Genomic DNA, 138,879 nt, shown 5'->3' with positions numbered 1-138,879 from the left:
GACAGCGTGCACAGCTGCCTTCTGGGTCTGAAGGGGTGTCACCTAACCCCAAGCCCCCGCGGGGGGACGCGTGGGGGGGATGCAGGAAGGGGCAGATGTGGCCGTAATTAGCTCTGGCTGCAGGACGGCTGGAGCCTGGGACCCGGCTGAGCTGCTGACCAGCCACAAGGGCACTGCCGGCCCAGCCCCCGCACTCCCACAGGCTGCCCACCCACTGAGAGGTGGGGCTGGGGGAGGAGCATTTCTTTTTGGCCATGACCAAATTCAAATGTACGATTTAAAACCACGCCTGCGGGCCTTCCCTGATGGCGCAGTGGTTGGGAGTCCACCAGCCGATGCGGGGGACGCGGGTTCGTGCCCTGGTCCGGGAAGATCCCACATGCCGCGGAGCGGCTGGGCCCGTGAGCCATGGCCGCTGAGCCTGCGCGTCCGGAGCCTGTGCTCCGCAACGGGAGAGGCCACAGCAGAGAGAGGCCCGCGTACCGCAAAAAAAAAAACCAAAACAAACAAACAAAAAAAAACCACGCCTGCACTTCCCACCCCAGTGCCTGTGACGATTGTGCTGAAGTTGTTAAACGCCTCATAAATAATAACGTGACATCTTCCGATTGGGCGTCTGCTTACCTGGCTGTCATTTGCAGTCTGAGACTGGGACTGTCCCCACAGCCCCTCGGGGGCCCAGGAGTCGAGGCCCCCAGTGAGGTCCAGCACAGACGCGGCCCTCCCCCCAGGGCAGAGGGAGGGGGAGCAGTGCCCCCCACTCCAGGGCTTGCTCTCTGGGTCGGGAGCTGGGCGTCCCCAGCTGTGTGCTTCCCACGAGCCTGCGGTCCCCCAGACGCCCCCTCCCTCTTCCTGACGCCCGGCCTGCCCGAGCCCGGGGACGGCAGACGAGAATGATGAGAGAGGGAGGAAGAGTAGGAGGTGTCCCCACCTCCCGGAAAGGGCGGAGGGCGTGATGCGCGTGACGGGCACCAGCTCAGGGCCTGCTGTGGGGGGAGAGCCCCGCGGATACCGGCTCCCCGGCCACCACCAGCAGAGGCCTGTGGGTGGCGTGGGGGGGAGGGCGGAAAACGAAGCCCAAGACACAGGAGGCGTGTTTACCTGCCTCACCTGGTAAATCTGCCCGGTGCCAGGTGAAGCACAGGCCTGATTCAAAAGGCAAGAAAAGCCCCGAGAGGCATGGAGACACCAAGCCTCCCTCTTGCCTTCTCTGCAGACTTGCATGGGTGACTTTTACTCACTATTCAGTGTCGTTCTAAGTGAAGAAGAAGTAAATGCCAAAGTGCTAGCATAACTGTGCGAGGCCGATCTTGAGTGAAGCGTAAGAGCCACGGAAAAGCACGGTCTTACTTTGAGGCTCATATGCGCGTTTTGTTCTCACAGCCCCCAAAACACCGCACACGCTCGTCTCATTTCACAGCTTGCTACGCAACCTTCCACCAGCGTCGCTCCCTCCCTCACCGGTGGGTCCACAGGGACACAGTGAAGGACTCCGGGTTTCCTGTCTTCTCTACCGATCCTTCTAGACCATCCTTTTCACCGTAAGTGACTGCCTAACAGGGAAGTGACAGGAGTAAGAAAGAGGCCACCGGCTCTGGCTGCCATGTCCCGACCACCTTTGCTTCCCTTCTGCGTCTGATGCAAGCTCTGGTCCAGAGGGAAAGCGTGGCCCTCGGGCCGTGGGCGGGCTGCGTGCTCCCTGCGACGGGACCGCTAGCTGCCTCGTCCTTGCCTCCATCTCGCGGGACCCCACGCCCGCGGCCCCCGAGCATCCTGAACCCTCCAGGTGAACGAAGGAACAGCCGAGAAATGACAGGCTCGCCCCTTGTCTTGGCCATCATCACTTACGAAGCCCAGGTTCAAAGATAAAATTATTAAGAATCTCAAGATTGCAGCAGAGCACGGGCCCCAGGGCCCCGTCACTGCCATGTCACAGCCCGCGAGGTGGGCCTGGTCCCCACGAGGGTGGGTGTCACCCACACTGTGGGAGGGCTGGGGAGCAGGGGGCCGGCGGGGCAGGAAGATGAGGCCCCTGGGGCGTGAGAAGCCACGTGGCACACACTCGAACACACGCACACAAACGCACGCGCACTGCCACACACGCACACACGTGCTCACTGTGCGTACAGGCGCACACAGTGTCTGAAATCCCATCTGCACTTCCTTTCTGTGGGCTTCCCTCCTCGTTTACTCCTGATCCTACGTCCCAAAAGGATGGCGCTGGGCTCCTCCCCGGAGGGTGGAGGAGAGGTGGACCCGGAGATTCGGGTGCTGTGGAGGCCTGACCAGCCCAGAACGCGCTGATGGGCAGTTTCCATGGAGACGGGGATTCCTTCCTGGCCCCCCAGCGGCCTTGCGGCAGGCTTCTGGCTCCTTTCCGTGGACAGGGACAGTGCACCAGGCTCAGGCATGGGGAGCCCCCCCAGGTCCCAGTCTGAGCCCCGGAAGCCCCGCCAGCCACCCTGACCACCACGTGTGCCCTGGCCGCTCCATGTGGGTGGCCCCAGGAGCCACCTGGGGGCCTGGGAAGGGCTGCCACACAGTCCCACCTTCCCCAGGGTTACAGGACCCCTACGAATTTGGCTGGGGTGGGCTCTCTGAGGGCAGCTCTGGGCTCCCCTGGCCACTCTGCTCAGACCAGCTGCCCAGAAGCAAACCCGAACCCCTCAGCAGCCCTTGTCCACCCCTCCGAGGCCTGCATGGGCTCCACGCCCCCCAGCACCTCTGAGTAGCCCATGTGGGGAGCCCCGAGTGCAGCTGAGAGGGTGGCGGTCCAGGAGAGGTGGCCTCACGTCTGACCGCTGGCCCTCGTCCTAGAGTCTTGGTGACGACCCGTGGAACCTGCACGTGCACCGGGCACCTACCATGAGCCCCCCACATGGATTCTTCAGATCCACCCCAGCCCAGCAAGGGCATCACCTGCCCAGGTGAGGACGGAAGGAAGTGGAGGGACCCAAGCTCGGCTCCTGGCGCTAGAGTGGGGAGACCGTCCGCCCCCCTGGCCCTTCTGTCCCGTTCCAGGGTCACCTCGTGCAGGACGCCCCCGGCCTCCCGACCAGCCAGGCCCCACCTGCCCAGCTCCCGGCTTCTTCCCAGCACGTGCAGCTGGCCTCCGGGAGCTGTGACCCCGGGGACACAGGAGACGGGGCGCAGGGTGGACGCCGGCTCACTCGGCCAGACGAGCACGTGGCCTTAGTGACCTGACAGGGAGCAGTGGCCCTGCCTGAACCTTCTAGAAGCTTCTTTCTTTAGGTCAGGATCACACGACCAGTCAGTGAGCAGTTGTGCAGCCTGAGGCTGGAGGCTGGGCCCGGGCTGAGGAGCCCACACGCCCGACAGGCTCAAGAGGCGGGAGCCACCTGCTCAGGGCACAGCCTGTGGGCGGTCGAGCACTGAACGTTGGCAAAGGTCACGCTGCTTCAGGGCTCCAGCAGACACAGGGTATCGGGGGTCCCAGGCCTAGTCACTGGACGCCAGCCCAGACCTGGCCTCTGGCCCAGCGCCCCCTCCACCTGCTGCAAACAACCCCCAGACCCTGAGAGGCCTGGTTCTCTGTCTCCAGCCCCGACTCTGCCCCCAGCACGACTGTATCTTGGCGGTTTGCGATTTTGCCCTAAAAGGATTAAGAAAACAAGAAAGCAGAAGGCAGGACCCTCCAGCCCCTCTGTGGAGCCTGCACTTAACTCTGTGGACGCCTGCGCTTAACTCTGTGGACGCCTGCACTTAACTCTGTGGACGCCTGTGCTTAACTCTGTGGACGCCTGCACTTAACTCTGTGGAGCCTGCGCTTAACTCTGTGGACGCCTGTGCTTAACTCTGTGGACGCCTGCATTTAACTCTGTGGACGCCTGCGCTTAACTCTGTGGACGCCTGCACTTAACTCTGTGGAGGCTGCGCTTAAGTCTGTGGACGCCTGTGCTTAACTCTGTGGACGCCTGCATTTAACTCTGTGGACGCCTGCACTTAACTCTGTGGAGCCTGTGCTTAACTCTGTGGAGCCTGTGCTCAATTGAGGATGTGGCTATTTATTTCCGCCCCTCAGTGGTCCAGAACATGAAATATTTATTTTTCTTGTTGCGCCTCTGCACTCAAACAGCCTCAGACCCACTCCCCGCAGGACCAGAGAGAAAACTGTCAGTAACTCAAATGAGGGCGCAGACCACACGGTCTGGAAGCTCCAGTGGAGCCCAGGCTGGGGCTTCCGTGGAGGGACGCGTGCCCCCAGGCAGCCCCTGTCCCCGGTTGGGGGCAGCCCCACACACTGAGCTCGTGGACCTGCCCTTGGTGGTGCTGTGTCCAGTGGAGCTCGTGGGGGGACCTAAACACACCCCGCGGCCCAGCGGTCCAGCCCAGCGGGGAGGTGGGCCGTGCAGGTGCGTCTTTGAGCTTGAACTGCAGAAAAAGATGGGAAAGGCCTGGGGGGTCTGAAGCGTCTGGATCCTCCCCCAGGGAGGGCAGAAGTCATCACAGGCAGAGAAACAGCCCTGTGTCTCCACGGGGCTCTGCTAGCACCTCCCAGCTCATAAGTAGGGCAGCTGCTTCTGTGGAACATGGTTCCCCCACTTATTCTGAGAGTCGAGCTTCTTAAAACAGAAGTCATTTTTGAAAGGAGGGCACCCCAGCTCCCTGGAGCTGCACGCAGGGCAGCTGGGGGAGCACGGCCTGTTAGGGGGAAAGCAGGGGAGGGGATGTCTCCCGGTCTCCCACCCCCCAGGGCGAGGCTGGAAGGAGCCCCCGCAGGCCTGGCCAGCCCTGCCAGGCCCCTGCGTCTGTGGCGCCTACACCTGCGCATTGGGAGGCGTCCGAGGCCCTTGGCATCGGGGGCGCCCGGAGCAGAAATCCTGGGGGAGGGGCCGTGGGAGATGCAGGGGTGCCTCTCATGTTCCAGAGCGTTTGGAGGGAGGGAAGGGCGAAGTGCCCAACCCCCTCCCCATCAGAGGACTCAGCACAGGAGAGGAGGGAGGAGAAAAATGGGAATCCTACTGTCAGTAACGTCACACCTTAATATTGTGGCACATTAGGGCAATCTGGTGGCTGAGCCCCCGGAAAGTGGTACCTGTGCTGTCACTGGGCACCGCCTGACGCCCCGCACCCCCTGCCGACCGTAAGCCCAATTCAAGGGCATCGAATTAACTCCACCCATCTCCACTCAGCAGACCAGCCACAGGACCCTCTTTGTCTCTCTGTTAAAGGGGGAGTGGGGGGGCTTCCCTGGTGGCGCAGTGGTTGAGAGTCCGCCTGCCAACGCAGGGGACGCGGGTTCGTGCCCCGGTCTGTGAGGATCCCACATGCCGCGGAGCGGCTGGGCCCGTGAGCCATGGCCGCTGAGCCTGCGTGTCCGGAGACTGTGCTCCACAACGGGAGAGGCCACAACAGTGAGAGGCTCGTGTACCGGAAAAAAAAAAAAAAAAAAAAAAAAAAAGGGGAGGGGGGTGAGCACCCACCTGCACAAACTCGCATCAGGAAGTTAGGAAAAGCAGGAGAACTTGACTTCCTTCCCCCCAAAATGACTGTTCTGACTGAAAGGGGAAATGGTGTAATAAATGAGGGTGTCCATTGACATCGCCAAAGAGTGGCCACAGGTAAATTACCACATTGATAAGGTGCTGAGCCTGGGACTCTGGATGCAGGACAGGTCTGAGCCCAGCTAGGTTTGTGATAGGGAAGACACTTTGTGGTCTATTACAAGTTCATCACTAAAGGGATGTTGCCTATAAGCCTAAATTACACTTAGTGGCCCATCTCTGAGGACCCTGCCTCCCAGGTAATGAGCATTCAGCTAAAATATCTTTGTTTAGCTCCCAGGAAACATCTTGCCCAGGCCCACCTGTGAATGGCTGCAGGAAGGAAGGAATTAACACATCCGCTCCGGAGGCTGACCGGAAGCAGGAAATGTTTGACTTTACTCCCTCCCCTTTTAGTGTAAAAGGAGCCTGATTCCTAACTCAGGCAAGATGTTTCTTTGGGACATGAGTCCACCCTCTTCTCCGTCTGCTGGCTTCTGAATAAAGTCACTATTCCTTGTCCCAACAACTAGTCTCTCGATTTATTGGCCTGTTGTGCGGCCAGAAGTATGACCTTGGATCAGTAACAATTTCAGTTTACTTTTAGGTGAAAATGTTGAGGCTGCTCACAAGGTAAGTTGTCCAGACACAAGAACCCACATGTTGTGTGATTCCACCTCCGTGAAATGTCCAAACCAGGCACAAGTGGTCAGTGGTGGTCGGGGGCGGGGAGGGGCTTCCTTTTGGGTGGCGAGGGGGTGTCTGGAGTTAGAGGGTGGCGATGATCACACAGTGTTATGAACGTGCTAAATGCCGATGAATTGCACACTCTAAAGGATGAAATGTACAGAATGTGCGTTATATTCCAATACAGCTGCTCCAGAAAAGGAAACCCCAGCCGCGTGGTGCAGGCAGGACCGAGGCAAGGGAGCAGCATCCCCGGCTCCCAGCAGGCACCGTCCCTCCAGGGTTGTGAGGTCGGCTGTGCGCCACTTGGGGGGACACTCTGGGGACACAGGCTGTGGGGTGGGGGCTGACTCTTTCCTGTTGTGCATTAAATAGATTCCACTGACATCACCGCTTGGGAGGCAGCTGCAGGCGGAAACTCCTGGACAAATTCTAACCAGGCCTCCTGAGCTCCCTTTCGGATGAGGCCTCCACCCTGGCTTCTGGGTCCCCCTCATAGAGTCCAGTCCTGGCGAGAACCCTGCTATGTTCTAAACCAGAACCCCCAACCCGGCCTCAGGGGCAAGGGACCCGGGCAGTCACTCCAAGTCCCGAGCTCAGACATATTAATGGATTAAGGCTCTGCAGCTGCCGTCTGGGACTCAACTTTTGAACAAGGGGCCCTGCGTTGTCATTTTGTGCTGGTGCGCATACATTCTGTGCTGGTCCTGCGTCCCCCGTTGGGGGGAGATAAAGGCTGACCACGTTCCCGGCTTCCTGGTGTGTCTGGAGTGAAGGCCAGTGGATCCTCACCCTGCCAGCCCCCAGGAAGCCACAGCCGCCCGGAGGGACAGCTCTGGGGATGGGGCAGGTCAAGGCCGGCTAATCCCCGGGGGTAGGACCCCGGGGCCCGGGCTCTGCCATCCGCCGCTCTCAGCATCTGAGCCCCAATGACCAGCAAGGGGCCGGCGCACGCGGAGGGGGCCGGAGGGGCCGGCGCACGCGGAGGGGGCCGGAGGGGCCGGCGCAGGCGGAGGGGGCCGGAGGGGCCGGCGCAGGCGGAGGGGGCCGGAGGGGCCGGCGCAGGCGGAGGGGGGCCGGAGGGGCCGGCGCAGGCGGAGGGGGGCCGGAGGGGCCGGCGCAGGCGGAGGGGGGCCGGAGGGGCCGGCGCAGGCGGAGGGGGCCGGAGGGGCCGGCGCAGGCGGAGGGGGGCCGGAGGGGCCGGCGCACGCGGAGGGGGGCCGGAGGGGCCGGCGCACGCGGAGGGGGCCGGAGGGGCCGGCGCACGCGGAGGGGGCCGGAGGGGCCGGCGCACGCGGAGGGGGCCGGAGGGGCCGGCGCACGCGGAGGGGGGCCGGAGGGGCCGGCGCACGCGGGGTGAGTGAACGAGGCGGGGGCTCGGGTGAATTCGAGAGAAGAAACCACAGGGACAGGGGCTTCCCTGGAGGTCCAGTGGCTAAGACTCCGCACTCCCAATTCCGGGGGCCCGGGTTTGATCCCTGGTCAGGGAACTAGATCCCACATGCTTCAACTAAGAAGTCCGCGTGCCGCAGCTAAGGATCCTGCATGCTGCAACTAAGACTCGGCGCAGCCAAAATAAATAAATAAATATTTAAAAAAAAAAAAAAAAAAAGACAGAAACCACAGAGACAGCCAGGGAGGGAGACGGCAGGAGGGTAAACTGTCCGTGCCCCCACGTGGTTCTGGTCTCCCTGTTACGAGCTGAATTGTGTCCCCCCCGATTCGTCTGCTGAAGCCCCAACCACCAGGACCTCGGAATCGGACCTTATTTGGAAATAACTCAGAGGCCACTGCAGATGTAAATAGTTCAGGTGAGGTCCTTAGGGTGGCCCTGACCCGGCCTGGCTGGTGTCCTTAGAAGAAGGGGACGTTGGGACACAGCCACGATCATGGGGGGACAGACACAGGGATGGGGTGAGGTGTCCACAAGCCCAGGGCACCGAGGAAGGCCGGCACCACCAGAGGCTGGGAGAGCCGGGACAGACGGTCCCCCAGACCCTCAGACCCAGAAGGACCAGCTTTGCCACACTTTGACCTCCAATGTTGGCCTCCAGAACCAGGAGAGAATGGATTTCTGCCGTGTGAGCCCCGCCACAGTGTGTGCGCTCTGACAGCGGCCCCGGCTGGTCCTGGGGGAGGCGGACACGCGTGCGCTCTGTGACAGCGGCCCCGGCTGGTCCTGGGGGAGGCGGACGCGCCCGAAGAGGCCGGGACTCCCTGCGCTGATGGTCACAGCCTCGCCGCGTGCAGCCCTCCCCCCACCCCCGTGCAGATGGAGGGCCTCCTCTCGTGGCTCCCGAGGGCCCGGTGCCCAGCAGACCATGGCTTCCTGGCTCCCTGGGTCTCCCTCCTAGTGCCACTCAGAAGCTGCTGGGATGGCGGCGGCCGGGCCGCCCGCCCAGTTCCTCCAGCTCCCCGGGACCCCCGGCCGGCCCCGCCCCCTCGAGGCCCACGGGGCCAGCATGTCCCTTCCCGAGCCATGGAGCCCCTCGGTGAGCGTGTGTGCACAGGGCAGAGAACAGCAGGGACGGACACAGAAACGGCAGCTTCCGAAGAGGCCTGAATCCCAGCCACAAGCATCGGCTCGGAGGAGCGAGCTCGGCACCTCGGTCGGCTGAGCGCCCGCTATTCCGAGCTTTCATCCTCACGGAGCCCTGGTCGTGGCGGGTGGATGTGAGATCGCGCCCGCCTCGCGTGTGGACACGGCAGGGCCGCCGCCAGGCCCCCAGCCTCTGACCAGCCTGGGGAGCATCTCGGCACTGGGAGGAATTCTGGTTTCTCAGACATGAGAGTCTGGGGCTCTCAGGAGGTCCGTGTTTCCCCCAATGTTGACCGCTTTCATCATCAAAATACTTCAGTTGTTTACTCGGATCCTTTCTTCCTCCACTTTCCTCCCCACTTTGTGCTGTGCTCAGCCCTCGATGGGAAGGAAAACTTTGGAGTACGTGAAATATGATGGGCTAAATGCCACCCTCCACCCCATCACCCCTCCCATCAGCAATCCGACTCCAGGGGCTCCTCCGGCTTCAGAGAAACTGCTGGAAATGAAGGGGCCCCGAGAGAAAGTGGACCGAGTCGCTGACGCGTCAGCACGACCTCTGCTCATGGCAGGGCCTGGCTCCAGTGACACCGACACCACACCGCCGCTGGCGCTCCAACGGCCTGGGTCCCAGGGTGCATTCCCAGGGATGAGCGACCCCACAGCGATGGACCCAAAGCCATTTCTATCTCGTCAGGAGATGCTGTGTGTGTGTGTGTGTGTGTGTGTGTGTGTGTGTGCGCGCGTGCGCACGTGTATGTAGGGTGGCGGCATTTTTTGCTAATTAACATTTTTATGCTGAAATATCTAATTTTCACATTGTTCTAGAGTCTGCTTTGTGTGGAAAATGTGAAATAATTCTGAGCTCCCACCCTGTTTTTAAAAGTCGCTCACATTTGACTAATTTCAAAACCTGGGGCCAGGTCAGCTGCAACTGTCGCCCGTCCCCACCAGGTGGCGCCACCATGGTGAGCTGCCTACTCGGGCCACAAACGTGGATGCCGGTAGTGGGGCTGGTCCCAGCGCGGCCAGGGGGCATCTTGCCACATCTCCTTCGGGTCGGCACCCACGGCTGCGGGCACTCTGCTGTTGACACGCGTTGGAAGGTTCCGGCCGCCCCCGGGGCACCACAGCCCTCGTTCCCTCCCTGCCGCCCATTCCCCTTAGTTAAGCAGAACATGGGGTGACACTGTCCCTTTCACTAGGATGCACCCGGGAAGGCGCAGGCACAACGGAAAAGTCCCAAGCGCCAGCTGGGCTGGGGCAAAAGGGATGGCGCTGAGTCCGATGCTGAGCAGACCCAAGTCCAAGCCCTCCTGACGAAGGCAGGAGGCTGGGGAGACTGTGCCTCTCTGGGAACCAGAAGTGACGGGCGGGCAGGGCCCTGTGCAAGCCGAGGGGTAAGGCCAAGGGGCTGGGTCTGCCCAGCTCTGGCCCCCAGGGCGAGTGATGAGGGAGAGGGCTGGCAGCTCACAGCACCAGCGCGGGCCAGTTCCCAGCAGGACAGCAGCCCTCTGCTCAAACAGGACACCACCCAACGCAACCTCCTCCAGGAAGCCTTCCTGGAACCAGTCCAGCTACGTGACTCCCCATCTTCCCACTCCCCTCCCCTGGGCCTGGGTCCTGCCGCTTTCCAGACTGGCTTGGGGAGTCTGCAGGGTATGACGGAGGGAGAGGGGGAACCCACAGGAGACGATCAATCTAGGTTGGGGGCGGCTCTAGGGACTGGGCTGCCTGGGCAGAGGCCAGGTGCTGGCACTCGCTGGACTAGACGGAGCTCGGTCTCATGTGGGAGGTGGAGGGGCAGGTTCTGATGGCTGGGTGCCCATCCCTGGAGATGGGGAGGGTCAGCCACCCAATCCACAAGGACCAAGAGTAGGGAATGAGACTCTGGGTAGAATCTTCAGGCCGAGAGAGCGAATGCTAGAAGGGAAACGAAGCGCCTGCTTCCCCTGGGGCTGCTGAGCTGGTAGGACGTTAGCCTGCAGCTCCTGACACTCTGGGGGGCCCACCTGCCTGAGAGCAAAGTCAGCACAGAACAAGCCGAGCTGAGAGATGGGGACGAGTCCTCGTGCCGTCGTCAGGGCACCTGGATCCAGCTGTGCCTGAAGCCATCCTTGGTTCACACAGAGCTGGAAACTCCAGAGGGTCCCTGTCTTCTTAAACCACTTGGAATTAGTCAGGATTCCTTCCATCAAAAGTGACTGGAGTCCAGCAGGTCGTGACTTAAAGAGAAGCCAGACAGTCACTGAGTCAGTACCAGGAAGCTAAGGTGTCGGCTGAGCCAGTGCCCCACACACAGATCTCTGGACCCCAGCGCCCCGTGTTGCTCACAATCTGTTGCTTGGACGCCCCCTTCCCACCCCCCACGGAAACTGAGGAGGGGCGGTGGGTCATGTCAGAGGCTGTGCCTCGTGCTTGTGGGTCTGGAAGGAGGAGAAGGCCCCACTCCCACCTGCCTCGCCGTGATAAATGGCAAACACCCACTTAAGGAAGCAGGGGGCCAGGCCATACGGGCTCCCTGCCCCCTGTCACGGGCGATCCCCCTCCTGACCCCAAGACTCCAGCCAACAAGCTTGCTCCAACAAACACCATTCATTTGCTTTTTTTTTTTTTTTTGCGGTACGTGGGCCTCTCACTGCTGTGGCCTCTCCCGTTGCGGAGCACAGGCTCCGGACGCGCAGGCTCAGCAGCCATGGCTCGCGGGCCCAGCTGCTCCGCGGCACGTGGGATCTTCCCGGACCAGGGCACGAACCCGTGTCCCCTGCACCGGCAGGCGGACTCTCCACCACTGTGCCACCAGGGAAGCCCCATTTGCTTTTAATTGTGCCATAAGTAATTGTTTAGGGGGCTGAAGATCTCCTCTTTAAATTTTCTATGTACTAATATTTAACCTTAACCAAGTACAGAATCGTTTGTGCCATAATGTGGGAGCCATGGAAGGAGGAATCAGCCACTGACATGTCACCAGGGTCCCCGGGCTGCTGCAGGCGTCACGCCTCCACACGCACCGCAGGCCCCCGGGTGCTGCGGCCAGAAGGGCTGCCGGGGAGCAATGCAGCCAGGGCAGCTCTGGGCTCAGGCCAGGGCTGTGTGTGATGTGTGGAAGGGGACATTCGGGGGAGACCGGCTCCTCTCCTCCTGCCTTCAGAGGGTCCAGGCATGCAGGTCTCCACATCCTCGCAGACCCTCGTCCATCCAGGCTGCCCTCACACTTGCTGGAGGCCCTGACACAGACAGCTGCTGCCACGTCCATCCAGAACTCGCCCACGTGAGACACAGGACATGGGGATGGGGAGAGGGGGCAGAGCCAGGTGGGCCTCAAGTCCCCCAGGTGAGAGTGCAGCAACCCCGCCCAGGACCCTGCACCCTCCCAGCCGGGGTTTCAAGCCCAGGGCGCCCCTGATCCCGCTCTGTAGCCAGACAGAGGCCAGTACAAGCTCGGGCTCTGCCCCTGAGGGCCGTGTGACCCGGGCCACGCTGACCCTGCTGTAGAGCAGGAGGAAAGAGGTCGCTGGCGCCTGGCAAGGAGCACAGTGTTGGCAGAACCTGCCCCTCCATTGTTCAATAAACATCAAAGCCTCAGAAGCCCTGGGTTCCAGGTAACGGGGAGAAGAAGACCTCTGAAAACCCAAAGTCAATTCCAGAGATGAAAAATACAACTGAAGCAAAGAAACAGAATGGACAGAATTAACAGATTAGACTTTGCAAAGAAAAAAAAAAGTAAATTTGAAGACATAGCAATATTAATATCCAAAAGGAAGCCCACAGAAGAGAAAAAGAAAAAAAAAAAAGCAGAATATCAGCAGCATGTGGGCAATATTAGGGTGGGTGGTGGAGGCACAGAAAAGTGGACCCTAAAGTGTGATGGTCAATTTTCCAAATCTGTTGAAAATCCAGAGATTGAAGAAGCTTGCCAAACCCCAAGCCGAATAAACGTAAGAAACCACCACAAGCCTAAAAAGAATGTCAAAAACCAGTGAGGAAGGAAACTCTAAAGCCATCAAAGAAAACAGACAAATGACATAGAGACGGACAGGAGTCTGAGTTAGAGCAGGATTCCCGTGGAACCACACAGGTTAGAAGACTCAGAGGTGACGTACTGCAAGTGCTGACAGAAGAAGGAAATCTATCCAGCTAACCGCTCCATCCAGTGAAAATATCCTCGCGATGAAGTTTCTCTAAACCGACGAACAAAACGTCAGCCCCAGGGCACGCACAAGACACGGTAAAGTTCTTCAGGCAGAAGGAGGGTGACATCGGATGGGTCTACACAGAAGAAAGTGGGCCAGATGTGGGAAAGGCGTGGATAAATAGAAAAACTGTTACAGTCATTTTTGATTTTTCAAAGGTAATGGACGGCTGAAGGCAAAAATATTAATCATGCACTGTGGGGATTATAACGCCTGTCGATGTGGGCAAAACGTATGACAGGCGTAGCACAAAGGCTGAGGGTGGTAAGTGTGTACAGTCGTGTATACATGACGGGCACATGGCTGGTTAAAGACCGCGTGGCCATCTGGAGACTTGCGTTCTACACCTGCCGGGTGGGAAGGATCAACCACTGAGGATGTAAAACGCGGAGGAAAATCTCAGAAGCCAGCAGTAAAGGTAGAAAGGGAATCACTTGAAAACTCAATCCAAAATGACGCAGGAAAAGAGGGGAAAAAGAGACAAGAAGAGACGCGGGACAAACAGCCAACAAAACTTGTAGGAGAGGCGGATTTTCAAAAGCGAAAAGCATTGAAGAGAAAAAGACGTAAATAAACACAGAGACCCCGAAAGCTCCTCAGTAAATGGAAAACAGACAATTCAACACCGTTGAGACAAACTGCCCTGGGCTTCATCAGATGAAGCCCTGCCCGCAGAGGCCCCCAGGGGACACCCGCCAAACTCCACAGATGACGGGGCTCACGGGCCAGAGCTGGATGGACACACGGACAGACAGACTTTCCTCACAGCACCGCCGACCGGCAACGGCCCACGTCCAGGCATCCACACACGGTCTAATGCGAATATGGCAGCCAGGACACAGCCCGCGGCCACGAGTCACCCACACAGCTGTGGGCAGGGAGCTCAGACCAACAGAGACGCAGGACTGCGTGTCTGGGGGGGGGCGTCTGATGCCAGGACAGCGCCCAGGACACACACGCCCCAGGACCGTCATGACCACTAGCCCAGTGTCGGGTCCCCGCACCTGGACACGCACCATGCGTCAGGGCTCAGAAGTGGTGCGTCCAGGCTGAGGGGCCGAGGAGAGGGGGACCCCCAGGGTGGGAGACCGACCTCCACAGTCTCTCCAGGCGACCTCTCGGCCTCACTACCCCACTTTGCGGAAGGGGAAATGGCTGGCCTCCCACTCAGGAGGCCCGTGGAAAAGCAAGGGCCTGCTGGACGGCCAGCTCCACACGGCGGTCATCCCAGCGGGGCTGACCTGCCAGAGTGCGCGGGGCGGGTGGCGCACATGGGACCCTCCCCAGACTCGCCTAAGCCCACAGCGCCCGAGAGGCAGGTGCCACAGCTGGGCCTCGGTTTACCCATCTTACAGGTGAGGACAGAGTTGGGGGTCCAGGGTGGGCTGCCAGCAGCCTGGCTCTGGGACCTGGGCCCTGAGCACCGTCCATCTGTGCCTGACGCTGACTCCAGCCCCTCCCTGGGGCTGGACCCACCTCCCTTCCGGCACCAGACAGGCATCGCACAAACGCCCGTCCCCAGCCCGCTCCACTGCCCTCCCAGTTCAGTGGTGCCCAGACCTGAGGCTGGTATCCGCAGCACCCCCTCCGGAGCTCACCCTGACCCGAGGCTGCTGCCTCCAGAGCAGGACGGTGGGGCTGGGGGTCAGAGGGGGGACAGCAGGCACCCGTGCCCCCCTTCTGGGCCACGGTGCAGAGCCCAGCACTGGCCGCCCTCCTGGTTACACCCCCATTACTCCAGAGGGTCCAGGGCCTGCGGTCTGGCCCAAGGGCACCCAAGGCCACACTCGGACAACAGCATCCTGCTGCCCCCAAACCTCCCCCGGACTCGGCCACACAAACCCAGGGGCTTGCTGCCCCCTGGAGGCCAGGAGGCAGATGGCCCCTAAGGGGCGGCCCTCCTCCACCCTCCCCAAGTCAGAGGAGCTGGGTGGGGGCAGGGGTCTTGCCCAGGGCACCCAAGCTGTCCCCTAGCCGGCACCACGAGACCTCCCCTGGGCAGCCCCCCTGCCCACGCAGAGACCGTCACTCACACCCACACCTATTAAGTGCTCAGCAGGGGCTCAGGGCCCCTCAGGGGACCTCAGGGAGGCCTGGGCTGCCGGCGAGGCCCAGCACAGCTAACCTGGCGGACAGGGGCGCGGGGAGGGACACGGGCCTGCGGGAGGCCTCTGCCTTTTGTTTATTTCCCATCAGGGGTCCTGGCCTGTGACTTTCTTCTCTCCTGTCCTTGTCTGGCTTTGGTACCAGAGCAATGCTGGCCTCATAAAGTGAGTTTGGAAGTGTTCCTTCCTCTTCAAGTTTTTGTGAGATTTTGAGAAATCGTGTTAATTCCTCTTTAAATGTTTGGTAAAATTCACCAGAGAAACCATGGGCCTGGGCTCGTCTATGTTGGGAGGTTTTGAATTATTGATTCAATCTCCTTACTGGTGATTGGTTTGCTCAGAGTTTCTGTTTGTTCATAATTCAGTGCCGGCAGGTTGTGTGTCTCTTGGAACTTACCCATTTCTTCAGATTTGTGCAACACACGGTGTCTTGTCCACAGCAGTCCCTCCCGGTCCTCCGTGCTCCTGTGGCACCAGCTAGAAAGCACGCACATGTTTGTAGCAACTTCACTCACAATTGCCAACCGCTAAGAGAAGAAATAGACAGATATTTGTGGGCATATGGACACTGTTCACAATGCGCTCAATAACTTTGATCAAATTAATTTGTTTAATATTTATTTATTTTGGCTGTGCCGGGTCTTAGTTGAGGCGCGCGGGATCTTCGTCGTGGCATGCGGGATTTTTTAGTTGGGGCATGTGGGATCTAGTTCCCCAACCAGGGATCGAACCCAGGCCCCCTGCATTGGGAGCGCAGAGCCTTAACCACTGTGCCACCAGGGAAACTCCAAGCAAATTAATTTATAAAGAACACCACACTCCCAAAAATAGTTTACAAAAATTGAGCAGATGAGACAAGTCACAGAAGCTTGGGGTGAGGGAGAGAGGGACAAACAGGTGGGGAACAGGAGATTTTTAGGGCCACGAAACTATTCTGTATGGTGGATGCGTGTCATTATACCTTTGTAAAAACCTGTAGACTACAACACAAAGGGTGAACCGTAATGTGGACTATGGATTTTAGGTAATAATGATGTATCTATTGGTTCATCAGTTGTAACAAACGTAGCAACCAGTGCAAGATGTTAATAATAAGGGACACTGAGGGTGGAGTGGGGGAAGGGGTGTGTGGGAACTGTGTACTTTCCCATCCATTCTTCTGTAAACTTTAAAACTACTCTTTAGGGACTTCCCTGGGGGTCCAGTGGGTAAGACTCTGAGCTCCCAATGCAGGGGGCCCAGGTTCGATCCCCGGTCGGGGAACTGGATCCCACATGCATGCCGCAACTAAGAGTCCACATGCCACAACTAAGACCCGGCACAGCCTAAATAAATAAATCTACTCTTTTTAAAAAAAGTGTATAAAAATCTTGGATTGACCATATGCTGAGTCTAAACCAAGTTTGAACAAAGAAAATAAGTAACCATATTAATGTCTTTGGGGAACAAATTTTTCAGATGAATCTTAACGTGCCCAGTAGAAGGGCTTTATGGGTGGTTGTCAGTTTTTCCTCGCCATCTGTCAATTTTTGTCTGATATATTCAATAGTACGGTAAAAGGCTTCATCACGGACAAATACACACACACACACACACACACAAAGGATATAAAGGATCTGAACAACACAGTATGCGTGATTGAATGTATATAGAGAAAATTTCAACTATGCCAATAAGATTCCCATCCCCTGTTATATATGAGCCATGTTCACTGACCACAGTGAGATAAGATTAGAATCAACAAGAAAGAAAAATCAAAAAGTATTTATATACCTGGATATCTCACCCGAGATGTATTTACAAAATGTAGACTAGCTTTCCGGTGAGAAAATCTTCTAACAGACACTGCTTCAGAGGAATTCAAAGGCTCTGGGTCTAAACCTGGAGAAGCAGGCAGTGTTCATGAGCCTGGACTGAATCGTGAAGTCACGAGGCTTTTGGCCAAGCTTGTCGCTCCTAATAAACCACAGTGGATGCATATCTTGTCCAGCTGGGGGAGGGTGTCAGGAGGGCTTCCGGGAAGAGAGGTGCGTTCAGCCCTGTGGAATGGGCAGGGGTGTTCCAGGTGGGCAGATGCCCAAAGTCAAAGTACAGAAATCAGAAACATCCCACATCGCTGGCGCCAGTGTAGCCCACCTGGCTGGTGCCGGGGGCAACACTGGATGTGGCTCACGCGTGGGGATGGGCAGGTGTAAAGGACCTGGAATGCCCCAAGGAGCAGGGCTCTATCCTGCTGGTGACTGGGAGCTACCAGGCATCTTAAGTGGAAGGAGATCAGGTCAGCCAGGAATCTACGTGCTGATGGAGAAAAGGGGGCAGAGAACATGCAAGGAAGGTCAGAGCTGAAGCCACCTGCGCCAGAACCCTGGGGGCCCCCTGCTTCCTCCCCAAGTTTTCACGCGGACTCAGTAGCTCTCTTTTTATTACTCCAGGTCAAAGTTGTGCCACTAACCAAGGAATCTGTTTGGGGAGATAAATTCAGGCTGATGCATTCCGGGCATCCCACCTGAACGCCCAGCAGGGGCTACCTCTTCGGTGATCTGAAGATCCAGTTGGCGGGACGTGACCTGAGAGCCTTGAGCAACACCCGGGAGACGGTCAGTAGCAGGGAACTGTCTCCTCTATACCCCACCCAGAGGCCACAAGCCCGCAGCTCATATGGCATTAAACCTCCTCTCCTGCAATGTGGATGGACCTGGGAAACATGCTCAGTGAGAGAAGCCAGTCACAAAAGGCCACATAGCGTGTGAGTCCATTTACACGAAACGTCCAAAGCAGGCAAATCCATAGAGACAGAAAGCACATTGCTTGTTGCCATGGGCTTCATTTGCAAAGGGAGGAACGGGAGTGATAGGTAATGGATACGAGTCTTTTTGGGATGACGAACTTGCCCTGGAATAGACTGTCATGATGGACCCTGTGAATGACACTGTGAATAAACTAAAAACCTTGAATCTTAAACTTTAAGTGGGGGGAAATGTATAGTACGCGAATTATATCTCAGTAAAGCTGGGGTTTTTTTAAAATTTCTTTTCATCACCCTGGACTAACCTGGCACGGTGTCCGCTAGTGGGGTGGGGGGAATAAGGGAGGGGGGAGGGAGGGCTTTGTAAACTGTCAAGTCCTGTCCAAATGCAGGAGGTGGTGGTTTTGTGGGGTTTCTAAAAACAACTTGAACAAAAACAGGTTCTTGTAAGTGGATTGGGGGCCATCTTTACCTTCCCCCCAGGGGGACATGGAGACTGCGGACGGTCAGAGGCCAGAGCTGCTAACCAGAGGTTCTGAGGCGCAACTCGGGGGACTTAAAGGACAATTACCAAGTGCTACCCAGAGGCACTTGGTGAGAGGTACACGGAGACACAAGCCCCTAAAATGAGCCTCGGGACTGGTGCTCCATCACCAGAGACCCATGGAAACAACGGGGGCAGGGGCAGAGTCTCAGCTGAGACGCAGGACCAAGGCTGCCCCAAAGGAGCCTCCGTTGAGCCTCTTCCCTGCCTGGAGAGGCCCGAGGCTGTCTTGGCTGCCCCAACCTGCTGCCCTTCGCCTCCCCCCGGAGACCTCCCCCCGGAGGAACTGTCCCCACCAAACAGCAAAGAGCCGCGACCGCGTTTAGCCTCCTGCGCTTAGGAAATATCGCAGAAAAAAAATCACAACCCAAAAGCAAGTGTGGGGCTGCAAAACAAAACCAATAAAAACACGAAGAGGTTTGAAATCAATATTCTTTGGGTGTCTTCCAGCCCAGGAATGGCCATGGGGCTTCTTAACGTAAAGCAAGCTGCTTGTCAGTGACGATTGGAATGAAACTGTTGAAACATCAGAAATTATATAAGGAATGAGAAATACCCTCCGAACAGGTGGTGGGAAGTTGAGCGGGGTTCTCATGCCCAGGTGTGGAAAGTGGCATCTTCCACCCCAAGGCTGGCGTGGCCCCCAAAGAAGCCAGTGGGTCTACGTCCAGCAGCCATGCTTGGGTGCCTTGTCTTTTACCTGATTCTGGTGAAGCGTTGGCCTCTGGAGCCCCCACCTCCGAATTCAAGGAGGGGGGCTTCTCGCTGTGCCCCGCTCTCCCCGTTGTGGACAGGAGGTGAGGCTTGTGTGGACAGGGTCCGGGAGGGCCCGAGAACGAGTATTAACCAGCAGGGCCAGCGGGTGGAGCGCAATCTCCCAGGTGGCCAGCAGGTGGCGGCGTCTGACCAAAAACCATGCCTCTCCCTGCGCTTTCAAGATTTGTGGCCGAGCATCGCCCGGATTAGGCCCTCCGGGGAGGCTGCTTAAGGGTCTGGGACCCCAGAGGAAGGCCCGCGCCCCCCACCCCGCCTCCAGCCCTTCTCTGAGCTGCTGAAGGTTCAGAAACTGGCCCAGAGCCCTCGCTTCCCGGACTGGAGTGTAGACATCCCAAAGGCCAGGCTGGACCCCAGACTGACACTGTCAGACCCCTCTGGCCCGGGCCCAACGTCGGATTTAATTTAATCTCCTGGCGACGCTGACCTGCAGGCACAGCAGGGGCTCTACTCCAGCCCCTCTTCTGAAAGCCAATATCCTGGGTGCCTGTGGCTTCAATTACTGAACGCTCTGACAACGTTTCCACGTCCCCGTGAGGGCCTGCCAGACGCCCTTTGGGTGCTTCAAACGCCCTCACACTCAATCTGTCCACAGCACACCCACCCCTTCAACCCCCCCACCCTCCAGCCCTGAGTCCCAGAGGTAGGAGGTCACTGGCCCCCATCAGGCCGCACCACTCGTGTCGGCCGCGGGGGTAACAGTGGAGCTGGCCCACCTCTCTCCACGTCCCCTGTCACCTCTGGCAGCTCTGCCAGGCCTGGAGGGACAGCCGGGAGGAAGTGCCCCAAACCCCCTGAGCATAGCGGGAGCAGTGATCTGCAGAAAATGCTTCCTTGAGCTCCTACGGTGGCGGCCTCTGCCCTCCCAGCAAAGACCAAACTCCCCACCAGACTGGCCGCCCCTGGGTCTCTGGGCCCCACCCTGGCCCCCTGCTGCCCCCTCCAATGTGCCACGCCCCTTCCAACAGCCTGTAAGCCCCCTGCCCCCCAGGGTGCTCCCCCACCCCAGGTGCTTGGCCTGACACCCACTCACCCTTCAGACCATGGCCCAAACACCATGGCGGCCTCTCCATGCTGGGCTGTCCCCACCGCCCTGCCCGTGCCTGACCTCAGCCCAGGAGGCAGTGCAGGGGCTCCTTGGAGAGAGCCCCCCAAGACCCTTCTTGTCCCTGAGCCCACCTTCAACCCCAGACGGGACAGGCTGGTGGATGAGGCATCAGCCCTGGGCCCCCCTCCCCTCACCAATCCGCAGGGCCCAGAGCACAGCGACTCTGGTGTTTCCCACGACTGATGATCCACGTGTTTGTGCCTGTCTCCTCCCATCCAGCACGGAAGCCCTTGAAAGCCAGGATCCCCATTAGTGCTGGATTTCCAGAACCTTCCAGAGCACACACAGCTCTCATCCATTCGCTGCACAAGAGCACCTGGCACCTGCTCACGTTCCCCGAGCACTCGACAACACCGAGATCATCTCTGTTACTCCTCTCCCTGGGAAACCTGGAGAACAGAGAGGTTAAGCTACTCTGTCAAGGTCACACAGCAGGGCCTGGTGAGTGGTTCCCAGGCAGTACTGAGCTGGAGGCCAGGGGGACACCATCTTTTGACTGAGTGGGAAGCAACCATCACCCGCCAACTCCACAAGACCTCCAGGCACCTTCCCACCTGGAGAAAGTTTGGGGTCCTTCATCTGTCATTGGAAAGATTGAAAAGGTGAGCCCCGAGGCTGGCAGGATTCCCCCAGATGGGGCTCAATCCGAGAGGAGGAGGCACCTCTGGAAACTCCGCCGAAGCCCTGCGGCCAGTGTGCGCTCACTGCACTTAGAATGTGGAGAAAGGTCAGGTGGCGCTGCGCTGGCCGTGCGCCGATGCCCTAAACCATCCCACAGCCATTGCACAAAACTGGGACCCAGGTTTGAAAAAGGAACCAGGCTGCTCTCAGCTTCCTACCCTCCCGGGGTTTTTCAACCTGTATTAGAAACTCCATCATTACCCCACCCCTCCCAAACCTTCCGAAAGGTCTGGCCTTAGTCCTTGCCCCCAACCTCCCAGCCATGGGGACTCTCCTGGCTGGCAACCCCAGCTCGGCCAGTGCGTCACCCTGAGGCGAGCTGCGCCCAATGACCAGCCCCCACACCCTCCCCGGCCCAGGCTGGCGGGGAAATTGCGGAACCGGGCATCATGCATCCCGGGGCCCCGCAGGTGCTCAGACAACACCCCTGGTCTGACGTCCACCTGGGGGCACCACAGCCGTCCCTGGAGGGGTTTCTTGGCTGAGACTCAGGCCAGGACAGAGGACCCGCCCCCGCCCCAGCCTCTTGCCGGTGCAGCCCCCATCTGCTTTCTCCAGCAGAGCTGCCATGCTCCCCAACTTCATGGTGGAGCCCTCGCCCCCGCCCCCAAGTAGAAAACTGAGAAAATTCCTCCTCTATGGTAGGGCAAACCATGGAAAAAACCTTTCACCAGAAATAGCAGAGAATTGAAACAAAGTTTTGCCTAAACAAGAGGTTTTTGTCCTTAAATCTCCGATCCCTGCCTCAAGTCACTAAGACTTCAGGGAGCGTGGAAACATCTTCAGGACGCACTTGTCCCCGGAAACTGCGCGGCGGGGGCTGGAGACCCACGAAAGGGCCAGCTGCGGGGAAGGCCCCGCCCAGCCGGGCCTCAGGGCGTTCGGAGCGCGCCCTTTGCCCCGCGGGTTACCCTGCTGTGAGGCCGCTCCTGGAGGGCGCCCACCGAGCGCCCCGGGCGTGCGCTCTGCACCTCCTCCGGCCTCGGCGGGTCAGGCGTCCGCGGTGAGCTGCGCGCTCCCTGCTCTGATACCTGCCTGCGCGACGCCGGAGGTGGCTCCTGCAAATGGTACCGAAGACGAGGACAAGGCGGCCTGAGGCGGGTGCCCACGAGGGACGGGGGCGCACAGTGACGGCAACCCCCGGGCGTGGCAGGAGGCAGAAGCTGGAGACGCCGGGAAGCAGGAACAGCTCTCCCGGGTCCCGCGGCTTCCACAGCCGTCTCCAACCAGACCTCCAGCTCCTTCCATCCCGGCGGCGCCCCACCCCTGGCCATCGGTCTGCGCCGCCGGTGGAGCTGGGCTCCGGGAAGAGGCGGTCACCAAGTCCCCTCTGATTGGACGGCCGCGAAGTCCCAGAGGGCGCCTCCGCACCTTAAAGCAGGAGCGGCGCGAGGAGAAGGTAGAGCCCTCCGCAGCCCAGCCCTGCGCGCTGCAGCGAGAGGTGGGGAGGAGGGGGTCGGGGGTAGAGGACAGAGAAGAGAGAGGGGGAGGAGACCAGAAGGCGGGGCCGGGGCGGGACCCAGAGGCCCCGGCGCGGGGAGGCTCCGAGACCGACCGACGGACTGCCGGACGGACGCGCCAGCCGGGAGCGGTACCCAGGCTGCGGCAGCGGCCAGTGCGCGCGCGCAGACCCCGGGGCGGCTCGGGCCGGGCCGCCTGAGCGCCTGCCTGCCCGGCGAGCCCTCGGGCCCCGGAGGCGCGGCCATGGCGGAGCTCAAGTCACTGTCGGGGGACGCGTACCTGGCGCTGAGCCACGGCTACGCGGCGGCGGCGGTGGGCCTCGCCTACGGGGCGGCCCGGGGGCCCGAGGCGGCCCGCGGCTACGGCGCGCCGGGCCCGGGCGGCGACCTCCCCGCGGCGCCCGCTCCCCGAGCTCCGGCCGCGGCGGCCGAGAGCAGCGGCGAGCAGAGCGGCGACGAGGATGACGCCTTCGAGCAGCGGCGGCGACGGCGCGGGCCCGGGGACGCGGCGGACGGGCGGCGGCGGCCCCGGGAGCAGCGCTCGCTGCGGCTGAGCATCAATGCGCGGGAGCGGCGGCGCATGCACGACCTCAACGACGCGCTGGACGGGCTGCGCGCCGTCATCCCCTACGCGCACAGCCCGTCGGTGCGCAAGCTCTCCAAGATCGCCACGCTGCTGCTCGCCAAGAACTACATCCTCATGCAGGCACAGGCCCTGGACGAGATGCGGCGCCTCGTGGCCTACCTAAACCAGGGCCAGGGCTTGGCCGCTCCGGTGGCCGCCGCGCCCCTGACGCCCTTTGGCCAGGCCGCCGTGTACCCCTTCTCCGCCGGCCCCGCGCTGCCCTGCCCAGACAAGTGCGCCGCCTTCTCCGGGACGCCCTCGGCGCTTTGCAAACACTGTAACGGGAAGCCGTAAGGGCCCCGGGGCCGCCCCTTCCTTCCGCACGCGTCCTTCATTTTACCTTGCCCCCATGACTGTGTCACCCTGCCCCCACCGGACCCCGCCCACGGGGAGAAGGCGGCCAGGCCTCGCTTCCAGCCCTTGCGTGCTGAACATTTGGGCCCTCGGGAAGCGCAAAGCCCATCCGGGCGCGGGATTGAACCGGACAGCGGGGCGCTGGAATCCATGCCCTGGAGCCCAAAGCGCCCAACGGGCACCCGACGCCCCAGCCCTCGACCCTGGGGACGGGACGGGGGTGACCAAACGTGCTTGTCCGGGCGCCGCCGCTCAGCCTCAAAAAGAAAACCAGGATGGTCGCGACCCCAGGGCAGGTGGTCCTCCCCTGAGCCACCCGGGGGTTCGCGGAGCGCGGGACACAGCGTAGCCCACCTTGGCGGGTCGTGGCCCTCGCTTTGGAGCGCGTCTTTGGCCCCCGTCGGCCGCTCTTGCCAAACCTCCGGGCCGCGCTCCGGGTGGGCGTGTCCCCGAGGACGCACCGCGCCCGGAACCTTCCCCCTCTGCCTGCTCCAGGACCCCCGCGCCGCAGCAGCGGAGCTGCGGGATGAGCCCCGCCCCGGCCCCGCAGCTGTCGTTTTCAAAGAAGCCGGGCCGCAGCCGCAAGAAGACCCTGGCCAGGAGCTTTGCGGCTCCCAAGTCTGTTGTGTTTGTTTTCTTGCTTGCCTAGAGGTGAGCGGACGCTAACGCCGGCTGCAGAATTCGTTCCCTAAACAGCCCCTGGGCTCCCCAGCCACCAATGCCCCCGCCGGATCGTCCACACCCTGGCGCGGCCCGGGTGGAGCTGGATGGAGACCTCGACACGCCCTCTGCTTAAAGGCGGCTTCATGGAGGAGGGGTCCTGGGGTGTCAGGGGAGGGCCTGGTCTAGCCCTGGCGACCGGCCAAGCCCCCGGCCCACCAACCCCGCACATTTCCGGGAGAGGAGAGCGGGCCACGGTGAGTACGCTGGTGGGGGCCGCGCCCTGGCCGGTGCGAACCGCGACGGGGGTCTCTTTTAAAGTCGGTGTGAGGACGGGGGTCTGTGTTTTTTAAAGTCGGTGCTCAATTCAGAACTCTGCCACCAGCCGGGGTCCCCCTCGCCCCCCCGGCCCGGCCCCCCCAGCACAGCCGGCCGGCCGGCCGCCCTGGGGGACCGAGCTGTCCGCGCCAGTTTGCGCCGGAGCGGCTCTGCTACGTACGATATCCGGCTTTATTAACCCAATTTCTTCGGCTGTCGCTAATGCTATGCTAATAGGGAGAGAGAACCGAGGCCCTGCAAAGCAGCCTGTCTACAGCAGTTAACTTTAATTAATACATTTCAAAAGACCCTTTTGTATTTGCAAAATGAAGTGTGTGATTAAGTCTTATTCATAAAGACATATGCTTAATACTGGTTTTTGCTAATTTCCATATTTATTTCTTATTGTCTTTTTTTCCCATAACGGACTAGTTTATCAGTTTTGCACATTCAAAAAGCTGAGTGTTGGAAACTGTTTCAAATTTCTTTTAGATAACTGCATACCCAAGTGTCACCAACTTCTAGGGTCTCAGAGTGACCCTAAATCAACTTTATAAATTACTTATAATCTGAAACAGAGCTGCTTATTCTGGCTAAAGTACATCATTTATATTCAGAATAAAGTATTTGATTTCAACTAATTTTTTGAATAATATGATTAAATTTTAATATCAATTTAAATAGTGTTCATTTGTGACTGAACTCATAATTTCAGTGTTCAGGGAGTTGTGTCAATTTGGGCCACATGCTTCTAAATCACAGAGTCCAAAAAGTCTCTAAGACACAGACAGCTTATCTGTAAGCAGCCGCTCAGCAAATGCACGAAATAATAAGAAAACGGGGAAGGAAAAAATCTCTCTGCCCCTTCTAGGTGAAAAATAAGACTTTTTAAAAAGCCGTTTAAGTAATCAGAAGTCCTTCCAATAACTTCGTTTAAGTAAAAGTTAAATTAAATTTAAACTTTTCTTTTTTTTCTTAAAGCTGTTTATTAGCTGTTCTCCAAAAATGTCAGCGTGCTGTTCCCTGGGGTTGTGTGGAGGAGTTTTTCAAAGTGAAGTTTGGTGGGTGCCTCTCCCAAGTTTGCACAGCAAACTCCTTATTCTAAGACAACCTAGACACTGGAAGAACATTCCCAGCACGAAAGGTCTGACTGCCCCCTCCCCGCCGCCACGTGGCCTGTTTGCCCCAAGGATAACCAACCAGGGGTGCCTATTGGTGCTGCCTGTCTCTGTTGCCAGAGACTCTCTGGAAACTTCTGATGGGGGTTCTGGTGTTTTCCCCGAAGGCTTGCTCTCCTACAGGGGTGGCACGAATTGCTGTGAATGAACTTGAAAAAATTCATCACCCCGCACCTAACCCAGAGCTCGCCTCTCTCCAGCACTGGGGGAGGAATTAAGTACAAAAGAGCTTTGCTTGTAGCTAGGATTTGACACAGCTTGTTCTCAGAGGAACAAGATATTAACGAGAGCCCTTTAAACCGGGGTTGCCCCAACAAGGAGAGTGCCGGCCACATGTGGAATCTTACAATTTCTGGTGGCCACGTTAAGAAAAGGAAAGAGAAGTAGATGAAATTAGTTTTTTTTTTCTTTTTTTTTCTTTTTTTTAGCGGTACGCGGGCCTCTCACTGTTGTGGCCTACTCCTGTTGTGGAACACAGGCTCCGGACGCGCAGGCTCAGCGGCCATGGCTCGCGGGCCCAGCCGCCCCGCGGCATGTGGGATCTTCCCAGACCGGGGCACGAACCCGTGTCCCCTGCATCGGCAGGCGGACTCTCAACCGCTGCGCCACCAGGGAAGCCCCAGATGAAATTAGTTTTAATGACTTTTATTTGTTCCAACATAGGCCAACTGTTATCATTCAACATACAATCAATATTTTTAAATTATTAGGAGATCTTTCACGTTCCCTTTCTGGTACCGAGCCTTCAGAATCCGATGTCTCGCACTCAGAACCCGTCTCGATTCAGAACAGCCCACTTCAGGTGCTCAGCGGCCACGTGTGGCTTGTGGCCGCCCCAGTGGAGACAGCAGCTCTAGACGGTAAAAACGCAAAGCATTCAAAGTGCATTTGAATAATGAGCAGGAGACCTCCACAAATTCGGGGAATACATTCTAGCGCTAGACAGATAGGAGAGGCTCTGTCCCAGTCACTCTCAATCCCGGGTCACCAAATCTTGCTGGGGCTGGGGCGGGCAGCAAGAAGAACCATCGTGAGTTTTCTACCAAGAGTGGAAGCCGTGTGTCTACTAGTTGCTGGTCCCAGTGCATCAGCCTTGCACGAGCCAACCACACCCACACCTAGGGAGCCAGCGGAGTGACCATGGGGTCCTCCCCACTCTGGCCAAGGGATTGCCTTGAGCCAACAGAGCCTCTTCCTCTGCTGACCCCACAAATGAAGGGGTCGGCCACACCGGCTGCTGCTTGAATGACTCTCAGACCAAGACTCCTTCACGCTCAGGTTATGAGCCCGTGAAGCCTGGCTCCGGGGGGCTTGGGGCAGCCTTCTCAATCCCAGTGGCTCCGTAGGGGTCCCTGGCTGGGGTCAGAGGAGGCAAGTTGCTCCGCCAAGGTCCTGCACCCCATCTTCATTCACTAACCAACGTGACTGGCGTGGCCCCGGCGCTTTTGGTTCAGACGGTGCCCAAGATGCTTTACGCCCAAAGATCTTTGTTTATCCCGGTAGGAAATTCACGCACCTAAAGCAGCATCCCTGGTTTCCAGTAAAGGCACCCAGACTCTGGGGGCAGAACTCTACCCAAACCTGGCTCTGCCCCCAAGGACCGGGGGTATGGAGCACGCAAGGGGCACCCAGCCCATGCGAGTTCATACACAGGCCCGCAAGTACCAGGCACGTGGCTTCCACCATTTCATTTTGTTGATTTCATCCCAAAGGTGGGATTTCCTTTTCACTTCTTCACAGAAGACTCCTTGGGGAGCCTTGCTTCCCCTTAGGAGTAATCCGACCCTTGCTTTGCCAGATACGCCCGTCTTATTTCCTTGCAGGTTGGGAACGTTCACAGAAGAGGTTCTGCCTCATAGAGGACAGATACTGCTTTCCTGAAATGATGGGGGAAATGCACCAACCATCACTCCGACCGGCACGGCCAGCCTGGCCTCTCCCTCGGCATCTGCGAGGGCTCGCACTGCAGCCTCGGAGCAGAGGCCCCGGGGCCCTGGTTAGCCCAGCAGGCAGTGACGAAAACAATGTTAGCATGTGAATTTGCCTGTGATATGTTTTTAGTCTTTAATCGCTTTTGGTATCCCATTTGAAGGGATGGAAATAGAGGGATTTATGATGTATTAAATCATTTCTCCAACAATTACCTCTTTGGGCTCGTAACTCTAGATGTTTCAACTCCCCAACTAAAGCCTGTTCCATAAAATTAGAAAGTTAATACACGTTTGCACATTTAACCCCAAAGGAGCAAAACCCCCATTACCATAAATGCAGAAAGGCTGAAATAATTAGCAAAGTGACCTTTGATCCAGTGTTTTCCTTGTTTTAAAAAGTGACTTGCGCTGTTTTCTTTCCAGTCTGAAGTGCCCGAGGCCTGTGCATTCATATCATGGTATAAAAGCTGATTTTCAAGTGTGGCTCTCTGAGTGGGAAGACGGCCAGAATTATTCTGGAGGTTAACATGAGGCGGGTCACACTTGTAAGATGCACGCATGCGAGGGGGTCTCTGAATAAACCCTTTCTGCTCTGTGGTCAGCTCTGTGGAACTGAGCAGCTGGTGCCTGGTGGGGATACAAAGGGAAGCTGCTTCGTGGCCCCAGGGCCTCAGCCTGTGTTTCCTAGAGGCACAGCCCTCAGAACGCAGTGCAGAGCCACGCGTGGGCCTCTGTCCCCCACGACACACAAGGCCTCCTGGGGTGGCAGCCCCACCCGGTGCCAGCCGGCCTGTGTGCACGGTGCTGCCACCGGGGACGGGAGCGCGGTCCTAGCTCAGGGCCTTCGCGGAGCAGCTCGCCAGTGCGCTGGAAGTGGCCCAGCCTTCCCAGCGGCCTGGTTCCGCCTCCAAGCCCCGTTTTGTCTAAGCAATGAGCCCACAGTCAGTTGCTCTCCTGGGGGCCCTGATTCGGCCTGACGGGAGCCCAGTCCCCCCAGTTCCCGAGGATGGCTCTCGGTGCCCTAATGAGGCTAGGCCAGCCTGGGAACCTGGCTTCAAATCCCGAGACACATTCAGGACCCGCAAGGCTCTCTGATATCCACAAGGCATCTGCCAGGATGCGTTTCTGTCACCTTCGTCACCCTGCAGCCCGCTGGCCTGCGGCACCGGAGCTGTGTCCCGGCCCTCCCCGTGTGTCCCTGCATTTGACTGCAGACGGCACCCAAGTTACAAGATCCCTGGGAACAAGCGGCCAGTCTCTGCACCTCGTGCATACAACCAGAGCCAGCGGACACCTGGGGACGCGAGTCAGGGTCGGGCTCGGCCCACACCTGCCTGGGGGTCCGGAGAGCGGCTCGTGTGACCCAGCCCCGCATGGCCACTGAGCAGGCAGGAGCCAGGTCCCCTCTGCCAAAGTCACTCCCAGTCCTGGGACGGTTTGTACAGAGCAGCCTGGACGCCGTCCACTGACCACAAGCTGGTCGCTCAGGAGCGCACACATCTACACGGTTTAGTCATAGGGACGCAGAAACCCCACTGTCTGTGAGTCGCTCTCCGGCCTGTGGCGCCCAGATTATGGGTGGGAGGGGTCGTGTCTCAAGCCTCTGGGCGTTAAGACCCTTCCTCCTTCCAGCACATCCCTGACCAGCACAACTGCTGGTGTCCTTGCAGCCCTCAAACAGCTGAGGGTTCCAGGAGGGCATCACAGACACATAGGAAGGTGTTTATTTTCTGTTCAGGGGTCTGGGTTTCCAAATAAACGTAAAGCCTTTTACCTGAGGCCAGGATGTGAAAACAACTGCTCTTCTCACACCCCTGAATCTTTCCTCTGGGCTGTGGGGTCAGCAGTGATGTTCCAGAGCTTTCCACTAGCTCCTGCCCCATGTCGGGGACCTGAGGCTGCCAGATGGGATGAAAAGCGCCGTCCCAGAATGTCCGAGGGCTGCTTCCAGGCCCCCCGGCACGCATATCCTGGCTCGTTCTCTCTCTCTCTCTCTCTCCTGCAGCTACACTTGGGAAAAAAGAAGGGTCTATAACCCTTTCCCTCCCTCTGGGTAGCCCTATTTCCCTAACACGCATGCTTCTTAAAATATCACAGATTTGGGGTCTCATGACCCTGGTCACTGCCCCCAGTGCAGTGTTGGTTGCATCTGGTTTGGGAAGGGATGCCTGATCCAGCAGAACCGCTGACCGGCCTTCTTCGGCCTTCAGCCCAGCCTGGAGCCAGGTGGACACAGGCCGGGGCAACCATCCTCTCTGCCTAAGCATCACTCATATGCGGGTGTGCGCGTGGGTGAGCACGTGTGTGTCCGTGCCTGAATATACATGCGAGTCACGCTGTAAACGGTTTCATCCCCTGCCGAGGCCAACTCGTGCCCACGGGGGCTGGAAGAGGAGCTCACTGCTACTCGGCTGTCCCGGAAGGTGGGTGAGATGCCCCTTCGTGGACAGCGGACAGGACCCAAGAGAGGAGGTTTCCACCTGGTCTCAGGGAATGTCCTCACAGTGAGGGAGCCTGGATGGCCGTGTGGCCACAGTCAGGAGTGACTGCAGAGACGGGTCATGGAGAGCTATACGGGGGTGAGAGTGGTGTTCCCTGAGTTGCGGTCAGTTCCCTGGTCACCCAGCCTGGCCAGCCCCAGCGCCAGACCCTCCCCACCTAACCCATAGCCCATCCTGATTTCAACAGAGGTAGAGGGGAGCCCTCCCTGCAGGACAGAGGTCTCTGGGCGTCAGGGGAAGGAGGAGGCCACGGCTGCTAACTGAGCTGTAGGAACAGGGGCCGCTGGGGTTCAGCGCCTCCTAACGAGCATGTTGTGGGGCGATTCCGCCCTCACCTTCTGCTTAACAAGGCTGGTTAAACAGTGATCTTGCGGGACCTTGCATCCCCTAAACCTGTTCGTGCCCGTGGCGCACTCCCTCTGCACTGCAGGAGGTGATGGTTAATTCATACCGTGCCGGGAAGTGGCTGTGCTGACAGATGAGGGTCACGGGCAAACTTTCAAGGATGCTGACTTCATTAAGTGGCCTCATTACAGCCCACAGAACCGCTCAAGACGTCGTTTGAAAGGAGGTGCTCTGCGTTCCACTGCCCCTCGCCGCCCTCCCTGTAGGGGAACAAACAATGTTTCCAGAATAATGACAAGTGAACAAACAAGGTCAGGGGACCCCGCAGGCAGCTCCGGCAGGCATTCTGCCCAGTGTCCTGGGCCAGGACCACAGAGCCCCGGATCCGTTCCCTCCCCGTCCAGGGACCCTGGTGAGGCAGCCGCGGGCTCTGAGCTGTCGGGAGGACTGAGGGGGGGTCCTGACATGCGGCTTCGGCCCCCAACCCCCTCGGTGCTTCATCAACGCCAGCTGTGCTCCGGGCCAGGTGAGGTAACGGCCCCGCGTCTGCGACCACAAACTCGGTGTGGCCCTTTGCTGAAGACCACGACCCCCCTCGGGCCACCAGCAGACCCGCAGTGGAGGAGATGCAGGGCAGCCACTCCAGAGGGACCGTCCGTTCATTCTTCACAGAGCTGCTCTTTCCTCTTTTTACTGTGGAGAGACATACTTAACATAAAACTTACCGTTTAACCGTTTGAAGTGTACACTCGGCGGCATTACGTTCATTCACAAGGTCATGCAACCATCCCCACCATCTATTTCCAGAACTTCGTTATCACCTACAATTGGAGTTTTTCAGGTCAGGCTTATTGATGTGTAACTGACACCCAGTAAAATGCACACCCGCCTTAGATGTAGTTCCTTGAATCTTGGTAAACGCATACGGCCGTGAGCCACCACGGGGCAGGGTATGGGATCTTGCCCGCACCCCAGAAAGACCTCCTGTGCTCTCCTGACTCCAAAACTGCCGATCTGCTTTCTGGCCCTGTAGTGTTGCTTTTTCGGGGAGGTCTTCTAAATGGACGCCTACGGTGTGAAATTCGGGGGTCTGGCCTCTTCTCTCGGCCTAGTGTGTCCGAGCCTGGCCGAGGTTACCATCTGTGAAGTGGGGTGGTGATCGCAGAGGCACAAGAGACTTGGGGGAGCTGGATGAGGGGTCTCCTAACCCTTAGCCCCGCGCCTGCCCCCACGGGCCGTGCGTTGCTGTCACCATGATCCTACTGCACCCACCGTGGGTGCCAGTCTTTGAAAGTCATGGGCCAGCTTGATTTCTGCAGAAGCAGCCCTGCGTGAGCCGCTGTGACATCAGAGGCTTTGGGGGAGGAAGTGAGCAGGCCCACCTTGCTCCTTAAGGGAAGGTTTCCAAAGATGGCTCCTGCCGGCCGTCCCGGGCGGGCCCAGAACGAGGCCCAGAGTCCACAGCCCCGTCGATGCCGACTGCCCATCTGTCGCCTGAATTTCTTCCTCTTTCCCAAAACACGTCCTCTCAAGGAACACCTGGGCGTGGTTTCCCCGACAGGGTGAGGGGTGGTGAGGGTTTGGGAAGGAGTCGCTGAAGTGGTCCAGGCTCTGGAAAGGCGAGGGAGGGTGCCCGCGTCCGGGCCCCTGAGCTGGCCCGACGGCCACGCGCGTCCTCGTGAGGGGCCGGAACAGCGCGGGCCTGCGGTGGACGCCCTAAGCACTGATTAGATGAGGATAACAGCAGTGGTCACGGAGGGCCCGGGAGGGCCAGGAGGCAGGTGCCCCGTGACATCACTTTTCCGTGAGCTCAGCGCCCTGGGCTGCCATTAAGCTGCTTGTCAGTTAGCGTTAACCTGGAGACGCCCAGCCCCTTACTGGGAACCACAGAACAGAAGCCAGAAACCACGGACTCTCGTAAGGAAACGGAAACGCTGACACGCGTGCGAAGGGCCTCGGCCGGGGAGATGCGAGCAGGTCGTAGCTGGGAGGTAAACCAGGGCCCGAGGGGCCACACCTCACAGCCACTGTCTGAGGATTTTCTGCTCAAATCTGGTGTCAGCTTTTTTCTCCTGCTGTACTTTTTTGATAGAAAAATATGGAGAAGAGGCTCTAAGAAGCAAAGTGCCTGTAACGGGCTGTCGTCCGGGTAAATGCTGGTGCCATTTACATGGGCTGCGGCCACGTGTGACCTGAGTGCCCCAATATGCCGCCTGCCTTGTCCCAGTGGGACCTGCGGGTGCCCAGGGCACAGACGTCAGCGGGAAGCTGTCTTCACAAACAGGAGGCATTCCTAATCCTCCATGCGGCAGCTCAGTTGTCTGTCCGGTGGCGAGGGGACGTTAGGGATGAGGCTGTGATTAAACCCCCTCATGCAATGACCCTAAAGTAAGTCTTTGCAATTTTCATTTTGTGGAGATTTAATATAGATCGGGGCCCTGTTGTTGGCTCCCATTTTAATCCCAAATCACTCATTAGATGAAGACCAGCAGACGCCAGTGGGCGAGGCCTGTGGGCTGAGCCGCAGACTGGACCCACAGGAGCGCGTCCAGATGGACGGCTGCTGCCCTCGTTCCGTGATGGGTGCTAATCTCAAACCGACCTGCTTCCTCCCCATTACGCATATTAAATGCAGCCAAAATTCTGGGGGTGGCGCGGTCCACGCCGCTCTCCCCAGATGCCTCTGGTCCCGACCCCGCCTGCCTGCTCCACACGGAAGCAAACCCGCCTGGGAGCCGGGGCCGGGCGGTGCCCACTGACAGATCTACCTGGCCGGACACCCCAGCTGGGTTGCCAGGTAAACACAGGAGTCATTTTGAGTGAGACTCTGCCTGAAATAATTGCATGGGACATACACTGAAAACGCGTTTCTTGATTATCTGACGTTCAGATTTCAGTGGGTGTCCTGTATTGGGATTTGCTGCCCTGGCCACTGTCCTCGGCCCCTGCACACTTAGCCCTGAGCCTCCCTGAAGCCCACTGACCAGGGCCACTCACGTGGCCACAGACCCCACCCTGGCAGCCCTGCCTCCAAAGACTCAGTGGGTTTCCTGGGGGCCAGAGGAGCTACAGAATAGCAGTCCCAGCGTAAAAGGAAAATGTGGGAGCCTAGTCCCAAAATGATTCAGAATTACAGGATGGCGACAGCCTTCTGAGGGCCGGGCTCTAGGCACACTGTTCAGGCCACCGCCCGCAAAGTCGGTCCTGCTGGGGGAGGAGGGCCGCAGAGCCCACCCAGGCTGCACGCCCAGCCCGACCAGGACGCCCCCTTCCTACCACCCTCCTCTTCATCCCACATGGCCCCTTTCATTCCGGGACCCAAGAGACACCCCCTACACGGGCACACACATGCACACACACCTCCACATGCATGCATGTACCACATATTCAGATATGTGCTCACATCTGCACACACACGGAAATATGCACACTTTTGCACACATCCACACACATGCTCACATGCGTGCACACGCCCGCACACACGTGTACTTCCTTTGGACACTTTGCTCATTTGGGAACATGGTGACAGGTCTGGCTTAGCTGTGTCGCCCTCTCTGTGGAAAGGCAATCTGGCCTTGTGGAAGAGGCACAGGCCTTGGGCCAGCAGTCCTGCTGTGGGAACACGTCCCTCGTCACAGTAGGGGCCCTGGAGAAAGACACCTCCAAGACCTCCTGCCAGCGATAGGGCCGGGAAGCCACTTGGCCGCACCTACGGGCCAGAGCCAGGGTGATCACTCTCACGGATAGGGGCCATTTCCACGACTGACCACGTGGAAAAGCAACCAGAAGCACTGTTTACAACAGGCTTCAAGGGGGATATTTACACAGATGTGAAGTCTCTCTGGAAGGACGAGACCCTGCCCTGAGGGGCTCCTAAGGAGGGCGCTCAGGGCCCGGCAGGCAGATCAAAGGGGGAATGGCTCCCGGTGGGTACTTCTATACTCTGAGCCCTCTTCCCACCACCGGGAATGTCTTTAATTAAAACCAGAAAGCAGCAGTCATGGGCTGAGTGGTGGCCCCCAAATATGTCCACATCCGAATCCGTGGACCCTGCAAATACTACCTTACATGGTTGATGGCACACTGAAACTATAAAGGAGTGACCACAGTTCCGGTGAACAAAAGTCGAGTCAAGCGGCCATCGAGGATCTGGTGTCAAGACGCGGCCCTGCCCCACCGGGAACTTGAACTTTCTCTGAACTGTACCAGGTCCGAGGGCACCACCTGCCTGCTGCAACCTGTGGCCTCAAGGTCTCCCCGGTGCCTATGCAGCCATTTCGGACCCCAACCAGCAGCCTCACTTCACAAGCAGCCTCACTTCTCACCAGCTCCAATTATAATTCTTTTTTTAAAAAAAAAATTTATTTATTTATTTTTGGATACGTTGGGTCTTTGTTGCTGCGCGCGAGCTTTCTCTAGTTGTGGCGAACGGGGGCTACTCTTCATTGCGATGCGTGGGCTTCTCATTGCCGTGGCTTCTCTTGCTGCAGAGCACGGGCTCTAGGCACGCGGGCTTCAGTAGTTGTGGCTCGTGGGCTCAGGAGGGAGCCTCCGGAGAGAGCACCTGCCTGCCTGCATTCTGACCTTGGACCTCTGGCCCCCAGACCAGGAGAGACTGCTTTTCTGCTGTTCAAACGCCAGTCTGTGTACTCCACTATGGAAACCACGGAAGCCACTGCGGAGCCCACCCTGGAGGTTACAAGGTGCCCACCGCCCCTCGAGGCGCAGCCGACTCCTCCGTGGCTCGGCCAGCCTCCCCTGTGGCTTTATTCTCCCAGAGGAACAGGAAGGCAGGGAAGAGCCAGTGGCGGCTGCTCCAGGCCCCTTGCCGATGGCGCACACCACCCCCTGGGTGCACACAGCACCCCCGTCCCGTCTGCAGGTCAGCCCGCAGGCCCCCAGAAACAGTGCAGAGCCGCTTAGATGGACCCACGGCCTCTGCACCACCAGGAGCCACGTCGTGGAGTTGTGGGAGGGTCACGTGGACTCAGGCCCTGACAGTCATGTGATGGGCGCACCTGCTGGACGCTCCGGCAACCCCCAGGCATCAGCCGTCCTAGGAAAACCTTCTTCATGTGTCACAGGTGGGAGGTGACGGAGCAGGTGAAGGGCTGTCTGGGGTCGCGACGGCTGCTGGGTCCCTCTGAGTCCTTTCCTTCCTTCCTTCAACAAGCACTGCCCAGTCGAGGGAGGTGGATGACTTCCCTCAGGAAGGGACTCCACAGGGTCCCAAGACCCACCCGAAGGCCTGGTGAGGCAGGACCAGCCTTGGCCTCTGACCCTGAGGGGTAGATTGCGACCCACCCAATGGGGTCCAGCTCTTGGTGGGAGGTGCTTTACCATGAGCAGAGCCAGTGGGGACGTGGGGAGAGGGGAGGAGACCCTAGGGCAGAGACCGTGGGCCAAGGGGTCCCCAACCCAAGTGCTGGTCACTCCACAGCAACCTTAACATTTTCTTCCCACCTGGAGACCTGACTGCGTCCTTACTGGGTGTATCAGGTACACCTGTGCAGCAACGCACCTGTTGCTGCGTTACAAATAAGCCCCAAACTTCGCAGCCTGAAACAATAACACTCATTCGTTATCTCAGTTTCTGGGGATCAAGATTCAGGAGTGGCTCCCTCAAGGTGCCTGGTGAGATGCAGCCCGGGTGTCAGTGGAGGCTCTGGTCATCTGGAGGCTGGACTGGGGCTGGATGGTCCCCTTCCAGGTTGGCTAGATCACGCAGCCCTGGGCTGGAAGCCCCAGTTTCTGGCCCCGTGGACTGTCCACGGCGCTGCCCCAGTGTCCTCACGACAGGGCAGCTGGTCCCCGGGGCCAAGAGTGATGGATGATCTCGTCTTAGAAATCACAGACCATCCCTCCCACCACTTTTTATTCGTTAGAAGCACATCATTAGGTCCAGGCCACACTCAAGAAGAGGGAATTAATCCTTTTCCTGAGGCGAGGATTGTCAAAGAGTTCAGAGATGTAGTTTAAAGCTACAACGTTAGCATAGTTCCCTTGAAGGGATTGAAAGAAAATCCCCCATAGATACCCCATCCTACATGTAAAAATGTTCCCACAAACAATCACAGGGTCTGAATTCAACCTTTAGATGTTTATTTCTTTGACTTAAGCATAAGTCAAAGTCAAAGTGTCCAAGTTCTATAGTTGGACGTGACTGTCTCAACCAGGGGTCACATGTGAGGAACCTCCTCGTCAATCCTTTCCAAGGACAGACTGCTATTGTCTCTCTGGGGATCTCTGCTGACTGTCTTCTGGGCCACATCTGTCCCCTGGGCCCCACCTTCAGTGCCTGGGTCGTGCTCGGAAGTAGGAGGCATTTGATAAGCAGATGTGACCTGTCACCCTGGACCAGAACAGGGTCCCCAGCCACCTCCAGTGAGTCGCCCGGCCCCCGACGCCCAGCCCGAGCACTCAGGAGGCGCAGCGTCCGATACACTGGCTCCCTCAATCCCCTGGTATCATCCTTTATGGGCAGCAGTAAATGCTGCACTTATTACCGGAATGGGTTTAACTGCGGTAATGACTTTATATCACAGGAGTGGCCATTCTGGGTCTGATATAAAAACCACAATAATAAAACTTCCTCTGTGGTATTTTCGTTGTTCTGAAATGCAGGCTGTGCTAGAACATTCTGGAGGGGGTGCTCTGCTGGGACATGGAAGGGGTCCTGGGACTGGAAGAGCCCGCAGGCCCTGTCCCACTGCAGACGCTCTGATCTGGCTGGAAAGGGGGAAGCTGTGAACAGCAGGTGAGGCGTCCCTGACCAGGTAGGGCCTAAGGCCTGGACCGGCCGCTGGCCGCCGAGAGCCTCAGCGTCCTGGGTTGTGAAATGGGGGTTAAGATTCTGCCGGGCCGGGAGGTGCGCCCCAGCCCTGCCGCCCGCGGGACCAGCAGACACCCAGTGGGCTCCGCCCTCTTACTAATGGCCCGCCTGGGTCCCCTGGCATCACATGAAGGGTCGATCAGGGTCCCAGAAAGCAACTTGTGCGTGACTTTCCCAGCAATAACGCTGTTCTCCAGGACATGACCCTTTTTCTTCCCCACGTGGATCAGCTCTCGGGATTCATTCGGACCCTCACTAGGTCTCCAGACACCAGGGCTAACTGGGGTCCGTGCAGCCACGGGGAGGCCCACGGGGGTGCGGTGCTTCTCGGATGCTGGGACCCAGGACGCAGTGGCCTGAACCAGCACCCCTCCCCCTGGGCTCTGCAGGGGTCCCTCCTGAGCTCAAGGTGATGGGGACACCGAAGATCAACACCACTGTCACCAGCATGGTCAGAACCAGCAACTCCGGGGTGCAAACGAGACCAGGACCAGTGCACCTGGAAGACCGGCTCGTGTACCCCTCCCCCAGGGGCGGGGCCGGCTGTCCCAGCTATCCCGGGCCCCGTGGCCAGTTCTTCCCGAGCGACGTGCACAACGTTTGGGGAGCAGTGTTGGAACTCAACTCCAGGATTTAGAAGCAACAATCGAGTTCAGGCTTCCTGTTGATTCGGGTAGTTTTCAGCATATACCCCTCCCCCCAGGGCCTCCCATCCCCCAGGGCCCCCTTTCTCCTTCTCTTCCCCTCAGTCTGGGGAGAGGTCTGCCTTCACGGGAGCCCTGGGCTGACCTCTCCCTCTGTCCAGGCGAGGACAGTGGCCTCCATGGGTCCCTCTGTCTCTCGAGTGCTTCTGCAGACTCTGGAGGACTCTTTGCAGCCAAAGCAAAAGGAGCCGCCACGGCGAGAGGCACCTGCCCCACAGCAGCCCGACCATGAATACTGACAGCCCTTCCTCTGTGACATGAGTCCCGCCCGGGCCTGCTGCAGGGCAGAGTGGCGGCCGCTCTGAGATCCATGCAGCTTTGTTGAGCGTCAGGACGCATGGCGTGACAGATGGACGCTCGCCTTCAAACCCCTGTGCCCGAGCCCGGCACCGAGGGCCGGGATGCTTCTAGTATCACACGTTTGCCTTGGGGCTTGTTTTAAATCCCACTTACCAGGGGCGCTGGCTTTTCATCAGTCAGATGCCTTCAGCGCTTTGTCAACTTGGACATCTGGCCGCACAGTTTAAAAAATTTTTATTTGCTAAAATATTTAAGAGTGTGGCATGGGTTTCGCTGGGGACTTGAGCTGCCAGGCATATGTGGATGCCAGCCACTCCAGCAGAGAACCACTGAGCCCCTAGGCCGTGGCCCTGGCAGCGGCGATAGCAGGCCCCGTCCTGGTGGGTGCGGCTCCTCTGGCTGAAAAGTTAGTATTCACTCCATTCGGGCTGGAAACGCTCTGTCCCCCTCGAAACCGGGAGCAACTGAAGGCCGAGGGAGGGGTCTGTGGACTCCCAGGATAGTCACAGTTGAAAACAGGATGCAAGTCCTTGGACACACGCGTCCATGCAGACCCTCGACGCACTCCTTGCGCCGTTCAATTCTAAAAAGGAGCCCAAACCGGGGATCGACCAAATGCGCACCAGCTGTGATCAACAGAAGGGGTCCATCTAGATGTGGGCTATGACTCAGCTACACACTACAACGTGGATGAACCTTGAGGACATTACGATCGGTGAGAGAGGCCAGACACAAAAGACCTCACAGTGTGTGATTCCACTTGCAAGATGCCCAGGATAGGCAAAGCCAGGGAGACAGAAAGTAGATTAGTGGCTGCCAAGAGCTGGGGGTCAGAGGGGGTTGGGGTGACCGCTAAGGGGTACAAGGTACCCTTTTCAGGTGAAGAAAAAGTTCTGGAAGTTGATAGAGGTGTTGACTGCATGCTGGTATTGATTGTAAAGGCCCCAACCCTGATTGATTACCAAAGGTTGTTAATGATCAAGGGTCCCCGGGTACTGGGCACAGCTGTCTGCTGAGGGCACAACAGTGAGCAAGGACGCTGGCCTCGGCTCCAGCAGAGTGCACAGTCGAGAGCAGGCACAGACAGTAACCAGATAAGTTAGCCTGAACGAAGGAAGGCTTCCCGGAAGAGGTGACCTCGGACGGAGCTTGGGAGAATGGCGGTGGGGGATCCAGGCAGAGGAAGAGCAGGTGCAAAGGCCCCGAGGCAGCGGCATAGCCCTAAGGGATGAAGGAAGGGTGACCTGGTGGAGAGGGAAGAGGTTGGGAAGGTGATGCCAGGTGCCCGGCTGAGCAGAGGTCAGGGGTGCAGGACCAGAGCGGGGAGGGTCCCCAGAGCAGTGATCACCCCTGTATAAAGAAGGTGGGTTCCAAGTGGGTTCCAAGAAATTTCCTCCCATGATGGCCTTGTTTTAGCCGTGGTCCCTCACCCTCCCCAGAGAGTGACCCCAGGGTCACTGGTAGAGGCCATGCAGCTTCCGGGCAGGGCCTCAGCCCAGCTCTGGGTCCAGAGCTCCGGTCCAGCCTGCCAGCTCCAGTGAGGACCCCGGGATCGAAGGCTCCTGAGAAGTCCCGAGAGGCTGGCCAGGGCCGTGGGGCTACAGCCTGGACCCGGCAGCCGAGGGCCCCCAGTGTTGGGCAGGGGCCTTGGTACCAGGTGAGGGCGCATCTCCATCCCGCACCCTCTCCTGGGCCACCTTAAGGGGCCACCACCGAGTTTCACACACATGCCCCCTTCCGGAAGCAACAAGAACCCCCTGTGTGTCCAGTGAGGCGTCTGTTGCTTGGGAAAGAGCAGATTCTCCTGCCCACCTGGCTCCTTCCGGAGAGTCCTGAGGGTCAATTCCAGGATGAAGGGGCCATGAGATGGATCTGTCTTCGCGTGTTAAGGAGGCATTACTCAGGAGCCCTGGGAGGACGGGAGTTACAGCCCGCAGGTATGGTCCTGGGGGTGGCGACCTCGGGCTACAGGGGCTGCGTGGGGCAGGCAGGGGAGGCCCTCACTTGTTTTCTGGCCTAAACATAAGACTTTCTCCAGGCTCATCCCACTGCCCTCAGACTTGGGACCAGAGGAGAGGACGCTTGGTACCGGGACTGGACCTCAGATTAGAGATGGAGGGGATGCTCCTGACCGCGCCCCCTTGGGGAAGCCCCAACTCCTGGGCCCTTGCTGGGTCCAGCCTCCAGCAGAGAAGGGCACCCAGCTCTGGGGCTGCACACAGTCTGGGGACCTCATCCCCAAACGCCCACCCCAGGACCAGGCCGACGGGAGACGTCAAGAGGGACAGAGTGTGGAAGGACAGATCCTGGACGCCAAAGGGAAACTGAGCCCCCTTGGGTCTGGAGCATCCACCTGGCCACGACAAGGACACTCCTGGGAGGATACAGAGGGGAGGAGAGGCTGGAGGAGAGGGCACTGTAGGGCACAACCTGGGGAGATGATCCAAGTGGCTGCGGGTCACACGTCCCGTCCCCAGTGAGGCCGGCGGTCAGCGAGCAGGGCTCCTGCAGCCAGATCCCGCCCGCCTTGGATGGGCCCAACCTGCTCTCACCAGCCCCGCTGCCTCTTCTCCCGGCCCATCACTTCTCGCGACCCCCGGGGCCCCCCGCTGTCCCCCACCCTGTGTGCAGTCATGGCACTGGCCCACCCCAGGACCCCTGCCTCCACTCAGCCTGCCTGCTCCCCCCAGCCTCTCGCCTGCATCACCCATCTGCAGGCTCTGGGCGGGAGAGGACAGAGACAGCCCCCCAAAGAGACCCCACGACACGTTGGCCAGCGCACCTCTGCACCCCCGGATCCATCCCCAAGCCTCGTGCCAGGACTTTCCGGGCAGCAGAGGAGACCCCGGAGGCTCCCATGCCGCCAACTCAGCCCGACAATCTCTCCAAACAGCGGTTCCCTGAGCCGGCGCAGCGAGGCCTTTACCTGCCCCCTCCGTGCCCACTGGGCCTCGCACGCCTGTTCCCGGAGCCCCGGGGGCCCTTCACCCGTCTTGCCCACCAGATCCCAGCCGGACGCCACCTCGGGAGAGCTGCCCGGAACCCCCTCGGCCTGTTTGCTGAGCTGGAGTTGGTGCCAAGTCAGCACCTTGAACAGGGCCTGGGGCGGGGAGCCAAGCAAGGACCCCGAGAGGGGTTCACAGGGCGATCACCTCGACTCCCAGAGGGGACAACAGCAGGTGTGACGTAGCAGCAGGGGTGAACCGGCCTGGCCTGGGAGAGATGTCAGAGGCCGGGAGGTGGGGTGAAGGAGGCGGGGAGGGCCGGCATCGCTTGGCAGCCCGCGTGCCCACATGGCCCCCAGCCGAGACGCTGTGTCCTCGTCACTTCTTCTAAGGGGACACTGTCCTCCTCTCAAGGAGACAGGCTCTTCCCTCCTCCTCAGGGTGACCTTTCATGTCCCACAGAGTCCCAGAATCGACAGGAAATGGTCTGCTCATCCCGCTCTCAGATGGCCTCGTGTCTCAGGCTGACCCAGGTCACCTGCGTGCCCTGATGATCCCCCTGCTTCTGCCCTGTGCCCGGTCCCTGGGGAACCCCGGTGGGTCTGGGGCCTGCAGCCCCCTCCGCCAGCAACACCAGGACACAAGCCAGCAGGTTTGGATTCTGTTGTTTCTCTTACCTTTAGATGTTCAACAGCATGAATATTCTTATTTTTTATTTAAAACTGGCTTGGAGCTCTCACTCCCCGAGCGGCTTCTAATCACCAAAAAGCGCCTTCAGCAAGGGCTGATTGACAGGCCGACGCGGCCGCTTCTGAAGAGCAAATTGGCCATTGGCGGTGCCACATGCAAAGGGAAAGCACCAAGCGCCCGTTATTTATGAGCTATTAGGGAAGCGCAATCGGCATCTGCTCCCCACATGGGCAAAAACACCTGTCAGACATCAGGAGGCCGTAAAACGCACACGCTTAACAGTCACTTTGTTTAAAAAGTCATTAAAATTGAATGTCAGCTAAAACTTAGGAAAACATTTATTCTTTGAACCCCTTTGAATCTTGCTGGTGAGCAGGAGACAGGACTGTTTCTGCCGGGACAAAGACACGAGTTTGTAAACAGGCAGGCGAGTCCCCGGAGCGGCCACAGTGACAGAACAGGACATGGGAGAGGAGAGGCGTCCGTCAGGGCCCCCGGACGGAGCGTGGGGCCTGGGACGCCCGCTGACCCCGCCCGCCCCACGCTGACCGGGGCCGAGGTCGGCCCTCCGCCCACAAGGAGGCAGCTGCCGGCCCCCACTTCTTCTTCCCCCAGTGCTGCCCATTAGGGCCAGTTCTGGAGACACGTCCGCGTGGGGACTCACGGGTGCAGGCCCAGGATGGGGTCCGAGCAGCAGGCGGGGCCGGGGGTGCTAACTCAGGAGGCAGAGCAGGGCCGGGCTGGCTCCGAGGGGTCTCCTGCTGTAGGGTTGAGACCCCCGGCCGCCCCTGCCCATGTCCCGCTGCTTCCCAACAACAGAGGGTCCCAGGGACAGAAACTGGCCCGAGGCCGCCTGCTGCCACAGTCTCCACTCAACATGGACGGACTGTTGAGGATGGGGAGGGGTTTGCCTCCGGCGGCGCGGCAGGAAGCCCAGCGTCACCCCAGCCCTGCCGGACGCGGGGAAGGGAGGACAGGCTTGCAGCAGCCGCGCCCTTGGCCGGGGCTTCAGACTCGGGTCGGGCGCAGGCGGGGACGAGGGATCGACCGGCAGAGGGGACTTTGGCTCAGCTGTTTTGGCCCAAGAATGTTGGTCTTGCCCAGATTTTGCCCGGTCTTTGCCCGGGGCCTGCGAGGTGCTCAAGGTCGCGTTTTGTGCGAGCAACAGTCATTGCAAGGAAAAGGTCTGTTTGGCAGCAGTTAAGGCTTCAGACGTGCCCAGGACAAGAGGGTGAGGCGGCCACAGGCCCCAAAGAGACTGGACCTTACGATTGGCAGATTTTGACGTAGACCGAGTAGCTGAGCCTTGTCTGTTTTTCACATAAAAGAATTAACCCTAGGAATTCCCTGGGGGTCCAGCGGTCAAGACTCCGCACTTCCACCGCAGGGGGCAAAAGTTCAGTGCCTAGTCAGGGAATTAGGATCCTGCAAGCCGCGCAGCGTGGCCAAAAAAAAAAAAAAAAAAAAGAAAAAAAAAAAGAATTAACCCTGGTGAAAATCATTTCAGAAAAGGAAACATGGAAACAGAAATGATGGAAGTAGTGAGCGGCCCCATGGACGGATGACTGAGGAACCCAGCCAAGCCCCCCATCGGGAGACAGTGGTGGAGACAGGGCTGCAGACCTGGGACCCTCCCCAGCTGGCTCCTTTGGGCCCGTCCCTGTGCAGATCATCCACTTGGGGCAAAAGTGCCGGAGGGGAGGAGGCCAGACTCATCGGCCTGGGGAGAAAAGTCCGGGAACCCGTGCTGCTGAGGGTCCTCGGGGACACACCGGCCGGGACCGCAAGGTGCTGCAGTGCCGCGAGCGGCTCCCACCCCTGAAGCCCCAGCCCGGCCAAGCTCGTCCCGCAGCCAAGGGGGGAAGGGCTACCCACGCCCAGCTCGAGGGTCCCTCACATGAGCGCCTGGGCGCCTGGGGGCTTGCCCCACCTCCTCTGGGAGCAGGACCCAGCTGCACTGTCACCAACTTACCTCCGTTCCCTGGGCGTTGGGAGCGGTTCATCCCTGGGAGCTGCGTCTCCTAACGCAGCTCTGGCATTTCTTGTTTAGCGTATGGAGAGTCCCAGACATGGCAGACGTAGGTCCCTCCCAAGCTCGGAGGGGCTCTGGGAGCCCCCAGCTTGGGATGCGGGGCCTGCCTCAGGTCAGGCCCCGGGCAGGTGAGGCCGAGCTGGAGACTGGCTGCAGGAGGTCATGGGGGTGGTCTTGACACCAGCCGGGGGGGGGGGGAGCAGGGGCGGAGTTGGAGTGCAGTGCACCACAACAGAAGCCTCCACCCTCCCATGGAGAACTCTGGAGCCTGATGACCTTTAGGGTTGTCCCCACTGAGGCCTAGAGCAGAGCCTTAATCCCCTGCAAGATGACAAGTCACACTGGGGGTCAACCCCGGGAAAGAGACTCAACTGTGCGCTGTTGGCAGCCCCCTCCGCACCCTTACGGGGGGTCCAGGCGGCCCATAGCACCCACTAGGTCTCCACGGCAGCCTCTCCTGGCTCCTATGGCCCTCGGTTCAGGGTAGGTGGAAACGGGGGAGCCACACTGTTATGAGCTGAATGATGTCCTCCCAAATTCATATGTTGAAGTCCCAACCCCCAGGAACTCAGAATGTGACTGTATTTGGAAATAGGGCCTTTACAAGGGTGATTAAGTTAAACTGAGGCCCTTAGGGTGGCCCAGGACCAGTCTGACCGTGTCCTGATAAGAAGAGGAGATCAGGGCACAGACGCACGCAGAAAGACAACCACGTGAGGATGCAGGGAGAAGACGGCCGTCTACATGTCCAGGACAGAGGCCTCAGGAGGAGCCCTGCCCACACCTCGACCTCAGACTTCCAGCCTCCAGGACTGTGAGAGGATCTGTGTCTGTTGTTCAAACCCCCTTCCTGAGCGCTTGGTCCTGGTAGCCCTAAGACAACTCCACCGGACCCATCCTGAAAGCGCTGGCTGCTCTGTGCGGAGGTGCCAGGTTCTGTTAGTAAAAATTCGTCAACGGGCGTGCATGAGAGTAGAAGGCAGGAGGAGAAGGGGCCAAATGGTGCAAAATGTCCCATCGGGTGTGGCAGGGAGGGGGCAGTGCAGGCAGCAAGCGGGTCTCCACGGCCCCACCCCCTGCCAGGCCTCCCCTCCCCCAGGTCTCCCTCCAACCCCAGCCTGAGTGCCGGCTGAAGGTTCTCCCAGCCAGAGGCGGGAGGGAGAGCAGGAAACATGCACAGGCGTGCAGGATGGTGGTGAAAGCTGACGCATTAGCTGGACAGGCTGTATCTCACGTCGCGGTCCCCGCACGCTCAGTGCTGTCTCCCAAGGTCTGTCCTTGGCTCTGATGCTCTTCCGGCTCTTCCCTAAAGCAGCTCCTAGGTCCGCTGCCTGCCTGGCCAAAGGCAGGACACGCTTTTGGGAGGGGGTCAAATTCTCTCCCAACTACTGGACAGCCACAGAGTGGCCGGTGACCCTCCGAAGGTGGTACTGACTGGAGCCAGGTCCCCACTGCCTGGCCAAGCGGGACTGTCCCTGGGGCTGTGCTCGCCAAGCAACAGCCCCCCCTCCCGCCGCCTCCCCCAGACCCAGCTCAAACACACCTGCTCCTGAAGCCTCCCGTCCGTCCTGTGGGATCTTCTCTCCAGCTCTTACCTGGTTGCTATTCTGCTCAGTTAATCTTCCCAAGATCTGGGTGATTTTCTGTCCGTCATCGTGTGCTCTCTGCCTGTGTCTGTGCCGGGCATTTGGCAGGGGTGGGCTGCTCCAGGCGTTCCGATCGGGCTTCCTCACAGCATGGCGGCCCCAGGAGAGCAGGGCATAGGCTCACCAGCTCCAGTGTCCCATTCTGGTCTCACAGGCCCACCCAGATCCCAGGGGGACACAGGCCCCAACTTTCCAGAGAAGGAGTCTGGGGGCCAGGTTTTGAAACGGCCACAGCATCCTATTCTAGATTGGCTTCTGGGGCTGGGTGGGTGTCCTCCCCGCTCCCTGCCTCCCCCAGCCCCTGATATGGGCACCACAAGTGCCCGATCAATGCCGAGACCACAGGCCCAGGATTTCTGCCACCCAGTGTGGGACGCAGGAGTCCCGGGTCCTCCTGGCGGGCACTCCTGGCAGGCGGACAGTGTGTGCCATGCACCCCCAGGCCAGGCCTCCTGTGCTCTGTGCAGGCTGCACCCTCACCAAGGAGCACACAGGCGGGGGTCACAGAGGAGCCCCTGGCTAGCAGGGACCCCCGCATCAGTACCATGCGTGTGTGTGCATGAGTGTGCTCACTCGTGTGCCTGTGTACACGTGTGCATGTTCATGAGTGTTGCACACGTGTACTAGATGAAGTGGGGAGGGGGTCCAGGCGGAGACAGAGGCCCGGCCAAAGTCTCCAGGTGGGAGAATACGAGCAGGCGTATCTAGCGACCGCGAGAGCCTGGGAGCCAGGGCTGGGGGGGGCGCGGAGCCCTGTGGCTCAGAGGCTGAAGCAGGAGCCTCTCAGAGTAAGGCCCAGAGAGGCTGGAGGGACAGCTGGACTTCGTCGTCTCCAGGACCTTAGGAGAGTCGTGTCAACAGATGGCCAGGGTGACGGGCCCGGGACCCCTCTGGGGAGAGAGAGGCAGAGACAGACAGAGACAATGAAGAGAGACAGAGATAGAGAGGCAGAGACAGGGACAGAAAGACAGAAACAGAGATAGAGACAGAGACAATGAAGAGAGACAGAGATAGAGACAGAGACAGAGACAGAAAGACAGAAACAGAGATAGAGACAGAGACAACGAAGAGAGACAGAGATAGAGAGAGACAGAGACAGAGGGAGACAGAGACAGAGAGCATGAGCTGGAAAGAGACGTGGAGCTGACACAGCTGTTGCTTCACATCCAGCAGGAGGCAGGAGTGGCAGGGAGGGCACCCTGCAGTGCCCATGAGAAGCAGTGCGGCTTCGGGTGGGCTCGGGGGCCTTCCCGCTGGGCTCAGTGTGTCCACGTGAGAGGAGGGGACCACCATGCACTCAGGGCGCTAGGCGCATCCTTCCCCACCATGCGGGTGCTCTCCATGAGCACTGTCCCTGGACTTCTTGCTGTCCATCAGGACAGAGCAGAGACGGGAGCCCAGTGGGGGGCGGGCGGGCGCAGCTGGCCCGGGGGTCTTCCGTCTGGCCTCAGGGCACTGCTCTCAGCCCCTCCTCACAGGACGCGGCCAGCAGGGCAGCGCGGGCATCACCCTCTGGGTCCTCCCTCCTGCCCCACCGCTCCCCTGCACCGGCCTGTGACCCCAGGAGAACCCATAGGGCCACGTCCTCCAGGTGCAGGGAGGAGAAGCCAGAGCCCACGCGCCCGAGGAGCGAGGGGCAGCCAGGCACACGGTCCCTGCACCTGCACCAGCCTCCCCGCCAGCTTCCTTGAAAGCTGGGGCCCTCTTTTGTATTCCAAAGTTCAAAGGGCCAAGCTTGCCTGTAATTAAAATGCCCCGTCCTTTAATTACAGGTCCCATAACACATGAAGGGCATCTACTGAAATACGACGTGTTACACAGTCATTTCTCTGCTGTTAATTACTAATTAATGAAGCTATTTCAATTAATAGCTTCCCTACCTCGCTCCCCCTTTGGAAGGCGCCGTGCTGGGGCGCGTCCGCGATCAGATGAGGCTTCCAGCCACCTCACTGAATATTCATGCCACGGCTTCAACGGTGTTCAATTAAACATGATAAAGCAAATGCCCATCAAAAGTGTGTTCCTATGTGCAGCCCTGCTCCTTCTGCAGGAACCAGCGGACGGAACGAACGGCAGGCTCCACCGTACACTGGAGAGAACACGGCCCGCAGCCTCGGGGGCGCCCCAAACGCCCAGGATGGCCCCTGCACGTCCCGCCCAGGAAAGGCAAGCAGGGGTCCCCCAGGGGCAAGTGGGGACCCCCAGGGCCTTGTCCTACAGCTGAAGGACAAAGCCAGAAATAGGGGTGGGGAGAGCCCAGAGAGGTGGGGCTAATTAACATGCTAATTACAGATATTAACTGGCCATTAAAGATCCTGTTTTAAAGAAATGACAGAAAAGTGTCACTTATGGTGACCAGGAGGGGACACCCCGCCTGAGAGCGGGAGATGGGGGAGGGAGCCTGGCGAGGCCTGTGTGGGGCTGGTGGGTTCTGGGGACAGGACATCGGGGGGAGCCTGGACTGGCACATCCTGGGCCCCAGAGGGACCCCAGCCGGTCCTGACGCCAAACTCCTGCAGTCCCAGGTGGGGGGACAGCCCTGCCCCTGAGGACACCTGTGGCCTGGGGAGAGGACCGGGGGACGGCCCCCCGAGGACCTCCAACCACGAAGTCCTGCTGCTGTCTGTCTTCTTGTTAGAAGAGGACACAGACCTTCCCTGGTGACGCAGTGGTTGGGAATCCGCCTGCCAATGCAGGGGACACGGGTTCGAGCCGTGCTCCGCGAAGATCCCACATGCCGCGGAGCAACTAAGCCCGTGCGCCACAACTACTGAGCCTGTGCACCTAGATCCCGTGCTCCGCAACAAGAGAAGCCACCGCGGGCTTCCCTGGTGGCGCAGTGATTAAGGATCTGCCTGCCAACACAGGAGACATGGGTTCGAGGCCTGGTCCAGGAAGATCCCACATGCCGCAGAGCAATTAAGCCCGTGCGCCACAACTACTGAGGCTGCGCTCTAGAGCCCGCAAGCCACACTCCAGAAGCCCGGGAGCCTAGAGCCCATGCTCTGCAACAAGAGAAGACACCACAATGAGAAACCCACGCACTGCAACGAAGAGTAGCCCCCACTCACCACAACTAGAGAAAGCTCGCACGCAGCAACGAAGGAACCAACGCAGCCAAAAATAAATAAATAATTTAAAAAAAAAAAAAGAGAGAGAGAAGCCACTGCAATGAGAAGCCCGTGCACCGCAACGAAGAGCAGCCCCCGCTCGGCACAACTAGAGAAAAGCCCGTGCGCAGCAACAAAGACCCAACGCAGCCAAAAATAAATAAATAAATAAATGTATAAAAAGAAAGAAGAAGTGGACGCCGTAACCCCGTGTGTGCAGACCCAGCAGCCAACGGGAGGGACCCACAGTGGGGACCCAGACTGGGGGAGGGGTGGTGGGAGAGGGTCCCCGCTCCCATATGCGCACCCCCCAGGTCCTGCCGATCCTCGGGCCCCCTCCCGCCTCGGGGTCCAGCCTCAAGCCTCCCTGCGCCTGTAATGTCCTTCCAACCCGTCCCTTCCTACAGAGCTGAGGGGCAAGAGCACCGGCCTACACGGCACAGGGTGGCCAGCTGGACCCCTCGGCTCCCACCTGGCGCCCTAGGGAAGAGTCAGGTCGGCTGCTCTGGGGCCGGGGAAAAGCCCTGTCAGACGGCGCCCTCTGTCAGCCAGCTGCAGGATGACAGCAGCCTGGCCCTCCCGAGGCGCCTCCTGGCTGTGGGCCGGGCAGGCACAGGCATACACACACGCATGCACTATTGCACACACGCCGTGCACAAGTGCACGCTCACGGCCCCGCGCGGCCAGAGCCCCTCCTGTCAAGAGGGAAGGTACAGCAGGTTGAGTGTCTGGGCTTTGGTGACCCTACAGACTCCGGACTGGCTCTCCCCCTACTGCACTCAGGGTTGGTGCCAGCCCTGGGATCCTGCCAGGGCCACCCGGGCTGGGGACGTGTCTGAGCCTGGCTGCACCAGATAACACACAGCGGGGCCCGGCCGTCCTCCCACCCATCTGTGCTAACACTGCCCTCCCCGCCAACAAACATTTTCACCTGGAATCCTCGGAGCCTGACCCAGGGCCCAACATTGGCATTGGGAAGGGTTGAGGGGCCGCATCCAGCTCCAAGGTGACACTGAGCACTAGGGACGGCAGTGACGGGAGGAGGCTGGGCCCAGCTACTGCACAGCAGGCCCAGGGCCCCCACATCCTGGCTTCTCCCTCCCCTATTCTGCCAGGCGCTGACAGAAGTGTGACCAGACTCGGATTCCAGGAGGCCGGGGATCCCAGTTTACACGTATGCCCTAGGACCCCCTGCTGAGCAGGACCCACCAGCACCTTCTGGGTCCCGCATCCCTTCAGGGCTCGAGCACTGAGACCCCAGGCGGCTATGTTCCCATGGGAAGGGCCTTCTCTCTCACGCTCTCCAAGAGTTTACAGTTTGCTGTGGGTTAGAAAGAAAGGTGTTACTCTCACATCCATGCTCACAGCAGCGAATTCACGGCGGCCGAGAGGTGGAAGCAGCCCAGTGTCCACCGATGGATGAAGAGCTGAACAACACGTGGTCCAGCCATACAATGAAGTATTACACGGACTTACAAAGGAAGGAAATCCCAGCACGCGCTACAGCACGGACGAACCCTGAGGACACCACGCTTAGCGAAATGAGTCAGTCACAAAAGGACAAATGCTGTAGGATACGTTTCCATTGAGGTCCCTAGAAGGGTCAAGTTCATAGAGACAGAAAGCAGATGGTGGGCGCCAGGATCTGGGGGAGGGGGAGGGGAGAGTTCCAGTTTGGGAGGAGAAAGTCATGACGATGATGGCGGTGACAGTTGCCCAACAAGGTGAAGGCAGAGCATCCCTGCGCTGCCTTAAAAACGGGCACGAGGACACACCTGTGTCCTGTGTCCTGAGGAAACCACCCCGCCGCAGGGAGTTTCCTGGGCAGGGCTCCCAGCTCGGGACAGCACAGCCTAGAAATCCACCCGAGGTTTCTCATGAAAATCCCCAGCCGAGCAAACAGTGTGGCCTTTATGGCAAATTAACATTCTGGCTGCATCTCCGTAAACAGTCAGGCCAAACCTACAGAGGCCAGACTCACTTTGTAATCGCGAATCTTTCTTTCAGATTCTTTCTGATCACAAGTGGGGGGGCTGCGGGAGGAAATCTTTGCTTACATGGAAAATTAGGAGTTGTCTGATTCTAGAATCTACACAGCTGACAGCTACACCAAGCAGCTCCGACACAGACGCACAGGCGGGGTCTGTCCAGAGCGGGAGCTAGGAAACCCCACCTCGGCTGTATTTGCACGTGTGTGTCAGCATCCTGGAGGATCAGTACGTCTGTTCTTGGCATTTTCCTTCGACTGTTTGAAACACTTTGCTGGTTTCCTCGAACTAGTGAAATAAATCTTTAACACACGTTTATTCTTTTTATAAGAAGGGCCTTAAATAACATTATGGTCTTCTTTTTAAATAGTTTAATAGTCATCATTTAAATAAGGCTTTGGTGTGCTTTTCCACATTCTCATAGTTTCTTTTCTCTGCATATACATCTTGCAAAATCTATTATTAATCCGCGAGACGACCGGCCCCTCTATTGTAAACAAGGAGGGAGAAAGAGAATGCGGACCGGTGGGTTCACTGGTTCCGGGGCGTGTCCTGGCCAGGAGCGGGTGCCCACGCGCCCTCCGCAGGCACCAGGGGAGCAGGACCCATCGCCAGTGCCTGGGAATCCATGGGAGGGGACGCCGGGGGCAGGGTCCCCAACGATGCACAAGGGCCTCGAGCCCCCACTTCTGCCCACCCATCGAACTGGGGGGCCTCAGCCTGGGTGCCTAGAGAAGCGGAAACACCACAGCCCTCTCTGGCCTTCTTCTAGAGCTGTGGTCCTCAGCCAGGGGGCGGGTCTCCCGGGGACACTTGGTGATGTCAGGAGACAGGGTTGGCTGTCATGACTGGGGGGGGTCATCTAGTGGGTGGGGGCCAGGGATGCTGCTAAACACCCCGCAGTGCACAGGACGGCCCACCACAGAGCATGATCCGGCCCCAAGAGCAGAGAAACAGAGCCAGGCAGGTTTTGGGGAGAGACTCCAGTGGGGCGCCCTGCCCTGCAGTGACACGGTCCCGGGCGGGCTGACCACGTGGGGCTTGTACGGGTCTCCGAGGAACAGGCCGTGTCTGTGACGAAGCTGCTGCTACTGGACACTAATCCACCCACCATGAGGTCCCCCCAACCCGGAAGGAGGCTGCTACCCGCAAGGGCGGGGGAACCGGACCGCACCCTCCTGCTGGGCTGAGGCTCCCCCGCCTCTGCTCACACTGCGGGCCAGGAGCAAGGGGCCTCTAAGCTGAACGCTGTCCCCGAGGCTGATGGCGCTGGGTCCTCGGGGACAGTGGGTCGGTCGGCTAGAGGTCCTCATGGGCGGGGCTCAGGTCCACCCGCTGGGCCTTCCCGAATACCAGGAAGGTGCATAGCCCGAGGCTGCTGATGGCTGCCACCAGGTTGAACACAGACGTCCAGGAGCCCGTGGTCTCGATGAGGTAGCCACCCAGGCACACGCCCACGACTCCTGCACCCTCGAGAGGGGACAAGCAGACGGGGTGATGGGCCATCCCGCCCCTTTGAGGACAGCTTTGAGAGGAGCTGAGGACGGGGGGGGGCCGGAGGGCATGAGCCCCGTCACCGTCACCCAGGCACTCGGCCTCTGGGGACCCTGGACCTCGGGGATTGACTCACATCTGCGGGTCACGTGGCTGGGGACGGTTACATGCCATTGGAAGCATGAGCACCATGTTAGACGGCTCTGTGCTCTCCCCCGGCCAGCTCTGGGGTCTGGGCTGCACCCCCCCCCGCCACTGCTCTGACACTGTGGGGACCCCCCGAGGGGTGCCACGCCCCACCCTGAGGGCCGAAGCAGCGGAGCAGGTGGGAGGACACAGGCGTGGGGCGGCGCCCCGGGGAACTCTGGGTTTGAAACCCGCAGGCAGGGGACCCCAGCCCACTTCTCACTTGCCAAAGCCCCAGCTGTGTTGGCCACACCTGAAACAGGACAGAGAGAACGAGGACCAGTCAGCGGAGGCCCACTGTGACCCTCCCATGGCGCACCCACCTGGGGGCCCTGGGAGCGGGGAGGGGGTGAGCGGGGGGGGGCAGCCACTTCCTGTCCAACAAGGGGCCGAGGTCCTCACCAAACAGAAAGCCGGCACAGGACGGGGCCAGGTCCTGGATATTAACGGAAATGCCGCTGCGGGAAAAGGAAAGGACGCGGGTGAGTGACCACAGGGCGGCCGCCACCCGCCAAGCCGGCGGTCGGTCCTCCGATCACCTGGATCCCGGAGGCTGGCCATGCCAGGAGCTCAGCCCCAGCTCGGCGGTTACGCATGGGACCCACTCCCAGGATGAAACAAGACAGGGAGCTGAGTTTGCTCGGACTCACACTCATTTGCTACCCGATAATCTGGAAAACGACATCAAGGCGCCGATTCCCAAAACAAGTCAGTGCAGGTTTTCTGACTAAACACTGAGCTGCTGTGCAGGCTGGGAGGCCCGCAGAACAACACGTGGGATCCGATGGGCTCGCTCCCCACCTTTGGTTCAAAAGATGCTGCTTGGGGACCCTCATCTGCTCTGCCAGCCCCTCCCCAAGCACCCGTTTTGTTTTCCCAAAAGGCCCAGGTCCTCACCGGCTTGATACCCTGACTGCCCTCGCCTCGTGGCTCACTTGTGGGGACCTGCCATGCGCCCACCCTCCATGTGCGCCCCGAGCCAGGGGCCCGGGACCCGGGAGCCCAAAGGCAGCGTGGGTGGCTCTGGTGGACGAGGAACCTGGCCCCTACCTGTGGTTGAAGGTCTGGAGGCCGATGGAGGCTGATGCAAAGACCACAGACTTACAAAAGCTCGAGGTGTGGCCCAAACACAGGGCAAAAATGCTGGACAGGCCGAGGCCCATCGCCTGCGGGAGAGACGAGTGGGGACGGGGTGGGAGTCTCGCCCCTTCCTGGGCTGCCTGGGCCACACTGAACGAGGGTCGGTGGGCACCCCTCCCGGGCTGGGGCCTGCCTGGAGGCCACTGGGACGAGGCTGCACGAATGATCTGGACCTGCTGGTCGTAGCCCATTCGACGTGAGCTGACCCAGGCCCCCAAATGGGCACCAGAACTCAGGGAAGTGTCTCAGGTCAGCCAAGCCAGTCCCAAGCACTGACCCACAGTGCCCTCCAGCCACTGTGCCACACCGGTCCCCTTCTAGGTCAGGGGCCCCAGGAACAAAACAGGGATGTCCAGAGGGAGAGAGCCGTCCCACGACCCTCCTACCTGCATGAACTTCCGCACAGTGATGGTCCTGTAACCTAGACGGGGAGACCAGGAGACATCCTGTCGGCCCATCTGTGCTGTCCCACCCCAGACAGCACCCAGAGTGGGTCCCACCCTCACGGCTGCGCGGAGGGAGCGGGGAGAGGAAGGCCGGGCTGGGCTGGAGGTGGGGCAGCCTCTGCATCACCGTGAGCCGCGCGCACACGTGTATGAGCCTGTGCACTTAGAGGGTTCCCAAGGCCGAGGCCTGGCAGACGCACCTGAGGAAGGCCACTCTATGGTTACAAAGTGCTTTCTTTGTGTTTCTACCAATTTTCTAATTTTTCCACAATGAGTGGGTGGTTCTTCTGTAACTAGGACAAGACTGACATTTAAGGACGCGCAGTGCAGGGTCGTGGGGAGCGTGCGTGTCTGCGGGACAGTCATCCTCGGGCCGTGTGCACTCGGGTCTCAGGCCTGAGACCTCTGACCTCACCAGGTGCCCTTTCCTCCTCTGAAGAGGCTTGGGGGCTGTGTGCAGCCCCCAGGTGGAGGAATTACACTGTCGCAGTGTGACTGTGTCCCAGTGTCCCCACATGGGGAAACAGGCTGGGGGGTGACAAGTTGGAGGCAGTCATCAGCAGAGTCGGGCCGGGAGCCGGGCTCCACGGGCCCACCTGGCTGGCTCTAAGGGCCAGGGGTCCCACTCTCACGGCCTGGTCCTCGGGGGCGTGGCCTCTTCCCATCGCTACAGGAGCACCCCAGGAGGGGTGCCTCTCTGCCCCCCGGAGTGAGGCAAAGCCCAGGCATGGCTCCCTGCCCGGCCCCTCCCCCAGGGCTCACCCTGATTGATGAGACGGTCTGAGAGAAGCCCGCTGAACAGACTGGCAGGAATGGCCACTAGCCAGGGCACCACGTTGAAGACCCAGCCCTGCAGGGAAGGAGGGTACAGGGGCCTCAGAGGCTGCCAGGGCAGGTGCCCGACCACGGGGAAAGGACGAACAGCCCAGGCGGTCATCCACGCCCACCACTGCCCACCAGGCTCTCTGCCCACAGGCTGGGCCTCCGAGATCCTAACTCATCCCCGACCTTGACTGAGCGCTGGGCCCTCAAGTGCTATCACCCCTGCAGGCAGAACCTCCCTCATGGCTCCCCACACCCCGCGGGGCAGAGCTGGGGGGCCGCACCCTGCCCAGAGTGTGCAGCCAGGGGGCCCTGGTCACCAGAATTGGGAGGGTAGCCGGGCGGCTGGGGTGCAGTCAGCCAGGCTGACCAGCAGGTGACATCTGTGCCCACATCACAGCCCCTGCGTGCCCCCGCCCCCAGAAAGGACTGTCTGCAGACGGGCAGGCAGCCGGGGCAGCAGCTGGGCCTCTCCTGTGTGCACCCAGGTGCGGCCCCTGAGCCAGGAGGCGGCAGAGCCACCAGAGCTCGGCGGAAGGAACCCAGGGCCCCTCTGCGTGTGCTTCGCGGCGCCCCCCAACCCTGTGAGCTGCCGGGCGGCCAACCCACCTTGGAGCTGGGGAAGGTCTCCTTAAAGAAGGTCGGCAGCCAGGAGAGGAGGATGAAGAAGGAGCAGGCCGCCGAGAGCTGGGAGATGATGGCCGCCCTGGGGGGGGCGGGGGCCAGGCTCAGGGTCCACACCCCAGCCCCCTCCCCACACCCAGGGCAGCCAGGGGCCTGAGGGTGCGGAGCCCAGAGTGGAGCCGCCCCCCTGCATGGGCCGCTCACCCTGTGGCCGAGGTCCCCAGGGCCCCAAACCCCATCCCTGCAGCAGCCCAGCTCACCAGACTGAAGGCTTTCGGAAGAGCTGTCTCCAGGGCACCTTGGTGTGTCTGGACACCGGCAGGCCCTGCGCCAGGACGCCCAAGGCCAGGATGAGATCTGAAGGGCAAGGCATCTCCACGTGAAAGCCATTCAAAGAGGGTGGACGGCTCTGCCCCCACAGGCCAGAAGCTGGGGGCGGCTCATGGGTCCCCGGCTGTGCCTGGGGGCCATCCTGTCCTCTCCGCCAGAGCCTGGGGTTGGCAGCGTCTGCCCTCGAGGGTGGACAGTAGTGTTGGCCATCTGTCCCCTGAGTCCTCAAACCCTCCAGGCCCCACTCCTGTCACCAGGAGCCACCTCTACCCCTGCAATATGCCTCTGCCGGCTGGGCAGCCCCTGCACGTCTGCGCTCACCCGGCGACTCTCACACCAGACTTGACCGTAGCCGGCTGAGACTCAGGGAGTGGGCATCTTCTGTGAGGCTCTACCTAGGGGATCCTGGGGCCCCCGAGCTGGCCTGCTCTTGGGGGTTCAGTGGCCGCTCGCTGGAGGGGACAAGGCGCCAGGGCCCCCGCCCTTCCCGGGCAGCGGCACGTACCTTTCTCACCCAGCAGACGCCTGTACACGTAACACACCCACAGCAGGGTGAGCCCACCCGAGAAATAGAAGACGCTCGGCCAGCCGTACCAGTCCAGGAGCAGGGAGCCTACGGCCCCCGTCACCAGCGTCCTGGAACGACAGGGAGGGGTGTGGCTGGGACCCTCGCTTCACTGGGGTGCGGAGACATCTCCGAGACCCCTACCCCAGGTGACCTGAGTCCCTAGAAAAGAGCATTTCTATCCCCTGTGAGGCAGCTGCCCGGAAGGCTGGTCCCCAGGCAGCTTGCTAGGGATGTGATAAATGGAATGTTTATAAATGGAATATTTCCTGCCATATCAACAAACAAAGGATGTCACATTCATCAAGGATTGCAGCCCTCCAACGTGAGCCGGTGAGCCCTGAGGAAACTCAGGGCTGAAAAGAATACCTGCCATCCAGCAGCCATCAGACTGCAGCCACTCCCTGCGGTGAGCCCTGCGGAAACTCAGGATGTGAAAATACAGGACACTGGCCCCAGAGAGCTGAGGTGCACATCAAAGGAATGATTTCAGTGAGCCCAGACTCTTGCATTTTCCCAGACACAGAAAAGCACTAAATTCCTAAACTTGAGAGATCGAGTTTTCTTTAATTAACAATAATGTTTTGACCATTACCTGCCCTTTTGTTACAAAACTCCTCTATATCCTGGCTCCTCCCCCTACCTCCTGGGAGCAGTTTCTCTGAAATGCTGTCTCCCGGGCTGCAGCCCTCATTTTGCCCCAAATCAAACTTAACCTCATGTTGTGCATTTTTTTAAGACAGATGCAAGCTTTCCGGGGACTTCCGGTGCCACGGGGGCCAGCGTGGACATGGCAGCCGTGACGTGGCACACGGGTCCTGTGTTGCCCTAGTATCTCCTTACTAGGCCTCCCAGTTGGCCTACAGTTGTGTGTGGATCCTTTTAAAATGAAAAGGGCAACAAGAAGACAGCGGTGACAAGAACACGCTGAAACATAAAACCTCCTCCTCGCTGTTTTCAGCTGCTCATATCAGAGAGGATGAAATTTCAAAAAGATTTCAAAATGCAAAAACAACCATCCAACCCAGCTGCCTCCCCAGGTCCTGCCAATGCTATTGTCCCAAATATGCCCTCGAGGCCCACCCCTCCCCCAGGCTGGCCTGTCTGTTCAGAGGCTACCCCCCACCTGCTGAGGCTTGGCCAGGAGACAGTTAAAGGAGAAAGGCTTTCCCCCAAGGCCAGTGGAGGGATGCCTTCCACTCTGAGCCTCCATTTCCCCATCTGCGGGGAGGGGGTGGGCACGGTCTCTCCCTGTACCTCCCCTGCACCCCACTCCCTCCCCGGAAGGCCCAGGTCACCCAGTGAGACGGGATTTCAGATAAACAATGAAACTCTTCTGTCCGTGTATTGCTTCTCTGAAATTCACATGTCACTGGGCCCCCTGGGTTTCTATCTGGGCCGCTCCCAGCCCCCCAGCAGGTACCCCTCACCCCTCTGCATTCTGCCTGGACCTCGGCAGCAGTAACGTGAGGGCCCTGAGCCCGGGGGTCGTGAAGCCCCAATAGGACAGCAAGACGTCCTTCCAGCCCCAGTGCGGTCGCCCCACGGAGGGTCTGGCGCTCTGGGGGGTGCAGTGGGGAGGGCCACAGGTCTGGACCTTACAGGTCTGGACCTTTCATGTCTGGACCGTGACGGGTACCCTCTGGGGCAAACGCAGGCCACCTCCCCCATCGGGACGGGCACCCCATCCAGTTCTGTCAGCACAGATGGAAGGGAACTTAACACCCCAGCCCACGTGCCAGAGCCCCAGAGCTCTGGTCACCTGCTGCTGGCCCGAGAGGGACAGAGCATGCACGGAGATGGGGGTGGCAAGTGCCTCGCAGAGCACAGAGTCACCAGACCTGCGTCACCCTGTCCCAGATGTGCACGTGGCCTGTCCCCACCAGACGCACCGAGGCGCTCTGCCAGGTGCACGCCCTTCGCCTCCCCACACCGACCCCCTTGCTCGGCCCCCCCCAAGGCTGGGACTTACCCAAACTGGGAGCCGGCCCCCACGGTGCTGTAGGTGAAGGCTCGCTCACTCTCCCGCACCTTCTGGGACAGCAGGCTGGTCAGCGCAGGGAAGTAAACCCCTGGGGCGGCAGAGAAGGCAGAGCCCCGCGCAGAGCTGTGTCCCGAGCTGGCCCGTGGGCCCTGCCGGGGTGGCCGGCAGAGGGGTGAGACAGGGAAGCTCCGCGGGGCCCTCGGTGATTATTCAAGCCCGGGTCTCCTTCCTCCCGCTGTCACCCCCAGGGATCAGCAGGGCTGGGCTTTTCCCAACACTCAGCTAAAGAGACAGCTTGGGGAGCGGGGGGTTCGCTCAAGGTCCTGCCACCAGGACGGCTGCAGAGGGGCTTCTGGGCCCAAGCTGGCGCTCCTCCACTGTCACGCCAGCTCCCAGAGCCACACGGCTCCAGAGTCCTGGCACCAACATGCAGAAGCACACACACAGGTGACAAGTGACAAGTGCACACGCACACACACTGACACACACGGTGCGTGTACGTCGGTGAGACCTGAACAGCCCCGTGGAACTGCACTGCCAGGTCCTGGATGTGATGCTGCCCTGTATCTACGTGAGATGCCACCACAGGGAGGTGGGGGAGGGAGCTCGGGACCTCCCTGTACCTTTCACTGCAACTTCCTGTAAAGCTATAATTATTTTAAAATCTAGTTTAAAAAAAAAACCGCATTGGCGAAAGCAGCTCTTGCCCGTTACACTGCGCTTTTCTCCAAAAGCACCTGGGGAAGCTCAGAGGCCAGGGCACATAGGGACAGGACTTGGTCCCTGCCTTCCCTTTGGGGCCCCGGGCCCCTGCTCACACCATGTGGGGAGCACGTGGGGTGAATTCAAAGGAGCGCAGGCGCTGGACTGCCTGGACCACCAGGACCACATGTGGGCCGGCCCGGTGTGGCTGATCAGGAAACAGGCAGAGGCCCATTCCAGGATATACATCTGGGGTCTTGGGGGTACGGGCTAGAGGCCCACGCCCCACCAGAGCTCTGGGAAGTGGGGAGGTGTGGTGAGGAAGGGGTCACGTCCAGAGGACGGATGCTGTCAGATGCCATGCTGGTGGAGGGCAGGAGCTCAGAAGGCCGTCCCACTCCCTGGAGGGTGGGTGTGCGCCCCTGCCACCAGCTCCCCCAGGCCACTGGGGATCTTTGAGGGGGGCTCTCTCCAGAAGTGTAATATCCCCAAAGAACGAGAGCGGGGGGCTTGGGAAAGCTGGCATCCCCTCAGCCTGCTGGCCCGGCCAGCGCGGGTGTGGCCTCCGACTGGCAGCACATAGAAACTGGGCACGTGCCCACCATGCGGCTGGTGGAGCCGACGGTGCCGTGTGGCAACCTGGCTGACACCGGATCCCTGGAGCGGAAGTTTTGGCAGAGGAGGACACGTGACATTAAAACGTGCCAGCCAGACTGTGAAGTGACTCTAGACACGGAAAGTGCCTTGGGCGCAACGGCATCGAAGCACAAACAAAGCCCGGTGCAGGGAAGTGAAGCCAAGAGCCGGCAGCCCGCCAGCGGGGACGGCCCGAGCTGTCCGCCTGCCAGGGAGGAGAGCCCATGACCTCAGCAGCAGCAGTGCTACAGCACTGGTGCACCCGCTCTGAAGTGAGGCACACCACATGCAGGGGCACACACGAGGACACACGCGCACGCCCATGAGCACCCACCTGAACACACGCCCGTGCACACGCTCCCCTTGCTCTGTGGCGTGTGGGCCCGAGGTCCAGCCCCCCGCAGCCCCCCTACCTTGGAGCAAGCCCGTGAGGATGCGAGAGAAGGTCATGAAGGCCAGGTGGGCACTGCTGAGGCGGGAGAGCAGCGGCGTGGCGGCGGTGATGAAGCCCCAGGCGGAAGCCGACAGCAGGATGACCTTCTCACCCCCGATCCTGCACGGGGGACGAGAGGGCAGTGACGGGGAGCTGTGCGGCTGGGCTGCAGGCCGAACCAGGAGACCCTACCGTGGAGGAACCCGGGGAGGGGGCCGGCACCGCCCGTCACTTGGAGCTGCCCTCTGGGGTGGGCACTGCAGCCACATCCCCTCTGCAGAGGAGGCCGAGGCTGAGCGTGCAGGGTACAGCCTGGTCCCTCTGTCCCCACGGGCCCCAGCCCACCCCTGCGCAGCCCTCGGGTCTCCCAGCCCCCGTCTTGCTGTGGGCGGGGCCTCCCCCCATTCCCTTCCTAGGAGCCATCTCCCCAGGCCCTGCACACGGGGAGGGATTACCGGTCCCCCAGGCGGCCACCCGCCCCCTGAGTCAGGCAGGAGCCCCAGGCCCTGCACACGGGGAGGGATTACTGGTCCCCCAGGCGGCCACCCGCCCCCTGAGTCAGGCAGGAGCCCCAGGCCCTGCACACGGTGGGGGGGGATTACCGGTCCCCCAGGCGGCCCCCCGCCCCCTGAGTCAGGCAGGAGCCCTAGGCCCTGCACACGGGGAGGGATTACCGGTCCCCCAGGCGGCCCCCCGCCCCCTGAGTCAGGCAGGAGCCCCAGAAGAAGCAACACCGGCCTCTTTCTTATTCCAGCCGAAGTCCTGGCTCATGGCGGCGGCACAGACGGGCACGCTGACGCGGGCGCAGTACAGCAGGCATGTCCCCAGAAGCAGCGTCCCTGTCCACACCTGGCACTCGGGTCTGGGGAGAGAAGGGCCCGGTCGGGCCCAGGAGAGGCTGTTGGATGGGGCCCCTCGGCCACCTCTCAAATGTCCACCTGCTCACGTCTGGTGACTCCTGGGAGAAACGGGCAGACACAAGAAATGATGCAGGGGGTCCCTCACGCAGCAGGGGTGGGAGCGGCCGGATGGCTGTCGCAGGGCAGAGGCTGAATAGCCGCAGCTGGGGAGGTGCTGCTCTCCAGGCCCCAGGCTCTCGGTTTCCATGGACCAAGGGCCCAGGAAGGCAGCAGGCTGACAGCTGGTAGCCGGCCAAGGGGGCGACGGGCTGGGGAAGAGGACCCCAGCCGCGGCAGAGAGGGAGGGTCCCACAGCACCATGGGCCCCCGCAGGGTCCCCAGGAAAGCTGGGTCTGCCCAGCAGACCACCTTGGGGCAGGCAGGCCCTGGGAGGAGCCTGGGCAGCAGTGAGGCAGCCCTGGCCGCCTGGGAAGGTTGCCAGACCAAGTCCATACAAGTCCCCAAAGCTCCTGGCCAGCACCCTCGACTGTCAGTCACCAAACCAGGAAGTCAGGAACTGCCAGAGCCCGGAGGAGCCCAGGAGACGCAGGTGCCTGTGGGACCCTGGGCGGGGCCCTGGGACCTCGGGGGAGAGTGCAGAACCCGAGCACAGCGTGGGCTTTGGCAGCAGGACTGTCCACGGCAGTCCACTGATGGGGACCAATGGACACTGACCTAGGACGTGAGTGGGGGACACGTGTGGAGCGCGTGGCAGTCTGTACTGCCTTTGCGGTAGCTCTGTACATCTAGAACCGCCCTAAGAGACAAAGTCTGGGGAGGGGGGATTGGTATTTTTTTTAACGAAAAAGAGAGGAGACTCAGTGCCCTTTGTGCAGGTGGAGGGGGGCCCAGTGGGGGACGGCCTGGGGGAGGAGCACCACTAGGGACTTGCGATGTCTTTGCACAGGGCGGGGATGTCCCCTGAGGGTGGGGGCCACAACTGGGGGGGGGTCGGGAGAGTGGACAGGCCTTTAAGCAGTCTCAGTGGGGCCTTGGGCGTCCTGCCTGCACCTGGACTCACCTGCCCAACTGGGGCAAGGGTTCTCCCCAGGGTGGGGAGGGGTGGTGGTGGTGCGAGACGCACAAAGGGAATAGGTTCAGGCTGTGGGGAAGGCACGGGGCCGGGGCTCCAAGCCCAGGGCCCCCGAGGCCTGCCCAAAGCAGCCCGAGGCGTTAGTGCTGTAGACCTTGGGGAGGCCACTGGACAGGTGTCCAGGAGGGTGAGGCCGGCAGGAGCCGCACGGGCAGTTCTCAGAACAGAGGGAAGGACGCCTCTCACCTGGCGGATGACCCAGGACACTGGAGTCTCACCCTCGCTCCCCAAACCCCCTTGGACCCCTGTCTGGACCTGGCGGGGGCTACCCCCGCCGGCCGGGCACGTGAAAAGAACAGCCAATGGGGCCCAGGGTAATGGAAGCTTGGACTCCATCTGCGGACACAGGCGGGTCCCCTGCCTGTGGGCCCCACCCAGGCTCAGGCTGTGAGCCGACTCCGGGGGGACAGTCCAGGGTGAGGCCAGGACCACCCCTGGGAGGGCCGGAGCCCTCGCCTGCACGCCTCCCGGGGGTGAGAGACCTCAGAGGGCCTGAGGGTCTTGCCCGCTGGCAGGCAGCACCCGCACCAGCAACTTGATAAGTGCGTGCGACGGCTGTGTCCGTTATCTCCGGGGCAGGACCGCTGGGCCAGCAGCGAGGTGGGGCTGCCCCCCGCCTCTGGCCAGCGCCCTCCTCCTGGCAGGGTGGACTCCGCACCCCTGGCGCTGGGGGAAAGTTTTGGGGCGGGAAGAAGCTGCTGTCCTGGACCTGGTCACAGACAGGGCAGGGGGTGGGGGGTGGCACGTGGGGCCCGTCGCCCGGCCTCCCGAGCTTCAGTTTCTTCGGTGAAGATGGGCTCATGTCCCTGACACCCAGCTCCTTCTTGGGTCAGTGAGCAGCAAGGTGACCCACCAGTTCCTGGAGCCTCAACAAGGAGCTGTCGACTGGCCAGCGGGTTGGAGAGGCCTGGCACCAGCATGCCCCTCCTCCGCAGGCACCTCCCCCGGCTCCGCTCCCCCTGGTACATCAGTGTACTTTTCCACAGTCCAGGGAGCGAGTCGGGAGCCTTCCCCATGTCTCAGGCCTGCAGAGGCCCTCCCCGTCCCCGCTGCTGCCCTCACAGCTGAGGAGCTGTTGCCCCAGGAGGCTGCAGCATCTGGCAATCCCACTGGCGGAGACAGCTGCTTCCAGGCTCAAGCCCCTCCCTCGGGGGGGTTTGGGGTGAATGAGCCCGGCCTGCTGTCCCCAGACAGAGCCGTGTTTGTGGGCGGCGCCCGGTTTGGAGTTTGGGAATTACAGTCCAAAGTGTTCTGCAGCCCTCAGTGATGTGTGTGGTCTGATGTGGTGGCCAACTCTCCCGGAGGAGAGACTTGGGTGCCGCTCTGGGCCCTGGCCTGACTCGGGGAAACCCGCCCTTCCCTGTGCCTCAATTTCCCCGTGTGCACTGGACCACGGATTTCAAACTGGGTCTCTGGGTGCCCGAGGGGTGCCATGGGTGGGGCTCCCAGGCAGCACTCTTGGACGAGTTTCTTTTTATATTAGAATCTCCTATACGAGTCCAATGGGAAATAGTGTCCCATGCTGGAAAGCCTGCCGTTCTGCAGTTCCAGGAGCCGGCCGCTGGACCGTGCCTCGGCCGAGGCTGGGGGGCTGCTCCCTTCGGAAACTGCCCAGTGACCCTCAGTGACGAGGGAGGGGCCATCACGCCCCCATCCTCCTTCCTGGTTCGTAAAGTGTGCCTGGAATGACTCAGAAGCCAAGATGGTGAGGACGACAGTAGCACAGCGCATGCGGCAGGTCTCGGTGGCCTCCCCCCTAGAAAGGCTAAGGCGGCGGGAGGGGGCGGAACCCCACGGGGCAGGTCGCAGACTCACCTGGGGCCTGGTGGTCCCAGATGCTAGTTTCCTTTACAGAACCAAAGACTGTGAAGGGTGGGGCAGGGGCGGGGCGGGGGCTCTGCCAGGCCAGCGAGTCCCCAGGAGGCACCCGCTCAATGTCTGAGTTTGTGACATGCAACCCCTGGGGGCTCAGGGCCTGTCTCCTCCGCGCTCCAACCGTGGGAATGACACCCCCAGTCCACCCTCTTGCCCCCTGTTTCCCAGCCCGGCACTTCAGGCCTTTGGGGACACTGCTCCCTCTGAGCAAACATCCCACCAGGCCTACTGGGAGGCACAGTCCAAACTGCCCACCAAAACCAGCCCAGCCGGCCACCCGGGCCCACCGGGACGGAGCCAGCAGAGGACTCATGAGCCCAGCCCTGCCGTGGCCTCCGACGCCCGTCCAGGGCCACCTGCACGGCCCTGCGGGCGAGCCCTCAGCAAGCACACACGCACGGGTTGGTGCACAAGGGGAGTGGCAGGGGCTGGGGAGCAAGGCTTTTAACTTCCCACGAACAGCCACAGCCCGAAGTTGCCTTTAAAAGGAAGTTTTATTCCTTTATGTGGTCAGAGCGGTGGAGGGTCACCTGCGCTCAGATGGGACCGCGTTCCCGGCACCTGCCCCTCCCTCGGATGCACTGTGCCGGCACCCCGGGAGCCTGGCTCTGTTTGCTCTCTGGGTGGGAAGTCCAGTTAGAAACAGGGGAAAGCCAGATGAGACTGACCTGCTCTGGAAGGCTGGCAGGGTACCGAGAATACGGTGCTGCCCCCCGCCTCCTTGTGGCCCCGGGAGGTCAAGAAGGGCCCGTCAGCTTTCAGGCAACCAGCCCACTCTGAGTTTAAGGCGCTGGCATGGGACGCCCTCTGGAGCTGGGGGGCCAGGTGCTGTGTGCTTCCTCCCTGGGCCCCGGAGGCCCCCGCAGCCCTGGCCCTGAGTTGGCGGGCAGCGCCACTGGGTGGGCAAAGGGACGTCCTCCACAGCTGCTGGGGACACAGAACAGGCCAGCTGGAGGTCTGGCTGGAGGGGTGACCCAGACACGGCCAGCTGCCGGAGGCCTGATTAAGACGCCAGACGCAGAGTCCTGGACCTGCGGACGGGCTTGCGAGGAACACGGAAGGTCATGGCAAAATCGGCCACAAAAGGCCTGAAGACCTGCCTCCAGCCCACTCTGTCCACTCCCGAGCCTTGGGTCTGAGCCCCCAGCTCTTCAGGGTGCTTCCTGTGAACCTTCTAGAACCTTCTGCATCCTGCAAATGGCCCCTGTGCATGAGAAGCACCCACGGCTGAGCAAACACAAGGTCACGTGGACCCTCGATTCAGAAAAGGGAAATGAGTTGGCGCTGGGGGCAGAGGGCAAGCAGGGGCAGAGGGCAACCGCCGGAGAGAACGTGCGGGCCCAAGGCTGCCGGCGCCAGGCTGGGACGTCCCTGGGGAGCGGCCCTGCCTCGGGGGTCATCCACATGGCGGCAGCCGCCCACGGTCGCCCTTGTCACGATTCTCATCACCTTTAGCCACTCGGGGGTGCGAACCACCTTTTCCCGCTGAGCCCCCCTCCACCCAGGACCCCCGCTACCCCACCTGCAGGTGCTCCTTTCTAAACTGGGCAGGGAGGGAGGCGGTGAAGGCAAAGCCAGCCAGATCTAGATCCGTTAAAGCGTAACCGAGGGGGAAGTTTCAAAACATTCTTTAGAGGTCCCGGCCCTCTGCCCAGCTGGCTGCAGAGCTGCCTGCCACCTGGGTCAGCGGGGCCTCGCCTCGACAAGGGCGGGGAGAGAGCAAGGGAGCAGAGGCAGGCCGCAGGGCGCTCCCTAGCCGGGCACACCCCGCATGCCTGCCGCCCTCCTGGGCACCTGGCAAGGAGACCCCATGCTGCAATTTGGGCTTTGGGGCTCCCGCCCTCACCGGGCCCTGTCCCAAGGGAGCCTTCTGGCTTCTGAGGCCTTCCTGTGACCAGCTGTGGGAGGCGGGTCCCACAGGCGGCAGGGCAGGCCCCGGGGACTCAGAGCTGGAGGTGGACGGGCCTGGAAGCGCAGGGCCTGACTCTGGGCCTGGGGTCCACTGGCGGACCGGAGGGAGCTCTGAGCGGCGGGCGGCCTGGGGGCTGCTCTGAGGGCTCGCCTCTCGTTCCTGGTCGCCCTGTGAGTCATGCTGCTGAGCAGATCCCTGTCCCAGGGCCTTCTGCACCCGGCAGCAGAAGAGGGCGGCCTGCCTGGGCTCTTCCTCCCTCACAACCGACACCCCCGTGGGGACCCTGTTGGCTTCACATCTCTGGCACACGACGACAGCAGGGCTCAGCCAACTGCTGCAGGTGCCGGCCTGGTCCCCCCAACGCCCCCCAGCCCACTGCCTGCCTGCACAGGTGGCACAGGTCACAGGTGCGGTCCTGGGGGTGGGGAGGCCGTCCCTGGGAGCCACCCTGCCCAGCCAGGCAGGCCTCCCAGGACAAGACACTGCGCACACCACCCCCAGGACCGGGGCGGCCTGGAGAGAGTGCAGGGGGGTCTGGGTGGGTGGGGGGTGGCACTGGCCCTGGATGGGAGGCGTGGAGGTGCAAGGCCCCCCAGGCAGAGCAAAGGTGCGGGGCGGCTGGGAGCCATCTCTGCCCGGGACGCCCGCTCCCTCCCCTGACCGCCGCCCCGCCCCCACCCCCCCACCCCCGCCGCGAGGCCCCACCTGGACCACTGCGCGTCCTCGGCCGCTTCCCTGAGGCTCTCATCCGGGGGCGGCTGCATCGGGCGCGGATGGCGTGGGCACAGGGTGTCCGGGTCCGTTCCCGCCCAGCCGACCCACCGGGCAGCGCCGCCCAAGTCCACGTGTCAGTCCCAGCTGCGCTTCCGACCGGCGTACTCCCAGGACGTGTCGCCCCCGGACGGCCACCGCGGCGGGCGGGGCGGGGCGCGCAACTTGGGTCTCCGCCCTGCTCACTCCGTCGGAAAGGCCAGACCTGGCGCTCCCGCGGGCGGGCGGGTCAGACCCTCGCGCGCCGGGGCCTCCTCGCTGCCGGTCGCGGAAGTTCGGGATGGCGCGGGCACTTCCCCTGCAGGCAGCAGGAAGAATGGGGCTTTGGAGGGGCTGAGCCGGCGTGATCCCGGCCCGGACACATTGCTGGCAGGGCAGCCTCCGCGCACATCCACAAATGGAGGTGTGGCGGGGTGGTCCTCGCCTCGCAGGGCTGCCTCCGCATCAGTTGACAGCTCGCGGTAGCCTCGCCTGTGCAAGGCTCAAGGGGGACCAATTTCTAAAATGGATCTTTGAAGGGGGGCTCCAGCCCTGTGACCCTGGACCAGCCTGGGAACCCTGGGCAGCCCAGCGCTCGCGGGGGGTGGGGGTGGGGGGTGGGGGCTGAGTGTTCTGAGTACGGACACGTGCCGGGCCCCACGCTGAGTCCTGTGGATCCTCAGTCTCAGGGCTCCACCTGACCTCAGAAGGCTTCACACCCACGTGCCGCGCACAGCCAGCGCTGTGACGGTTGGGACACATCGGAAGCAGGTGGATTTCTGGGCGATTCTGCTTCCGCCAGCTGCCCCCTCTTCACCCTGCAACGCCCCCTCCACCCGCTACCCCCTCAATCCATCCTCCACACGGCAGCCTGGCAAACGTGGCCACATCCCACCCTGCTCCATGTGCGCTTGCTGAACAAACTGCTGTCCTTCCATCCATACGACGCTCAACGGGGCAGAAGGATGGTGCTGGAGAGAGGTGCGTGCCCCCAGAGAGCCCGCGACTCGGAAAAGGGTTCAGCTCAGCTACGATAGTACCCCACCCTCCTCCTGGCAGCTCACTCTCACCCACTGCCTGGGGCTCTTTGATGATGATTTTACATACAGACCTAGAGCCACACTGTGGGGGGCATTTGTCATTTGCCAAAAGTCCCTCTCCTTCTGGAGCTGATGTTCCAGGGCGTGTAGACGAAACACAAAAAGGAGACCAAGTGGGGCAGGGAAGGGTGGCTTCTGCCGTGGGACGGGCTGAGAGATGCTCCCAGAAAGACATACGAGACAAGTCTGAGAGCAGGGAAGGAGGAGGCCGTGCGGGCGGGGCGGGCGGAGGCCCAGGGCCAGCTCCAGGACCGCAGGGAGCCCAGCCGGGCTGAGGAGGGGGAGACAGGAGGTGGGGACAAAGTGCTGGTGAGGTCATTATTTGAACCTCACAAACACTGCTGTTCAACACTTCTGTTTTACGCTCAGGATACAACAGAACACCCGGAGATTAAGGACTCACCAGTCCCACGAGTCTGTGGCCAAGCAGGGGCCAGTGCCCCGTCCCCTCACCCTGGCCAGGGTGGTCAACGGCCTTCCAGGCTTCCGGCTGACCGCCCACCACCTCCCTTCCCGCCCCTCCAGCCCCGGCGTGGCATCCTCCGTGACGGCTGGGCTGGCTTCACTTGCAGAAGCCAGATGGTAAAATTAGTGTGACTGTAAGACACCACGACCTGTGGGAGAGAAAACCTCATGTGACAGGGCCCGCGGCTGAGTCTGCGGAGAGCAGGAGCCACGACCAGAGGAGGAGACGCCCCTCCATCCTCTCCGGTGACTAAGCTTACGTGCAGCCCAAACACGCAGAGTGCCTTGGGGTCCCAGCGGCCAGGCGCATCCCACCTCCAGCTCCAGAGGCGCGTCGGGGTCTCAGCCTCGTGCCGCAGTGAGCCTGCTGCTCCACGGGCATCTGACATGGAGAGAACGCAGCCGCTCAGAAAGCTTCACGTGGGCAAAATCTGCTCACCTCCAGTCGCTGCTCCACTCGGTCAGAGCTGGGGGTAAACAAGCCTGGTAGACTTCCTTCTGTGCCACGGTCGGATGTGACCGTGAACCTGGCCTTCCAGCTGGGAGACTTCCAAACCGCAGACAACCCGAGCCCCGTGTTCCTATTTAACTCCACCCCCCCAATCCCCACAACGGGAAACACCTCCATGCTGTCAGCGCAGGGTTATCGTGATCAGTGACCCCAGACCACCCCTCCCCTCCTCCCCCCTCCCACCGCTGGGGCTGGGCCAGTCTGCTCACCACGGAGCCGTGGCCGGCATCCTGCAAAGACAAAGCCACCCAGGATGCTCCACCCGCCCCAGCGACTCATGCCAAAGGCCCACTCGAACCCCGTGCCCGACATCTACGTAAGTAAACCACCACAAGGAAGGGAGAGCCTTGACGACATCTCAGTGTTGAGGCACAGCCTCCAGGGTGGGCAGGCCCCGTGCCAGGACCAGCCCCTACCGAGCACCCTGCGGGAGGTGAGCACAAAACCAAGGGCTTGGGGTCATCGGCAAGGGCCACCCGGCCGCCCCTGTGAGGTGGGAGAGGTCCCTGCCGTGGATCAGCGACGGGGGAGGCCCCTCCTTTCCCGTCCCCATCACCACCAGCACCGGCACCCCTGCGCGTTGCCCGGCACGGGGCTGCACTCTGCACCCCGCCCATCGCCCTCCAGCTGCGTCCAGGGTCCCGCACTGGCCTTCCACAGAGGGTGCTCGGGAACCCGCCCCACTGGATGCCAGCACGGGCACCACGGCGGCAGCCCTGGGCTTGTTGGAGCAGCCCTTCTTCTTTGAAGGTTTGGAAATTTCATATGTCACAAAAAAATTACTTAGAATGTTCCAATTCAGCTGAAAGTCATACGGTGGGCATGGAGCCCGACTAGCTCCATCTCCTTCACAAAACTGAAACGAGGTGCCAGTGCAGAAGAGCAGACGGCAGGCTTCAGGGTGGGGATGCAGCCACAGCAAAGCACGGACGCACGGGAACCAAAGTTCCGCCACCCTTCCAGGTCTACATGCAAACGTGTTAGTGTGGCACGGAACTCTCTGTTCTTATTAGAATGGTGTCGGCGGGGGGTGCGGTGGGGAAGAGCTTTCAGACGAACACTCTGAGAAAAATGTGCAAACTTTTACTATGAAATTCAGAACAGGCAGCAAAGGCAACCTATTCTGCGTTTTTCAGAAGGTGTTGTGAGCGCTGCATGCATGCGCCCCAGGAGTCGCCTGGAACGACAGAATCAGAGGGGCACCAAGTGCTAGGGCGGGTGACTGTTTTACACAGGCTCTCACACGACTGCTGCCAACAGTACAACTGACTGTAAACCCAAAAGAGCAGTACGTATTTCTGAAATGGAAACATACCCATCGTCAGGAACAACACGCTTGGTGTCCAGGGGCTGGGGACGGGCAGCCCAGCCTGCAGTCACCACACCAGATGCCTTTAATCTGGTCTTTTGTTCAGACTCAGACTTGGCAATAGTCACCCAGAAAGGAGTCCTGCCCCATTATCCAGAGGACAGCAGTGTCTTTTTTTTTTTTTTTTTTTTTTTTTTTTTTTGCGGTACGCGGGCCTCCCACTGCCGTGGCCTCTCCCGTTGCGGAGCACAGGCTCCAGACGCGCAGGCTCAGCGGCCATGGCCCACGGGCCCAGCCGCTCCGCGGCACGTGGGATCTTCCCGGACCGGGGCACGGACCCGTGTCCCCTGCATCGGCAGGCGGACTCTCAACCACTGCGCCACCAGGGAAGCCCCGGCAGTGTCTTTTAACACAGAATGTGTACGATTCTCTCCGAAACTCCTGGTTCTGCCACGGTCCCCTAAACTAACAGCAGAGAGAAGTGGGAAAGTACAGACATCACACTGAGTTAGAAAAGCTGCCCCTCCACACGTTTTCTCTGCATGTCTGTCTTCAGAGGGCGTCCTGGCTGGACGGCAGAGCCAGCCCTGCGACCCCCACGCTTGCACCTGGCATCTCAGTCCACGCCAGGACCAGTCCCAACCAACTGCTGCCTTTTCTAGAAACTGGAAAACTTAATTCAAATGGCAAAATACGTTAGCTCTCATTTGCTTTGCGATAATCCCTGTGCTTCGGAAGAATCCCGACTAGGGGTCATTCCTCATGTGACTTCACAACACCAGGAACACAGAGTACCAGAATATTCTCACATTTTATTTATTTCAAGGCACTTTCCACCAGAAAGTGTAAAAAGAAGAAAGAAACTACCCTGGTAGAACATTACATTTTGACAAACACAACAGCGAGATCCAAATGAGACGAAGCAGAAAAGTTAGCACACTTGATGCTCGTTATCTTGAAATGGCTTAAGGTAGTCTGCTTGCTGAAAAAAGAGAGGCTGCAAAAAAGAGGAAACAGAGACGTCTGCAAAGCCACCCCCTTGAAGATTTCCAGCCCATGGGGAAGGAACTAAACCCCTTAAACAAAGGTAAAGAGCTGAAGAGTAACATCTGAATTCTCCGAGTCTGGCCAGCACCCAGCTCACATGGGTTTTAGCACTGGCTGATCAAGTCACTCACTGGCTGAACTGGTGAATAAAATAGCAACACTTCTCATAAGCATTTAACATTTCATGCACGTGACAAATCCCACTCAAGTCCTGACAGTTTATGGATGATTCTTGCCCATTACTGTACATCTCAAACCCTCTCCTTTGAAAAATAGTTCAAATCGATTATATATTAATTATGCACATAAATAATCTTATATACACTAATAATAAAGGATGCTTTTGAAAAAATGTAGTTTTATGTCTACTGCCCTAATATTTTTCTTCCAGCTTCTGCTGTATTAAGTCTTAATTACCTGAAAATTAAAACCCCCTTTCTCCCTAACTTATTTTTATCCTCAAACCTCAGAGGAAATGATCGTACGGAAAGGTCACACCTGAGGCTGACGACCGAGAGAGGTGAAACTCATCACTTCTGGGGGTAAGAAAAGGACACCCCCCCAACCCTCACAAGGTCCAAAGGGCAGCATGAAGGGCCAGTCTAGGGCCTGAGTGGTCTATTTGCCTTTGCACCTGTGACTGAATTACACAACCACCTGGGGAAGGAAAATCCTGCCTGAAGCTGTACCCGCTGGAGACCAGTGACCCCGCAGACTCAAGTGCAGGTCGAAAGTGAGTGGTAAGTGGAGGGAAGAGCTGGTGCCACAGATGCTTCAGGACAAACACTCGGGGGGTCGGAGGCAGAGCCCCGACCTCCCCGAGGACCTGCTTCACTATGCATCCAGGCCCACGGGCTCCCCAGATTCGGCTGCTAATGGCATTTCTCTCCATCGAGCCCGGGTGCCAGCACAGCCCACCCTGCACAAGGGCTCAGACGAGGGAGAACTGAGTCTCAGCCACGTGGGCGCTCCCACCAGAGGATGCACAGGAGCCACCAGCCCCAAGAGCTCCGCGTGCTGGGGCCCCCTCCACCTCCACCTCCACCACCTCGCCCAGGGGCCGGCAGCTCTGCAACAATCCACAAAACCCCTTCCAGCACCGGCACCCCAGGCCACCTGCCACAAACCCCAACACCCAAGCCTGCATTTGGGTATCACCGACCGCACTGGGTGCCGGGCAGGGGACAGATGTGAGGGCACAGAAGCAGGACAGGCACAGAACTGGCTGACAGCGTGAGAGATGCTGAAGCACGGCACACGCCGCGGCGCAGTCCCCCGTCTCTGCAGCTGCAGACACTAGACGGTGTCATGGCCGTCACATGGGGAAGCCAGCCCCAGAAGCAACAGGTGTGCTGGAGGTGATTAAAACTTTTGAGAGACCATTTTGGTCATTCTTGAAATTAAAGAGAAACCTTTATTTTTAACATAACTGCCCAGGAGAGATGGTTCATTGATCCACTAGGAAAGAGTCTCTCACCACGTACAGCACCAAAATATATATTTATAAATTTAAAAAACACACAGCCCGCCCCTCATATATATACACGCACGCACGCACTTATCTCCCCCAAAGCCACACAACCCAGACCAAAAGGGAAAAAAATCAAACTCAGGACCCGCACACGAAAGAAGTCTTTGAATTGGGATTTACAAATTTATATAGTCTTTCCTATGAAAAAACAAAAACAAACCAAAAACCAAGGGGCGAAGGAAATACTCCTACAAGAAGGCCAGCCGAGATGTGGGAAGATGAGGATGCGCTGTCTGCCTAGACACAAACAGAAAGCAAGACAGCCATCAGTGCTGCCCCGGTGCTCCGGGCGGCGGCCGCGGGGTGGACCAGTGTCCCTAAGATGCGGCGCCTTGGGAGCCGAGACGCCCAGAGCATGGAGGTCAGGCCATGCTGTGGTCCTCACCAGCCTTCCGGAGGAGACGGTGTCTTTCACTGCGCGTTCTCCAGCACTTAAAAGGGCTACTTTTCCCTTTTGAAAAGATTCTGGGTCAAAAAAAAAAAAGTAAAAGGGGGGAGGAAAGAGTTCTCTGCTGCCGTAAAAATCTTCAGTCCCAGACGGTGCTCTGCCGGCCCGGCGGTGAAATGGGGCCCCTGCCCAGACTCTATTTGGGCTCCTCGATCACGCCTTTGCTGAGGTCTGTCATTTTGGGATATTTGACTTTCTTCTGGTCCAGCTCATTCTGAGCCCAAAGGAGTAGTTTCAGTAACTTTGCCAGCTTGGGTGTTGACTCACGATTTTCATAATCCAGGACAGCTTGGTTCACTTCACTCCACACCTAGAAAATAAAGGCAGCCAATAAAAACCACCACACACGCAGAGCACCCGCAAAAAGGGTCCATCATAAGATGCATTTCGTGCGCCTTGGAAACCAGTTTTATGCGAGAAGCTGGTTACTTATTTAACAAACACGAAGCCTGTGACTGTCAGGCACTCCAGAGGACGTAAAGCACACTACTTGTCCAGAGGAGCTCACGGTGTGGTCAGCAGATACCACATCCGGCCTGGACGGCGCTGACATGCCAGGAGCTGGGCACGAGGGGCCTGGCAGAGAGGGCAGACCAGGGTGGGGGTGGGACCGGTTCCAGCCTAACGAGCCCCAGGATGACACCTGAGGTGGACCCCAAGGACACCCTCGTTCCAGGGGAGCGGAGGGTGGCGGGGAAGCCACCATGCCAGCGGGGACACAGAGGCTGCGACAGGGCGCACAAAAGTGTCTGAAGCAAGTGTGGGCTTTTAATCAAAAGGTACTTGAAACCCCTCTTCCTACGAGTCTCCAGCTATACAGGAAGGCGGCTCAGATAAACAAGAAAAATGGGCAGAGAGGCCTGACTGCTTTGTAACAGCTGCGACGCCCTGGGCTCCCAGTGTGACACAATGGAAGTGTCAGCTAGGGAACAGCCGAGGCCCTCCCAGCAGTGCCCCGGCCAGAAACGCCATCCCGTTCGACACCACCCACCCACCGCCCCGTTTCTTTGGAAATCCTGTGAACATCTGTGGAGGATGCAGACGGAAGCCCCCGACCCGCCTGGCGCCCACCTTCTGCCTCTGCATCATGTTAAGCAGGTCTCCGAAGGGCGAGTCCTCGGGGTTGTCGAAGGCCAACAGGGCCAGCGTGCGTTCCATCTCGGTCAGGCACTCCCGGCTCTCCTCGCCCTGCTCGGCCAGCTGGGTCTGTGCGAACTCCAGCGCCGCCTCTGTCTCCCGCTGGCGGATCAGCTCGATCAGGTGCTGTTGCTGGTCGGGGGCCAGGCAGACAGGGTGAGCGCCAGGCGCCCGGCCACTCGGCCAGTGACACCCCCGCGGCCGCGCCTGTTTCTCATGGAAAGGGCCTCTCAAAGGACAGAGTTGTCTAGCAACTCCGAGTTATTACATTTGCGTTTTTAAAGCAAGAAACAGCTTCTGAGATACACAGAAGAGCAGCTAACTCTAACCCCTTCCCCACGTCAATTAAAGCAACGTTCTATTAAGGCGAATTAGCCTTGTTACTTCTGAATCCCATAAAGAACCTTAATTTGTCAAGCGTCCGTAAACCAGACTCACTTGTAGGTGGAAGTAAAGATAGCGGTTTGTGTCCAGAAGCTCCGGGTGGAGGCTGTTGACCAGTGCGATGGCCTCGGGAATCTGGCCTTCCAGTATCATCTCCCGGATTTTGATTCGCTCGTCGAGCGTTTCTAGATCAACACTAGGTTCAATCCCAGATTCCATCCGAAACTTCTCTGCTGCTTCCTTAAAGCCCTCTGGAAATGAAAACCATCCTCACTGCTCGGAAGGTCAGCAAGACATCAATGCAAAGCCCTTTTGTCTCCAGAAAGCCCATCCGCCTTGAATAAAAAACCTCTGATATAACTGCACTTTCTTGGGGATTTGGGTTTAATACCTTTGTGACTTACCAGTTATGTCCCAGAAATGCAGACGTAGTACTTCATTTCCTTCCCCCCACACCCCAAATGCTCTAACCTCCCAGCCAGGTGAGGATGGGTGCTGAGGCCCCACGTGCCGGTGTGGCCCCTGGTGGAGGGCTGCGGTCCAGGCCCAGTGCAGAGAAGCTGCCGACCTGCTCCAGGGGAAGCAAGGCCCTCTCAGCCTGCAAGGCCCTGGCTACTCCCACTCTTTGTGAGTTTACAATTCTCTTCAACAACAGAGACTGATGGGAGGGGTGGTGGCCACTGGGAACTCACAGGAAGGAGACTGGCTTTCTGGAAACATGTGGGTTTTCTCACCACGTACAGAGTTACCCTTTTGCTTCCCAGTGTCAAGGAGGATTGAGTGTTAGCCGCAGAGCATGTGCGTTTCCTTCCATATGCCCTTCCCCCTTTCTTGAGTTGGACACACCTTCTAGAAACAGTCCAGTATCATTTACCAGACTGGCCAGAAGAGATTAATTACTTGGGTTTTAAACGTACTCCAGCACTTTCTTATTTATGCTGATCAATTGCAAAAATGTCAAAGGCCAAGAAACAGGTTTTTTCCTTAGGTCTCAGAGACCCGGAATCATGATCTCATCTCCGGAAGAGGATATCTCTTTAAATCCGTAACTACAAGTTTATCAAAAGAACACTGCATTTTCATGACGCCTGAACACAAGTGCACCACAAAACTTCAGTAAGTCCTGCCTGTGTGCACAGAAAGGGTAAGGATGTCCAAGGGGCAGCACCCTCGTCACACCCCTTACCTGTGACCAAGTAGTTCATGATGAGACGGTTCATGTCTGCTCGCTGGACGTGTAAGTTATTGAGCTTTTCCATCCACTCATCCTTTGTGATTTCATCGGGTTTTTCTGTATAACTCATTCTGATTTATTTCTACAGGGAAAAAAGGTAATATTTTAAGAATTGGTGAAGAATTCTATGACAATTGCGATCATTTCAGACATAAACACGGCGACAGAGCAGGAAGTAAAAGGAGGAGAGTGGGAAGATACTTAAAATGTGGAAAACAGCACATGCAAAGGGCCTGAGACTCAAACACAGATTCAGGGACCAAAGAGAAGGTTGGGGTGTTTGGAAGGTAGGATGAACGAGAGGAAGAGCCAAGGGTCTTAGGACCAGGAGGTCAAGGGTCGGCTGGGGTCCGATTAAGGCCCTACAGGACAAGGGGGATCTAGAGGGACTCCCCTCTAAGCACGAAGGGCAGCCACGAGAGGTACAGGCTGAAGAATCACGTGCTGCGATGTGTGTTCTCCAGAGAAGCCCACATCACACACCCTTCAGACTGAGAAAAATGAAGCGGTCTGACAACACCAAGTGTTCACAAAGACGTGGAGTTCTCCTGAACCCCCTTTACCCACAGCAAAAACGCTTGGCATCGCTTTGCAAGGCTGCGCACATGTGCCCCTCACAGCCGGCTCTTCTACTCCTGGAGACTGAGACCCAGACACAGACGAGCCTGTCCACAGAGACACTGCTCAGGATGGCGACAATATGGAAGCCATCCACCCGGATGTTCAGCCAACAGCAGCACAGACGAATGGACTATGGTTCACAGGACCACAACCTTGGGGCAGATCGGTTTCAGACTTCAGAACTGTTCAGCTGTACAAAGACTATGTGCACATCTGACCACGTATCGTACACCATCCCCTCTGTGGTGTGGGGCAGCACCCCACAATCAGATATGATTTCTTCAGTGAAACGTATGAGGCCTCATACCAAGTGGAACAGAAGCTGCTAAACAGCCTTTGCCAGGTGAGGTTTTGCCATCTAATAGATTAAAAAGAAAACCAAAAACTTTTGGTTTTCAGAGTTATGTGGATTTTAGAACTACTGAGAAGGGACTGTGACTGTATCCATGAAACAGGATTTACTAAAGCAGGTAAAATAAATGAATGTGACCACATGGGGGACTTAGAAACCAGCTGGACGAAGAGAGCAAGTCACAGCGGAGACCCCAGTGCGGCGGTTTGTAAAGAACAAAAGCAAGACAAGCTGTACAATGCTTGCTTAGCAGTAAATACACTCATACATTCGTAGCAAAACCGTTTTGCCACTGTTTTAAGTAAGGGCACGAAACACGAATCTCAGGAGATGGTTACCAAGGAAAGGGGGCCCTGGGAGCACCAGCTGGGCTCTCGCGATGGGTGGTGAGCCCACCACTGTCCACGTCAGTTTTATCCTTTGTAACTGACATAGATGTTGTGGATATTACTTTATACATAGCAAAGCACATGCCAAACCAATTAAAAAAAAATTAAAAGACAGCTCTGGTTGCCCAGTGGACATGGGATGACCGTGGGGTGGTGAGAGCTGAGCAGGAATACCAGTGAGGAGCCACCCAAACAAGAGAGGACGGCAGCAGAAGAGCCACAGAGGACAGCCCATCAAGACTCTGTAGACAGAGCCAGTGGGCCTTGCTGCTGGACCCAGCGTGGAAGGATAAAAGAACGGAAGACTCAGGGACCATGGTGGGGTTTCAAGCTTGAGACCTTGCAGGATGGAGCCACAAATGAGGAGAGGAACAGGTCTGAGGAGCCGGGCGACTTTGGGCTATCAGACCCACAGCTGGAGAAGTCAAGCAGGCACCTGGATTACAGGTCCTGAGCTCAGCGCTGGAAACAATTAGGGAAACATCCGCCACAAAATGACTGAAAGCCAAGAGTTCGCCAAAGATCGCCCAGGGAGGGAGTGTAGGTGGGGAAGCAAAGGGGTACAAGACAAAGTTCTCGGTCCGTGGGGGGATGCCATGCCCAACTCTGATCCGCAGAAGAACACCTGTCCTAAGACAATCAAGAGGTGCTGTCCCTCACCCAAGGACCCATCTCTCTAAGCTACGCGCCAGTGGTGTAACTCACTCAGATCAAATTCTCAGTCCTGGACGACAGAGCGACGTTTGAAAAAGTAACAGCTTTGGAGAACTGTCCCATTCTGCTTTGTGCAGGAAGAACTCAGCAGTTAAAAATCCCACAGACATAATTTAACATCCCATTGCGGACAGCGAGGAACACTTGCTCGCAAGAGCAACGTCCGGCCTCTGCAGCTCAGCCTCTGCTCGGACGCGGTTCCGGGTGGAAACGGTTCCCGTCGCAGAGACACCTGTGCGACGTGTCGAGAACTATCACCTCCTAGTAGGCGCCGCCTCGGAATGTGCAGACCTCCCTCGAAACGCGCTTCATCAACAACAAACACCGAGTCTCGGCCCTCGGGTTCCGTCGCCTTAGGAGAAGGGGACATTTGGACGTGCAAACCCCGAGGGCGCCGCCTCCCCGGACAACGCGGCCCGACGACACCTGCTCGGACCCCCAACCCCGGAAGGCCTCCCGGCGCCGTCGGCCAGTCGGCGCACCCCCGCGACCTGGCCCGCCCCCTTCCCGGGCCGCCTCGACCCCTCCCTGGCCCCGGCCCCCGCCTGGCCCTCCGCCTCCCCGCCCCGCTTCGCCGCGCTCCCGCGGGGACGCTCCGCCCGACCGCCTGGGCCCGCCGCGGCCATCTTACCGTGAGGATCCCGCCTGCCGCGCTGCGCGGTCTCCGCGGCCGCTCGGGGTGCCGGCCCGGCTGGGAAGGGGGCGGCGGCGGCGCCGGGGAGGGGGAGGCAGAGGCGGGGGCCGCGGCGGAGGCGGGGAACGGGAGGTCAGACGCACCGGCTGCCGCCCCCTCAGCCACTTCCCGCGAAATCGCGAGATTGCAAGCCGACAGCCAATCAAGGGCTCTCGCGAGGGTGCGGGTCGCGGCGGCCGCCCGGAAGCGCAGGACTCCAGCTTCCGTCCTTGCGCAGAACTCCTCTCACGGCGACCTGGCTCTACGGATTGGCGCGAGAGTCAAAAGGCGGTGGCCGCCTCTGGATAAGATGGCCGCCGTGGAGGCGTCGTTGTGGGGGAACTTCGAGCCGGGACGGCGACATCTGGACTGAGTCGGAGGCTAAGGTCCCAGCGTCCCTCCAGTCGTTTGTGTGAGCCCGAGGGCATGGGGCGGGAAGGGGGGACAGGCGCCGGTGCTCCGCGCAGCCCAGAGGCGGGGTCCTTGCCAACCCGGTGCTCGCCTTCGCGCAGGCCCGGGAGGAGCCTCCCGAACTCGGCCGGCGGGAGCTCTCGGTTCCGACGGTTGGGGCAGGTTCCCGGGCACGCGACCGCGGCGGGGAGCGCGCACCCGCTCGCTGCCGCCTGAGTCAACCCGGACGGGCCTGCCTTCGGGGAACCTCCCGGGGGCCCGGGGGTCTTTTCCGCCTGTGGTCCCTGCGGCGCGGGGCCTAGTGGTTTTTCCCGCCCGTGATCCCTGCAGTCCCAGGCCCGGTGGTCTTTACAGCCCGTGGTCCCTAAGCCGCGCTCGGGTTGGGCGGGGACTGCAGGCCTGTGCGACAAGGGCCCCGAGGCTCTGCGGAGGGTGTCCCTGCGCCGCGGCCGGGACCTGGTGGTCGCGGAGACGCAGAAAGTCATTTGCGCGTTTATTTGGTTATTACTGTCCGTCTGCTGGAGAAGAGTGCAGACTCCTTCAGATCAGGGTCTCGTTTTCCCGTTTCTGGAGAGTAAAGTTAAAAGATTTTGGAACCCTTCAGGAAGGAAATTGAGGGGCAGCCCTTTACTCCATCGGATGAAGTCCGGTGCCCTCCTGAGTTAGAATTCGGGGGTTAGTTGGTTTCTTGTGATTGCTGGGGAGTGAACTAAATAACGTGGAAGTGGTATGGGACTTCTTGCAGAAAGTAAGTGGAATTTGGCAAATAGGTTTGACAGTGACGACTAATTGTGGATATTTTCCATTAGGGTTAGTCAAATGAGCTAAATCTGCAGGTCCAGAGCTTTGACCAGATCTATTTAAAACGCAGACGCAAATGCAGTATATGTCTGTAATTACCTCCTCTTCAAGTACTTAATCCTATAAACAACTTTAGATGTCAACTTTATAATGGGCGAGGGGGTGCAGATTTTAAAAATTCTTTTCAAGGGAGCAAAAATCTGGTGCCATAAGAGGCTAGAGGGTTCTAAAGAAAGTTCATCTGCACCTTCTGTGCGGGTCATAGGTTAATGGCCCGTCACCCCCAGAAGTGGTCCTGCACAGCCTGAATTCTGTCTAGACGCTGGCTGCTTTTTGAAACCCGCACTTCAGGCAGGATCATCTCTCTTTGTCCCTGGCCCCTCTTCACACCCGCCGGCGACTCTCCAGTTGCCTGTGTATAGTGAGCACAGCTGAAAGCCTCACCGTTCCTACCCCGACTCTGGACTCACCAGGGCCTCAACCTCTGGGCTCTCAGGAGCTGGGTCTGCGTGCAGCGCTCCTGAGGCCAACTCCTGGGAGTGGGGACACCATCCCGACAAGCAGGATGTAGTGCCACCCCTTCGTGTTCTCGTGGTCCCTAAACGATTCCTTCGTTGCCTTCAGCACACCGTTCTATGTCACTGGTGCCTGTTAGTGTGTCACAGTTCACCACCACCAACACATGACCTTCATAAGAGCTGGAGCGGCTAGTATGTGGCAGGGGTTCTGTAGAAACTTGCTGAGAATGTGGAGGAATAGATGAGTGAGGGTGAGGGCCTTCGCTAGAAGCAGTCTCAGCAAAAAAGGACAAAGGACGGGAAGTTAGTCCCAGTGGAGTGAGAGCAGAGGAAGAAGTCGAGAATGGCGCTCGGATGTGTAGCCTGGTTGGTGGGGTCGATGGTGGCGCCAACTGAGGAAGAGCCGGCAGGGTGAGGAGTGAGATGGGAGGAGGGAAGGGGTGGTTAGGGGCCCAGGGTGGACCATGGAACGCTGGAGGGAACGATGAGGCTGGAAGTGCAGGTTTCTTGGTGACACCTCGTGAGAGTCCGTAAACGTATTACTTGGAGGAAGTCCCTGGAGAGGAGGAGCAGGGAGGAAGGGCCGGAGCGCTGCTGCTGGGCTCTCCAGGAGCCTCGGGGCGCAGCTTCCAGCAGAGCCACTTGCTGGGGCGGGCCACTTGACGTTCACCAAAAGCTGCCCTTGTGACAGGGCAAGAAGTTCGGTGAGCCGGTGAAGGCGGAAGATGTCAGATCGCGGTGAGCTGAGATGGGGTGGGGTGTCTAACACTGAGAGGCGCCTAGGGCCCTGCAGCATGTGTGCAGAGGAGCTCGCAGGTGGACTTGGTCACGGGAAATGCTAAAGCCATGGGGTTCGATGGCTGAGGGGGAGGCCGGTGTGTCGGAGAGAACCCTGGGCTTCGGGCTTGTGCCTTTGGGTTCCCAGGGCCGGGCCGCCACTGAATGGGGACACCAGAGGAGGGCCAGGATCAGCGGGGAGCTCAGAAGTCAGGAGCTTGTTTCGCACGCGTTAGGCTTTGCGGTGCGTTTGAGGCATCTAGTGGAGAGGTTAGGGGAACAGACGAGTGGATGGTAAAGGACAGCCACACGGCCAGGAGGGCGTGAGGCCCCGGATGAAGAGTACGCAGTGAAAAGAGAGACGGCCTGGGCCGAGCCCTGAAGACACCCGCATGCAACAGGGGAGCAGGAAGCAGCTGGGGGTGCAGGGCCACGTTGGTCATCATCTGGGGCAGTGAGCAGGTTGACCAAGATTTCAGCCCCTTGGGGTGGTTGACTGACTTCGCGATAGGAAGGCAGGGGTCCAGAGCTTCTGCTCTTCTCCAAGCCCTGATGGAGAGTTTCATTCTGACAGATTAACAGTTCTTTTTTCTCTCTCTTTGTAATTGGTTTTCTTTTCTTTTTTTTTTAAATTGAGGTATAGTTGATGTACAATATTATATGTTCCAGATGTACAAGGTAGTGATTCACAGATCAGCAGTTCTTTAAAGAGAGATGTTAAGGTTTATTAGTTTTAAAAGAGCAGGCAAGAGTTTTTAAAAAAGGAAATGCAGGGCTTCCCTGGTGGCGCAGTGGTTGAGAGTCCGCCTGCCGATGCAGGGGACACCGGTTCGTGCCCCGGTCCGGAAAGATCCCACATGCCGCGGAGCAGCTGGGCCCGCGAGCCATGGCCGCTGAGCCTGCGCGTCTGGAGCCTGTGCTCCGCAACGGGAGAGGCCACAACAGTGAGAGGCCCGCGTACTGCAAAAAAAAAAAAGGAAATGCGTTTTGAGAATAAAATACACAGTGCTCCTTTAATAAAATCCTGGACTGTTCAACAACCTGGGTATCAGCCATGTTTTACAGAATTGCAGTATTTTGGAGGGTGTTTCTGTCTTATTCTCGTACCCTCAAAGCATAAAATCAAACCCCTACATGCTGGAGCTCTGCTTTCCAGGGGATTTGGCAAATCAACCCTGATTCTTCAGGATAAGGTATAAGCTGATTGGTTGTTGCTGCTCGGAATCGTTACCACAAGTGGGCAGTAAACTCCAAAAAGTCAGTTCCCATAGCCTTAGCTTCACACGGTATCTTGTCTTCAGTTTCTCTGTGAAGCTGTTGGAAGGAGTAAGGAAGACTGTTGTTACTGTTTAGTTCTGCTGCATGTATTCAAGACCCTGTGAAGCACGTGTAATGGGGTCTGAGATGGTCGCTTCCCCCTCCTTGCGGGATTGTACTTCCCTTTCTCGATTATATCACTAAATCAGAAAGCACTGGTTTCGTCATAGGTTTCTTTGGATGGGTAAAGTAATATTTTAGAGTAATAGTTATCTTGACCTTTTAACTCCTGCAGAGGTTGTAACGTAAATTGAGTCCAGCACGGTGCCACCTGAAACGCTTGGGGTGGGGTGGGGGCCGGACGGAGGGGCACAGGCAGCGTGCTCACAAGGCTACCAGTCAGTGCGCTGCTCGCAGACTGTCTCTGCTGAATTTGACCCTTCCCTTCACACCTGGCTGGTTAGGGCTTTGATGCACACATTGGAGATCCATACAGACACATGCACGTGTATATATAACCGCCTATAGCGTACCCGTGCGTAGCTGTATATCTGTATATGCTTTGAGGGGTTTCTGGTTTCTGTTGGTTTTGGTGGTTTTGTTTGGCGTCAGCCCAGTTCTGATCACATGTCTGACTTGGGAGACGGGAGCACTGAATGAGGATGAGGCACTTTTTCAATCGATACCCACGCGTTCTTTTAAAAAACACTCGCCAAATTGATTTTTCTTTTTTGACTTTAAAGTCCTCTTATATTTACTCTTTTAAATGTTTTTACTTTCCATTGAACAAGAGGAGCTTTGTATGTCTGACAGACTCCCAAGATTTGTCACTTTTCTGTGTAGTTGTAAAAGGCAACATTCTTGTCCTCCTACCTTCTGCAGACCAATTTGGGAGATCCTGTTTCTCCTTGGATTTCTAAATTTCAGAAGCAGTTGGTTCAATTTGGAACTCAAAACCATTTTGGTATTGAAAAGGGTAATTTATGGGTATTGATTTCATTGAAATCAGGGATACCCCAGAATAAAACCTTTTGGGTATCCTTTTGAAATTCCTAATAGCTCAACCTGTGTTACTCTTGTTGGTATTTTCTTCAAATACTCTTTTCTCACTTTCACCATTTTGTTTTTGTGACCCAGGCAAGAGCAGGAATTTATACATTTTTTTTCTCTTTTGGACAAATCCAGGAAGCCATTGTTAGACCTGACTTTCAACTATCTTTCACTTTTCAAGTATTTTCTTTCAGAAAAAACGAATCTCTTAAATTGTAGGCGGTACAGCTATTTGTCGCTGTGTGCCTGCCCCTGAGGCCCCACAGGCCAGGTGCGGGCCGAGGACCGGTGTCAGCGGCCCTGCCCTGGGCCCTCCCGTCTCAGTTGACTGTTCTCTCCCAACCTGTGGAGGTTCCTACTCACCAGCTGCCCTAGGAATTCGGTTCAGATCTGTGGGCTTGTTTCTCCCTTTTCCTGTTACGTACTTTGTGGTATGATGAGGGTAAATGGTGTATCTGGGCACAATGCGGTGGTGGATCCAGTACACCAAATGGTGTTTCTGCTTTACTCTTAAACTGCTTTTCTGTCAAAATCTGTGAAAGGCGTTGATTTTTCTGGCTTTTTCATTTGGTGTGTTCCTTTAGAGACTGCTAAGAGATGAAACCAACCAGAAAAGAAATACACTTTTTATGCCTTATACTTTTTAAAATATTTCTTCTGAAGTTAACTTTATTTACTTTTCACTAAACTCACGGGAAAAAGTAGATGTCTCAGGAACCACCCTGAAAGGCAGGAGTAACAAGCGTTGTTCTGACGTCTGAGCCCTGCAGCCCATGACCCCTGGGTCAGAGGGCACCTGCGGTAGCTATTCTGAAGAAACCCTGAGGGTTTTCCTCCAAACTGCTGGCGGAGGCTAGGGAGGAGGGGCTAAGGGGGGTCCCACCTTGACTTTGCCCCCTGGCTTCTTCTCTCCTTCCTGGCATCTCTCCTCTGCCCCAGGCCTGGGTCTGAGTTTGGGTCCAGGTTCACTGGGGACCTTGCCCAGGGCCAGGCGGTGGCCCCACCCCAGACCTTGACTACCCAGCCCCTTCTCTGCCTGCCTGCTGGGAGGGCACTGGCTTGCTTGCTTGCCTTTGAATTCCAAATGAGAGTAGCAATAAAGCTGCTTGGCTGTCACCTCGCCCAGACGCACCTTGCCTTGTCTCTCAGGGTTGCACTTGACTGCAAGGAGAGGGGTGCTCTGTTCAGGACCCAGCTTGCCAGTAGGCTTTAACTCAGGGGTGAGAAGAGGCTGAACGCCAGGAAGCGGTCTTGTAAAAGGATTGCTGACTTTTCCAGATGTGCTTTTCTGCTTTTATAAATTTCCTCCGAATTGTCCATGGGTATTGGTGGCAGGACCTGGTGTCCACACACGTTGGGCAAGCACCAATCACACATTTTCTCAAAGACTGAAACCCCCTTGAGTCCTGGAAGCCTATTTAGCTTCCTGCTCTCTCCTGCCCTCTGAGCTACTCGTGTTGTCCCCTGAACTTTGGGATTTTTCTTTGTGTATTTGGGGTATTTAGGAAAGAATCTGAGACAACTGGAGACTCCTTTTTAATCTGTTTGTTCCTCTGGGTATAAGTTTGTTAGGAGAAGGTATTCCTTAGCTAGTAGACTTCAACTAAAAAGTATCCAAACTGAAGTTCCAGAAATGCCTTTTTTTACCAGGGAAGAGCAGCTCCCGTGAGGAGTGACAACAGGTGAACTGGAGTTACCTGAAGAGGTGGGAGAAGGGCGAGGGCCTGACTCCTCCCACAGGTGGCAGGTGCCCCTGAGCCTGGAGGCTCATGGTCAGGGCTAGCTGCTGCTGGGAGATCAGAAAGGGAGGCGCAGTTACAGGGCTGTTGGGGGCACAGTTTCCTTTCCTTTGCTGCCCGAGAGCCCTCCTGAGCCCCCCAGTACTGCAGTGATACAGCCGGGGCTTCCCCTCTGGGCCTCCCTTCTGTCCACTGGGCTTTCCACCCGGAGCTTCCTCCTGTTCCACTGGCAGCCCGGTCCTCTGTGTCTTTCGTGCGTCCCAGCACCCGCCCGAAGCTGCAAGCCAGTTAAAACCTTGTAGAAAGACATTACTGCTGGGTTTGCTTCATGTAAAGATTTTCAGTTAAAGAGGCTGGGTGGGGTTTCCCCGTTCCGACTCCCATTTAGGGAGCCCTTTGCAGGGAGGCCTTCTGTGAGCTTCCCCTGCACCCCAGCATGAGTCCCATTTTACACACAGGTTACCCACTTACACACTGCTGGTTCAAGCCAGTTCCAACTCTGTCTGGTTTATGAACTTCTCATACACCCATCTGGAGCAAACCTGGAGACAATCAAGATGCTAAGAGTGCAAGATTCATACTTGCGAGAGGCCGTGGAAGCAGTCCTGATGGAATCAAATCAACGGAAACAAGCTGTGTTGGATTCCTTTGAAGAAAACGGACAGTCTGCGAACCTGGCAGGCCGTGTGATCTTCAGAGATGTTTATTTAGAAGCACACCTGCTCCCAGGCCCCTGGTTCTCACGGAAGCACCTGGCAGTCCTCTGTAGAGTCACGGGTGGAGCTTTACAGCACACAGGGCATTTTTCTGCTTTTTGCCCAGCGGTTCCTGCTACTAAGGAATGTGGAAGCGGGGAGCTGTAGCGGCAGCGATGGGGACAAAGGCCCTCGGCCGGGGAGTTACTGTCCTTGGGGGCCAGTGTCCCAAGGTAGCAGGTGTTTCCCCTCTGAAGCCCGTTTTTTGAGTATTTGGGGATGGGCAAGTGCCCTGCAGCCCTTGTGGGCAGGTGTGCCCGGTTGAGTAGGCGGGGGCGGCCCGGGCACTGAGCTCTTTGGCCCGTGGGGAGCGGGCTCGAGTCCCAGAGAAGCTGGGAACGCAGTCTGGTGGGAAAGGAGCGATGCGCCTTGCTCCTCCATCCTCTTCCCGGCCCCTTTTGGGGCCCGGGGTGGCCAGCCGACTGGAGCCGCGCCGCCTCTGCTCTCAGCTTTGGCCCTATGGCTCGGGAACAGCGCGGCGCAGGGCAGGGGCGGGGCCTGGGCCGGGCTCCTTCCTCCGCCAGCCGCGCGGGGGCGCTGCTCTCGGGGCGCGGCCGGCTCCTCTACCCGCCGCGTCTCGGTGGCCGGCGTCTTCTATTCGCTCAGCGCGGGCGGCCCCTCTACCCCCCGCATCTCGGTGGCCGGCGTCGACCCCGCCCGCCCACTCTGAGGCGCTCGGAGGAAATGGCTGCGAAATGCTGGAGGCCTGCGGCCCGCGCAGTGAGTGGCGGCCGGGGCGCCGGGCGGAGGGTCGGCCGCTGCGAGGCCGCAAAGGGACGGGCGGGGGTGGCGGCGCCCGAGCCCGGCCCGCCTGGCGCCGCAGGGCCCGCACCCAGCCGCGCTCTGTCGAGCTGAGAAGATGGCGGCGGCCGCGGGGAGGGCGAGGGAAGGGGGGAGGGACGCGCGGGCTGTGGGCAGGAGCGGGGGGGCGGTGTCGGGGGGCGCCGGGGCTGCCGGGCAGGGTCTACTCCGCGGGGTCCGGCCCGGTCCGCCCGCCGCGGGCGTGTCCTGGGGGCCGGGGTACGGTGGGGACGACTTGAGAGGTGCGCGAGCAGGACGCCGCCCGGTGACCCCCCAGCGGCAGTGCAGGAGGAGGGCGATGCTTTTTCCTAGAAGTTCCTGGTCTCGCTGCTGGTGCGTGGAGGAAGTGATTCTGTTTCAAGTAACTGTGTAACGTAGGATTGAATCCCCTCTCCGTTTTTTGTTTTTTATCAAGTGTCTAGTTGCTCTGGACACCTTAAAGGAGATGAAGTTTCATTCTGGGTTTTTTTTAAGTGTGGTTCTTTTCGCTTTTATTTCGCTTGATGGTTTTGGTTTCTGGTCGACTATTCCTGTAAAGAATAACATTTTGATAGTTGTGTGATATTTGATGCTATAGGAAGCAAAAAAGGCCTTCAGAAAATCGGTTTCACTCTTTTAAAGAGTGTGTGCCTAGCCATAAAATACGGATTTTTAGCTTTTATTGTGCGACGTGTCGATTTGATGTAGGACACAAATTTGTGTTATATCTTATCCTCTGGTCAACCTCAGAGTAGAAAGGGGCAACGTTCACCTTCCACCGGAGGTGTGCCCGGCCGGGCCCTTTCTGGCTCATGTCTTTGTGGCTCAGATCCCGCGCCCTCATTTGCTCACTTTTCTTTCCCCCTCGGTTGCTCCCCCGCCAGGTTGGGAAACCCTGGAGGTCAGGGCAGGTTTTCTGCTCTGAATCCAGCACTTCAGTCAGTGAGCTTAGAGCTAGGACCTTAGAACGACAGCACCTGAGCTAAGTTGAAGATACTCTTTAATTCGTGTTTTGGCTTTAGATAATATCCATATAATTCGCACATTGGTGGAATGAGATTTGAACCTCATGTACTTGGGTATTTTGCAGGAGGGAGGGGCGGATATTGAGATCTTTTCAGTGTGCTCACATAAGCTCATTACCCATAGCTTGGTAAGCAGGAAGCTGAGCCTCCACTTGGCACCAGCAACAGCTCACAGTGGGCATTCCACCAAGGTTGACCCTGTTCTGGGCAGTTGATGTGTGCTAATTCGTCTCAGTGAGTAGGATGCTTCTGTACCTGTTCTAACCTCCAAGAAGCCAAAGCACCTTTAAGGAGCTTGCCCAAGATCGCAGAGCTGGGTTCTAACCGGGCCGTTGGGCCAACCCCAGACAAATGTTCCATGATTTCCCCAGAGCTACGTAGTCCCTGGCTTCATGTTTCCAAGAAAGGTGCTTTAGCCATGGATTTTTTTTTCAACATCTTTATTGGAGTATAGTTGCTTTACGATGGTTTGTCAGTTTCTGCTTTATAACAAAGTGAATCAGGTATACACAGGCACGTATCCCCATATCTTAGCCATGGGTTTTAAGGAAATAAGATCTGTGACCTTTAGAACGATTCCTCGTTGTATTCGACAAATATTTATTGCATCCTGTGTGCCAAGCACCCTGGTTGTAGCAGGGACCAGAAAGGTGGCCTTCCCAGCCCTGGAGACGTGTGTAATGGGGACCTGTGAGGGTCGGCAGCCATGTCCCTAGAGCCTGGGGCCCCTTTTTGGCACTTGAGGGTGGCATGTATTGAACATATACGTCTCCACGTCTAGTCCTCTACCTTCACATCTTAAACACGGCAGACGTCTCAGGTGTCACCTGGGGAGGCCCAGCCACAACCCTGTTGTGAAGCGTTCTGCCTAATGCATTTTCTGAGCACCTTCTGTTTCCTAGCTGCCCGTGTTCTTGCAGGCTTACGTTAACAGTGAGTTTAGGACTAAGGTGTATCTTTAATTTATTTCTGATTTTCCACCGAGAACTGTCTTCTATTAGTATTCGGTTAAATTCAGGCTGTTTCAGGTGAAGCGAGTTATGCTCTGATAAGAAAGGGTAGAATTAAAAGTTGGGCAGTTGGCCGCTCCCCTGATTGTCTGCTGTTACCGGCGGTCACCATTTCTTTCTGGCGAACAGTGCCCCTCACAGCATGTATGCGTGTGTGAGCATCACAATGGCTTGTTGAGGAAATGTGTCACTGGGGCTTGGACACGGGGCGCCCAGTGCTTCAGGTGGCCCTTCGTGTGGGTGGGGTTTGTCTTCTTGGTGAGGAGGGGAGGGTTTGGAGTGGGGACTTGGCTCCCGTTTTCTTTTTTGGCGGTGGAGTTGTGGGTCCTGCTGTTGACGCTGGAAGTCTCTCTGTGACTGACCACAGGGTGCCTTATTGGCTTGGAGCCCCTTCCCTGGCAGCCCGCGGACTAGGTCTTTTCAGTGTGTGTTTCCCAGATGTTCCAGGTCCTGATTGTTTTTTATTTCTGTTAACATGATGTGTTTTACCTTTTTTATACACGTGTTGCAAGCTACCAAGTGACTTGCATTTGGCTCTTACAGAGCCAAGGTTGAATGTTTACAGGTCAGCTCACTGTTGTCCTTGGGTCCCGTCCAGTAGAGGCCTGATTTCTCATACACCTGGTGGCTTCGGGAAGTCCTTTAAGAAAAACGTTCCTTAAACAGTCCCTTTTGCATTTTTTCTTATTTAAATGGTGGCGTCAGGTACAGTGGAAACCTAATGTTAACTCTCTTTAAGGCCAGCATCAAATGATGTGTGTTAATTCCACTGCAAAGGCTCTGTGATTAACAGTTAATGGACACGTACTATTTGGGTTGGGAAGGAGGAGGCCTAACGGTCTACATTGAGCTCCCTTGATCTTAAGTGCCCACACTTCCTGGAGTCTCTTGCTTAGGCCTTTTTTTTTTTTTAAATTCCAAACTCTAATTTATCCCCCTGCCCGAGCATTCGGGCAGTGGGATAAACTTTGTTTTCTACGCTTGAGTCTATTTCTGTTTTGTAATAAGTAAGTTCATTTATGTAAATTTTTTTAGATTCCACATATAAGTGATATATATTTGTCTTTCTCTGATTTCATTTAGTATGATAATCTCTGGGTCCATCTATGTTGCTGCAGATGGCGTTTCATTCTTTTTTATAGCTGGGTAATGTTTTGATGTATACATTAACCACATCTTCTTTATCCATTTCATACATCAGTGGACATTTAGATTGCTTCCATGTCTTGGCTATTGTGAATAGTGTTGCAGTGAACATTGAGGTGCATGTATCTTTTCAAATTAGAGTTTTCTCCAGATACATGCCCAGGAGTGGGGTTGCTGGATCATGTGGCAGCTCTAGTTTTTTAAGGAACCTCCATACTGTTCTCTTCATTTTATTTTTTGAGTAGTATGGTTGACCCTTGAACAACATGGGTTTGAACTGTCCGGGTACACTTACGCAGGGACTTTTTCCAGTAGTAAATACTACGGTACTACACAATCTGCGGCATACGGAAGCCAAGTTAAACACAGGAATTGGATGGGAGTCCAGTTCCTGCGTTGTTCAAAGGTCACCTCTAATTTTGAGGGTAAGTTGTTATGTGAAGTTGAATAGGTAATTGTACGCATTTTAATAAGAATTGTTGTAGCCATGATTGTAAAACCTACTTAGTAGGTGTGATTATCTTGTTTGTAACTTGTAAAGCAGATGTTTCTCTCTTGAGTGTCAGACTTAGGTGCTATGGTTTTGTTTTTCATATGCTGATAGAGACACTCCAGAGGTATTTACTACACCTTTACAACAGGAAGGTAAATGAGGTTTCCTCCCCAATGTAAAGATCGCTGTACTGTGTTTGGGTTGCAAAAATAAGTTTATAGAGAGAGAAAATTAGGATATAAAGAAAGGATATAAAATATGAAAGGATATAAAGAAAGCAGAAACCCCAGAAATGGCACCATTTGGAAGCCCAGTTACAGCTGTGGATGTGTTTGTGAACTTGGTTGGGGCGGGGTGGGGGGGGTCAAGATGTACTGGGAACTGTTACCTGCTAGCTTCGCTCAAGGGTGTGGGGCTCTTTCCATGGCAAGGGCTGTAGAGTTCATCATCCTTTAATTACAGTCTTAAAGAATTGGATCACATGGCTGTTTCTGGGTTTTTCTCAAACTGGTCTCCTGGTGATGGACATTGGTTTGTGTCCCTTAGTTTAAAAAAAAAAAGGCATGCTGGGGAGCACCCTTATAAACGCACCTGCACTTCCCTAGTTATCCCTGGCAGGTCACAGTGAAGCAGTCCCACCTGGCCGGGTGGAACAGAGGTGCTGCCTGCTCTGTGCCGAGCATAGAAGGGGCTCTTTGTAGATATTTGCAGATTCTCCTGTGAGGGCCTGTTTTCCCAACTGCTCACCAGCAGACATTGTCATGTTAATAAATGACACAGGCTATTTATCGTAATCTGACTGGCACTTGACACGATGGAGTTTCACAGTTGTCCCCATTTCCCTGGGCAGCACACCTAGCTGTTAGGTTTGCAGTTGGGGTTGAAGGCAGGGACACCCTGGTGTGAAGCCTGCCTTCTTCCGTGGTGCTGCCCCTTGAGCCTCTCAGCCCCCTGTCTGCTTACCAGAGGACTTACCCTACTTGTTAGTGTGTGGGTGTGGTCAGCGGAGGAGGGCACTGGTGGCTGCCTTGGTCAGGACTGGGGATGCTGAGCCGGCACAAGGAGTGGTACCCCTGAGATGCCCCCCGTGCCCCATGGACACAGGGCTAGGTCAGTGCTAGCCATTGACTCTTCAGGTTTGTTAGATTGTCATTTAAACAGTATTTGTGTTTTTAGTAGTAAGGTGGCTTTCTTCTGCACTTTCCCCACCCGGGCAGTGGCAGGAGTCGGGGAAGCTGCCTCAAGTTGAGCTCTGCATGGATCTGTAAAAATCAGTACAGAAAATCCTGTTTTTATTTAATAACTGCTTTAAGCTTGGACCTTCCCCACTGCCCCCCAAAGCTAGACATTGGCCTCTTCTAATCTCAAAGAAAGGAAGATTCCAACTCAAGTATACAGTTTAATTCTTGACTTTTGCATTTCCAAGGTCTCCAAGCATTATTTCTGCCCCTTGGCCTGTGGCATGAGATGCAGCTCCACTCATGAAGCAGATACTTGTGAGACAGCAGCCGGCCTTCAGTTTTTTCCTCCAACCATTTTCTCTGGACTTAGGTGGCAGTCCCCCTGAATGCTGCAGTTTCATAATTGGTGCCTTCTCATCCGAGGAGAGGTGGGGAGGGTCTGGGAGAGCAGCCTCCTGGAGCGTCACTGTCACGGCCCATCAAGAGCAGCCCCTTGACGTTGCCAGTAGTGTCAAGTCTGTGGTGGTGGCCATTCTCAGACTGACCCTTTTACACCTAAAATTAACAAGGACCCCAGAGGGCTATTGTTTACGTTGTATCTATTGATATTTCCCATATTTGGCATTAAAAATGAGACATTTAGGGGCTTCCCTGGTGGCGCAGTGGTTGAGAGTCCGCCTGCCGATGCAGGGGACACGGGTTCGTGCCCCAGTCCGGGAAGATCCCACATGCTGCGGAGTGGCTGGGCCCGTGAGCCATGGCTGCTGAGCCTGCGCATCCGGAGCCTGTGCTCCACAACGGGAGAGGCCACAACAGTGAGAGGCCCATGTACCGCAGAAAGAAAAAAAAAGACATTTAAATTTACTTACTTAAAAATAATAACATAAATGACACTTTATGGAAACTATGTTCCAAAACAAAAACAATTTAATGAGAAAGGTAGTGTTGTCCTAGGGTTTTGCAGCTCTCCAGAACGTCTGGCTTAAGCGACAGTAGCCGGATTCTCTTGTCTCCTTCGTCCTATCTCTGTCATTTGGCTTCTGAGAAACCACCACGTCCGTGCCCTTAGTGTTGTGCAAATAGTTTGACCTTGGGGGGGGGCCCTTCTGTAAGGCCTGGGGGCCACACTTGGGGAACCTCTGCTCTAGGTCATGGTTAGAAATGCTCTTGTTGAGAAATGGGAATTTCAAAAGGCAGTTGACTCTGAACTTGTAACACCTGGGGAAATGGGTTACTTTTAAGAAGCTAGGCAATGTTTTCAGGGGGCCCTCAACCACGTTCTTGCTTTTTGGGGAAAACGTGGAATATCTGGCTAGTTTGTGGTCCCTAGTGAAGAGGGTTCAGTGCACACGTCCCCCTCAAAGTGGACCGCCTGGAACCAGAGCCCCAGAGTACAGCCGGGGTGCGCTCTGGGTGAGGAGGCCCCAAGGGCCTTGTGGCCTGAGGGAACGGTGGGTGGCATTTTGCCTTTATCGTAGGCTGTCCTCACCCACAGCCTCTCACCGGATCCTTACCAACAGCTCTTGCCAGATCCTTACCAACAGCTCTTGCTGCAGTGAGACACGGTGCGCCGGGCCTGCACTGGGTGCTACAGGTGACACGGCGATCTGGCAGCAGTGCCCCTGTGGGTGCTGGAAGGGAGTAGCCAGCCCGGGTGCACTCGGGGCCCAGACAGACCATTGCGGATATGAAAGCAATAGGGTGGGCAGTTAGGGGGGCGGAGCTGGAGGATCAGGGTCCCTAGGAAGCAGCCCCTGAGGTGCCCAGCAGGGCTGACTGTCCTGGGGAGCGACTTACTGTGCCCAGGGTCCTGTCTGTGACCCTCCCCCCCTCCCCCCTCACAGTCACACCCTCTGTCTTGGTTGGGGAAGGAGAGGGGAGACTCCCGTTTGGGGGCCCATCCCAGTGTTGTCCTGGGTATTTAGCCAGACCTGCCCCATCTTGCAGACTTCGTGAGGACAAGAGCCTGTGCAGTTCAGAGGGGCCCTAAGACCCTGGCAGGAGCCTTGTCTTACAGGCACCAACCCCCAGGGTGTAGGATTCAGATAGTCCCTTGCCAGTGTCTGAAGCCATGTTTTCTTGTTCCTTGAGAGACAAGAGGGAGCTGCCTCAGTCCACTCGGGCTGCCGTGGCAAGGACCACAGACTGGGAGCTTTTACACAGTGGACTTGATTTCTCGCAGCTCTGAAGGCGGGAGGCCCAAGGTCAGGATGCCGGGGCAGTTGGGTCCCGGTGGCAGGGCCAGGTGAGCTCTGGGGCCTCTTTCCCAGGGCAGGTATCCCATTCAGGAGGGCTCCGGGGGCACAAACTTGCAGACCACAGCAGGAGTCCATCCAAGGTAGCAAGTGGTTTCGTAGAGAACAGGGAAAGCCTCGTTTCCTCCACCTTAACCTGGACGCATTCAGGTGGCTCTGCTGGTTGTTCCTGAAGCGCTTTTGGAGAGCTGCCCACCGAGGTCACAAGCCTGTGTTTTCACTAGGAAGTGGATAGAGAGAAACCAGAGTGCCCACTGCCCACCCGCAATGGGGGAGCTGGGGTCCCGGCCTCACCAGAGCTTGGCCGAGGCACCAGTCCTGGCGAGCTTTTAAGCAACAAGTTTTACTTTTTGTCTGCACAGACCTGTAGAGCAAAAACACCCAAGAAATTTTGAACAGCAGGTGGTTCCTAGATTTCTCTCTGTAGTTACCGCTTGAGAAGCTCACCGTGCTGTGGGTCCTTTTGCTTCAGTGGAATTTTAATAATGACAGTGTTATTTGGAAAGCAGCATACTTTGGATTGGCCACCTAAAGGACTGCAGTGCCACTTGTGCAGTTGCGTCAGGATGAGCGTGGGGTCGCTGAGAGGGAGCGCTGCCAGGTCGGCAGGATGTCGCGTGTCCTCTCAAATTCCTGGGCGTGCCCTCGTTAGTGACTATCCCATTAATAAAAACGGAATTGTGAAAGAGGCTTTAATTGGGAAAGCTTGCGTTTTTGCCTGTTAGAACCATAAATTGAGTTAGCAGAGTCCGAAATAATGAGGTTATGTTGTAGCATTGGATATAAATTGTGACCGGCAGGTAAGAATTGTTTCAAAATTAAAATTGTTAGCTTTGAATATTGTTTCGGGGGTGTGAGATTCGGAGGACCACCTTGTTTTGCCGCTAGGTGGGCAGGACAGGTGTGAGCTTGTGTGTTATCTTTTTGAGAAGCTGCAACTGTTTTCTCGTGTTTGCTGTGCTGTGAAAATAGGAGCTTCATTGTGGTTATGTATTATATTTTAAAGTATCTCAGAGAAATTCGTCTCCAGTCCATAGAACTAAACATCTTCAGATGGGTAAGAGGCGGGTGCTTCCCGTCGCGAACTTTGTAGAAGTGGAGCCTTCAGACTTACGTGGTTGTAGAGTTGGGCGTCACTCACGTTGTTTGTTTGGGGAGCGTATGTTTGGTTTTGCTCTAAAGAAAATCACTTCTGGCAGCTGAACGTTTTTCAAGGGTTGGATAGTCTGAAGGGAAAATGAAATGGTGGTTTTAGAACAGTTTTGTGGAAGCAAATGTTTCCTCTCCTCTGACACTGAAGTGCGGATATGTGTGACTGCTTGGCATGTATCCAGCACGTTCTTGAGCTACCGGAAATGGTGTGTTTTGAAACCCTTTGGAGGCTAAGAGCTCAGAAGCCCTGTCCAGGGTCACAGTCGGCCTCGTGAGCCGGCCCTGCCAGGTCGGCGTTTGCACTGCTGGCACAGAGGTTCCTGATAGCGCCCCTGAGGGGCCAGAGGTGCCTGCAGCCGGGGGCCACAGAGCATCACCGATGGACTGCATTTTTCCAGGTGGTGTGTGGCAGGCATTTTCTCGAAGATGCACAGTGTGAGACTTGAGGAAAGCAACTGACAATGTTTGTTACTGATGACAAAATTCCAGCTTTAAACGAAAGTTAGCATTTTGAAAAGCTTCTATCTGCCACCCTGAGCTTGATGGCTTCCCAGTAATGAAAGGCATTTCAGGAGATGGGCGCTAACATTAACAGAGGCGTCTCATGTCGTCTAATGAAATGTGCCAGCGTGTGGACTCTGCATGTGTCCAACTGGCCGCCGTGCACACAGGCAAAAGATGTTTTCAGAGTGCGTTACGACGCAGGAAGGTGTGGCGCATTCATGGACGTGGTTGTAGATTCGTGTCACAACTACTTTTCATGTAAATGCGGCGTGTCGAGGTTTGATGTGGTATCAGGGAACATCCACAATTCTGAAAGCCTTTCTAAGGTTTAATTTTGGAAATACATATCCCACATAAGCAACCGCTCTTTGGGGTCCTCAGTTTTTAAGGGTATAAAGGGACCTCAACAGCAAAAAGTTGGAGAGCTGCCTTGGGAGGTGGTGGGCTGCTTCCTGCCCTTGGGTGGCCTGGGGAAACCTAAGGTTTCGTGTTGGTATTCGTAGGTCTGCTTAGGAAATGGAGCCGTTTTCAGCTGAGAGGACATTTGCACTTAGAAATGTAAAGATATAAAACTATCTCAGTGCATCATGTTCGCCTCCAGGTTTTCTTTTTCCCAGTTTCAGGGATGCCCGCCCACCGTTCTCTTCCTCTGGGGAAACGTTGTTACTAGTACGGTGTGACCACCGTTTTGGTGACCTGCTGTTGTGTGTGGACCCACATTTTAAGTTGTGTTAGGAGCATAACACAATTTTTCTTTTTTAACTTTTGCCTTGATCATAGGGGTTTGTTTTTGTTTCGTGACCTGAAATTTTACATTAGAATTTCTGGGAAGAAATTATGAAAGCGATCTTGCAAATGTAAAATCAAAAAAAATGAATCAAAATGAACCAGATTATCTACAATGATATGATCTATTCTGAATAAAGCACTTCATTCCACTTAACAGAAATAACTGGATTTTCCTTTTCTGATTATTCAGAACTCAAATCCAGAGGCATGGGGTTTTTTTGGGGGGGGGTCATATTAACATAAATTTTAAAAACTTTTTAATTCCTGAGAACATCGTAATTTCTTTGCTTTTATAAATGTTCACTGTTGTGAACAGTTTCTCCTGAGAAGTTTCTCGTTTTGAGATGGGTTGACCACATGTGAGAGAGGTGGTGGCCATGGGGGGGTGGGGGTGATCAGAGTGAGATGGTCGCTATCTCTTTAAAAGGAGGTGGGACGGAATGTTTGCTCTGAGGTCACCAAGGAGACCACAGTTACAGGGGAGGCAGTTGGTGTGAGGTGAGGAAGAGGTGAGGTGCGGGCAGGGAGTCCTGGGTCTAGAATGCGAAATGTGTTAAAATGTTAACATCGAGGACTTACCTAGAAACAGAGACACGTTTGTGGAGCAAACTAGGTATCGTGATTGAATGAGGGCACAGGAGGAGAAACATTCTTTAAATATGTAAATACACGTAGATGAGCTGTACCACGGTGATGTTCAATAATCATAACATTAGTCTGAAATCTTTCTTAGATTTTTAACTAAAAGGATGACATAGGTATAGTGTTCTAGGGCTTCCCTGGTGGCACAGTGGTTAAGAATCCGCCTGCCAAGGCAGGGGACACGGGTTCGATCCTTGGTCAGGGAACTTAAGATCCCACATGCAGCGGAGCAACTAAGTCCATGTGCAACAACTACTGAGCCTGCGCTCTAGAGCCCATGAGCCACAACTACTGAGCCCGCATTGCCACAACTACTGAAGCCATGTGCCTAGAGCCTGTGCTCCACAACAAGAGAAGCCACTGCAATGAGAAACCTACGCACCACAACGAAGAGTAGACCCCCGCTCGCTGCAACTAGAGAAAACCCACACGCAGCAGCAAAGACCAACGCAGCCAAAAATTAAATAGATTTTTTTAAAAAAAAGGATTTCTAGGGCTTCCCTGGTGGCACAGTGGTTGAGAGTCCGCCTGCCAATGCAGGGGACACGGGTTCGTGCCCTGGTCCGGGAAGATCCCACATGCTGCGGAGCGGCTGGGCCCGTGATCCATGGCTGCTGAGCCTGCGCGTCCGGAGCCTGTGCTCTGCAATGGGAGAGGCCACAACAGTGAGAGGCCCGCGTACCGCAAAAAAAAAAAAAAAAAAAAAGTTTCTAAATAATGACTTTTCATGTGTAATTTTTTTGTTCATCTTTTCATGTTTTGTTCCTTTGTCTCTGGGTTTTTATTGACCTTGGTCCATCTCAAAAGTAAGATTGTAATTGGAAAGCATCTGGTACCAATTATCAGTTTTCAAACTCTCCTTCCCACTGAGGCCTCTGCCCTCTGCCTACCAGCTTCCTCCCCACCAGTGCGCCAGCCGAGGCCTGTCCAGCCCGCTGCTTTCAGAGTGTAGTCAAAGTATCTTCCCTTCTTTAAAAGTCCTTAAGGGAAGCAGGGGACTTTGTTTTGTGGATTTTGTTTGTTGACTCGCCGAATGTCTTTGTGGGTCACGTAATGTACATTCAAATAAGAGATTGTTTGGAAAGTTTCATGCCTTTTTTTCCTTAAACATGATTTTAGTTATAGTTGCTTTAAATCTTTAAACTATTTTGTTGTTTTCTTTTAGGAGCTTACTCCATGATCACAGTCTCGAGATAATCTGCGTTGTAATCTGTGAATAGTGACCGGCAGCAGCAGTGTTTCGAGGCTTGGCGCTTCCCTTGGACCCTGCAGTTGCATCGGCCAGGTTTTGGTTGTTTTTAGGAAGTCGGAAGAAGCGCCCACTTCCATGTGGGGCAGGTAACATGGCAATAGTGTTAAACGCCAGCAACACAATTTTAAGTTTTGATGTCATGTTTTCTATTTCAAAAGCGGCATTATATGTAAAGAAACTAATGTAACATTAGTATTTGTTTGAAATGGTTTAAGCTTTAGCCCAAGATTTCTTGAAGAGTGTCTAATTGTGTGTTAAGAATCTGATTCAGAGCACTACTTTATCTTTACATGAGTGGTTTTTTTAGTGCATTTACGATGACGTTTTATATTCTCTCTGGTGAGAACTGTATTTTGTAGAGGAGAGTCCTTCCTGCAGAAAGCCTTGGGTGACCAGGACAGTGGCGTGGTCCTTGGTGGCACAGATGCTGATGTCACAGCTCCTGCAAGCTTCCGAGTAGCCTGGGAGAGTGTGGGCCTAGGCCCAGGGTTGGGGAGTTACAGACCTGGACATGGAAATGGGAGGTGACAATACTTAGTGGGAACCAAAAAGAGAATTCAATTGTGTGTGATTTTTAATTTTGTGTATTTTCTGTTTGAAGGTTTTCATTCTGTATTAGTCCTTCCCCTGGGATGGAACATGGCATAAAACCTGAGTCATCATTAGCATTTAAATGTAATTGAAGCCTGCACAGCTTGGGAAAAAATTCTCAAGGTATATACTATCTTTTTCAGGCTTTTTCATTTTAAACAGGAGTGAAGTTTTCACAAACATGACCCTTTAAACAGTCTGTTAGAAAGAGGAGAGAAGAAATATACACCAAAGGTGCTGTGTGGCTTAGTATTTTCTCAGTGTCCCCATCGACTGCTGCTGCAGACCCTGCGCGCAGAGCTGAATGGGCCCATCTTGTGTCAACACAGTCGTGGCTCGGGAATCTGGGCAGGGTTCAGGGTCCGAATCCCCCATCTCCACGTGATCCCTCCAGCAGCGTGGTCAGACGTCTCACACGCAGCTTGGGGCTTCCAAGCACTAGGCCCAGAGCCAGCACAGCGCTCTGTCCACCGAGCTCTGCGGGCAGAACCAGGTGGGCCCCGCGTCTCTGTGCGGGAGAGCCCGAAGCACCCGCCACCCTGTCCTGTCCTGGCAGCACTGCTGCTCGCTTCCTCTTTCCCTGCTACCTCTTGTACAAATCCTTGTCCTCAGCAGTTGACCAGTTCACAGATTTGGTTTGCTAGCTGTGTTTTTCTACTGAACACTAGATACGTAACTGTTAGTTTTCTTCAAGAACCCCCTTGCATCCTCTCAGCGCACTTTAGGAAACGCCTTCGGTTTTTGTAGGTGGAGAATTGTTGCGATTCACTGTGTCTGGGTTTCCTCCGTGCGGGTGTTGCCCCTTCTCGTGCGCTCTCGTGGCTGGTGGGTGCCTGTCCTGGTCCTGGACCGCGGCCCTGGCTGACGCCTGGTGTGGTTTGATTGCATTTCCCCGTTAGGTATGGACGAGAAGGGTGACCCGAGTGGTGAGGATGCGCCCAAGGCCATCAAGCCCACCAGCAAAGAGTTCAGGAAGACGTGGGGGTTCCGGAGGACCACCATCGCCAAGCGCGAGGGCGCTGGGGATGCAGAGGTGGATGCCCTGGAGCCGCTGCCCCGGCAGCAGCAGAGCCTGTCGCTGCGTCGCAGCGGAAGGCAGCCGAAGCGGACCGAGCGGGTGGAGGAGTTCCTGACCACGGTACGGCGCCGGGGCCGGAGGGGCACCCCCGTGTCCCTAGAGGACTCGGCGGAGCCGGCGTCCTGTCCAGTGACAGATGCGGAGAGCGCCTCTGAGGGGAGCGTGGAGAGCACCTCGGACGGGAAGAGCGGTCCCAGGTCTGGCTCCACGGGTGCTAAGGAACGAACGGCCTCCTCGGCAAAGGCCAGAGGGCGTGGCCACGAGGATGACACCTCCGATAGCGACAGTGACGGGCTGACTTTGAAAGAACTCCAGAATCGCCTGCGGAGAAAGCGCGAGCAGGAGCCCACGGACAGGCCCCCCAAGGGCGTCCAGAGCCGCCTGCGGAAGAAGCTTCGGGAGGAGGACCCGGTGGAGACCATGGACGTTGAGGCAGGCGATGCAGTGGAGGGCTCGCTGCCCGTCCCGCAGGAGCCGGAGGCCGACCTGGGGGCTGTGTCCCAGGTGGCGAAAATGGACAGAGAGAGCCAGCTGGAAGGGAGGGCGGCCCCAGGGGGGAATGCAGAGGAACCCGGAGACGCAGTCCGACACAAGCCCGAATGTGAGGTGTACGACCCCAACACCCTGTACTGCCTGTGCCGCCAGCCTCATAATAACAGGTGGGTCGTGGGAGGATGGAGTGGCTGCCTAGGCTTCTGGGGAGAGCCCGAGCTGTGGAAAGTGCCAGAGAGCGTTTTCCATTCGTCTTAGTTTAGAGAGTCCCAGGGTGGCCTAAATGAGGGACTTGTTCTCTTGGGAGAGACGAACAGGTCATTGTCCAAAAACAAAAACAAAAATGGCGTGGGTGGGCGCTGCCAAGAGCCACACCCTCCACCAAGGTGGGGGCTGGCGTGGGACATTGGCTGCCTCGGTCCCACCAGCCACGGACAAGGCGGCCTGGACCAGAGGGGATCTGCTGTCCCAGAGAGCTCGCTGGGTGACGCTGCTCCAGACCGGCTGAGACTGGGCTGTGGTGTGGACATTGGGGCAGCTTGGGGTGTGGGGGGGGTATAGGCGTGGCTGCCCTTCTGTGGACAAGAACTGTGGTGTCAAGGGCAGAGTGCTTCCCTCAAAGAAAAGATGAAGCAAATTTGATTGAATGTTAGTAAAATTGAGAAGGGCACGTGGATGCTCTTTATTCTGTTCTCTCCACGTTTCTGTAATATTTTGGTTTTTTTCATAATAGAATGTTGAAATTTGACTTGTGTTTAAAATTGAGTTGGTCTCTCACTTTCCATTCCTAATACTAATAATAATCCATTCTTTATTTTATCATTCCAGGTTTATGATTTGCTGTGACCGATGTGAAGAATGGTTTCATGGCGACTGTGTGGGCATTTCTGAGGCTCGAGGGAGGCTCTTGGAAAGGAACGGGGAGGATTACATCTGCCCAAACTGCACCATCCTGCAAGTGCAGGACGAGCCCAGCTCTGAGACCACAGGCACGCAGGACTCGAGGTCGAGACCTGCAGACGCCGACGGCACAGACTGTACAAGTATAGGAACCGTGGAGCAGAAATCAAGTGAAGACCAAGGAATTAAGGGTAGAATTGAGAAAGCTGCAAACCCCAGTGGCAAGAAAAAACTCAAGATATTCCAGCCCGTAAGTACCTGTCTCCCAAGGTCAGCGGTAGAGGTGACCGTGGAGCCCTCAGCTGCCATTGGCAGAAACATCAAGACAGGAGCGTTTGTCTTCTGAGATAAGTTAGCTTTTCCCAGGAGTGGCATTGTGCGTGGGGCTGGGCTCTGCGAGCTCCCAGGTCCATGCACCTGCTCAAGGCTGGCAGGCCTATCTATTCTTCCTCTATGTTTGTTAATCATATCTATCTCCTGTGCTGTTATTACTGACTTAACATTTTCCATAAGTGGACTCACTTTTATAAGTCTTCCCTTCAGTTTTCTCATGAATGGATCCTGAGTTTGAAGTGCATATGTGAACAAACAAAATTATTTTTGAGTCACAGGGGCATGTGTGCACCTATATTACCCGTCACCGCCTTGAGAGAACCAGTGGTCTTGTCCCTGCCTCGCAGCAAGATGCCAAGGCCAGCGGTGGTGACCGCACAGCTCCCCAGGGTGACAATTCAGCTGTGGCTGGCACGCCCTCTGTTACGGTGGTCTCCCACTCCCCAGTGCTTGTGCAGCTCTATATTCTCCTTTCCCAGCTCTGTTCACTCGTTTCTCCTGCCCAAGGGCCGTGATTCTTTGTCATGGTTTCCGTGCATCTTGAGAGCTGTCTCAGGCTCTCACGATTGTCCTACTCAGAGCATGTTTTCACCCCAGGCCTTCCTTGAATTGGGGGCCCATGCCGCCCCCACAGCCCGTTCTCTAGCCAGTGTTGGGCATGCAGATGACTTTGCGGTGGCCGTGTCATAGCTCCCCACCGTCTCCCCCTTGCACTGACGTAGCCTCGAGGGCTGGACCATTTAAATTTTACCTGTCATGGGGGTATGAGGAGGCATCGAGTGGAAGTATGATGATAACTGGTAAGGAAGAAGAATTAATGGAAATGTAAGTCAGTAGGAAACGTCATGTTATTGCTGATGTGTTTGAGACTACACATAAAGTATTTTTCTGAGTAAAACTTGGATTCTGTGGAGAAAAAGCAATTAAGTGCATAATTTGAGATATAAGATTTTGCTCAAGTACATTTGAGGGGTATGTTCATGTATGTTATTAGTCTCGACCATCAAAACATGCTCTAGTGATCATGGACAGCTGTGTTCAGCCCTTGTAGTGAACCAGGTTCCTACTGCACGGCAGGCAGCCACAGGCTTGTTTAGCAGCTTAAACAACACACATTTATTAGCTCAGAAATCCAGGCCTGGCTAAGCTGGGTCCCCTCTGCTCTGGGTCTTACAAGATTGCCCTCCAGGTGTCGGTGGGGGCTGAGGTCTCATCAGAGGCTCGGCTGGGGAAAGATCCACATCCAAAAGCTCTGACTTGATTTAGCATGTAAAATATGTCCCGGGCAATTTTTGTGGCATGGTGACACCAAAAAGTTATCTGTTGTTTCTGAGACCCACGTTTAATTGGGTGTCCTGGGTGTCGTCTCACAACCTTGCCCGCCGAGCCTAGGCCTGGGCGCCCTCTCAGCAGAGGCAGCAGTGGAATCCTCTCTCTTCTGGAGGCTCAGTTCCTCTTTTAAGGGTTTTCAGTTGATGAAGTTGGACCCTTTGGACTAACTCACAATCCTCTCACTTGGGATCTTAATTTCGTTGGTAAAATCCCTGCCCATTTGCCCGATAAGGGAACCTACTTGTGGTGTGAAATCCCATTGTGTTCAGAAGCGTGCAGCATGAGTGCCGGGGTCCCCTTAGAGTTCTGCCCTTCATGCGTGGCATGAAGGGCAGTTAAGAACTTGAGGGCCTTACTCAGGGGAGGTAGATTTGTGTGTTTTGAATAAACAAAGGTACATTTTTATTCATAATTTTTTTCATACATGATTAAAAGCAGTAATCTCGGTACCATGAATAGTTGTGTTACAGAGTGCCACAGCCACCAAAGTGGGTGAGTACACTGAAGCCGCGTCTGATCCTGCAGGTCGTAGAGGCGCCTGGTGCCGCCAGATGCATTGGCCCCGGGTGCTCGAGCGTGGCGCAGCCCGACTCTGTCTACTGCAGCAGCGACTGTATCCTGAAACACGCTGCGGCTACCATGCGCTTCCTGAGCGCAGGGAAAGAGCAGAAACCAAAACCTAAAGAGAAACCCAAGACAAAGCCGGAAAAAATCATTCTTCAGAAATGTAGCGTTCAGGTGAGTTGACTGAGGCCAACCATTTGTGTAGTTGAAACCAAAAGCGTCTGGAGGCTACGGGCTCGGTGGGTTGATTTGGAGAGTGTAGGGCACACAGGCCCAGACGGGGTGCAGGCATCTTCACACTGCCCTCCGCCTTGCCCACCAGTGTTCGCGTCAGCATTACAAATAGGCACGTGTTCTCATGTTTTCCTTCTCCGCCTCTAGCCGAGGGATTAACTGATAGAAACATGGGAAGCGGCTGCTGCACGGAATAGCTCTCCACCCACACCAGCCCCGCCGGGAGGAGAGCGGTCCCTGTTGGAGTCTGTGTGGGGAGTTGACGCGCAGGCAGCGGGGTGGCAAGTGGGTTCCGGGGGTGCCGCACTGAGTTCCTGGTGGGGTACAGGGATGTCGTTTGGACGCCTGTCCTTTCTCCACGTGCTGTTGTGTCTGCAGCTCCTGCCTGTCAGTGTTATTTGGGCGCATTCTCACACAGGGCCCCGGCCCGCCGTGCTCTCTGCCTTGCTTCACTGCCTCACTCCATGGCCCCTCGGTTATCCTGGCGGCCTAGCACCTCATCAGGATGCTAGGATGACGGGTTATTCTGTCAGGGACCTTCTCATCGCTCGGATGTCGATGCGGGCCTGCTGGATGTGGGGGAGGAGCCAGCCCTCTGCTGAGCAGATGCAGTGTATTGGGCTTAGGATGGCCCAGGAGCTGATTGAGTCGTGACCCTCACTGCAGAGTGAAATGAGCAAAGGTTAATTTCTGACCTCATTAATGATTGGGGCTTTACTGATTATCCAGGCAGGCATTAAAATCTCTTCTGTGCACAAGAGACTGGCTCCAGACAAGAAGGAGAACACAGCGAAGAAGGTGGCGGTGGTCCCTCCAAGGAGTGAGGTCCTCGCTAAGGAGCCGACTTGTGAGAGCAGCACGCCGTCCTGGGCCAGCGACCACAATTACAATGCAGTAAAGCCAGAAAAGACTGCTGCCCCCTGGCCGCCACTGTTGTATAAATGTATGTATCACCCGGGGGGAGCTCTGGACCCTTCCCGGTCTTTCTGGACGGCCGTGCACTCGGGCCTCTCCAGAGCTAGGAGTTCTAGCCGTGTTTTGTGCTGCACCTGCAGAGATCAAAGCCCTTTCCCAAGTCCAGGAGGCCTCCTGAGCCCCGCGTGCCCATCCTTAGTCTGTCGGGACTTCTTGTCAGTGTTTCCAAAAAGCTGTACGAGCCCCATTGCTGAGTGTCTCACCTCTGACGATTGATGTCTTTAATCGCTTTTCTTTACTATCAGTCTCTGGTAAGTATGTGTAGTGTCTTCGGCAGAATCTGACAAGGGGGCGCGCTGCCTGGCACTCAAGGTCCGCCGTCATCCAGACGTTCACCACAGCGCCGTCACCGCGTGGGCTCTCCACGCGGGGGCCTTTCCACACAGTCTGCTCCCAGCACACGTGACGCCCACTTCCTTGTATATTGTGGGAACCTGTTCCTATTAGCACAGTAGTGTTGTGGCTGATTTTCAGCTGAAGCATGAGTTTCAGGAGTTACGTTATTTTTGACGGAACCGGAATTTTTTTTATGTCCAGTTCACATACTACACACAACATAAACACACATGCCAGGCTTGAAGGCCGTTTACCCTGCTTCCTGTGCTTGAAGGTAAGTGAGCACAGTGTCTCTACTCTGAGCAGCACCCAGACCAGGAGTCCTGGCGTGCACTGCTGGGCCGTCCCACCCCAGGCTTCAAGTTCAGACAGACCTTTGCAATCCCAGATGAGATCACGCAGCTTGAATCTTTTCTCTTTCTTCTTTTTTTCAGCTCATTCTCCAAAATTAAATTTCAGAAATTTAAATTGCTCTGGGGCACATCTTATTCTTATTCTATGGTTAAGGTCATTTTGTGTTCAGTTTTTATTTATGCTATCTTTTATTTATACTCTTGCAACTTTTTTTAAAAGCACAAGAGGTTAAGTGGCCCCAAATTCCAGGATTATAGCCACATGCTGCTTCTTCCTCTCAGCCGGCTGTTTAGGCCAGTGGCCTGAGGGAAGGCCTCATGGATGTAGTGTGGCTAGAAAACTGCATAACTAGATGCATTTTGAGAATGTAAATGACCCAAGACCTAAGAAATGGAGTTGCAAGTAAACTGCAAAGCAATACTGTGTGTGTATATATGTGCATATCTATCTATTTTATTTATTTTTGGACTTTCGGAGCGAGTGGTTAAATATGGAGTTAACCAGTTGCTGTATTAAAATGAGTCTCAATACACCTCAGGTCGTTTGAACCAAGAACTTCATGCTGACAACGTGTCGCAAATACCCATCAAGTTATAGCACCTCTACACAGTAGCGCCTCTACAGGGGTTACGAATGGACCTAAATATAAGCATCGCCCAGCTGGGAAGGGGTGGGGAGCAGTCACGTTGGAATCCTGTGCTAAATGTTCTCAGTTGGTTATAGGCACGTGACAGAATAAAAGGAAAACCAAGGTGTAGCCACAAAACCCTGGGTGATTGGTTTCAATTCAGTTAATTTCCATCTCTGTTGACCAGAATTGGGAGACTGCCCCCAGGCTCCGAGTGTGGAGTCAGATGTAGGGCGCACAGTGAGAAAGGAAAGTTGGCGGGAGGGGTGGGTGCTTACTCATCCCCAGTTCTGACTTCCCGGTTTTTGAGGGAAGACTGGGGTGGAGGGGCGGGGAGACTTGCCCCCAGGAGGTGGTGGCTCTGCTCACAGGCGGGGTTTCTCTTCCCTCTGCCCCACCCTCCCTCTCTGCACATCAGCTCCTCACTGATCACCTTCCCAGCACATTTACGTCTCAGAACTACATGGATGGATAGCCACAGCTTCTAGCCTGCATAAGGGACATGCTTTTGAGCTAGTTGCTTCTGATCATTTTTTGTTATCCCAGAAATGTCATCTTCCCAAAAGATGATTGGGAGGAGTGTAAAAGGTCGCTGGTAAACACCCGACTTCAGCCTCGGTGAGTAGCAGCTGTGCCTCTGCCTCTTCCCCAAACCATTACTTGACAGTGGCAGTGGCTGTGGACCTTCCCCGGGTCCCCACACACAGGCACAATGGGAGGGGGCCCCTCGCACACACTCAGCAGAACCCTGCATCCCCACCAGGGCCCCCGCCTGCCTCCCTGGCTGCAGAGCGTGGTATGTTTCTGGGTGCAGGTGATGCTGGGACAGCTCTTAGGAAGGGGGCGTTTTCCACGTTGACCTGGATTCAGGTCACATCTTGGGTAGATCCTTGGGCAGCCAGTGTGCTGCCCCTGGAGGTGCTCTGCCCCCCACCCCCTTCTCCCAGGCCATCGGCGCTGGCCTTGGGTTGTGGGTTCAGGGCAGCCCTTCATGAGCGTCACGGGCAAGACCTTGCTACACAGAGGCTCTGACCTGCTTCTCTAGTGGGACAGTCAGTAGATCTTCAGGTCCTCAGGGTGGTGGGATTAACACGTACTTGTTCTCTGATGAGTTTTTTTTTTTAATTTTTCAGAGTTTCTGAAAACAAAAACAGTGTAACTCATGGAAACAATTGCCATTTTATTTCCCCCCAGGTCACTGTGTTTCTTACTCCTCCTCATGGTTCCTCTTCATTTCCTCTCCATCGCCTCTCATTACTGTCCAGGCACAGGCACGAAGAGGGCTGAAAACGTTCTTCGAAAGTGTCCCTGGTTTGTTAGGGTTTGGAAGTGGAATTGTGATAGGCATAGGCACATTTCCCCATGTTTGGGGCTCCCTAAATGGCCCTGAGATGACTTAAAACTCTGGGGACCTGAACAAAGTTTGACTGGAAAATCAGATTTCTGCAGTTTCATGTAGCTTTGAGAATTGAAATGGGGACCCCTTGCAGAACCTGTGCACCCAGGTCCAGTGATGTGTTAGCATCCTGCCCCGATGTGAGCGTTGCCCCGTGGTCCCCGTGTGCCACGTGTCCGGTCCCCGTGCTGTGGCGAAGTGGATCTGGGGACGCGGGTTTCACAGGGATTGGTGGTGTGGGTTCCGGGAGCACGCTTCACAGGTAGTAAGAGAAGACAAGTCCCACGGTGAGATAGATGGGCGGGGGGGTGGGGGTGCCTGGGACCCAGGGGTGTTTGGTAGAAATGGAACGGTGGGAGAGGCATGTTTTATCAGCTGCACGAGCTGTTTTTATCTGTGTCTTCCAGATCTTCAGTGGCAAAAAAATGTGGGTGGGGACAAAGCAGCCTTGTACATCTCACCAATCTCCTCCCCCCATTTGGAGAGAGAACCAAACTTGTCCTGATAAGGATTTACCTTGACAGCTGTTTTTAAAGTTATCCAAATAGCTGGAATTTTCTTGGTCATTGACATTCTCTCGTATTTTTAAGTGTTTTACTTTTTACAGTTTTTTTTTTTTTTTTAATAGCCAACTTCAGAAAATTAGTGCAGGGGAGGTTTCGCATGTACATGTACTTTTTCTGACAGAGACCCTCAGATGTATCCTGGATGTATCCTGGCTGCCCCCCTTAGTTCTTGTGCTTTAGCGGGGGTGGGGGTGGGTAGAAGTTTCTAGCAGGATTGGTCCTGCTCACCTCACCTGCCCTTTGGCCTTCATGTGGCCTCTGGGGCTCTGCATCTCCTGTGGCACTGTTCACAGGCGGTCCCGCGGCAGAGTCCCTTAGGTGGCATCGAGTCCCTTAGGTGGCATCGAGTCCCGAGGGTTCTTTTGAAGATGCAGCTGTAAACCCTCCCACACGGTGTAGGAGTCTCAGGTATATTTGAAGCTGTGAAGTAATGTTTTTGATTTTTTGCGTGTTGCACATCACCGTGCACGTAGTCATAGTCTTACCTTCTGAAAGTTAAAGAAGTAAACCTGGAAGATCGATAAGGAGGGTTTCCACTTTGATTTCTGTCAACGAAGGTCGGGGCGTTGCCATGCACCTGGAGGCGTCAGCGAGACGAGCACAAAGGTAACGGCCGCTTAACCCGCCGGGGTCAGCAGGTGCCGCGGGCTCTGTGCCCCAGAGTCTTAACACGCCCCCGGCCCCATCATGTTGCTTGAAGTAACAGGTGATGCAGGCACAGATAACGGTTAAAGTTGGACCTTGTCAGAGTGGTGAAAGTGCCTGTTGGCGGGTTTTGGAAGTGAGGGAAAGCAGCAGCTCTACTTCCAGCTGAGTCTCAGGTCTGGCGGCCAGTCCCCACCAGTCCAGTTGGCGTAGACAGGAGAGTGGAACGCCTGCCTCACACACAGCCTCGGCCCCGTTTCCTTCTCGTGGTTCATGCTGAGGGATGATGTGACCATTTTTTCCATATATTACCAGTCCAACATGAATTGGGTTTTGGTTTTCAAAATCTGTGAAACTGAAAACAAGGAAGGGTCCATTTGCCTCCGGAGGTGTACTTGTTTTTTTGCAAGCTTGTTATGGCCAGTTCTATGCACCTCTCTTGAGGTGTAAGTCGCTCAGATACTGCACATCAGTAAGAAAAAAGTCAATCTGGACAAGCCTTGTGTAGCCCCAGATCATGGCAGTTTGGCTGTGGACCCACATACAGACCCCTTAGCGATGGAGAGCAGCTGGCACGAGGGCCCCAGAGATGGAGATCAGGCCTCCCAGGTCTTCAGTGGGGATTCTCTCTGTTTCTGTGTAAGCACAACTTTAATTCTCCAGGAATAATTCACTGCAGAATATTTAAGCAAAGGCACAAAAGCAAAATGTTCTCTCTTGCTACTTGAATTTTCACACTAGGAAACGTCTTGACAGCCAAGAAACAAAGTTGAAATGAGAAACGTCTTCGTACACGTGTCAGGCTGAGCTGAAAATAGAGCTGATGTCACAGTGAGCAGAGCCCACTCCCCCCAGCCCGTGCTGCTCCACTGTGTTCTCTGAGCCCTGGCTGGTCCCGTTACGTTACCCGGGCCTTGTGGCGGTAGCTGCCTCGCCTCGGCCTCACCACTGAGCCTGGGTGGATCTGGGGCCCTGTGGGAATTGGGGGGGCGGGAGGGGACGTTCCGACCTGCACCACGTGGGCTTGCTTGGCGCCTGGTCACATAAGAAGCTCTTTGATTTCTTTGGCATTTACAGCCAATCGTTCTGAGTAGTGTCTCTCCCCCTACCCCCATCGTGTCAGTGTGACTGAAAGCCTCATATCTGGGGATTTTTAGGGTAAATTGGCACCTCTTTGGGGCAGGACAAAAGGTATAAAGCAGTGACCGTCCCTCAGGGTTTCTCACTGGTCCCTGTGAGGGGCCACCTCGGCAACGGCTGTCACTGGGCGGGGGCCGCGCGATGCTGTGCGACTCGGGCTCCTGCCCGGCGCTGGTTCCTCGTTCTGCTGCACAGCACTGGCTGCTCGGAGTAACACAGCTTCCACTCCCGTTTCCTCCTGTCCCCACCAAGGCCCACCAGTGCCACCCAGTGGCCAGCGATGCCATAGCACCAAGGCCCACCTTGCCGTGTGTCAAGGCCCCCAGTTTCATGCTTATTGGGAAGTTAGCCAATTAGATTGTTGCTGGTCCCTGAGCGCACCGGCCTGCCTGGTTCCTACCGGGCTTCACCACAAACAACTCGTTTCCAGTATAAACCAATGGCCAGACCCAGCAGAAACGACGTCATCTGGGGCGGTGGCATGGCCACCGGCCAGCCTTTCCTCCTGTATCTGCTCCCCAAGACAGCACCTGGCCTGGAGCTTGGGCCACTCTTTTCCCCATAGGCAGACCCCGGGATGGCCCAGACTGGGTGTACACTCCCAGGAGGCCGTCTGTCCGGCACATGGGCAGGTGGTCACCCTGCCTCGAGCTGGCAGCACTGGGGGCCTGCCACTGCTGGAGCCACTCTACCATGGGGGTGTGCTGCTTTCCTGTTCTAGAACTGGTGCTTCGTGGTTGGTTGGTTACGCCTTGCTTTTCTGTGAATGTATACACATAATACAGTTAAAAGGGAATTCGGATGAATTTGCAAATCTGATTTTAGCTCTACTCAGAAGTAATGCTTCTGTCGCTGTCAGACACTTTGGCACTACACGGTGTCACCGCCGTTCCAGCAGCAGCTAACCCACATCCAGCTGACAGTGGGACCAGATGCAACTGTTTTCTGTTTTGAGCATTTTTCCTCAAAGTAGGAGAGGGATAGAGCTGACTTGCTGTTGGGGTCCACCAGTTCCCACATCTTAGCAACTTTTTATTTATGTAATTATACTTACATACGCTCTGAGATGCAGGTGAGGGATGATGAAAGTTGACTTTTAAAAGCCAGAAGCAGCTAATTTTATAGAAGAGCAGCATAATGGTTAAGGAAAGCCATCCTCTGCTTTTTAAATAGATTACATTCATTTACTGTTACCTCTCTTGGATAGCAGGTCACTTTAATCACCTGTACTGTGAATGTCCTAAAAATAAGCTCCTGGCTTCTGTTTTCCCTGAATGAGAGAAAACACCGGTTAGACCAGTGGAAGCGTTGATCTTAGGGAATGAATGTTTTCGAAGTCAACAGGAATTGTCACTTGAAACAATGTAAATGTCACATGATTTGTTTGAGGCCCCATCATGGGTGCCTCACTGAGGATTCTGGAAGCACCTTAGGCCAGCTTTTTACAGTTGTTTAAAAGTGTGCCACTAAAATCTCAGCAAAGTTTGTAAAAAGTCAGTGACTGAGCTGGTCTTAGGACTCGATTTTAATCCTGACGGGTTCCTTCATCCCCTGCTGGCAGTCACAGCTGGCACCGCGTCCTGCTCCACTCCGCTCTCGTTCCTTCCCCCAAGAAGAGGGGCTGTCCATTTCATTTAACCTAAGCTCTAGCAGTCGTCCTCCCCCCCCCCCCCCCGCCCAGATTAGGTGCTGTGGATCCTGTTAGCCAAGGCTGAGCTGGTAAAGATAAGTTTCCATATACTGAGGTATGGTAGCGCCTTAGGAATATGGATTTGAGCTGATGAAATAATATACGTAGAATCATAGTACTTAGTTCCTATGACGTCCCCAGTTCCTACTTTGTTAGCTGTGACTTGCTGACGGGACGTGGGTGACAGCCAGCGGGGTGGTCTTGGGAAAGGGCTGCTCAGCAGGGAGTGGGTGGTCTTGGGAAAGCCTGGACAGCATAGCCCCGGGGGTGCCGGCACATGTGGGGCCAGTGATTGGGACACAGTGGACAAGGGGACATGAGGTCGGGGGGTGCTCTGTGAGATGAAAATTTGCAGTCAGGGTTGTTGCTTGATGACAATGAGGTACTTCTAACATGGTTCTAAGTTTTGGATGTGTGTAGCGCTGTTGCAAACTTTGTAAAATTAGGTAATTTCGCCTGTACTGTGAAATGGAAAAATCTTGCGGTCCCTGGACTTTTAACACCTGTGGCTGAACTGACCTGACCAGTGCTGGAGGAAGGCAGTCCTGAGGGCAGCACTCTGGCCCTTTGCCAGGATGGTCACGCAGGGTGTAGGCTGTGAACGCCTTGGGGGCTCTTGTGGGGTCAGGCCTTATTTGTAGACAGGCTCTCACCTCTCTCCCCAGACCTCAGATTTTCTCCCTGCTTCACTAGGACAGTTGCAAGAAGCACCGGCAGCTGACTGGAATTGGTGGGTCTTCAACCCCTGCGTAAAATTGGAAGGCTGCTAGAGTATCTCGAAGTCTCCTGTTTAGAATCTAGGGGCTCACTGCGCTGTGGGTAGTTTGAGAAAAGCCTGCACCTGGGGAGGCGGCTTCTCCGTCGGTCCTGTGTGACGTGGCCCTAGGTGGTGTCCCTGTGCTCTCCTGGCTTGCTCCCTGGACCTGCCTGCCCCCACCCCCACCCCGTTCTGCCCTGGGTCCCAGACGTTCTGGGAGGTGGGCCTGAGCGGGGCCATCTGGAAACATGCCCCTGCTCTCAGTCACGGCTCTCCACGTACCTCTGCTGGGCCGCACGTCCCTAAGACTGAGGAACTGGTCTTAGGATGAATCTCCTTGCTTGCCACTGACTGTAATTCTGATGGTCTGATACGGGATTAGGTGTAATCGGTCCGCGCGAAGTACTGGCACAAAGACTCATTTTAGCTTTTGGCTGTAGTCCTTGTTTGCGTTGAAAGTGCTAACCTACTGTCTTACCCAATAGCGAGCTGCAGCTAGAGGGGTGTGAATGACAGCAGGTGGCGTTCCTGCCACCCAGCTCCTAGTGTAAAAATAACTGGTCTCCCCCCATGTTGCAGTTTTCTGCCAACATTCTATATTTTATTAATGTCACCATGTCCAGTTGACTTTTGTCCAAGAGGACGGTGAACACCTGTGAGCCGCTAACCCCAGGGTGGACTCTCGCTAGTCCTTCCAGTGCCCCACGGGCCCCCGAGGTGGGGCTTGGATATGCATTCGAAGAGAATGTGTCTGATCCACCCTGGAAAGATTTTCTAAGCTCCTGTTCACCAAAAATTGCACTGGGACTCTCCATGAGAGTGGTCTTTGAAATCTATACCTTCTCTTGATACAGCAAAATTTGCCCTTCGAGTTCCAAGCTAAGCTAACGGTTTAAATCAAGCCTTTGATAGCTTACTGGTTTATCGGTTGAAGTCAAAGTTTTAATAGTAAAGCATTTCTCTCTGAAACAAAGTATATTCGCTTTCATAAATGTTGCTGGTAGCCCTTTTTACACTCCTTTTCTGAATTTAACAGTTACTTTAAATCTGTCTCAGTGATGCCGGGTTATTAGCTTTGCTGGTTTCGGGTGCACGTGCTGTGTGGGGTCCCCTGCACCCCTACCTCACTAAGCGGGCCCCTCTCCTTTGCAGCCGTGAAGGAGGACAGACGCGCAGAGGCCAAGGTGGCGGTGGCGGCGGTGCCGAAGAAGGCGGCTCCTCCAGGCTCCTCGGGGGGCAGCAAGCAACCCTCGCCCAGAAATCTCCTTCCAAAGAAGTCCCCTCCTTTTGCAAACGCGGCAGCAGCCAAACCGGCCATCAAAAAGACGCCACCGGGTTTCAAGGGCACCATCCCCAAGAGGCCGTGGCTCTCGGCTGCCCCCTCCCCCTCGGGCAGCGCTCCCTCGGCCAAGCAGGCAGGGCTGGCACCTGTTGCTGCCACGTCTGCTTCCAGAAAGTTTCCCAGCTCCGCTGCTTCGGTGGGCGCCATCAGGAAGCCTGGGCCCACCTCGGTTCCCCTGGCCTCTCCAGCCCCGGGACGCCTGGGCCCCGCGAGCCCTGCCTCGTCACAGCCAAATTCTCAAATTCGGCAAAACATAAGACGCTCCTTGAAGGAGATCTTGTGGAAAAGGTGGGCTGTTCCACTTTGTTTCTTAAATGTTAAAGTGGAAAGTTTTCCACGTAAAGGGTGGTTGTTTCACGATGGCCCCACTGTTTAAGAAAAATGTCACATGTGGGACTTCCCTGGTGGTCCGGTGGTTAAGACTCCGCGCTTCCACTGCAGGGGGCACTGGGGTTCCATCCCTGGTTGGGGAGCTGAGATCCCACATGGCATGTAAGTGCAGCAGTTACCGTGGGGTTCTTTTCATTCCATCTAGAGTCACTGACAGCGATGACTTAATCATGACAGAAAATGAAGTAGGAAAAATTGCACTGCACATCGAGAAGGAGATGTTTAACTTGTTCCGAGTCACAGACAATCGGTACAAGAGCAAGTACCGCAGCCTCATGTTCAACCTCAAGGATCCCAAAAACCAGGTGCGTGTCCGACCGTCAGGAGAGGGGGCAGTCCTGGCCAGGTGCTGCCCAGGTCTGGGTTAGGGCAGTGGGTCCCCCTGCAGCTGTGGGTGAGTGGCATGCTGTTCCCGTGGGGCCAGGCGCTCGCCCGCTGAGGTTCTTGCCACCCGCGCGCCTGTGTGCCTGCCGGGGCCCACGCTGTCTGGATCGGCCTCTTGACCTCTTACCTGTGTTTAGAAGCAGGGCACATACTCTGACTTTCCATTTTGCCTTGTTAACCCCCTGGCAGAAGGGATTTCTTCTACCTTTGTCCCTAACACTGTACCTTCTTCAGTCGATTGTGTTTTCTGTGAAGTGGTCTTTGTAGCAGGGTCAGTGTGGCAGGATACTCGAGATCAGCTGCCCGACCTCAGGGCCCTTGTTCTCTGAGCATCGATGGGATGCTCCGGGCCCTCGTCCTGCTGCGGGGCAGGGGCTTGCCTTGCTGCCCATCTCCACATGCTCTCTAGTATCTTAGAGGGGTTTTTTTGTTTTTTGTTTTTTTTTTTTTTTTTTGCGGTACACGGGCCTCTCACTGTTGTGGCCTCTCCCATTGCGGAGCACAGGCTCCGGACGCGCAGGCTCAGTGGCCATGGCTCACGGGCCCAGCCGCTCCGCTGGGATCTTCCCGGACCGGGGCACGAACCAGTGTCCCCTGCATCGGCAGGCGGACTCTCAACCACTGCGCCACCAGGGAAGCCCTCTTAGAGGGAAGCCCTCTTAGAGGGAACGAGTGAACAAGAGATGTTTGTTTACAGGGGCTCTTCCATCGTGTTCTGCGTGAAGAAATCTCTTTGGCAAAACTTGTGAGAATGAAGCCAGAAGAACTTGTCTCCAAAGAGCTTTCCATGTGGAAAGAGAGATCGTCAAAGCCTGTGAGTGCCGACGGGAGAGGCGGCTGCGGGTGCCAGAAGCCTGACACCAGCGCCCCCACCCCCACCCCAGAGTGAATTAATAGCCCTTTGGCATGAGAGAATCTCTTTGGGAAAGAAGGGCTAAGTCTTCACGTTTGTCTGTCTTTTTCATCTTAGGTGATGGAGTCCAGAACTAAATTGCATAATGAGACTAAGAAGCCAACCGTTAAACAGGAAACTCTTCCCGATATGGAAGATTCTCCGCCAGTATCAGATTCTGATGTAAGCGTTTAGGATTTCCAGTGCTCACGAGAATTGACTAAGATGATCCCGTTCCAGATGTTGTTAGGTGCCTGAATTACTGGGCAAGACACTGAGCTGACACAAGTGTGTGTAGTTGTATTGCTTCTCAAGTACTTGTATTCAGTAGTCCTTTTTCTCTTTTTTCAGTGGTTCTTAATCACATGAGATGTTTCTTCCATGGGTGCTGCTAATTTGGAGAGGGGGTGAAAGAGAAATGATCTTCCCTGCTTCTTGTGCTTTAGGAACAGCAAGAATCGGTGCGGGCGGCCCCCGAGAGGAGTGCAGCACCGCTGCTGGACCTTGTCGGCAGCATGCTGCAGGACACGACCGGGCAGCACCGGGCGCACCTCTTTGACCTGAATTGTAAGATCTGCACAGGTGAGCAGATCTTGGGGGAGACTGTGGAGACCCTTCTCGGGACAGCTGCATTCAAACCAGGTTACACGGTGGAAAGGCTAGAATCGTTTCTTCAAGCTTAGGAAGTGAGCCCTTGCCTTTATAGTGGTGGTGTTTTAAAGCAGTGATCGTCTGTCTACCCACGGGCAGGCTTTGGTCTCGAACGTGTGGGATTTCTCACGAAGGCCTTCCTTCTGTTCTCCAGGTCAGGTTCCATCGTCGGAAGATGAGCCAGCTCCGCAAAAGCAAAAGTGGTCAACTTCTGCCAAGAAGGAGGACTCAAAGTCCAAGCATGACAGCTCTGCCTCTGAGCCCGCTCTCAGCTCAGCCAATGATGCGGCACCAGAAACTCTGCCTGAAAACGCCTCGGAGCCAGACCTGGAAAGCGCTGCTCGCGCCCATTTGGAGGGAAGGTCCCTCCCGGTGCCTCCAGAGGACGGCCACCCCGAGCCCTCTGCCCTGGAAGGCGCCCCCTGCCCGGCCCCTGGGGGCGGCGGAGTGCTCACCACAGTCACGGTGTCCGGCCGAGACCCCAGGACTGCACCAGGCGGGCCGAGCACGGGCACGGCTCCCTCGGCAGCCCGCCCAGACAGCGCCCACCCAGCGGAGCCCCGACAGGACGTCCCGAAGCCTGTGCCGACCTCCGTGACGGTGCCCAAGTCCATCCTGGCCAAGCCGTCCGCATCGCCCGAGCCCAGATACCTCCTGTCGGTGCCACCGTCGCCAAGCATCAGGTGCGGCCCCCGTGTGTGGTCTGAGCAGCTGAGCTGTGGCCTTTCTTTCAGGTGAACAGGAGCAGTAATGAGTGATTCAGTCGTTCGGCTCTGAGATCCACCCAGAAATACAACTCTCCTCAATTTTCTATTTTAAAAAGGCGTTTTTTTAAAGCTTCAGTTTTAGGATGACTAATTATCACCTTAGAAATATAGTTCCTGAAAACTGGAATTTAAATTTACAGCCATCCAGTTTATTGCCTATATAGTTTATATTTCTTTGACCAGAATGTGTTTATATCATTATGATTAAGGTAATTAATTTGAAAAAGTAAGCTATCAAAACTTGCAGGAATTCACTTTGCTTTTATAAACACGTTAAATAAATAAATAAATATTGGGGATTCTTTGGGCAGAGAGAAAGATTCACGTATTTTCTGTGGTTTTGTTTTACAGCATCTCAGAGTCCCGCTCCCCTCCAGAAGGCGATACCACCCTCTTTTTGTCTCGACTTGGCACCATTTGGAAAGGATTTATTAACATGCAGAGTGTAGCGAAGTTTGTCACTAAGGCGTATCCTGTCTCTGGATGTTTTGATTATCTCAGTGAGGTTAGAACCAGGAGGGAGAGAAGTGTGTGTGTGCGTGTGTGTGTGTGCGTGCACGCGTTTTCCACGGGCACTCTGGTCCCGCGCTGGAGTCAGGCGTGTGACCACCTTCCTGCTGAGTGTCTGGACGCGCAAGCACCTCTGAAGGCAAAATAGGGGTTGCCGGGCCGAGTCAGCAGGTTACACGGTTTGGACAGTGGCGAAAATTCAAATGAGAAATCAGACCCTCCACCTTTTCTGAAAAAGCTGAAGCTTGTCTTCCTTCTCCCTCTGTTCTCTAGAGCTTGTGCAAAACCAACCTGGGTGTGCGTGTGCCCACTGCAGGTGTGGCCAGACACGCATGACCTGCCTTGGTGTGGAGGGGCACACGTGACAGGTCTTTTATTTTTCAAACTTAACAAAACAGCACTAGCATTTCAGACTTAACAAAGAGTGCTCAGTCACTTCTGAGACGTACCTGGATCTTTATGTGTGTTCATAAAAGACAACAGTAAAACATATTGCTAACTGTCACCCTATTTAGCAGAAGCTTATCCTCCTGCCACCCTTGGGTTTGGTCACTCATAATCCCGGATGTTAGTCAGCGAAGCAACATTTGACACAGTTATTGGTGCTTTGTTTGGGATAGTTGCAGTTTTCTTAGTTGTGAATCTCGGGTAGTTTGGGGTCTCTCTGTGACCGCCACGGTTCCACCGGCCATTTAATCAGAGTTCATTTCACTTAGGACCTGCCCGACACGATTCACATCGGCGGAAGGATTGCCCCAAAGACAGTCTGGGATTACGTCGGCAAACTCAGATCTTCAGTGTCTAAGGTACCTGCCCACAGTCTGATCTCTGCACCCAAGGAAGAAGGGGTTTGTTTACACACGGCTCTTTCTTTGACTTCTCGTCTTGCGCGTTAATACTTGAAATGTCTCTAGTTCGTGAGATATTGCAGGTGAACGTTTAAGTTGATAGCTGGCTAATCTGTGAAGGGGTGTCTGAGTAGCATGACGGTGGAAGCTTTGTGAAAGCGCATGTGCAGTTCAGAGTTAGAAATACAGATGCTCTGTCCCGTCTTGTCTGAGCTGATGGAGCAGAGGTGGGGGGAGGCGGCTGGGCTGGAGTCTGACCCCCTGAAATGCGGACGCAGCTGTGTGTCTGCATGTGCAGTGCTCTTTGGGGGGGGGGCTCTTGTTTTCACTGGGGTCACAGAAGGGTTACAACCCTGGTCTAGTTCAGCCCTCCCGTTTCCGAGCTGCGGGCAGCTCATCACACGCTTAGTGGTCACTTAGCTCTGTGTCAGACACTGCCCCAGACTGGCCCTGCACACAGAATACCGCATGAGTACGAGAGCCCCAGGAGGTGGGCCCTGTGTTGAGGACAGTGGGGCTAAGTAGTTTTAAAGCGGTTCCTCCGAAACCAAGATCAAACCCAGCAGTCTTGAGACTCGGGCCTGTGTCCTCTTCACTAGCTCGTTGTTCTGATGTGTTGGGCAGCAGGGCTGTGACAGTCAGAATCAGAGCTGGTTGCTTCTCTCCTCGCTTCCCTCCTGCTTTTGGGGCTTAGGTGCAAGGTGAAGCGGCTGCCTTTCCGAGAGGCCGCAGGTCAATGCTCCCCGCCCTCTGTTTGTTGCAGGAGCTGTGTCTGATCCGCTTCCACCCCGCGACAGAGGAGGAGGAGGTGGCCTACATCTCTCTGTACTCCTATTTCAGCAGCCGCGGCCGCTTCGGCGTCGTGGCAAACAACAGTAGGCACGTCAAAGACCTCTACCTGATCCCGCTGAGCGCCGCGGACCCTGTGCCCTCCAAACTCCTGCCCTTTGAGGGACCAGGTAGGCCCCAGCCTTCTGCCCACACGTCCCCCCCACGCCCTGCGGAGTCAGTCCCAGCGAGCTGCGTGCCTCACCCAGACCCGGCCTTTGGCAGCGGAACTTGGGAGCAGGGGTGAAGTAGCGTCGAGCTATGGGACTTCCTGGATAGTGGAGGGTGGCACCGGAGGTCCCCTGAGGAAGGTGTGAATTGTCTTAGAAAAGTCCTGTGAAGAGGGACAAACCTGTCCGGAGCCCGCCCGCCTCGTGTGAGCAGGGTGTTGGCGGCAGGAGCTGGGCAGTGCCGGGAGGGCGGGGCCTGGGCCTGGCCTGCGGGCTTGCCTCCTTGCAGGCGTTAGGCCAAGCCTCTTCGCTACAGGCATTCGTTTTGAGGAGAAACGAGAAATAGCGTTGAGACAGGAACTAGTTCTAGAAATAGTCACTTTGAAATCTGCTGCTCGAATTCTTATCTTTGGCAGACCACTTTCTGTTCACTCATTCCTTAGAAAGTGCTGCTTCTAAAGAATTACTTACAGGCTGACCAGAAAGCAAGCTCAGGCTTGTCAAGGGAGCTAAGGGTGATTCCAAGGGGGACGTGGTCTCTGGGGGCCCAACTCGTCTTAACCCTGAGAAGTTGATGGGACTTAAGTCTCGCAGAAAGATGCCTAAATGGGAGTGTCTCCTTGGCCGTGGTGCCCCCCAAAACGGCTAAGCCTAGAGGATGCTGAGTGTAACCCGCGGTCAGCGCTCTTGAAGCACTTGCTTCTACAGGCGGTGGCTACGCCCGCGCCCGGTGCCTCCGTGTCCATGGCCAGCGCCCCGGCGGCTCTGCGGCTGGGCCCAGCGTCCTGGTCGGTCCCCGTGACCGCAGGGCTCGTGTTCCCTGACATAACACACGGAACTGTCTCAGTGCCAAACACGTTAGAAGCCAAGCTCTCCGGGGGGCTGTCCCACTCCTCGTGCTAAAGCGGTGCCGCCTGATGGGCAGCAGGGAGGGCCGTGGCCGAGATTCTTGGCGGGCAGCTCCTGGGGCGCTGGCCGGCTCCCTGGACGCCGTGTTCCTGACGCAGCGGTGACGGTGGTGAAGCCGACTTCCCGATACCATGAGGAGCCTCCGGTCAGTCACAAGGGCGGAAGCCTGTGCGGGGCCTAGTGTGAGCGTAGATCCTGTGACATGTACACTCTGCGCGTCTGTAGCAGCGGGACCTGGGAGGTGACAAAGCCCTGTTTCACCCGTGTTGGAGGCCCTCTCACGGCTCCACCTGCAGAGCCTGCGGTGGGGTCTTGCCTGACTCTGTCCCGGTGCACCTTGTCACACGAGCAGGGGGCTGCCAGGTTCGGGGCCACAGACAGACCCTGAGTGGGGCAGAGGTGGTTGAGGTCAGGCGTGGTGAGGAGGCAGGGGCGCGGGGGCCACCGAGGGGAGCCCCAGTTGGAGCCGCGGCGGGAGCTGGTGCAGTGCTGGGTTGGGGCCTGGCTGGCAGAGGGAGGGGGCCGCGCTGGGTGTTCCGGGGTGACACGGGGACAAGGAAGGCTGGGCAGGGCGCTCATCTCATCTGCTAAGTGACCACACTTGATGACCAGCGGAGTGGACATCACTCCTCCACCTGCATTCCCAAGGCTGTCACTTCCTGAAGGGGATGCTCAAAGGCCTGCGGGTTTTCATCCACAATAGAGAATGAAGGTTTCATTAAAATCAAGTAGGAAGAGGGGTTTTGGAAACGTGATTGTATGGGAAATTTTACCATAAACTTTTAAAGACTTTTAATCGAAGAGCTTCTAAATCTCAGTTCGCTCAATTTAGTATGTATATTTTTAATTCTCCTGCTACCTTTGTTTGACGTTAACATCTGTGTGTGTTCTGTACACCTGCACATCAGCCAGACTCCCTTGGCCCCAGAGGCCACGTTACCTGCCTGAGCTGCTTCGCACGTTTGTAGCGTGACTTGGCGCTCCCCGGGTACAGACGTCCATGTGTCCCAGGCTCGTGGTGTGTGCGTCATGTGCGTGTTGTGTGTGTGCATGAGTGTTTGGAAGGTGGGCCGGGGGTGTTCCTCCTGTCTCTGCACAGCATCCTTTGACGACACAGGTCCAGTCTGAGGGGCTGCCGTGTCCGTCGGTGGAGCAGCCAGTGGGCTTGAGCACATGCTGCCTGGCAGCGCTGGCCCCGCACCCTGAGGGGAGCACCCTTGACCCCCCCATGTCAGCCCCGCAGCAGGGAGCGCCCGCACTGCCCAGGGTTGTCACTGCCTGAGGTCGCAGGGCCAGTAAGCGTGGAGTCAGGGTCCGACCCGGCCGCATCTCCATCCCAAGGCCTCGGTGGGGCACAGGCCTCCCACTTCGGGCAGCCCGCCAGTGGGCGGGCCTCTTGGAGGAGGAGGGCAGGTGTGTGGGGGTGGAGAGTGCCTGACTCGGCACGTCCGTCTCTGGACTTGGGAGCCCCGTAGATTTTGACAGTATGGCTCACTCGAGAAGCAGGTGAGGACACGAGGTGTTGAATCCATGTGCGGAGCCGGGGAGGCCTGCGCGGCCTGCTCGTGGTCAGCGTCCTCTCCGCCCCACGCTTGGATGGTGGACACGGGGTGGTCTCCACGCAGAACCCACAGCCCAGTCCCTGCACGGCAACAGAGCCCATCCGAGCCCAGTCTGCCTCCAGGGCCTTTTGTCCTCCCGGGCTCCCTCGACTTGTCCCAGAGGCGCCAGGCCGTCGCCACGTCACACAGCCTGGAGGACGGCTGGGAGGCCCGCGTCCCTCTGAGCCAGCGGACAGTCCTTCCACTGTGGACACGGCTCAGCTCAGTCCCACGCACACTGACGGGGCTCCACCCCTGGGGACTCGGGTCTCAGCTGGTCCGCGCGTCTAGGGGCTTTATTCACAGAAGGAAGACCAGTCAGATGGGATGCTGGGCCTAGGCCAGGGCGCCCGGCCCTCCCGAGGGGGTAGGGGGGCGCCTGTCGAGGGCCCTCAGGCATCTAAGGCGTGGACCACCCTGAGCAGAGGACAGGGACCTGCCTTCTGAGGCATTGCAGGGCGAGGGCCATTCTCTTAGCAGGCTGGCTCCATCCGCGGTGTCTGCCTTCTGTCCTCACGCTTAACTGCTTCCTAAATTAGCAGACCGTTTCCGTGACTTGCAATATTGTCAGGTAAGCACGTCTTCAGTTTCTGCGTGCATAGCTGTGTACAGATGCTGTAATCAAAGGCAAAATCGTGCTGAATGGAAAGTGCTTCTCTCTCCTTTGAAATCAATAAAAATATTTCATGGAAACTGGTCATTGTTTGTCTGAATTTGAACCATTTGGTAGCTCTTGGTGCCCATCCAGGTGCACTGTGACGGAGGACTGTCTCCACCTTGCTTTGCCTCAGCCGACGCCAGTGTGCTTCTGGCTGTGCAGGTGGCGGTGCTGTGCTGGGGGCGCCTGGACACGGGCGGGCGGACGGATGGACGACGCTCTCCTCACTGGGACGCGGAGCCCTGGCTTTGCACAGGTCTTAGGGACCCAAGAGTGGGAGCGGGCGAAGTCTGCATGGGAGCCGAGTGTGGCGGGCGGGCAGCTGCTTCTCCCTGTATTTGCTGGGTCTCTGCCCAAGTCCTCTTTGAGGACGGTTGCTGCTAACTCCAGCACAGTTTCTGTTCCCGCAGGTGTGGACGTTTTGTCTTGTCGGACTCAGACCATAAGAAGGTGTTCACTTTAAATACTGAATAGTGGAGCATTCCAGGTAGATTTAGGGGTAAAAGCCTCATTTGATAGTTGGACAGCTTTCATCTGGTTTATTAACTAAAACTAAACCGTGTCCCCCCGCTGTGCCACGTCCAAGGTGCATGGGGGCTGCTTCCCCCGCGGCCCTGTTGCTGACACACCTGGACACAGATCCTGGTTTGGGTCTTGGCTCAGGAAATCCACACACACCTTTTCAGCTGTCCCTCGTCCCTGGGTTTGTCCACTTCTCTCCCTGTACGGGTGGTCTGGGGCTGACCCTTTCACCGTGAAGACTCGGGGACCTACATGCAGCTAAGAAGGCTTGTTTCATCCACACCGGACATTGTGGACACGTTTCTCCCGCAATTTGGAGGGGGTCGGGCAGGGGTGCCGACACCCCGGTGCTCAGTCTGATCAGTACCCCTTGTCTGGAAATGATAGTTCAGTGGCCTCCCACCTAGTTCTTATCTACTTGATGAGTCATAAGCCTCACCACTACCCTCAAAGGGAGGTCGGTAAGTAAGCACCCCGCTTGTAACCATGGGACAGAGGCCCTGTGCGGAGCCGGGGAGGCGCCCCGGGCCCCCAGCGGGAGCCCTGTCTCTGCACGCAGCCAGCGGGGCGCCCTTTCCTCTCCAGGGCTCACACTCAACAGTGGGCGCGCCCACAGGGGCCCCAGGCAGAAAATGGGGCCTTCAGGGGAAAGCTGCCCCTGCCACCACCCCAGTGGTAGTAGCCCTTTGTGTCCAGCGTGCCCTTGCCAGGCGCCTGTCGTGAGGGTGCGGAGCGGGGTGGAGCCAGACGTGCCCTCACCTCCCTAACGGTCACTGCCGAGGCCCCGGTAGCACAGTGAATCATATTCTTCCACGAGTAAGTCATCTCCACGGTGCTAGTTACATTTCAAGTCTCCATGCAGCCATAACGTGCACAGGTGAAGCAGATTTGACTGCTTCAGAAACAGCCCAATTTAAATGTAAAATCCTGGGGAAGATGAGTGGGGAAATTCAAAACTAACCCTCCTCCAACTCGAGCTTTATTAGGTGGCTTACGGGTGTGTGTAGATGAAGCAGTTGAGAGCCGAAAGCATTGAAAAATACGAGCTGCTTCGTTAGGTGCTGGTCTCCAGGGAGTAACTGTTTTCGAAACAAATGTAAATGTTAAGTAATTTAATCATAACCTCACCTGTGATGCCTGTGACCACAAAGGGTAGAGTCTAGAGAATTTTGCCAAGTCTGGGATATATCATTTTTGTTAGGAAGCATATAAAGCTGTTGCAAGTTGTAGGGCTGGCACACCTCCCGAGGACAGGACCCCACCTCCCTGGATTTAATGCAGTGACTTAGCCTCCACACACAGCGTCTTTGACCTGAAACGCGATTCATGCCGCAGGCCCTGGTGTTGGCACCTTAGAAGTTTAGCTCTTCAGAGGTAGCATAGCCCATCTGCACTGAGGACAGAGGACAGTCGTGGGCCCTGGGCTGCTGAGAGGACGCCCCTGGCCGGGGCTCCCCAGCCCTCCCCACCCCCGCCCGCGTGGCCGAGCGCATTCCTCTGCTGCTGCTCACAGAGCTGGCCAAGGCACCAGCTTGTGGCTCAGCTGGGGACCTGCTCTGCCAGCTCTGGGGCCGTGTCAGTGACAGTCGGTCCAGAAAGGGCCACGAGAGCCAGTTGAGCTATTGACTGTGCCCCAAACTGGATATTAGTGAGCTGTAAATTATTCAGTAAGTGGCTGTTATAGTGAGTGAGAGATTTACTATTTTAAGTTAAAATAATTCATTTTCATTAGAAAGCAAACTTGATAGAGTATCTTTCACATCTGAGCAGAACCATCTGGATGCCATGCTCAGTGCAGTGGGCCTGGCCTTCCTGTCTCCACGCCCTCCTTTGCCCAGCTCCTCCTTCCCCTGAGTCACCAGTGTCATCAGAAGGGCAGGCAGAGGACATTCTGGAAGAAGCCGTTCCTCTTATCATGAGTGGGTGTCTTCATGGGCACCTCAGCCCTTGAATGTCAGCCTGTGAAACGAGGCGCTGAACACAGTGGGGAGGGGGGCCGGCAATACCTCGCCGATCCATGCGGATGCTGGGCCAGCCCAGCTCACTCTGGCATGCCGGGTCTTCCTCCTCGGGGGCGGGGTGGGACATCCGCCACCCTCGTGCTCGGCATGTCAACCCACCTCTGTTGGAATTTAGGAAGGGTGACAGGCGCTCAGAGCTACACAGTGGGTGTCCAGAGACAACTATTTGATCTGTGATCAACTTAAAATCACAGAAAGAATAGGAAAAACATTGCTGATTTTCTTTTTTAGTGATTAAACAAAAAATATATAGCACGAATATCTTTTACACAATAGTGATTTATGTGTAAATTGAGTTTATACAATTTGATTAATTTTAAATATGCTGTTGAAACAAAATTTTGGTCCCGTGTTTATCATTTCTCCCTAACTTACCGATCTGTGACTCGGGCTTTTCTCTTCCCCTGTTGGTGTTCCGGGTTTGTTATTAGTGTGAGGGTGGAGGAGCCGTACAGAGACAGTAGCATCCCTGGGACGGTGCACCACGATCCACAATGTTTGGACGAAGACTTTTTTAAGAAATAATTATTTTTTAAGAACTGTGCAATGTTCTGAAATTCCCAGCGTGTTCTCCACGTGGTCTGTCCTTTGTTGCCCCTGTCCGAACACCGTTGGGCTTTAAGCCGCACGTCTTGTGTTGACAGAGACCTGAGCATTCGGTAGCTTTTGATAAGTTACTGGTCGTTGAACATCTTTCTAAACCTGCAAGAACATTTGTTTTAGGCATTTTGGTCAGCGTCACTTTTCCCGTCAATTGTAATTCTGACACCAGTGACTAATGAACTTATCGAATGGTGTGTGCTATATCGATCAGTATAATTTTGTTGATCATTATAATTGAGTTGTAGAATTGGTCCTTAATTGAACCTTTAATTTTAGTATGAATAGCTTAATTTACATATTGCAGCTCATAAGTTAAAGTCGAAAGGGGGTGCTGCCTTCCTGATTTGTAGCAAGAGTCAAATAAAGGAACACAGCTAAGGGTTCGTTTAGAAAACATCCTGGTACATACAGGCTTCATTCCCAGTAGGTGAACGGCCTGGAGTGTGTGCGTGCTGGCCTTCCCCACCTACCCCAGCACGCCTCTACCCTAGCGTTGTGTATAATTGAAAATCTGTAATAATTTTAGCACTGGGCGAATGCGCGTGTGCATTGGGCCCTTGGTTTTGTGGTTTGTGGGCCCGTCAGGCCGGGCAGGTGCGCGGTGCAGTCTGCATCTTTTGCAGCTGGTCTTCAAACACTTGGTTCTGTTTTGCCACAGAATTTCCTCCTCCTCCCTCTGGAAACCATCCCCCCGCTGCCCTTCACACCCAGAGTTTACCCCTGAAGGACAAAAGCTACAATTCGATTCTAAAATTTGCACAACTGTTTTGTTTTTTTAGGTCTTGAGTCACCGCGTCCAAACATAATCCTGGGGTTAGTAATCTGTCAAAAAATAAAGCGTCCTTCAAATGCCGGCGAATTAGACAAGACAGAGGAGAAGCGGCCCCGTACTCAGACACAAGAAGAAATGGATCCCGTCCACCCCAGAGTGCCAGCAGCCCTGCTCCCTGAGAAGAAGCCGCCCAAGTACCCGCTGTGCCCAGGGGACGCGGCTGTCAGCACCACACCCCCGGGGTCTCCCCCACCCCCACCCCCTCCTCCAGAAGCACCAGGCGCGCCGGCCTCGTCTTCCGTGTTACAGATACTGTCGTCGCTCAAACCAGGAGCCACGAACACTGTCACGGCATCACCCGCGTCAGTGACGGTGGCCGCTTCCTCTGTCACTTCCTCTTCTTCAAAAACAGCTTCGCCCCTAGAACATATCCTGCAGACTCTCTTTGGGAAGAAGAAGGCGTTTGACCCCCCCACCAAAGAGCCTGCCGAGTCGGCCCCAGCCCCCCACCAGGACTCGAGAGCCAAAGCCGGCGGCGGGCTGCCGGCAGCACCTCTGCTGGACCCAATTGTCCAGCAGTTTGGTCAGTTCTCAAAAGACAGAGCTCTGGAGGAGGAGGAAGACGACAGGCCGTATGACCCCGAGGAAGAGTACGGGCCTGAGAGAGCCTTCGACACTCAGCTTGGAGACCGCGGGCGACGCCAGGACGCGGAGAAGGCCGCGGAGGCAGCTGAGCGGGAGGAGGTGGCCTATGACCCGGAGGACGAGACGATCCTCGAAGAAGCCAAAGTGACCGTCGACGACCTGCCCACCAGAATGTGTGTGGACGCGCACGGCGGGCCGGGCCTGCCGGCGCCCTCCTTGGCCGAGCAGCAGCAGATGCTAGAGGAGCTCACCAAGCAGATCGAGGAGCAGCAGAGGCAGGTGGAGGAGCAGGAGGAGGCGCTCAGGCAGCAGAGGGCGGCCGTCGGGGCCTCCATGGCCCACTTCTCCGTGTCGGACGCGCTCATGTCGCCGCCGCCCAAGGCTGCGCTCCTGCCGCCGGAGCCGCAGGCTGCGGCCAAGCCGGCCGCGCCCCCCGCTGGCAGCCAGGCTCCGGGCCCGAGCGCCGAGGCGCGGCTGAGCCGGGACCCCCGGCAGGCCCGGCGGTTGGCCGCGGAGAGCAACGAGAGCGAGGCCGCCCCGAGGCCCCCGCTGGCCAGAGAAGCGCCCGGAGGGGCCGCTGCCGGCCCGGGGCCACTCCCGGCCCAGGAGGAGCCAGAGTCAGCCCCTCCACCGTGGGCTCCGGGCGAAGAGGCCCCACTGCCGGCCAAGCAGGACGGCCCTCTGCGCGAGCCCATGGAAAGCCCGGGGCCTGAGGGCGCGGCCGGCGGGGACGGCGCGGCCAGGCCTGCCCGGAAGGTGCTGCTGCCCACGCCGCCGGGTGCTTCCTTCCAGCCCCTCTTCCCTTCGCAGCACGAGGGCCAGACCTTCCACCCTCCCGGAGGAAGGGATCCTTTCTCGGGTCCAGGGTACTCTCAGGAAAAACCTCTGGGCTCTTGCCAGTACGAGGATCAGAGAAATGCTCAGTTTCCCGAAAAAAGTGACTCCCTGGCAGCTGAAACCGAAGGAGACAGAGAGCCACAGCCCAGGCCAGGTGAGGGGGCCGGCACATTCCCTGCCGCAGCACAGAAAGGGGGGCCTCCACCCCAGTTCCAAGGCCAGCGGGAGCCTGCACCGCGTGCTTTCGGGATGTCGGGCCTTCACGGCCCCAATTACACAGGCCCACGGGGGCCAGTCCCTCCGTTCTCGGAAGAGAATTCTAATAACGACGGGCCGAGAGGGGGCCCTCCACCAGCCAGATTCGGGCCCCAAAAGGGGCCCATCCCTTCCTTGTTCTCAGGGCCACACGGGCCACCTCCCTATGGGGACGGAAGGGGCCCATCCCCTTCCCACCTGGGCGGGCCCAGGGGAGCAGGGCCACCTCCGTTTGAAGACCGCAAGGACCCCCACGGGGAGAAGAGGGAGTTCCCGGAGGCCCCTTACGGTGAGGCCTCGGGCCCCCCTGGCCAGTGCGAGGGGCCCGAGCAGGCCCCGTTCCTGGGAAACAGGGGCGCCGCGCCTTTCCAGTTCGGGGGCCAGAGGAGGCCTCTGCTGTCGCAGTTTAAAGGACCCCGAGGTGGCCCTCCTCCCTCTCAGTTCGGAGGTCAGAGAGGCCCCCCCGCCGGCCACTTTGTGGGCCCGAGGGGGCCGCACCCTGGGCAGTTTGAAGGCCCCAGGGGCCAAGCCCCTGGATTCGTGCCGGGACCCAGGGGGATGCAGCCTCAGCAGTTCGAGGAGCAGAGGGTCCACTCACCGCCCAGGTTCACCGGCCAGAGGGCACCGGCGCCCTTGCCCTTTGGGGGGCCCCGGGGGGCCGCTCCCTTCCCCGAGAAGAGCGAGTCGGCGCCTCCACGCTTCCACTTCCAGGGCCCGGCCGCCCCCGGACCCAAGCCGGCGCCCCGGCCACTGCTGGAGCTGCCCAGCCACCCGCCTGCGCCACCCGGCGCGCCGGCCCCAGGCCCCGAGGCCGAATTCCGCGAGGGCAGGGGCCACGAGTACAGAGGCCCAGGCTTCGAGGGGCGGCCCCGGGACAAGGCCCCGGAGGAGCCCGAGGCCCCGCCGCCCGACAGCCGCCCGGGCCGGGCCCTCGAGGACCGCCGGCGCGAGCGGGAGCGTGGGAAGCCCTGGGAGCGGGAACGCGGCCGGACCTGGAGCCGCGAGCGGGACTGGGACCGAGGCCGCGAGTGGGACCGACACCGCGACAAGGACGCTGGCCGCGAGTGGGACCGGGGCCGCGAGCGCAACGCGGGCAGGGACAAGGGGCGCGAGTGGGACCGGGCCCGAGAGCGGAGCCGCAACCGCGACCGCGACCGCGACCGCAGACGTGACCGGGAGAGGTCCCGCAGCAGGGACCGCGACCGCGACAAGGCCCGCGAGCGGGAGCGCCGCAGGGACCGTAGTCGGAGCCCGGAGCGACCCCGGGACCCCAAGGCCGAGGCCCCGCGGGCCGCCGCCACCACCGCCCAGACCTAGGGCCGCCCGTGAAGCCGCGCTCACGTGCTAATAAGCAGGTGGTCTTGGAAAGAGCTGGGTGCTCATGCACAGGACAGAACCTTCTGGACTTGAGAAATTACTGTAATTTTGTGTATGATGGTTTCTTACAAAATTTCACACCTTTACAATTCTGATGCTTTTTAAATAAAAACAAAAAACTAAGAACTCTTTAACATTTCCATTTAAATGTACTGAAATGGGAAAGTACCTACAAAAGCATATTGCTTTTTCAGATTATAAAGTTATCTTTTCTAATAACTTGACTATTGTAAATTTTAAGGGAGTTTAGTGGACCTCAGAGCCATACCTTTCCTGACATGTCATCTGTGATACCTGTTTCCAGAAGCTGACTTCACAGGGTTCGGGGGCAGGCGGCCACGTGTTTCTGTGCATGGCTGTGTCAGATCGTCTCTGGAATGTTGAGAAACACCAGACTTAACTACAGGTGCATCTTTCTCTTGTCATGAAGAAATTTGAATTACAAATTCCAACCAGGAAACAAAAACACATTTCTTTGTTTTGCTCAGTGTTTAGGTATCCCCTTACATGTTCCCCCCACCCCCAAACATGATTAAAAGCAACACCTGAATAGAAATTGTGGAATTTTAAATAACAATTTATTTTAAAAGGTTTAAATTTTACCAGCCTAAAGAAAGTGAGAAAATAAAGCAATTAAGCGTACTTTAAAAGGCAGGGCGGGTGGAGGGAGTAGGTTTCTTTGATTTGAATAATCAGGAACGTTTTGTTTGTTGAACTTTACCATCTGAGCGGTTCTCTGTCCCGGGAAAAGTGCACTAGCTCCGCACTGTGATACATACTTGTGACAAATCTCAACGTTTGTCGTTGAAATGGAACAATATTTGTGTAAAGCCTGAGATGAAAATAGTGATACTAGCTTAAGAACTACAAACTAGAAAGCTTTTCACTGTGAGACACAGTATACTGCTTCTCGTCATGTATTTTCCAAGTACTTCTGAAGTGCGAAAGAGAAAAAACTTGCTAATTTATTTGACTGTACAAATAAACTTTGATAATTTTTTTATACTTTCATAAACTTACTTTTGCAAATATAAGATTAGAGAATTTCATTTGTTCTTTGGAGTCTGTTCCATTGTACGTCACTACGGATTTTTCACTTTCTAGCACAAACGCTTAAGTTACGAGAACACCGAGAACTTAGCAATTTGGAGTGATTGGTGTTAGAGACCCTGTCAGTAGGTTACGTTAAAGTGGCGACGAGTTCCAACATCTAACGAGATGTGAAGGTTTTTTTACGTGTAAGACAAAAAAATTTTTCTAATTTAAATACAACAAATGTAAAAAATCAAGTGTGTTTCTTTAGGTTTACTTGATAGAAATTTCTGTAAATTGTATTTTATATTGCAAAGCATTATATCACTGTACATTAAAACATGGAACTTCATAGCTTTGTTACTTGAAGTAGAATAAACATCTACAGAAGGTTTTCTGTCTCGTGTGGCATCGCGTTGGAAAGTCGGGTCTGGAGAGGGATGCCTCAGCTCCCGCTTCTTGGCAGTCGGCGCGGTGTGGGCAGCGGTGCCCTTTGGCCTGAAGACCCCTGCCGGATGCACCCCGTTCCCGGGATGTTTCCAGCACAGGACCCCATGTCGAGCAGGAAGCCCGAGGCCACCAAGGGAAGGACAGAGAAGCGCACGGTCGGGATGACAGAGACGTGGGGCAGGCGGTACCGGCAGGGTCGGCAGGCACCCAAAAAGTCCCCAGCCGCTGACCCGGGCCTTAAAGGAGCACCGGCCTGGTCACGAGCGTGTGGTGAGGCGGAGCTGGTGGCCCAGGTGCCTTGCCGGGTGGAATAAGTGGCAGGGGCTGTACCAGCAGATGCGGAGCCTTCAGGTCAGGGAAGCGGCCGCGGCTGGGAGGAGAAGACAAAGGTGTCGGCCTTGCCCTTGAACTTCAGGGCCACCAGTGACTGGCCCCATCCTGGTGGCCCTTGTGCCAGCATTTAGCTTCTCAACAAGTTTGTGCACCCATCTCCCGCCGTGAGCCGAGACACGCAGAAAACATCCCTCGGGCAGGACAGGCTCTACCCCTGTGGGCTGGAGAGTCAGTAACCTAACGTCTGGTTTCCCGGCTGAGTGCACGACAAACCAGGGGTGAGTGCCGCAAAGCGGGGGCCCCGCGAGGGGACGCCGCCATCACTGCCGCCTCAGAAAGGCGTCGGGCCAGGCGAGGCCAGGAGGGTGGCCGCTCGTCTACGGAGAGCCCACAGCGCTAGCCTGACCTTGGGGAAGACCGCCCTATGGCTAGGTCCTGCCAAAGAGGAAATCCCGAATCCTGCAGGATAGACGCGAGCAGGGCTGGGCACGGTGCCCAGCTCCAAAACGCGTGAGTCCCTCTGGCCTGCAGGCTGCTGTCCAAGCAGTTTCCCCAAAACGTCGGGGAAAATACGCTCAAGTTTTAAAATCCTCAGTCCCTTGAGTACAGCTGGGATGTTTGCATCCTCCCCAAGCCCTGCTTTATCTGCTCCACAGAATACTCCCGTGGCGCCCGCTGCTCCGTCCCCACCCTGCCAACTACCCCTGCTCTCCTCCAGGACCAGCCCTGACGGCTCCAACCCGTGACCCCGTTTAGCCAAAGTCACTCACACGCAATCAGGTGCGCCGTGCAGCGCTTGGCTCTCCGGAAACCTGGCATGAGGACTCCCTCCCGCTTGAGGCCTCGAGGGCCGCGGTGCCTGGCGGGGCCCCGTATCCCATCCAGTTCCGCAGGGGCAACTGTCAGGGAGGATGAAAGCAGCCTCCAAGGGAGGATCACACCCCAGGGGCCGGACCCTCCCCACCCCCGCACCAGCAGGTCCAGGGCCAGGGAGACAGCAGGGTGAGGGCACGGCGACGGGGACCATCTGGCTGTGCCCTTGAAGGGGCCTGAGCAAGGGTTGGGGAGGCAGGTGCCCCAGGGTACGAGCCCCAGCCTCCAACCCAGGCCCCTCAGGGTGGGGATGGGAGCTCCTGGCTTGGGATGGCTCTGACGCCTGCTTCCCATCAGACATTTAGGAAAGGGGGGGCCCTCCAACACCATCCACACTTTCCACCCAGTGGTCACCACAGGCAGCCATCTGTATCTTTTCCCTTAATCTTTTTTTCCCTCTATTTTTCTTTTACAAAATTGGGATTCTATACATTCTTGTATCTTTTCTTCACTTCTTATAACCTGGGCAATTCCCAAAGGTGTCAAGTATTCATCAAAAGCATCATTTAGGACTTCCCTGGTGGCTCAGTGGTTAAGAATCCGCCTGCCGGGCTTCCCTGGTGGCGCAGTGGTTGAGAGTCCGCCTGCCGATGCAGGGGACGTGGGTTCGTGCCCCGGTCCGGGAAGATCTCACATGCTGTGGAGCGGCTGGGCCCGTGGGCCGTGGCCGCTGGGCCTGCGCGTCCGGAGCCTGTGCTCCGCCACGGGAGAGGCCACAACAGTGAGAGACCCGCGTACTGCAAAAAAAAGAAGAATCCGCCTGCCAATGCAGGGAATACGGGTTCGAGCCCTGGTCCAGGAAGATCCCACATGCTGCGGAGCAACGAAGCCCGCGAGCCACAACTACTGAGCCTGCGCTCTAGAGCCCGTGCTCCGCAACAAGAGGAGCCACCCCCATGAGAAGCCCGCGCACCGCAACGCAGAGTAGCCCCCGCTCGCCGCAACTAGAGAAAGCCCGCGCGCAGCAACGAAGACCCAACGCAGCCAAAAATAAAAAAATATATTTATTTTTTTAAAAAGCATCATTTACATTTTTCACGTTGTTCAAAAGTTTCTAACTTCTACTTTCCAGAGAATGTGGGCTCCCTGGAGATTTGTGGGGTCCTGTGTGTTCCCAGAATGTGGGAAATGAAAGAGGTGTACCAAGAAAATCAAGATCTCCCAAATGCGGCCATCTGGAGACAAGTGTTCTTAATGGTGTTTCTGGCCCAATTTTCCTGTACCCATGTTGCTGGTGTTCAGGTGGGGGGTCACCAAGGAAGCACAGAGACTTTTTCCATTTTTGAGCTTCACACGAGGGTGGGGCAGGCAGCCCTGGTGGCTGGAGTGGCTTGCAATGTCACTGAGGGCCCCCCGTGCTCTGCATCCGCAGCTCATGACTCTTGTCCTTGTGTTTGCAAGAAGGCTGCCCCTGCAGCCATCACGTCATCACCTCACTGTTATAGGAGGAAACCAGCAGGAGCAACAGAGCCTCTGTTCCCCTTTCAAATGTCTGGTTTGACCTCATTGGTCAGGTTGGCACCCGGCCACCTCTGGCTGCAAGGCAGCAAATCAGGGTATCAGGGTCTGCCAGAGAAAAAGAAGAGGAATTCAGCCACTGTGGACATCACCCCAGGGTGTCCCTTTATGTAAAGGGTCAGAAAACTGACTGTAGCAAGTGCTGGCGAGGATGCGGGGTGGCGGGGAGGGAAGGTGGCACCGCCCTGGAGAAGAGCTCTGGGTTTCCAATCAGTGACTTGTCATTAAATTCCACACAAGCCGGCCACCCCCCGCTAGACATTCACCCCAAAGCACGCATCATCAGTGAGGGCAATGTCACCCCAAGGGGATGAGAACCCAAGTACTTATAGTGATTTATTCACAGTTGCCTAAACCAGGAAACCACCCAGGTGCCCTTCAGTCAACACGGGGGTGGATAGTGGCCCAGCCACGGGGAGGAGGGAAGTGCATCCAGTGAGAGAGGCCCCAGACCAAGGCCACTGGCCGCAGGACCCCCTGAGGGACATGCTGGAGGGGGCAGGTTGCAGACAGGGTGGGGTGGGGGGCCTCTAAGGGGCAGCACGAGGGAGGCATCTGGGGGACGGGGGCGTCCTGTCCGATGGCAGCGCTGCAGGCATGGCTGTTTGCACTTGTGACTTTGACTGTGAGCAACACCCAGATGCACAGGGAGACCAAGTGCTAGGCTGGCAGCTCCCAGGGATAAGCCCCAGCTCCTGCGCGCACACATGCACACGGATACGCACACACATGCGCACACACTGGCACACACGCACACACGTGTCAGGACCGAAAAGAAAGCAGCTCACGTCTGGAAGGCTAACCGGCCGCGGTCACGCTTCTCTCCCTGGACGACGTGCATCCTTTCATCTGGAGTGGCGCGCTCTTGGTTTTCAGAAAAGATCCCCACCCGTGTAATCAAGTAGTAAAGGAACACTTTCCTTTTGTTTAGAAAACAAGGAGTGGGGAGGGAGGAGGAGGGCAGAGGGAGGGGGAGGAGCCCCGTGCAGCAGCCTCGGGTCCCTCTGTGCTGCTTTTCTCGGCTGCGCTATCACCCCCGTCAGGAAGGCCCTGTGCATCCCTGGCTCTGGCGTCCTGCTGCATCGTGCCTTTTTCTAGGCCAGTCCTGGAATCCCTCCACCCTGCTGGGCATTCGGACCCGATTCTCTCCAGCACCGGGTCCACCACTTGCTGCTTTTAATGTGTTGTGATTTTGCGGTTTTAACTGAAGACTCGGCCCTTCCCCGCCTCTGCTGGCCTCTGACTCCTGCTGCCCTGCCCCTCGTCACTGGAGTGTTCATCTCTTGACCCCGCGAGTTCAAACTCACGTTCATTTCCTTGGACGTTCAAAAACTGTTGCCCTAAACTTTCCTTTGGTTTTTCTTTCCTTCTGTGCGTGCGTGTGCGTGTGTGATTAATCAATACTTTAATAGCTGAGGAACTTTCGAGCAAGCAGAAGGAAACTTGTATTTTCTTCAATGTCCTATTTCTCATCTATTAAACAATATTTTTAGAGATATTTAAACACAATATCAAACACTTAAACACCAAATTAAATTCTGAACAATTTTTCCAAATATTTAGAAATCGGTCACAAAGGTATTTAATCGAATGCCCCTAAGCCGCTGATTGAAATCACATCTCTAACAAAGGTTTCTCCGATTCTTTTGCTCCTTAAGGAGCGAACAAAACTCACAAATCACAGCAATAAGATGGGCAGCAAATGGTTTACAGACGCCGGCGCCGTGGGTCTCACCGTCTCTTCGTTATCTGGGTCAGAGAGAGACAGAGAGGGCGGGAGGGAGAGAAGAGGGAGACAGGGATGGGGGGATGCATCAGGGCTTGGTCTGCAGGCTTAGCCCCAGCTGTGGGAGCTGCTGCGGCCAGAGCTGGACGGGAAGGACGGGCAGACGGGAGGGTGTGGAGGGCGAGGTGAGGCCAGGCCGGGCCCCACGAGGATGGACTAGCCTGTCTCACGTGTTTCTCTCTACCTCCAGCCTGGACGGTGCGGACATCCGGCCTGAGAAGCTGGCGCACTTTGTCATAAAGGTTAGAGGCACACCTGGCCCGAGGGATCCCGGGAGGCGGCGTGGCCAGTGGGGACACTGCCCCCAACAAGGCGACAGCCCCGCGCGTGACCCTGGGTCGACCTCTGGGTTGAAAAATCGGTGAGGCTGTCGCTTCTTTTCTGGTCTCCAGATCTCGTGCAGAACTGTCTCTGCTGACCCCCTCAACCGCGAACACGCAGCAGAGGGGCTTCTAAGAAAAGGGGCCCGGCTAGCCACCCCCCACCCATCATCTCGGCCCCCTGCGCGCCTCCATGCCTTGCTTACAGCCGCCCTTTGAGCCAAATTCCCAAAGGAAGACAGGCACAAACTCACCTCCCGCCCAACACGACACCCCCATCGCCACTGTCCCCGCCCCCAGGAGAGGGGACCGGACCTCCCATCGCTTCTGGGAGGGCTTCCCTGTCCTGCAGACCATGGGAATAAGGCCGGCCATTCTCGTCGCATCCTACGCGATCAGGGATGAGCAAGGAGGAGAAAACAAAAGCGTGCGGTGGATAAACACGCAGGCACGTTTCCATCAAAAGCAGGACGAGGCGCGGCTGTCACAGCCGTCACTCCTGGTGGCAGCCGCGGCGCTGGTACCGACAAAGACCCTCCTCCGTGACCCCGTCCACGCTCCCTGGGCCCTCGAGCAGCTGCTGGGGGTTCGTGGCCGGGTGGGTGACCCAAACCTTTGCTCCTGCCCGGTCTGAGCCTCAGCCGTTGGGCCCGAGGGCATCGCTGTGGCCGTCCACCGGCTTGGAGGATGAAGAGGACCTGGGTTCTCTAGTTCCTCACCCGTGAGAGTCGGGCTCTGCCACCCCTGCTTTGGGCCTGAAGAGTCCCAAGTGGCCAGGCCACAGCCTCCACCGACGGCCCCAGGAAGCCTCACTGCGTCCCCGCGAGGAAGCTCTCTTCCCCTCGGGACTGAGCCCTCTAGAACCGAGAGTCACAGAACAGGAAGCACAGACTCTGCGGGGCATCACGAGAGGTAATAGGGAGAGGGGCCACCCCATTCGCACCCCTTGATTCCAGATCCAGCAATCCTGGAGCGAGAGCAACGCGGGTTGCGGAGCCCAGACCGTGTCCCGGGAGACATCGCCCCCGCCCTGCCCCGCGCGGGGTTGCCACCTAGCTGGCACAGTAACCGAGTCTTCAGAAGGCCGTCAAGCACACCTCTTAGACGGCCCAAAGCATGCAACGCCGACAACAGCAGCTGGGGCTGAGGGTGTGGAGTGACAGGAGCTCTCGCTCACGCCAGTGGGAATTCAGAATATGGCGCAGCCACTCTGGAAGATGGTTTGATTATTTCTTACAAAGCTAAGCATCCCTTACCGTACGCTCCAGGAGCGCAGTCCTTGGCACCTACCCAAAGGCGCTGAAGACTCACGTCCACACGAAAGCCTGCACACGGATGTCTACAGCAGCTGTATTCATAGTTGCTGAAACTTGGAAGGATGTCCTTCGGCAGGTGACGGGTAAATAAACGGTGTCCCACACAGACAATGGAATATGATTCAGCACTAACTGAAATGAGCTATCAAACCATGAAAAGACACAGAGGAACCTGAGATGCATTTAACTAGTGAAAGAAGCCAATCAGAAAAGGCTGTATGAAGCCACCTCTATGACACTCTGGAAAAGGCAGAACTATGGAGACAGTGAGAGGATGGGCAGCTGCCAGGGGGCAAAGGGGCAGAGAGATGGGTAGGCAGAGCACGGGGGATTTTTAGGGCAGTGAAACCACCCTGTATGCTATTCAACATGCATGTCCTATACGTATCCTGTTAAACTCACACCTCGGTGCGTGCTTGAGTGACTGTAGGCGCTATTGTACTCTAATTGCAGGGCCTGCATGTCCACCGCTAGGGTATAGGAACATGGCTGGTATTAGTATGTTGTTATGTTCTCCGACCTCGCTGAACTCACTGGCTTTTTTGTAGGTTCTGTAGGATTTTCTCCCTAGGTCATCGTGCTGCCTAGGGAGAAAGTAGACAGTTCCACTTCTCGTCCTCCCACCTGCATGCTCCTTTCTCTTGCCCTGTCACGCTGAGTAGACCCTCCAGCACAATGCTGAACAGAAGTGGCGACAGTTGGCATCTTTCCTTTTTCCTCATCCAGAGGGAAAGCATTCTGTCTTTTGCCATTTAAGTATGATGTGAAGTGTGGTAATTTCATATATGCCCTTTATCAGGTTGAGGAACTTGCCCTCTATGCTTGGTTTGCCAAATTTTGATTGGGAATGGATGTTAGATTTGCCAGCCACTTTTTTTGTGCGTGTGCATTTTTGAGGTAATCATATGGTTTTTCACTTTGCTCTATGAATATAGTAATTTACATTGGTTGATTTTCAAATGTAAACAAAACTTGCATCCCTGGAAAAAACACTACTTGGTTACGATGAGTTATTCTTTTTAAAAAATCTTGTTGGATTCAATTTGCTAAGCTTTTGTTAAGAATGTCTGCCTATCTGTTCATGTCCAATATTGCTTTGTAGTTTTATTTTCCTGTAATGTCTACATTTTGCTATCCAGCCCTGCTGGTTTTGCTATCCAGCCCTGCTGGTTTCACCGAATCCATATATTTGTACAACGGTGTCACGTCCAATGCTTGCCCGCATTCCTTGAGGCTCACATGGATGCTGTGACTGGGTCTCCAGCCGTTAGTCCGGAGCCACTTTAAACTGACTTTGCCACCCACCGGGGGTCTCCCCCTGCACGATGGCCTGTCCACAGAGCAGCTCCTCCTGTTCTCGAAAGCCAGCCCTTCGCATCGGTCCATGATGCTGTTTACTTATTCATTTATCTATTTTTTTGCATGTTTACTTCTTAGCTCAGGGGAGCCCAGGTGGGGCCTTTCTCCCACCCTGACCTGCTCCGCCGGGCTCTGCCTGACTCTTCAGCTAGGGTCCTCAGCTAAGGAGGCCTACCCCTGGAGGGCTAGACCAGAACCACTTGGAGCCACGTTTAGAGTTTGAAAAAAACATGTTTTATATTTTCTTCACATTTTATTTATAAAATAAGTCCCACTAAAGCCAGATCATTCTCACGTTTCATGTCTAAATAAAAGAGGGCTCAAAAACTGTTATCTGCAAGGAACCCGCCCAAATCAAGAAACACAAAAAACAATGTAGGTGCCAATGGTCTTTATTTCCAATAAGCGAAAAACCAAGTCGCATATAATCTTGATTTTATTTTCTTTTTTAAACATTGTAAATTTCACCATACTCCGTGATTTTGCTGCTCAAAGTGGGGTCAACTGATCAGCGGCACACACGTCAGCTGGGGGCTCCTTAGAAAGGTGGCATTCCAGGTCCCACCTAGGCCTGCTGAATTAGAATCTGCTTTTAAACAAGATGCCCAGGGCGAGCCTGTGCACATTATGGTCTGTGTTGATGTCACGCTTAGAATCTTCTCAAAGATTTTATCGATATCATCCTATATATTTAGTAGTTATATAATTTTCTTTTTAAATTTAGGTATTTTGATGATCTGAAACTAATTTTTATGTTAGGTGTGAGAAAAAGTGCTCTTGTTTTTTCCCCCACACCTGATACCTTTTATTGAGTAAGTGGTCCATCATTTTCCTACTGGGGACATATTAAGTGGACAAAAAGAAAAGCAAATATATATATATATTTTTTTTTTTTTTTTACTTTTTTTTAAAAGTTTTTTGGCTGTGCCACGTGGCATGTGGGATCTTTGTTCCCCTACCAGGGATTGAACCTGCACCCCCTGCAGCAGAAGCACGGAGTCTTAACCACTGGACCTCCAGGGAAGTGCAGGATGATCTTATATTGTTCAAAGAAAA

General features: G+C 56.7%; 4 protein-coding genes across 14 annotated transcripts; 2 read left to right on the top strand and 2 right to left on the bottom strand.

The window, feature by feature from the left end:
* Nucleotides 1-22,304: 22,304 nt before the first annotated feature.
* On the top strand, nucleotides 22,305-23,265 carry BHLHE23 (basic helix-loop-helix family member e23). Its single transcript, XM_022597364.2, has one exon. The coding sequence runs from the start codon at nucleotides 22,586-22,588 to the stop codon at nucleotides 23,258-23,260; it is 675 nt and encodes a 224-aa protein (XP_022453072.1). The 5' UTR covers nucleotides 22,305-22,585; the 3' UTR covers nucleotides 23,261-23,265.
* A 27,263-nt stretch (nucleotides 23,266-50,528) lies between these two features.
* Nucleotides 50,529-66,618, bottom strand: SLC17A9 (solute carrier family 17 member 9). Its single transcript, XM_089897177.1, is given in 14 exon segments — nucleotides 50,529-51,963; nucleotides 52,404-52,433; nucleotides 52,583-52,638; nucleotides 53,231-53,346; nucleotides 53,707-53,741; nucleotides 54,529-54,616; nucleotides 55,198-55,294; nucleotides 55,473-55,569; nucleotides 56,048-56,178; nucleotides 58,080-58,179; nucleotides 59,843-59,982; nucleotides 60,537-60,591; nucleotides 60,594-60,724; nucleotides 66,347-66,618. Coding segments are annotated over 14 exon segments (1,299 nt in total). The 5' UTR covers nucleotides 66,406-66,618; the 3' UTR covers nucleotides 50,529-51,799.
* Nucleotides 66,619-72,304: 5,686 nt separating this feature from the next.
* On the bottom strand, nucleotides 72,305-78,500 carry GID8 (GID complex subunit 8 homolog). Of its 3 annotated transcripts, XM_089897176.1 has the most exons (6): nucleotides 78,265-78,500; nucleotides 77,892-77,985; nucleotides 75,510-75,639; nucleotides 74,378-74,574; nucleotides 73,874-74,071; nucleotides 72,305-73,112 (listed from the first exon to the last, which is right to left on the bottom strand). In XM_089897176.1, the coding sequence occupies exons 3-6, from the start codon at nucleotides 75,625-75,627 to the stop codon at nucleotides 72,939-72,941; spliced, it is 687 nt and encodes a 228-aa protein (XP_089753302.1). In that variant the 5' UTR covers nucleotides 75,628-75,639; nucleotides 77,892-77,985; nucleotides 78,265-78,500; the 3' UTR covers nucleotides 72,305-72,938. The 3 variants fall into 3 exon arrangements, with proteins under 3 accessions (XP_089753302.1, XP_022453434.1, XP_022453433.1); XM_022597726.3 differs by lacking the exon at nucleotides 77,892-77,985 and having other exon boundaries at nucleotides 78,265-78,499; XM_022597725.3 differs by lacking the exons at nucleotides 77,892-77,985; nucleotides 78,265-78,500 and adding an exon at nucleotides 77,625-77,884.
* DIDO1 (death inducer-obliterator 1) lies at nucleotides 77,798-130,265 on the top strand. Of its 9 annotated transcripts, none has more exons than XM_089897169.1 (17): nucleotides 77,798-78,718; nucleotides 97,757-97,929; nucleotides 98,445-98,557; nucleotides 99,334-100,171; nucleotides 100,833-101,154; nucleotides 103,029-103,307; nucleotides 104,097-104,310; nucleotides 113,007-113,484; nucleotides 113,732-113,891; nucleotides 114,668-114,784; nucleotides 114,941-115,045; nucleotides 115,309-115,444; nucleotides 115,668-116,247; nucleotides 116,632-116,785; nucleotides 117,507-117,596; nucleotides 118,402-118,597; nucleotides 125,730-130,265. In XM_089897169.1, exons 4-17 carry the CDS (start codon nucleotides 99,336-99,338, stop codon nucleotides 128,774-128,776), a joined length of 6,714 nt encoding a protein of 2,237 aa, XP_089753295.1. In that variant the 5' UTR covers nucleotides 77,798-78,718; nucleotides 97,757-97,929; nucleotides 98,445-98,557; nucleotides 99,334-99,335; the 3' UTR covers nucleotides 128,777-130,265. The 9 variants fall into 9 exon arrangements, with proteins under 9 accessions (XP_089753295.1, XP_089753301.1, XP_089753297.1 ...); XM_089897168.1 differs by lacking the exon at nucleotides 77,798-78,718 and adding an exon at nucleotides 78,796-86,334; XM_022597720.3 differs by lacking the exon at nucleotides 77,798-78,718 and adding an exon at nucleotides 78,800-86,334 and having other exon boundaries at nucleotides 115,668-116,196.
* The last annotated feature ends 8,614 nt before the right edge of the window (nucleotides 130,266-138,879 follow it).

This window comes from Delphinapterus leucas, chromosome 15 (genome assembly GCF_059928025.1).
Source record: "Delphinapterus leucas isolate spDelLeu-1000000601 "Yukka" chromosome 15, BTC_Dleu_Yukka2, whole genome shotgun sequence".
Classification (NCBI taxonomy): Eukaryota; Metazoa; Chordata; class Mammalia; order Artiodactyla; family Monodontidae; genus Delphinapterus; species Delphinapterus leucas.
Note: the sequence above shows the minus strand (reverse complement) of the source record. Positions and strands in the feature narration are given on the sequence as shown.

Coding starts and splice junctions, on each gene's coding strand:
- BHLHE23 (XM_022597364.2), top strand. CDS start 22,586: ATGGCGGAGCTCAAGTCACTGTCGGGGGACGCGTACCTGGCGCTGAGC.
- GID8 (XM_089897176.1), bottom strand. CDS start 75,627: ATGAGTTATACAGAAAAACCCGATGAAATCACAAAGGATGAGTGGATG. Junction 74,575..75,509: donor CATGAACTACTTGGTCACAG/GTAAGGGGTGTG, acceptor TTTCATTTCCAG/AGGGCTTTAAGGAAGCAGCA. Junction 73,113..73,873: donor ACATGATGCAGAGGCAGAAG/GTGGGCGCCAGG, acceptor TTTATTTTCTAG/GTGTGGAGTGAAGTGAACCA.
- DIDO1 (XM_089897169.1), top strand. CDS start 99,336: ATGGACGAGAAGGGTGACCCGAGTGGTGAGGATGCGCCCAAGGCCATC. Junction 103,308..104,096: donor TTCAGAAATGTAGCGTTCAG/GTGAGTTGACTG, acceptor CTGATTATCCAG/GCAGGCATTAAAATCTCTTC. Junction 115,445..115,667: donor GAATTGTAAGATCTGCACAG/GTGAGCAGATCT, acceptor TCTGTTCTCCAG/GTCAGGTTCCATCGTCGGAA.